General features: G+C 41.5%; 1 protein-coding gene and 1 pseudogene across 2 annotated transcripts; one reads left to right on the forward strand and one right to left on the reverse strand.

Moving 5' to 3' along the window:
* The first annotated feature begins 13,896 nt into the window (after positions 1-13,896).
* CERS3 (ceramide synthase 3) lies at positions 13,897-119,068 on the forward strand. Of its 2 annotated transcripts, XM_021680647.1 has the most exons (12): positions 13,897-14,030; positions 21,602-21,704; positions 39,218-39,391; positions 50,766-50,883; positions 55,867-55,985; positions 62,646-62,703; positions 63,674-63,724; positions 67,913-68,005; positions 71,075-71,203; positions 74,637-74,743; positions 86,094-86,247; positions 115,169-119,068. In XM_021680647.1, the coding sequence occupies exons 3-12, from the start codon at positions 39,219-39,221 to the stop codon at positions 115,328-115,330; spliced, it is 1,164 nt and encodes a 387-aa protein (XP_021536322.1). In that variant the 5' UTR covers positions 13,897-14,030; positions 21,602-21,704; position 39,218; the 3' UTR covers positions 115,331-119,068. The 2 variants fall into 2 exon arrangements, with proteins under 2 accessions (XP_021536322.1, XP_021536323.1); XM_021680648.1 differs by lacking the exons at positions 13,897-14,030; positions 21,602-21,704 and adding an exon at positions 25,354-25,376.
* LOC123325721 lies at positions 105,419-105,930 on the reverse strand (annotated as a pseudogene).
* Positions 119,069-122,450: the final 3,382 nt, after the last annotated feature.

Genomic DNA, 122,450 nt, shown 5'->3' on the forward strand with positions numbered 1-122,450 from the left:
TGTATATCAGAATGTCTCTTCTGGTTGCCATTCCTTTTGTTGACCTAAATGGCGATTTGTCTGAGACCAGTTTTTGTGTTGCAACTTTTCTTAAACTGTTGCCATTTTGCTCTATTGTGTTCTTTTGTTGTTCTTTTTTATTTTTTTAGTTTCAAAGAGGGTTTTTTTTATTTTTTATTTCAATTCAATTTACTTAACATATACTGTATTATTAGTTTCATGGGTAGAAATTAGTGATCCATTGTTTTCTATTCTTGGTTGTTCTGGAGGAGAAAGATGAGACCCTCCTCAACTGATTATTTTTAAGTTAACTGTGATTTTTCAAATGCTGCATCCCAAATAATTTCTTGTCCTTGAAATGCAAAAATGTCCTGAGATTCTATCTAGATCTGGTTCTCTTTTGAGTACTCTTACCTAGAACATGAGTCTTCTATACCATCCCAGATGTTCTTTAAGTCATCATTTGTAAATGGAGTTTCTGCTTTTATCCCCATGCGTATCTTCCTCTCTTAGCACCTTGATGTTTGTTCTTCTGTGTACTCTGGGAGAATGTCTGAACTCTTCACTTCTTCATACCTGATTTGATTTTCTCCAATGTCAGTTCAACTCATCATCACCTCCAAAGCAGGTATTAAATCTGTGATTATTTTTCCACTTCCTTGAAATCCTTCATCCATCTCTGCCCGTATCTCAAATCCTTGATTGTCATTTTATCTCATCCTGGGCTCTCCTTGATGCCTTTTCGCTTTTATTTCATGGAAAACATATTAAGACTTAAGACTTAATAAAACTTAATAATTAAGTTGTTTAATTATTAGGAACATACATCACCTCAGACTTTTTGTGCACTTACCTAGCAAAAATAGCTATCATTTTCTCAGTACTTATTTTTACCAGATCTTATACTAAACATTTTGTAGACTTTATATCATATAATCCTTAGGACACCCTGCAAGGAGGAATTATTATCCTCATTTTACTCATGAGGAAATTAGCTTTTTAAAAGGCTATAAAAAACATTAAAAAGCCCGGAGGCCACATATCCCAAAGTCAGTAAATTGAAGAGTCAGAATTTGAACCCAGGGCTGTCTGTTTCCAAAGCCTGTTTTCCTAACTACTACACTATACTATCTCCCCTATAAATGATTTTCATAGATTTATATTTTAATCAAATATTCAAAGAAATAATGCTCTTCCTCTTTTCCTGGAGATTTTTCATTGCTTCTTTTTACCTGTATTCTATTTGTTGATCTATGGCTGTTCATTCAACCTTGTAATAGGAGATCACTGCCTACCTGGGCTTAAAGAATTATTCTAGAACTCCTTCCAGCTGCCTCTCCCTGGACCCGGAAGTTGTGAACAGTCTACAGACCAGTTACAATGTTATTTACCCTCTGGAGAGGTTGTGTAGTTGCAGTAACAAGGGCACCGTGTTTGGAATTAGAAAAAACCCAGGTTGGAATCCCAGCTGTGCTATGCACTAGCAGGGCAGCTCCGGCAAGTTACTCAGCCCGTGTTACAGGTCTGTGTTACAATGTCAGGTGCCCATTAAGAGAAGTGCAGGCCAGGGGCGCCTGGGTGGGTGGCTCAGTTGTTAAGCATCTGCCTTCCGCTCCGGTCGTGGTCCCAGGGTCCTGCCCCGCGTCGGGCTCCCTGCTCGGCGGGAAGCCTGCTTCTCCCTCTCCCACTCCCCCTGCTTGTGTTCCCTCTCTCGCTGTGTCTCTCTGTCAAATAAATAAATAAAATCTTAAAAAAAAAAAAAAAAGAGGGAGAGAAGTGCAGGCCAGGTACAGTACCTGCCACGAATGGGGCCCCCACACAGGATGCTGTTGTCATTCCCGGGCAGTATTGGGGTTGCCTGCTGGGGCTCCCCACCCCCATCCCGGCTCCCACTCCCGCCCTCCCCCCACCACGCCCCCAGGCGTGGAGGAGTCCTCCTCCCAGGATGCACCGCTGTGCTGACCCCAGGCTGGGCGCAGTCAAGTCTCGGCCTCTGAACAGAGGAGAAAGGTGCGGGGGAAGGATGAGGCTCACAGGCCCTGCTGGTCCGGGTGTATGTGGGGCGGGCGGACCTCGCGGGTGCCAGAGCCGCACGCAGGCTGAGCCGGGCACCTGTCCCCACGCAGGCCGAGGCCGTACCCTGGCTCCGCCTAGGCCTTGTCCCAGGTCCATGTCCCTACGCAGACTGAGCCCGTGTCCCTGTCCCTGCACAGGCCGAGCCCGTGTCCTCACGCAGGCTGAGGCCGTGTCCTGCGTCCCTGTCCCCGTGTAGGCCGAGGCCCTGTCCCTGTCTCCACGAAAGCCGAGGCCGTTCCCCCCGTCCCTGTCTCCGCCCAGGCCTTGTCCCAGGTCCATATCCCCACGCAGGCTGAGGCCCTGTCCCTGTCCCCGCACAGACTGAAGCCGTATCCTTGGCTGAGCCGCCTCCCCTTCGCTGCAGCTCACAGGTACTGGCCCTTGCCAAGTGAGGCGCATCCCAGGGCTAGAGTACCAAGCTGTTTCCCCTCTTTGCCTTCGCCTTCGTGGGTTTTTGTGAATCACTGGGTTGGCTGCATCTTTTCTGGGTATTAACCCCACCCAGGTGAACAGAGATCTAGCCCAGATTACTGCTGTTCTCTGTGGCAGGGGGCTCAGCAGGGAGCCCTAGAGACTGTCCAGAAATGGACTTGAGAGCCTAGACTTGATCCCACAAGCTGCTATGGCCTTTGTACCTCCGGCCACGAGCCCTCTCTGAGTAGGCTTTGTTTTTGTCAGGTAAAAGTTATCATCCCTACTTGAAAAAAAACACTGAAAATACGCCTTTACTTACTCTAAAATTCAAAAAAATGTATCAAGGGCCCCAGCGTGTGCTTAGACTCAGTAGTTGGACCCTCTTCCATGTGGTCATAGTTTGGAGACTGAAATCACCCTCTGAAATTTGATGCTCACCCCAATTTTTCTTTTAGTTCATCAGAAAATGTCTTTAAATTAACTGGAATGAGAAAGAAAAATCTGAGTAGCATGTTGAATTATAGAAAGGGTAAAGCAATCCAACTAGGTTGTTTTGAGCCCTGTAAATTGTGCTCCATCATCCATTAATGGATCAGTAAACCAATTTAGGAGGTCCAGACCGGCATTTTTTAGAGTCAAGATTAGACTAGAATAGACAATAGAGTACATCACAAATAGTATGGATAAGTATTGTTTTGTGAAACTTTGGTTTCAGTTATATATATTTGTACGTATATTTGTATTAGGTCATGACGTAAAAGGTATGTATTGTGGATTACATTTAAAAAAATGAGCTACTGGTTTAGACCAGGATAAATATGTCACATATACAGAAAGTACCCTTACAAGAATAATAACCTATCTTAATAACAATGATTGGAACTGTAGAAGAGTCAAATGGTATTTCTGTCCTAATTAGCTCCCTGTTTTATATTTACTTTACATGGTATTAGCATGGCATGTATCTGGGTATCTGATCATCAGTATGCATCATTGCTGATATGTAAGGAATGGAATGGCAGAATTGCTTCAATATATGGGATCAGCCCCTCTGGTGGTCCCCAATTATGGGAGCCAGAAGCCATCGTTGTTACTATGAAATTATGCATGATTTATACGTACTTCTATTACACGTGTGACCATATGAGGATCTTTGCTTTACAATGTTCCTGCTGAAACCCAGTAATGAAGTTTAATAGTCCAAGAGTTTTCTGGTCTGTTCTGATTGCTATGTTACTGTCTCTGAAAACTTAGGACCTTGCTAAAGAGCATATTTGAGGCCAAAGGGGTATTGACTGCTACTGACAATCATACCGTCTTCTTTTCAGCTTTGAAAAAAGATTTTTTAAAAAATTTAACTAACATCTGAAGCTCTGAGTGCTTATTAGAATAATTATTTTCATATTTTGTATTTGCATTTGTTTGTTGGATGGTTGATTGGTTGATTTTGATTTTAAGAATGTAAATAACAAAAAGTTTGGACCAGAGTTATTGCGGCTAATTTCCCTGCATACAATATATCCTCTAAAGTTTAGGCCAGAGATTTAATTATACATGGCTGGTATTCTATTTTGCAAATGGGCCTTGCAGACAGTTTAATATGATCAAGCAAACTATTTTTATTGTAACCGTACTTACTGGTGTCAAAACTGCTCTGATAGGAGCTCCATAAACGTGTGAATGAATGAACATTATCAAGTATTCATGTAAACATTCGGTGACACATATTATTAGTTTTTAGTAAAACTTCATTTTTATACCTGGTTTCTTTAAAGAGAAACTAATGTTTGGCAGGTGTAGCTCTGTTATGAGACATCTGTTGTGTGAAGGAACAGAAATCATCCTATCTTATTGAACACTTTCAGACAGCACCCAATAGTGAAACAAGTTATGTGACATCTGAATTTCGAATTCAAAACCAGCCTAATGTAAAAGAGGTTAAAAAAAGGGGGGGGGTGCTGATTTTTCCTGATGCGAGGTCTCAGGAGAAGGCAGTGAAGGACACTTTATAATCAACGTGGTGTGTGGTATTTTGCTCATAATCCCTTAGTGTCTTTGGAAGTGTTAGACCCCAGCCCTCGCTGTGTAGCCCAGTGGACCTGTGGACGGTCTCCCACAGAGGGAGAACAAAAGGCTGCTGACATTCAGGGAACCTGCTTCCCTTTCCAGCCTTAGCCAAGGCTCGAGACTCTAAGTAGCTAGAAAGCAGGGACCATCGCTGCCTTGTTCACTGTGATTTCCCTATTTTCAGGCACATACGAGGTGCTCAATAAGTAATTGTTGAAGGAATGGAAATACCATGGAAGGAGGAAAAGCAGCAGCAGAAGGTACATACAGCTTAAAACAAAGGGGGAAGGAGTGTTACAACAGCCTTAACTAAGACTTATCGAGGGTCTCCTCTGGTAGTGTTTCTGGGCTATCTGGGCTCATAGGGTGTTTACAGCCTAGTGGAGATAAGGCATATACCTGCCTGTGTATGTATGAATTCACACACACACACTGATCGAGTTGTCTTATGGAAGTATTTTGTGCTATACAGGTAAAGACTGGGGCTGCACGTAAAATGGGGTAATGGTGTGTGTTGGTTAAGTGTAAAGGCTTGAGGAAGAAAAAGGGTGATTCAAGTTGATTTGACAGGCAGAATTTCCCAGAGGAAATGGTTGGGTCTTGGATGAGGAGGGATCACAGGTGGGGCATGAGCAAAGGTCAGAGTGAACATAGCCACGGGCTCAGCCCAGAGGCTCACTGTATTGGGGTACAGTGAAGAGAAAAAGTGGGATAGGCTAGGTGGGGAATCACATTTTGGAGGGGAGTTTAGGAAATAGGCAGTCCTAGAAGGTTAGGTTAGCATAAAGAAGCCATAAATTCCAGAGCAAGGACATAATTTGATAAAGGCTATGTTTTAAGATTACTTGGAAGCAACATGCAGGAGGACAGCTCTACCTCAGGGACCAGAAAGGAAAAGGGAAACAGCCCCCCCCAGGATAGGGATCTCAATACCATCCTTAGTTGCCCTGGGATGTTCTCTGGTTACTGTGGGTGCTTTTGTGGTACAAAAGCAACTGATGAGGGGAAATATATTTGGTTTAGAACTCCACCAGAGGGAGTCTGGAAATGACCAAAGAGTGACCGAACCTGTCCAATAGCCATGATCCCGCAGGTGGTCAACACTCTTACCCTCAAGCCTGGGCTGTATTTCCAGTGCCCCATGGAATAACCAGTCTTTTATGAAGCAGGCAGATGAGGGAGTGTCTTGTTCTTGGGAATGAGTCTTAGCTGGCTGACTTCATGAAACTTAGTTTGGCTTTTAAAAAAAAAATCACACCCAAGAATTCACAAGCTGAAGAGAGGTGCCCATTCTTGGGTGTCTCAGGCTAGCCAAGCAGGTCTTCTCCTGATTCCTTGTTGGCAGGTGGTGTGTAGGGTGTGGGATAGGAGGGAGAACAGAGTAAGAGGGCAAAGATAGATGGTGATCTCCTTGAGGTCAGGGACATCGTCTCCACCTTTGTATGTCATGCATCTTGTACATTTATTGAATGAATGATGGCTGAATGGGTAAGGGGCATTTTGTTTCCCATTATCTTGTCACATATAACATGGTATTGACAGCCCAGGCATTTACCGAGACATCCATCTCTCTCTTAACTCCCATTGCTTCCTACCTACCAGTGTAAGTGCTGATGCAGCTCATTCAAGTCTATTCAAAGCACATGGAGTATTTACCCTGATGCCCAACACAATGCTAGATAAAGGGAGCACAGATGTTAAAGCTACCACGTTCTACCTTCACAGACTGAGGTCACTCATGGGATTAGTTGTTCTGGGGATGAAAAATTCATCCGCCCACTTCTGTCTGCTTCCTGATGTCTCATTGTGCAGTCTTAGCTCCTCTTAAAATCCACGGCTATGCTCCCCTGCATGTAGGATAGTAAATGTCTGAGAGTCCATCTCTTCTGTGGTCCCAATCTGTACCTATGCAGAGCATATCAATATACCCACACCACATACACATATGTAGATTTCCCTCTGTCCCCTGTACAGTAGGTCTGTATGAGTGTGTGTCTATACTGGTTGGGGCAATCATGCTATATTTTTATTCTTGAGATCCTCAGCTCCTCCAAAAGATATGATGTGCCTGGCACATAGTATGAACCCAATAAATACTTGATGAATGAATTAATGAATAATATGTTCAGAGAGTGGTCAGGGTGCTACTTAGAGACTTTTACTCAAGATTTAATTGGAGAAACTAAGTCTATCTGCATGAAATAAGGTCTCTTACAAAGCAACATAGGAGTAAAGTTCATAGATGAAATAAATTAGTAATAGTAATTATAATTATCATCATAGCTAATGTTCACAGAGGGCTTCCTATTTGCCAGGTACTCTCCTAAGTGCTTTTATGTATATTAACTCATTTAACATTTCTACAACTCTGAGGTATTGCTGTTATTTTCCTCATTTTGCATGTGAGAAGCCTGAAGGACCGAGACATTAGGTGACTTGCCTGGAGTCACACGGCTAATAAGCACAAGATCACGTAGTTAGCACAAAGTGGGACAAGGCTTTAGCAACAAAAACTTTCGGGGTGAGGCAAGTAGAGATGTGGCCTGCCCTATCACCTTCAGCCACACCCGTGGCCAGGGGCCATATGCACAGACCTTCTGGCCATTCCTCAGGGAGGGCTGCAGACAAAGAGGCTGTCGAGAGCCAGCTTACATGACAATGTGTGATCTGGCTGGTAAAGAGCTCCATAGCTTTCCCAGAGGATGTGCCAGATGGATTCTTAAAATGCTTTCCTTCAAGTACTTGGTATGGAACAGACCTAAGTCTTGGAGGGAAAACTCTCCCCCTCTCCCATCAAACTCAGAGTAGAACTGGCCATCTTCGTGACACCCAGTACCCACTTGGAAGTTTTGAGAAAGCCCAATGAATTACCTTTGAAAAAAGTAACTATCTGTTGTGGTAGATAGGAAGAGACACAATCCTAAAGTTTGTGACTCCTGAGGATTCAGCAGTGAACAAGGCAGACAAAACCCCCAGCCCCCAGGGTGCTAAATTCTAATTCGGGAGAGAGGTCATAAACAAGTCAATAAGTAAGAAGTCGCATGTGTCAGAGGGTGATGAGCAGCACTCAAGTACCCATGTATGAGAACCATTAGTTCTGGTGATCTGCTCTTCCCTTTTCTTACTTTTTTTCAAATTATCTGCCAGGGAACCTTGTAACACTGGGCCAGGGAGAGTGTGGAACCTGGTGGGTGGGGGAAAGGGAAACTCCATTCAGGTCCCATCGAGCATGCCTGTGTTACTGCACTTGACTTTACTGTGTTTCGTAGACAATGCATTTTTTTTACAAATTGAAAGTTTGTGGCAACCTTGCGCTGGGTTGTCAAGCAAGTCTATCGGTACCATTTTCCCAACAACATTTGCTCACTTTGTGTCTCTGTCACATTTTGGCAATTCTCGCAATATTTCAGACTTTTTTTTTAAGATTTTATTTATTTGTCAGACAGAGGGTGAGAGCGAGAGCACAAGCAGGGGGAGCTGCAGACAGAGGGAGAAGCAGGCTCCCCACTGAGCAGGGAGCCCCGATGTGGGACTCGATCCCAGGACCCTTGGTTCATGACCTGAGTGGAAGGCAGATGCTTAACCGACTGAGCCACCCAGGCGCCCCTTTCAGGCTTTTTCATTCTAATTATATCTGTTACGGTCATCTGTGATCAATGATCTTTGATGTTACTATTGTAATCGTAAGACAGTGAACTTGACCAATAAATGTGCATGTTTTGAGTGCTCCCCCAACGGGCTCTCCCTCTCCTTGGGTTTACCTGTTCCCTGGGACACAGTGATATTGAAATTAGGCCAATCAATAACCTACAATGGCCTCTAAGTGTTCAAGTGAAAGGAAGAGCCATGTGTTTCTGACTTTAAATCAAAAGCTAAAAATGATTAAGCTTAGTGAGGAAGGCGTGCTGAAAGTCCAGATGGGCTGAAAGCTAGGCCTCTGGTGCCAGTTAGTCAGGCTGTGAAAGCAAAGGAAAAGTTCTTGAAGGAAATTAAAAGTGCCACTCCAATGAACACACGAATGTTAAGAAAGTGAAACAGCCTTATTGCTGATATGGAGTAAGTCTTAGTGGTCTGGATAGAAAATCAAACCAGCCACAACATTCCTTTAAGCCACACCTAATCCAGAGCCAGGCCCTAACTCCCTTCTATTCTGTGAAGGCTGAGGGAGGTAAGGAAGCTGCAGACGGAAAGTTCGAAGCCAGCAGAGGTTGGTTCATGAGGTTTAAGGAGAGAAGCCGTCTCCATAACATTAAAGTGCAAGGTGAGGCAACAGGTGCTGATGGAGAAGCTGCAGCCAGTTATCCAGAAGATCTAGCTCAGATAATTCATGAAGGTGGCTACCCTCAACAATAGGTTGTCAATGGAGATGAACCAGCCCACGATTGGAAGAAGATGCCATCTAGGATTTTCAAAGTAGAGAGGAAAAGTCAATGCCTGCTTTCAAAGCTTCAAAAGACAGGCCAACTCTTGTTAGGGGCTAGTGCAGCTGATGACTTTAACTTGAGGTGAATGGGGGAGAGTACTTCCATTTCGAAAATCTTAGGGCCCTCAAGAATGATGGTAACTCTACTCTGCTTATGCTCTATAAAGAGAACAACAAAGCCTGGATGACAACACATCTGTTTACAACAGGGTTTACAGACTATTTTAAGTCTGCTATTGAGACTGCTCTGAAGAAAAGATTCCTTTCAAAATGTTACTGCTTGTTGACACTGCACCTGGTCACCCAAGAGCTCTGATGGAGACGGACAGTGAGATCGTTTTCATGCCTGCTGACACGACCTCCATTCTGCAGCCCATGGATCAAGGAGTGATTTCAACTTTCAAGTCTTATTACTTAAGAAACACATTTCATAAGGCTCTAGCTGCCACAGGTAGTGACTCCTCTGCTGGACCTAGGCAAAGTAAAGTGAAAACCTTCCAGAAAGGATTCATCATTGTATATGGCACTAAGGACATTTGTGACTCGCAGGAAGAGGTCAAAGTATCAAGAACAGGCGTTTGGAACAAGTTGATTCCAACCCTCACGGATGACTTCGAGGAGTTCAAGACCTCAGTGGAGTACGTAACTAGAGATGTGGTGGAAACAGCAGAACTAGAATGAGAAGTGGGGCCTGAAGATGGGACCGACCTGCTGCCATCTCATGACCCAACGCAAATGAATGAAGAGTTGCTTCTTAGGGATGAGCAAAGAAAGTGGTTTCTTGAGATGGGATCTACTCCTGGTGAACGTGCTGTGAAGACCGTTGAAATGACAGCCAAGCAGGTAGAACGTGACATAAACTTAGTTGATAAAGCAGCTGCAGGGTGTGAGAGGACTGACTCCAATTTCGAAAGTTCTACTGTGGGTAAAATGCTATCAAGCAGCATCACATGCTACAGAGAAATGGTTCGTGAAAGGAAGAGGCAATCGATGTGGCAAACTTCACTGCTGTCTTATTTTAAGAAATCGCCACAGCCACCCAACCTTCACAACACCACCCTGATAAGTGGGCAGCCATCAGCATCGAGGCAAGACCCTCCACCAGCAAAAAGATTAGGACTGGTTGAAAGCTCCCATGATGGTTAGCATATTTTTAGCAATAAAGTATTTTTAAATAAAGGTATATACACATTTTTTAGATACAATGCTATTGCACATTTAATATACTACAGTATAGTGTAAAGATAACTTTTATATGCACTGGAAAGCCAAAAAATTCCTTGCCTAGCTTTATTGAGATGTTCATTTTTTTGCAGTAGTCCAGAACCAAACCTGCAATATTTCTGAGGTGTGTCTGTAATCTATAATCCATTGTGGGGATTCAGGCAAGTCATGTGGGGAGATTTTTATGTCAAGAAGATGTAGTCTTTAGATTCCCGGCATTTGTGAAGACATTAGCTCGTTTTGTTATATCCCATAGGAGTTTCTCCACATACCTATTTATTTTTTTATTTTTAATTTTTTTAAGATTTTATTTATTTGCAAGAGAGAGAAGGAGAGACAGAGAGCATGAGAGGGAGGAGGGTCAGAGGGAGAAGCAGACTCCCCCCGAGCAGGGAGCCCGATGCGGGACTTGATCCCGGGACTCCAGGATCATGACCTGAGCCGAAGGCAGTCGCTTAACCAACTGAGCCACCCAGGCACCCTCCACATACCTATTTAAAGAATACACAGTTTGGTAGCATTTTGACTTAACATTTCCATCTATGAGAAAACCTTTGTATTTGGAAAGTCTGTGGAAATGATAAGATGAAACATTTTTAGAAAACAGAGATCTTGTTCATAGAAGCCCCCCAAATTGGACTGGTTAGGTTAAGATCAATATGGCCCAAAGTGTATTCATTAAGTTTCTCGGAAGGGATTCTCTCCTTGGAGGTAAAAGCAGGTCAATTCCATCAAACTTAGATTTTCTTCTCTAGAATGTTAGCTTAAGGTTTGCAACATAACATGCCATTTAGAATATCAGAAGTTGTCCCACTTCCCTTTCCTCTGTGTCTACACCCCATCCATGCACCCTCTGTTCCTGGCTAGCAGAGCTCTGGACACGGTTTCTAGTTCTGAGCTTCCTGCTGCAGCCCCAAGGCCATTTTCCCATGTCCTGCTTACACTGTTTTTCTCTTGTCAGTTCCTAAGTGGCCCTCCAGAGTCCTGACTGGGTTTGCAAAGGTCCTCACTGCTCTTCTCCCTCTCTCCTGTTTTATTCTTGGAAATATACTCAGTAGGTTATTTTCCACCTTACTCACTTTAGTAATTAACAAGCTTGCTCTTGTGTATAAAAACCCATGGGTTTTAGGGCGCCTGGGTGGCTCAGTTGGTTAAGCGACTGCCTTCGGCTCAGGTCATGATCCTGGAGTCCCGGGATCGAGTCCCACATCGGGCTCCCTGCTCAGCAGGGAGTCTGCTTCTCCCTCTGACCCTCCTCCCTCTCATGCTCTCTGTCTCTCATTCTCTGTCTCGCAAATAAATAAAATCTTACAAAACAAAACAAAAAACCCATGGGTTTTATAATGTAGCCCCTCTGCTCCCCACAAAACTTGTCCACTAATATCAGGCTTAACTGCCTACCTTTAATTGTCAGAGGTGTGATGTTCACTTTTAAAAATGCATTGAACCATTAAGATTTAATAAACAACTTAACCTCTATTAATGAGGATCTAAAATATACAACAGATTTAATACCTTAACTCGCTTCTAAACCTTTCTCATAAAATGAGACAGTTAAGTATTACCTAGAAGAAATGACACCCACACAAGCCTCTTGCTCTATCATGCTTCCCAGGGTTCTCTCCCCTCTGTTAGCAGTGACCTGATAAATTTATCATGAGACATAAGTGAGAGAGAGAAAAGGAAAAAGGCATTACCATAGGAGTCTTCGAAAGAACCATATTTGTATTTATTTGTCCTCCGCACAGGGGTCATGGGCAGACACACTGGGCTGACGTGTGGGCACACAGCTCCCCCAGGTCACAACTCACAAACTGTCAGAATTCCTCACTTCAATCTCTCCAGCTACTGCACCCTGTTGCATAGATTGTGCAACAGGTTAATTTTTGTCTCTGTCCCTGAAGGAAGAAGGGACTACACCTTGACAGTGACTCACTGCAGCCTACGATAATGGGATTCTTCTGATTATGGAGGAGGTATTGAGCTATGTAGGTTGCAAACAGGAACCGGGCTGTCTCCCATGCTAAGGAATCTTACAAGGAAAAGGTGACTGGTAGAACTTTATCAGCAGGGAAGGTAGACACGAGAGAAACAGTTTTAATTAGGAAGGCAAGTCGGGCGGCAACTGGGGAAGGATGGACCAAGAAAGGGATAGTGTGGGGTCAGGAAGACCAGGCAACCCTACATAGTCGAGTGGCACGATGTGACGAGGATCCGAACCACAACCTGCCCCACTTAGTGCCCACTCTGCTGGAAGTTCAGCCCTCCTGCCAGATGAGCTTTAAAATTTCTGAACCCTGGGATGCCTGGGTGGCTCAGTCAGTTAAGCGTCTGCCTTCAGCTCAGGTCATGATCCCAGGGTCCTGGGACTGAGCCCCGCGTCAGCCTCCCTGCTCAGCGGGGAGCCTGCTTCTCCCTCTGCCTGCCGCTCCCCCTGCTTGTGCTCTCTCTCTCTCTGACAAGTAAATAAATAAAATCTTTAAAATAAAATAAAATAAAATTTCTGAACCCCTTCATGGCGAAAAGAAAGTCTGGGAAGAGAAAAACAGGCCAGGAAGAAAGTGAACGAGCATCCAGTGAATGGGCCTTGACCAGTCCCCCTTCTTTGAACTGAATTCAATTAGTGAAACTCGAGAACCCAGGGAGTCCGAGACTGGCCTTTCCCCTTCTCCGCCTCTAGTCAATTTTTAATTTGCTGTCATCGATTAGCTGACAGGAGAAGAAAGCTGTGTCTCAGCAGCTGAAGTCGGCTGATGGGAAGGGCCTTGAATCAGGGCCTCCGGAGTGGGCGGTGCTGCCTGAACTACCTGGGAGGCGAGCTTTGGCTCCGAGGGGTACAAGAGCCAACTTGCCGAAGCTTCCTTGCTCGTCAAGGCACCTTTAAACAACCGCAGCTGTTTCATCTGCAGGCAGGAGAAAGTGAAAACGGCCCCCAAAGTTCTCCCGGCTCAAATAAACACCGTAAATGTAGGCAAACTTGCCTTTGAAATTGAAATGCCTCAAGCAGACAGACGGACAGCTGTTGGTTGTCCTGCTACTAACAGGTTTGTCCCTCATTGTCTGTGATGACTGCTCTTTGAGGCTGACAGAAATAAACACAAAGAGAATTACCTCTGACTATTCCAAAGGGAGAAGGTGGCCAGACTTTTATCTGGGGGGCATTATATGGGGCAAAAAACAGGGAAATTTTGTTTCTCCCCAGTGTTGCCAGGAGACACGCAGAGGAGTGGCCTTTCCGTGGACTGATGCTCCTTAGTCGATGCGTTTTCAGGGCGTGCTGGTGGTGGTTGTGGTGGGATTTAGTGGGCACAAAGCCCCGCCAATACTCACAGGCTTCTAGAGAGTGCCACAGCTGTAGACCAGCTCGGGTAATAGTGTGGGCTTGGCAACAGTGCTTCAGGTTTCTCTGCGCCGCGTACACCCCTTCCCTTCGGGGGTGTACAGCAAGACCATCTTGTTCAGTAGTTGACTCATGACCGTGTGCACCAAACCCAACAAGGATGAGGCAACTAATGCATTTCTAATCCCGTGTCTGACTGAATTCCAGTTTTCTCCTCTCCCAAGTGGTGAAACAGGAAGCAACATCCCATCAGGAAGAACCAGAAGGTGCCATCCAGTAGCTTTGCCTCACGTCACGGATCGCCCTCAGTCAGAAATCTAGACGTGCAACTTTAGAGGGTGGGTCTCTGAAAGAATTTCAGAGCTTACACAGAGATGAGGTGTGTTGCTCTCTGATGAGAACGAGGCTGGCTGGAACGCTGCAAATCTGGCCCTGACTGCTCTTCACAGGCAAGGGGCATCTTTTGTGGACTGAAGTTTCTGGAAGGTAGGCACCATTTCGCTGATGTTGCTACCATTTGAGAACTCTCAAACCACGTTGGCCTCGACTCTGTGTGTGTGTGTGTGTGTGTGTGTGTGTGTGTGAGAGAGAGAGAGAGAGAGAGAGAGAGAGAGGTTCAAAACGCTCATTTTTGGCCCGCTGTTCAGGGAGAGATACAGAAAAGAGAGATTTGAAGCCCATTGCTTGATGAGTTTGACTTCAGAAGTATTCAGTCGTGGAGAGCAAATGTTGAAGCCAAACCTCTCCTCTGACCTGTAGCACTTGCTCTTTGGCGAGTTGAAACAGATTCATTGTAGGGCTAGGAAGGATTGTTCAGCCTGTGCAATCGCAGGAGGCTGAGCCCTCAGTGGGCACAGCCTGGTTTAGGAGGAACGAGGAATGAAAAGGGTGACCTCAGACCTCTGGGTGGCATGGCCAAGGCCATTTCAGACCATGTCAGAATGTCTTAAATGTGGAACAAGGCAGGACTTGCTTGCCCGACAGCGGCAGACTTTTCTAAGCCGGTTCTGTCTTGAGGGAGACAGTCTCCATGCTGTGTCCAGAAGACATTAGCTGATTAGTTCTACAACTGCCAGCCTTGGGGAGAGAAATATAATAAAACTTTCCTTTTTTATAACCAGTGTACATGTTTAGCCAGGATGTTCTTTTAGGCAAGTTTATTTCCTGAAAAGCCTTACACATGGGGCAAGGGAAGGAAACTTTGGGGACTCACCAGAGGATGCATATTCATTTATTCATTAATCCATACTATTCAAGTGCGTTCTGTACCACGAATGAGGGTTCTGACTTTATTTTTTTTATTATGTTATGAGGGTTCTGACTTTAAACAGCACCTTTTCATGCCTCTTCCCCTACAAGCCCCCCCCCCCCTTTTTAAGGGGTTTCCACTTAAAATTTAATCAGTAGAATTTGCTGGACAAAGGGGCAAATTCTTTAAGGGGAAAATAGGTAATAATTGTATTGTCTGCCCTTTAAAAATGTTTCTGCCTTTCTAAAAGCAATCAAATTAATTGACATAAGTTTGAAGATAACTCTGGGTTGGTAATAATCTACATTATTCTGGGTTAGTAATAATCTACATTTATTGAGTCCTCGCTGTGCATAAATGCATTTCCTATTTAATTCAGTGAGATAGAACTTGTGTTATGCAGTTTTCAGATGAGGACATTTGGGCTTGGTGAGAGGTATAGCATAGCGGGGAAGTGGGAAAGCCCAGATTCTGTTGCCTCTCTGTACACAGAAATATGTGATTGGAGCCTTCTCTATTCAGCCCTTCAGAGTCCTTGTCATGTGGAGAGGGTTCTGAACCCATGATAATATGTAAATATGCTAACACAGTATCTTATAGCAAAAGACCAAAGGTCAGTCTATAATTTGCTTCTACTGGGGTGAAGGCATGGTGTGGTGGACGGAACATGGGCTAGAAAGGCAGACAGATTTAAATTTGAATCCCTGCTTTCTGCTTACTACGTGTGTGACCTTGGCAAGACAGTGAAATTCCTCAAACCTCAGTTTCCTTATTTATAAGCTAATTATTATGATGTCCATCCCGCAGGGTTACTTGTTATAAGGAATAGAAAGACAAGGTATGCAAAGTGCCTTCTGCATGATGGACAAATGGTAGGCTTTTGATATATAGTATTCATTTCTCCAATTATTTGTTGATGCTTTCGGAGTACTAGATCCTATTCTGGGTTCCGGGGTAACAGCAGTGAACAAGGGAGACAAGACTCTGCCCTCACGGGGCTGACTGGTGCTGGTTTGGTCTAGCACAGTGTCACTGACTTTCTTTGAAAATCAGGTTGTGATTACTGAGATCCTCTGGTGGAGCTGATCTGGCTTTGACACAGCCTCTGAAGCAGAGCAGTAAACATTCTATGTTAGGGGTCCCCCAAAGCATAGTAGAATCAGGCAAAAAACAAGGACATCAGATACCTCTTTTGCAAGGGTCAGTTTGTTGTGCTAATCATTGCACAGTTATAGGAAAGATATGCTTTTATGCGTGCCTTCACACACACACACACACACACAGTTCATTTGAGTTTTCTTAGGTCCCCAAGGCACTGCCGGCAGGCTGTGCATGGGAGGAGGGTCTGGCTCCAAAGTCTCATAAAGCACAGAGTGTAGTGTGGCAACCATTCATTTACCTTGAGCTCCAGGCCATCTCTACAACAGCCTGGGGCTTTCCAAGGCCTCCCCAATGTGAATTTAGGCATGTAGTCCAAAGATTGAACTGGAGATAATGCACCTTTATAAAGATGGATTTGGACAAGAGCGATTGACTTATTTACTGGCTAAAGGCCTATAATCAAGTTCATCAAATGGGGTAGTTGGCATCAAGAATGGTGTTTTGGTAATCTGTCCCTAATTTTGAATCCCGATGATCTGCAGATTATGGCAAAGAGATTAGAGGAACACAGAGGAGCTCCCTTTGGAATTAAATGCAGGTCTCCCTTCTCTTAGAAACACCTGCACACCCAGAGCACCAACCTTATTGGTCCTCCATGGCCCAAGTTTGTTGTTTGATTTATTTGGTGGACGCAGAATGATTGAAGACATCTTTAGGACACCCTAGACAGACCAGACAATTGGCACTATGAAAGAAGTCTTTCTGAACTAACAAGACTTATTTTCCTAAGCCCTATGCAACAATCAATCTCATCATTTTATGGTCCTACTATATATATATTGCCTTAAAATTGCATCTTGTGGAGGGTTTTTTAAATGATGAAAACATAAACCAAGCTAAAAACCTAATTAAAATAAATTAGGGCTTAGGTATAAAACCCTCAAATAGCAGGTGAATGGGGATATTAAGAATCTTTGACCTTGTATAACACTTTAACAGCCAAAATTCTCCACAGGACTTTCTGCTGATGGTAGACAGATGTTTGATTGTCATTAAACTTGAGCAATCACTGTGTTTTTAAAACAGTTATTCCCAAATTTCATTATTATCATAACTTAAAGTCTGAGAAAGCACACTAATTTGGCTTGGGTGACCTTGAAACAAATTTCACCCGTCCTAAGTATGAGAATTTAAAATCTCGCAGGTTGTGAGCATTCAGATTCCCCTCAAATGTAAAGTTAAAGGGGTTTGGTTCATTTTAATAACCATTTCTTCTTTCTTTCTTTCTACCTGGTCACTAGAGAGTTTGTGGAGGGGGTTCATGCTGCATTCTTTTTTTTTTTTTTTTGATTTTGATAGTGTTTTTATTTCTTTGGCTTATTGAAGGCTCCAGATGTGGAGCCTTAGCACCACCAGAGTGTTGCTTTATAGTGAGTAACACTGGGATTCAAATAGATGTGTGTTGGGGCTTCTAAAATGGCCCTCTTGAGGCTAAGGGATTCATTTTTATTTTTTATTTATTTTTATTTTTTTATTGTTATGTTAATCCCCATACATTACATCATTAGTTTTAGATGTAGTGTTCCATGATTCCTTGTTTGTGCATCATGCTGCATTCTTAAGGAGAGTAACTGAGCAGATCAGAAGCCTAATACATAGTTGGTGTTTGGTTTACGAGGTTTCAATTTAATGGAAAGTTTCCTTTTTATTGATCTCCAAATTATATCTTCAGGAAAGCAGGAAATGGAGATATTTAATGAAAGTATCCCAATCTCTCTGTTTAGGATTGATACACACACACCCCACACAGTCTCTCTCTCTCTTTCTCACACACACATACACACTTCCATGTGCTGGTGCACATTATAAAAACAAACCCAAAAGATACATATATATTGTGTGTGTGCAACCAACTTTATTTCTTCTCCTGTCATAGATGGCTCTGTCTTCTTCCATCTTGGAGCTGTGTCTTCTGAAACATGTGACATGTGGTCCCTAGGACTGGAGAAAGGAGAAATGAAAACAGGTCTCCAGGTTTTTAATTTTTTTTTAATTGAGGTATAACTGATGTAGGACACGATATGAGTTTCAGGTGTACAACATAATAAGTCAGTATTTGTATATATTGTGAAATGACCATCAAATACATCGCTCCTTTCTCTCTTAATGGGAAAACTGTAAAATTCACAGCTAAGGCATGTATTTAGGTTGATTGAAGAGAGAAAATGTTACATTAAGGGGCTCAAAATAATTTTCATTTACTGTATCCATGTTCTAAAAGAAGGGAAAATCATATGCCACAATCCATTTTTCTCCATAGAGTTCTTGTATGCAAGAACAAAGTCTATTTCTGTTATTTTGATTCCTTTGCCAGATATTTTAGTGGAGAGTCAATAAATAGTTGTTGATTAGATTGATCTTGACACAGGCTGAACAATTAAATAATCATTTCAAGATTCAGGCAAATGTTCTGAGAGCATTTTCTTCAATAACGAAGGTTACTTAACATCATTTAATAACTAAATTGGCTTTAATTTCTTCCCCTCAAATTTCGTTTTCTTATTTGACATCCAATTAAAACTTGAAAAACATAAAATCCGCTGATGCTGAACAAATTTCAAATTGTTCAGATTAGCAATTTTTGTTTGCAATCTTCACATCAAGAACTCATTATCATATTCCACTTTGAGTCAAAGTCACAGGCTTTATAATGAGCTCCTCCTGTTCCATCAGCCATAACTGGCTTTCCCTGACTTGTTTCAAATGGAGATCTGCTTTGTGTGGAGGTCTGGTCTATCACCACCAAACTTCAGAGCATTTCTAGATGATGACTATCAAATAATATGCAAGTTGGATTTTCCCAAGTAATTACTTCACAGATGACACTATTGTAGTGGATTTCAAACTGTTTTTTTGGACCATCACTGATGGTAAGAAATACTTTTTAGACCTCAATTTAGAAACACACACACACACACTAACTGAAATAAAGTTTTCATAAAACATTACTTGGTACATATTGATGTTTTCTCTTCTATTCCATTCCACTCCACTCTATAAAATTTCTGGTCATAGCTACTGATAAATTTTGTAACCTCTTGGTAGTGGTTCTCAATACGGGCTGAGTGTAAGAATTAACTAGGGAACTAAAAAAAAATACTAAATGCCAAAGGCATGGTTGACCGATGAAATGGATTAGAGATTCTAGAAATCAGCTTCCATATATTTGGACCCTTGATTTATGATAACATTGATATTATACAGAAGGGACAGTCATTTGAATATACAGATGGAAAAAAACCCCTGAATCTTGATTCTAACCTCAAAATTTATACACACTGAGGTGCCTGGGTGGCTTAGTTGGTTAAGCATCTGACTCTTGGTTTTGGCTCCGGTCATGATCTCAAGGGTCATGAGATCGAGTCCTGTGTGGGGCCCCGTGCTCAGCGGGGAGTCTTCTTGAGATTCTCTCCCTTTCCCTCCTCCTCCCCCTCTGCCTCTCCCCGCATCTGTGTGCTCATGCACGCATGCGCACACACACAATTCTCTCTCTAAAATAAATAAATGAATAAAATCTTTAAAAAAATGTATACACATCTGAATGTTAATGTAGATGTGGCAGATAAAACTGGCAGGTAAAACTATAATTTCTAGATCTGTGTTGTCCACTATGGCAGCCGCTAGCCCCTTGTTGCTACTGAGTCCCTGAAACGTGGCTGGTCCGTTAGAGATAGATTCTAAGTGCAAAACCCGCACCAGATCTCAAAACCCTACTGTAGAGAAAGAATTCAAAATGTCTCATTAGTAATTTTTATATTGATTATATGTTGAAATGATAATTCCAAAAAAAATATTATGGATGTGTTGGGTTAAATAAAATACATTATTAAAATGAATTTCCTTTTTTTTTTTACTTTTTAAAATGCAACTACAAGAAAACTTTAAATTACATATTTGGCTCCCACTATTTTTCTATTGGACAGCATCATTCTAGATGACAAAATCGGATAGATTAATGACCTTGGGGTGGGCAGTGATTTTTAAAACAAGACAGAGGAAGTACTAGTATATGGAAAAGATCTATACATTGGACTATAGTAAAACTAATAACTTCTTTCTATCAAAGATTACCATTAAAAGAGTAAAAGATAAGCTGCCGAAGGGTAGGGGACATTGCCATACATATAAACAACCAGGAGTCATATCCAGAATAAAGAAACAAGTCCATTAGAAAAGATAGACCAACACAATAGAAAATTGGGTGAGAAATTGAAACAGATACTTCACAAAAGAACATATCCAAATGGCCAAGAAACAGGAAATGTGCTCAACCTTATTGGAATGCTCTTTAAAACCACAGTACAGTACTTCTACACACCCACCAGAGAGGCTAAAATTTAAAAGATAGACAGCAGGAGGGTTGGTGAGAATGCGAAGAAGCTGGAACTCTCATACACAGATGTGGGCGTGTGAATAGGCACAACAGCTCTAGAAGACTGGCCAACAGGTCTCTTAAACGGGAGTATACGTACACCCGTGGCCTAGCATTTGCATTGCCCTACAGAAATGCATACATATGTTTACCAAAGACATGCTCAAGAATGTTCACAGAGAGTGGCCTTATTTGTTACAGCCCCCAGTTCAGAACAACCCAAATTTCTCTCAACAGGAGAATGGAAAAATAGCCTGTGGTATAGTTACACCATGGAACACTAAACACCAGTGAAAATGAGTCAGTTACTGTCCACACATCAACCTGGATATGTCTCAGTCGCAACTGTTGAGGGAGAGGATCTAGATGCAAAAGAATGCAGTCAGTGTGATTCCGTTAGTATGAAGTTCAAGAACGGGCAACGGGAATCCACAGTGTTAGAGGTTGGGCGAGGATAACTGGAGACAGTGGGGTAGTGACTGGGCAGAGACACAGTGGAGGATCTGGGGCGCTGGTAATATCCTGTTTCTTGGCCTGGCTGCTGGTTATAACACAGGTGTGTTTATTTTTGTTATTTGTTACTTTACTATCTGCATGCTAGGCTTTAATAAATATGTTTGTTAAGCAACAATAACAATACTGATTTAGGTGTTCTGAATCAGGGGAGAGCATGGCTTAGAAATATTTTCTAGGTAATCCCCCTAGAGAGCCAGCATTGAGAACCAGGGCACTAATGAGTCACAAGTGACTCTTTTGAAAACCATGTGCTGATATAACTATAATCCCTATTCGAGGCAGTGCTAGGCTCTTATTGTCTTTACTTAAGTTGCACTGACTTTGAGGACATAATTCACATTGATGAATCTTAGAGACATAAAGAATCATAAAGTTAATGCCTTAGAAGGCCGGGCAGGTAACTCAAATGAGCAGCCGACCAGGTGATGAATCTTGTGCCTCAGTTAAGGCCTGTGGGTCCTGTGATTACTGCCAAATCTTCTGGGTCTGTTTTTTTGTTTGTTTTTTGTTGTTGTTGTTTTTTCCAAGTGAAGCTGTGAATCTGGATTTTTTTGTGAAAATTCCTAAAATTTAGATGTCGGCTCAAATTATGTTAAAGCACTCCCCAGGTCAGACGAAACTGATTGGTAGGTCCAGTTCAGCCTGCACCAAGTTCTGCCACCGATTTGTAACTCTGACTTCAAGTTTTAGAGCCAGAAGGAAACTTACGGGTATCACTGTATAGTCTATTAATTATGTTTCCCTTTTCTGCTTCTGCAGGGATGTTGTGAAAGTAAAGGCGAAACTTTTACATATATATATACACATACATATATACACAGTACTTGAATTTCCTCGTGGAAAGCTATCCTATATACTCAAGGTAATTACTGTTATTTACATTTTATTTTATTTTACCTCTACTGTGTTGTCTTCACTGTGATCTTGAAAAACTATATCTGTGCCCCAAAGCTTTATTATTATGTGGTATTGTTTTATGTATTATGTATGTATTATGTGATATTGATATATGTATTATGTTCCGGGGGGGAGGAGAGGTGTTTTGGGCAAGGCAAGTTCCATGTTATTCTCTATGATATACTGTAGATCCATACTCTGTTCTTTTTGAGAGGAGACATGTTGAGTGAAAGTTTCCTCTGGCAGCACCAGGTGGCAAAGAGCTCCACCTGGCTTAGCTGGTATTTGCCGTGTCTGTGATCCAGTCTCGCCCCCCCACCCTCCCCTTCCCATTTTCCCCGAGCCTCCTTTCTAACTGGAAGGAAGAGTGGCTCTGTCTGTCCTGCAGGTTTCCAGCTTCCAGTCTCTCCCCTGTGAGAGACGGGCTTTGAAAAGCACACGTCTTCCAAGTCATCAAAAGTGACAATCGGGAAATGATTATTTGCATGGGGAAGAGTTACAGCGCATGCTCACAAATATGGATGAACGGCAAAATCAAGTACTGTAAAGAGAAGGAGACTTTTTACCCTCAGCGCCTAACTTTGGGTCTGGCTCTGGGTCACCTGGAGCAGGTCACTTGATCCCTCTAAACTTCTCTTCGCGTGTGTAAATTGGGGGTGTGAATAATGATTATTGTGGTGAGGATACAATGAGCGAATGCTGGTGAAAGAAATCGTGTTCATTGTGAGATGCGTGCCGGTTGTTAGTTATAATTATAAGCGTTGCCTTGAACTTCTGTCATGGTGTGTGAAGAGACGGTGCTGTTATTCCCAGTTTACAGCTGCGAAAGCAGGTGATACAGCCGCTGGGCCTCTGGATCACGTCCCTGACACTTGGCCCTGCACCAACAGTGCTCGTCGGCGTGGGCCCTCGCCCCACCTCCCGCCTAACCAAATCCCATGAATCAGTAGAGAATGTAGAAGGGGTTCATGACCAAGGCCCACCCCACCCCTGCCTTTTAGCCTATATTTTTCTATACCTTCTTACCAAAAGTTACGCTAAACACAAACCCCATCGATCACAAATGTATTTCCCCCGCTTACTTTCTGTGAGGTGAGAGTAAATAGGGAAGCAGTAACCTGCTGGGGTGGGTGGGTACGGACAGGGAAGCACAGGGAAGCCGGAGTAAATAAACTACTTTTTGCTAACAAAGGAGGCGCTTTCTCTGGGGAGGAGTGGTTGAGCTGGACCTTCGGAAGTTACCTGAGGATTTCTGTCTCGGTCATGCTGCCAGCGGCTGGTGGCTGCTCGGCCTGAATCCGTCTTTGGCTTCCAGAATTCCTGGGGCTTCTGGAGTTGCACACCTACCCCGAGGCCCTGTGGACAGGCCCGCCCCTCACACTGGAGGGGCCCAGGGCAAGAGGACATGTGGAGTTGTCTGGCCCTCAGCCTGGCCTTGTCCCCCTTCCCAGCCCCAGAATTGTCCTGCTTGGCTAGAAGCCCAGTGCACGTGCGTGCAGACCCCTCGGTGTGTCTGTGTGTCCAAGTGTGAGTCTCTTTGTCTCCTCCCCAACAGTCTCCTGTTGGCCATCCCTAGGCCTAGGGGTATATTGTGCTGTCACTTTTCAGAGGACAGACCTGGCGGAGGGTCCATGCAGGCCTTGGAAGTGGTCTTGGAGGGGTTTAGGCAGGGAATTCTAGGATCCTGGGTACCCCTAGCAAGTCTAGAAAGGGAGTATGGTGTGTAGGTGGGCAGGCAGCCTTGGGTCTATGGACTCCTCAGGCAGTGGGAGAGAGGTATGGCCAGAGGAAGGCCAGACTGGGGTCTTTTCAAACAAGGCCAACGTGTAAGGGTGGGCTTCTCCTGGGCCTGAAGCTCAGCACCCTCTGTACACAGTCGGTGCTTAATGATATCACTGAGAGATGCATGAGAGAGCGAGAGAGGCTGAGCCGTCTCAGAATTGCTATGGAATATGTAAATGTGCCTCCTCTTTACCACCACACCCTGGAAACTTCCACCTAACAGCATGGCAAGGTTGAAATTGCTCAGATTTCATAAGGTGGCAGCTGAGTAACATTCCCGACCCTGTAAACTAACAGGAAGACAAATTTACTGAGAAACAGCTTTGCGTGGGAGGGAAGAGAAGCATCCAGGGCTCTCCCTCCCCACCTGGAACAAAAGGACTTCACTGCGGCTCCGCTAGGGATCTCTTGGTATATTTTAAGAGATTGGACACAAGTTTAGAGGAGTTGATTTTATGTATGTTTCAGACAATGCTTGCACCTGAGATACTTGCTGTTGAATATCATGTGATCCTTCCATTCGCCTTCACTTTCTTTCAGAGCATGACTCTCTTTCACAATGACCTTAAGATATCCATATTGAAATGTCACTAACAGGACCAACACAGAGGAGGAACTCTGAATCCCCTCATACAGCACGTGGAGCCGGCAACCTGCCCTGTGGGTCATCTCTGTTCCAGTCCCACCTCTGCGCTTCTCTAGGATCACACGTGGTCCTGCTTCACCTGATTCAGACTAGTCATTCCCACTAGCACTTCTGCCAACTATATTTCATGGCAGAAAAAATTGGGGGAAATACCCGATAAATCTTAGCTTAAAGAGAAAGGACTTTAAAAAAGAAGACTGAGGAGCCCGGAGACCCCAAATCAGGATCAATAGAGGAGTAGCCAGAAAATCACATCGACACATGTTCAACCTATGTCCCCCAGAGAAAAAGGAATTGGCCATGCGCAAGATGTGGCCCTGACGTAGGAAACTCTATATATGTTAGCACAGTGTTTTCTCTCATTCATAGCATTGATTTGCATTGATAGACAGAAATCAGAGAGACCAAAATGAAAATTACATAAAAATGTATTGGAGAGAAAGTTAAGGATACTCTCTTGGAAAGAATGTTTGTTTGAAATGTCTGGAAACTTAGGGAAATTTTTATTTATTTATTTTTTTAAGATTTTATTTATCAGAGAGAGAGGGCAAGTGGGGGGAGGGCAAAGGAAGAGGGAGAAGGACAAGCAGACACCCCGTTGAGCACAGAGCCTGACGGAGGCTCGATCCCCGGACTCTGAGACCATGACCTGAGCCGAAGTCAGACACTTAACCAACTGAGCCACCCAGGTGCCCCGAAATTTTTATTTTTAAATAATGTGTTACATTTTCATACAACATACCCAGGATGTTTTCCTTCCAGACACTTTTGCAGGCAAAATAGCTCTAAGCTTGAAGCCATGGGTTTAATCATTCATCAAAAACAGTAAAATGAGTAAGTGAAATATTTCCCTTTTGCAGATGCCCTGCATAAGTCTCTGTCTCTGTCTCTCTTGATCTCTGTCTGTCTCTCTGTCTCTGTCTCTCCCCCTAGCTACTTAAAATCTGGGCGTTATACATATGTTTTTTTTCTTTAAGGGGCTTCTTGCAGTAGACTGAGACTGGACAGGAATGACTCATTCTGTTCAGTTTTGAGATCTTATGAATTATTTTCCTATGGTGAATCAATAGCAAGGACTAGTGGCCATGGACAGCGGAAGCAGCTCTCCCTGCCAAGGAAGAGAGATGACCCATCCCTATCTACTCAAGGGAGCAAACTGACTGTTCCAGCAGGTGCTAATCTCCTAGCCCCACACCAGCAGTTCTTGCCGTAAGGAAATCTTGCCTTTTCTCCTTCTAACTTTTTTTGTGATTTCAGGGTCAGTGAAGAAAGCTGTTGAGAATGAGCAATTGAGATTTTTTTCCTGCCCTCTACTATAGGCTCCCCCCCCACCACACCTCACCCTCATCTGAAGATTACTAGAATCTTTGTCATCTCGTTTTTCCAAAGACTGCTTCATTCTGCAGGGGCAGCAGGCTGTGTGACCGGAAAGCCTGCCTTTAACTATTACATAAGCATATATTTTTAAAACATTAAACTTTGGGGCTTGCTTCATCAGTGTGCCTTAGTAACCCCAAGTCCTTCCCTAAAAGTAACTCGGCTTCCTCCTCCTCTGTGAGAGGGATGTTCGAAATTCCTTCTTTTTTTTTTTTTTTTTAAAGATTTTATTTATTTATTTGACAGAGAGAGACACAGCGAGAGAGGGAACACAAGCAGGGGGAGTGGGAGAGGGAGAAGCAGGCTTCCCACGGAGCAGGGAGCCCGACGCGGGGCTCGATCCCAGGACCCCGAGATCATGACCTGAGCCGAAGGCAGACGCTTAACGACTGAGCCACCCAGGTGCCCCTCGAAATTCCTTCTTGATCAAGAGGTGGCCCCACGCCCTTCTGTAGGTTTTACTATCTTTTGTGAAATGATTCCTTTGTTGATACTGCCCTGGTCGGGTTCCAGTGTTGAAGGAAATCCTGCTGTCACTGAGGAAATGAGTTGCCCTGTCAGGTGGTTACATTCATCCCTCAGAAGTGCCTTTCTGACACTCGGTCTGGGGGACCTTCACACTGACTAGGGGATTGTCGGAAATCAGTGAATGAGGGCTGAGTGTTGGGCCACCTGCAAGTCCCGTGGTGCCATTGATGAGGAAATGTAAATAGTGACAGTCCTTACACCTACAGCACTCACTATCTGCCCCACGTTGCACGGAGTGATTTAGACACATGACCTTATTTAATCCCGACCTAGACTGTGCAGAAATAGAAAATATTGTTCCTATTTTATGGATGAGGAATTCCAGGCTTGGAAGAAAGTCATGTGCTGTCCTAGCTCAGGTAGCTGGAAAGGGGTGAGGTTGGGCATTAAGAGTCCCAAACCCCTCTTCCTGGATAAGCCAGTAGCCCTTGGGTTCCCGCATGTCCTGTCCTAGAAATTCTACCCCAGGGTGTTGTGGGGGGTTAGTCTGGGTATCACCCCAGGTGAGTCTGATCATCCGCAAGGTCTGAACTAGATGACACTGTGTAGTACAGCCTCTCCAGAACTGTCCCTAGGTTTTCTGTTTAGGATATGAAACCAGTTCTTTCCCCTGCAGTGAGAGATGTGGAGATCGTGGGGAGAATGCATCTGTGAAGGGGCAGGGGTGACCCGTTACTCTCCCTTGGGGAATCTTTTTAAACTTAGCCTTTAATCTTACTGTTTAAACCCACCTGACATGGGATTCTTGCCCAGACCCAATAAGTTGAAGATAATAAGATAATGTGACTCCATAACATAGCTCCAGGACTTTACTGTGTTCAGGAGTTTCTACATACCGAATCACTCTTAATCTGCGATAGGTCTTTGTGAAAGGTAGAATTAGCACCATTGAGCAAGTGAGACAGCAAAGAATTCAGAGAGACTGAATTGCCCAAGTTCACTTAGTTGTTGTTGTTTTTTTTTTTTAAAGATTGATTTATTTATTTTAGAGAGAGGGAGGCCGGAGGGAGAGAGCAGGGGGAGGGGCGGAGGAAGAGGGAGAGAGAGAATCCCAAGCAGACTCCCCACTGAGCACGGAGCCTGAAGTGGGGCTCCATCTCATGACCCTGAGATCATGACCTGAGCCAAAATCAAGAGTCTGGCACCCAACTGCTGAGCCACCCAGGCACCCCGCCTCCCAAGGTCACTTAGTTTTAAGGGTCAGGGCTGGAGCTCAAACCTGGGCTTTCTTACTCTAAAGCCATAGTTCTTTCTCAAGTTTTTCGGCTGTTTGAGGTGGTATGTGAAGCACTACATTCTTTTTTTTTTTTTTCATTTTTGATTTTATTCATCAATTACAGGCTTGCACTGTGTATGGCAGTCTTGCTGACTCTTCTTACCTGGGACTACCTGGTGGGAGAGCTCCTACAGCACCCTTCCGCTATCCCCAGGAGGGCTTTGCAGACTCTAGGTCAATCCTCTCATCTCTCAGATGGGAGAACTGAGGCAGAATCAGGGCCTCTCCTTAGGCTCCTCTGTGAGTGAGTCACTGTCAGCAAGGTTCCCAGCCCCCTTGCTCTTGCCTACATCACTCACTTGTGCCTGAGACTAATAACAGGGTAATTTGTGGAGCAAGATGTGTGACTCACCAGACCAGGGAGGAGAGCTTGTGAGGAAGGACTTGATGGAGAGGAGCAAAATATTTAATAGCAATTGGAAAGGAGATGCTGACGTGATGCTAATTGGGTTAACATTTCTTTACATTGCAACAGCATTGCTTAGTTACCCAACTCTTAATTTACATTGTAGATTTCTAAATTTAACTAAAAAAAAAAAAGAGGGAAGGGAATTCTGCCTTTGAAGGCAGAATTATGAACAGTCGATCCTGTGTAACTTTCTCATAGAGTCCCTCCCAACCAGCTTAGATCTGTTCTCTTTGAACCCTAGGATTTATATCCTTCTAAGACTTATCTATTCTGTAACTTTGCTTCACATCCTACTGATTTCAGTCACACCTGTTTTTCTGCAAGTTCCTATCCATGTTACCAGTCTAAGGAAACTTCCTTGGTCACTTACCTCTTTCTTGGCCTTGAGCTGGTCTTTGGCAATCTCTTTCAATTAGCAGCTGGGGCAGAGATATAGCAGAGATGTGATAAAGGTGAAGAGGCGTCTGGAAGAATGACATTTTGGGGAATACTGCCTCCTTAAACTGTATTTTCTGTCTTACGTTTATTACCTTCGGAATCTAAAGTCACTTTAAATCTATTTATTTTTTATTTACTTTTTTAGAGGAGGGAGGGGCAGAGAGAGGGAGAGAATCTCAAGCAGGGTCCCCTGCTCCGCTGAGTGCAGAGCCTGACGCGGGGCTCCATCTCATGACACTGAGATCATGACCTGAGCCGAAACCAAGAGTCAGACACTCAACTGAGCCACCCAGGCGCCCCTGAAGTCAGTTTATAGATAGACCTCAAGATCCTGTCTTTCTACTGACTATAGAAACACACTCTATTTTCTCTGAAATTGCTAGAATACAAAAGATTCTGGTAGTTAGCTTTTGCATGTATAAGAAGAAGGCTGGGAGAAATTTTATGTGGGTAACAAACTTGCCTTACTTCAAATCAGGTATTAGCTTTTCTATATGAAACATTTACATGAAAAAATTACTGTCTCAAAATATTAATGCAAAATAAATCACCTTAATAACACTTTTTAGTAAGGGGCACCTGTGTGTGTATTGGGAAAACACTGGCTTTCCTGGATTTGCTTGGACAAGGCACCTGTATTTTTCCTGGGACTGTTTCTTCATATCAATAGGGCTGGACTGGATGATTGTATGATTTTTAGAACAAAATGTACCTTTGTTGACTCGAATCATTAATAAGAAATCAATTATAAATTTTCCTAATATTGGATCAATAGTAACAAATTATCAACAGTAACAATAATTTAAAAATTTTCAACACTAAGAATTTTACCCTTTTTTCATGTGTTCTTCCGTTTGCTTTTACACACACACACACAAACACACGTTTAGATGTATATGTATAAAGTAGTATAATAATGAAATCATATGCCATCATATAATTAAATATAGATATAATTTTGAATTTTGTTTTTTCTAAACTCTTCCCATGTTGGTAAAAAAATTCACCATAATTTTTAGTATTAGCTGAATGTTATTGCATAGAGTTAACATTTCAAAATGTACTTAAACATTCCAGATTTTTAAAAAATCATTATTATGAACACTGAAGTATTATTTATTAACTATAGCTTACACATATTTTTTGCCCAGTTTCACATATATCCCGAGGTAGGCTTGAACATTTTAGTGACTCCTAAAATTTGGTTACCCTAAGGGATGGTATCATTTATGCTGTTTTTAAAATGTAAAAGTTTTAACTATATCACAGCACTGTATATTATTTTTAAATAACTTCTTTTAATTTAACAGGTGTCAGTTACAGAATTTTAGGACCTGAAAGTTCATTTAGCTCCTCTCTTTAGAAGGGCAAATGGTCTTTAACGCTCGCATGTGATAAAGTGATTTACAAATATTTACTCCCTTAATCATCTTAACAACCCTATCAGGGAAGTTATCAGTTATCACCTCTGTTTTGTAGATGGAGAAACTGACGTTAAGTTAGTTGTCCGAGGGCACGTGGTTCTTGAAGTGTCAAAACGAGGCCTTAAACTCAGGCAATCCGGCTCCAAAATCCATGCGCTTGACCACCGTGCTATATACTGACTCCCTTAATATCTGTTGAGCACTTACTGTTTGTACACTTATGGTATGCCAACTTAGGGATGCTGTTGTGAGCAGAACAGGTATCATGCCTACTCTTGTGCATCTTGAAGTCTGAGGAGGGGGCCAGACTTCAATTGGATCAACATACAAACATATAATTACACATTTGATACAGGTTATGAAGGAAAAGAACACAGAATGATGGCAGTACTTTGTTTAGATTTGGAGCAGTGGGGGAGAAGGGGTCATGGAAAGTCTGGAAGGAGATCTTAGGGAGGCTTAAGTTGAAGCTTGAAGGATAAGGAGGAGAGAGTTGGGTAAAAGGTGTCTGGTAGAAAGAATAGTTAATGCACATGCCTGAAGGCAGGAAAGAACTTTGTCTTGTGCTCAAGAGTCAGAAAGCAGACCTGGCTTGTGGGATCTCACAGTGAAGGGGAAGGGAGGCACAAGCCTGGAAAAGTAGACAGGGGGGCCCAATGGCCTGGGGGCTGGTTACAAGCTTCTCCTTTAGAGGAGTGTGCAGAGATGGGTTAGGGCCCTGAGGAGCTGCCTCCAAAGGAGGCTGGGGCTGCTTAGGACAGCAAAGCCATTCCCAAGTGGGGTTTCTTCTGCACACAACAGCAAACAGTAACTTGTGATTTTCTAGGAATTAAACTTTGTTGGCTCAATATTTAAGTTAGGAAGGGGTGATTTAAGTTAGGACCCTAGATCAAGGCATATTGTGAAATTTTATTACAGAGCCAAGAGAAACATGGCCTGAAGAGAATAGCACTAGGGGATAGCCCTGGCTTCAAAGAGAACTTGACCCCATACAGATGCCAAGTGCCTAGCTGGCATTTTAGGGGTTTATTTATTAGTTTTGCTGGGAAAATATCCCAATTATGTTTACTAACAGGGAAGAATTATTGCCCTGGTAGAAAGTGATAGGTGGCTCCTGGGGACATTAACCTAAGCTTTAAAATGGAGATAGGAATAAAGGGACAGAAGCACATCTTCCTGGCATCTCAAGTCATCATTTAATCTACAAGCAAACTCTGCACATAGTACTAGAAGGGAAAAATGAGAAGACTCACCCTTCTCATTTGAACTTCAGAGGATTTTTTTTTTAACTTTTTCAGAATAACTTGAGCTTTCATGAATTAGTATTAGATTAAGCACAGGAGGTTGGACTTTTCCATCAATCAAGATTGGAGAAATGAAGCATTGGCCAATAGGAAGAACTCTATAGAATATAGGGATCACTGCTATAGGAAACTTATAACCCTTGGGGCTGAGCTAGAGCGTGCAAGGAAACACCACCCTGCACGGACCCCCTTGAGGGGCAGACCAGTTGGGGAGGGTACAGAGGAGTTACCCCTAGTATCAGCGGAATAGTCTGGAAAGCAGCCCCCTGGAACTTGCCAGATATCTGCCCTCTGGGGTGCTGGGGAGGGCTCTTCACTGTAAAGTGTCTCACTGGAGGAGCTCTGCTACAAAACTCCTAAGGGGGGTGCCAGTAGAATCTGCTGGCTGCTGGGGGCTCCTGGAACCATTCTGGGAACGTACCAGAGTCAGGAAGTAAAACCCTTTCATCCTGCAATGTCTCTCCACCGTCCTCTACTGACAGAGCTCCAGGGTTAGCTGGCAAAGGGAAAATAGGAAATGGGCCAGACCATTTCACACAGCAGGTAAAAAGAATGAATTTGGGATTTGAGAGGCAATAAATTGATAATTGGCACCGGCTCCATACAAGAAGCCCTGAAGGCAGAGCAAATACTTAGAATGCTCCCCAGTAGGCAGAATATTAATGGAAATACAGGCCCCCAAATGACTTATGGAAGAAGTCCCCTGATTTTTTTTTTTATTATTGAATTTCAGGAGCTCTTTATATATTGTAGATACAGTTGCTTCCTATTGCAAATACTGCATATATTTTCTCCCAGTCTGTAGGTCTCCTTTTTATTCTCTAAACAGTATTTTGATGAGCAGATGTCTCCAGATTTTATAACCTGCCTGGAAACAATGTAATACAATACAGCAATATAGTACTTATTTACTTCTCCTTCATATTTTCCCCTACATGTTAGAATTATGATCTAAGCTTTTAAAACAAAAAGGACTCAAAATTCAATGACTTACAGCAGGTAAGAGTTTATTTCTCTTGTATGTAACTGTCTAGATATGTGAAAATGGGCTAATTGGCCTCAAAGATTGCTCCTATACCCTGTCATCCTATTTTCAGTTATTAGGAAGGAAGAAAGAAAGAAGCCAGGACACACAGCTTGGTATTTAAGGAGATTACTCAAATCAATGTCACTGCTGTACCTTTGACCCAGATGTAGTCACGCATGGCCACATCTAGGCACAGGGAACGTTGGGAAATGTCTCACGTGGCAGGGCAGTAACATGCCCAGGTAAAACCTGGGGGCGGGGGTGTAGGGGGGACTATAACTAAAAGGCAGAATGATTGGAAACTCAGGACATCCTGATACCCCTCAATGATATCTTTGAGGTGACACCTGGTTTTGTTTGCAAATACTCTGAATTGTTCTTTTTTTTTTTTAATCTGTGGGTCTGTTTTGAATTCCTTCAAGGCTTTAAACTGTTATAATGGTAAAATTTAAAATGAGAGAATTACTTATTATCTTGTTGCAAGTTAACTACTTCTCTACACAAAGTATAGGGTTTGTTGGTTTGTTTTTCTTACGATAAGCCCAGGCATTTATAGGTTTTTAATGCACTAACTCAATCATAGTAAATATCCCTCAAAGGTAAGTTGCCCTATCATTTGCATTGTCTTACCCATTTGAAATGGCACAATTTAAAATGCTTTTATAATTGGAATTTATAGTTTGCTCAGTCCTTACACTATTGGCAGGAAGCAAGTAGCTGCTAATGTTTTCCTTTGTGTTTTATCTTGAAGGCATAACTAGTTTTTTTGGCTGAGTTGGTAGAGTTCATTCCAAAGAGAACACGAACAGATTAAATGTAGATAAACATGTTTACCTGATACCCTTAAACCAAATTTTTAAAAATTGTTTTGCAACTGATAAAAATGAGATTGTTTGTAGATAATTAAACTAGATACCATTTTTGGCTAGAGCATCACTCCTGGAGTATTCAAAAGTCCATTCCAGCCTCAGTTACCCTTCTGTTGAATGCAACAAATACTTGTTTAGTGTTTACTGTGTGGCAAGCCTTGGGTATACAACAGTGAACAAGCCAGGCAAGGTCCTTGCTCTTCTGGAGCTGCCTTTCTGTCACTAGGGAACCCTGATCCCACCATAATCAAGCTGGTCACCCAGTCTCCAAAGCTCTTGCCAACTCACCTCCTCCAACCATAATGATACTCTCAGATCATGAGCATTGATTCCAACGTGTCCTTCTTTTGCTTTATCACTCCGAAATACACCTTTAATTCAATTAGAGTTGTCTGCCTAATTTCCCACTTCCTGTCACTGGCCTTTCTCGGAGAGCTGTGTTCTGTTCTGTAGAGACACTCTCTTGTCACCCTCCTCTGACTAAATAGAGATATGTTCTGTAGAGTTATCTTCTAAGGTGATGTGGTTATTTACAGTAGATATTGCATGGATAATTACCAGAATTTCATAATTGGCCCAAAACTTCAGCCTGACTCAGAGTTCTTACCTCAGCAAGGGTTCGAGTGCCACATTTTTTTTGTACTTTGCAAAAATGTTGCTTCGAATAGTGATAAACTTGTGGCCCAGATGGTTTTATTTCTTCAGTCCTAAGGTCAGATTTAATGGTGTTCATCTGAGAAAGTGGCTCAACAGGCTTCCTTCACCCTGTTGGGTTCTGTATCCATGAGGTCAGAAAATAATGAGTCATACAAACCTACATTAGGGAGATTGTCTTCCTGCAAACTACTGTCAGCTGGAGTTGAAAATAGGGTTTAAAACTTCCACAGTATTGGCAGGTGGGAAAACACAGCTGGGCTATAATGCCATCTCCAATACCGATTCTTCTGCAAAGTATAAAGAAATAACCGAAGGTATTTTTCTTGCACATATTTCTTTTTTTTTTTTAAGATTTTATTTATTTATTTGACAGAGAGAGACACAGCGAGAGGGAACACAAGCAGTGGGAATGGGAGAGGGAGAAGCAGGCTTCCCGAGGAGCAGGGAGCCTAATGCGGGGCTCGATCCCAGGACCCCGAGATCATGACCTGAGCTGGTGGCAGACGCTTAACGACTGAGCTACCCAGGTGCCCCCTTGCACATATTTCTTACTTTTAAAAAGAGCATCAGATATTTTTAATGTAAATAGTACAGTTCCTTCAGATATTTTTATATAAATAAGAGTTGTGGTACTTAGAGAATGGACACAGGATGGGAAAAGGGGACTTTTGAGTAGCTGATGAGGAAACAAAAAAAAGTGCTGGGAGTAGTCAAGGAGTAAATAAATACCTTTGCTTAAAAAGCATACCAAGCAGAGATAGAAGAGTCGTCAACAGAGCTGACAATATTTCATTTGCCAGAAAGGCCTAGAATCAAAATGAGAGGTGGGCTACGAACTGACTGTGAGAATCAGTGCGCTTCTCCGACTATCTAAGAAGTGAAGGAGCCATGGGGCAAGGGGCCTTGAATGACAGATTCATTGTTGCAAATGCTCAGGACTGTTCTTAGAGCAGTCACCTGTGGGCTCTGAAAAAATGCAGGTACCTCCCTGTGTCAGTATTTTCTAATGTCCTTCCCCCCCTCCCGGTTATTATTGAAATATTGTGATACTTAGTTAACACGGCATAAAGGTATTGCTCTACTCGCTGGGTAGGCAAACGTCTTGTCATCTACCAAGCACCTATTTAAGGCTGTGTCAAAGAAGCCAGCACCCTCTTTTACATTGGAAAATATCTTAAGTGGTGACTATTAATAATGTCACTGTGAGATTTGAAACTTAGGCAGAATAGGAGCAAAAATACTGGGGTGGGGGGGGGCAGAGGAAAGGGGATACATGAGTGCCCATTGTCAGCAAGATGAGATCAGAAGGAGGAACTGACAAATGCCCCCAGTTCCTTATTCTCCATTTAAGACCTCTTGGTTAGAGGCAACAGAATCCACCTCTTACTATCTTAAGCAAAGGACTTCATCGGAAGGGACTCACAGCCCTGAAGGAAGGCTCATGGACCAGACTTGAATGACAGTGGAATCCATGAAACTAGGGCAGTCAGGAAGGCCAAAAAGCTGAGAGATGACAACTGTCTTCAGCAGCAGCAGCAGCCTGAGCAGGATGCCATCTGCTGTTGCTGGATATCGCTGTCTGCTCCAGACTCACTGTCCTGAGGAAAGCATCCAACTGGCCAAGCCTAAGCCATACCAGCCAACTGTCAGCAGATGGAGGATGGTCCACCTTGGCTCTCACAGTGGGAAAGGTACACCAACTCCCCCCACAGTGGTGATTTCCCCTGCTGCTCTGAGAGCCGGATGCTGGGCTACCTCCGAAATGGCACGTCCAGTATATTAGGGTCAGGAAAAGGAGGCTATGAAGGAGGCTAGACGTGCTGGTACAGGCTTGTGGCCTTAGGAGCAGCTAGCGGGAGACTGAGAGACTGTGATTTGTTTCCTGCTAGTAAACCGAAGTGGCCCAGAGGATTGGAGACTGCTGGCCCCAGTTCTCTTCAGCTCATTTTCTCTGTGTTTAGCCTCTGACCTCATCCTGAGAGAAATAACAGGATGGTAGAGAAGCTGGCTAGAGGTGTAGCCTGGATTTTTAAAGCCCACTGCTAGAGCTAAAATGTCGGCTTGTGGATGTCTACCAAATACCCTTACACCCAGGGAGGCTATCAGCTAGGAGAGTCACTTCTCCTTCAGGAGAGTTAATCTGTTCTTGCTTTGTAAAGCGTGCTATTTCTTTCCCACAGAAAGTCATGAACTTTCAATCATGCTGAAATCTGAATCTGGATATAGTCTTTCCTTCACTTAATTACTTTTCTGGGTTCATGGACACAGGTGAATTTGAGGGGTAAAACTTAAGCCCCATAAATGAAATAATGGGAAGCTCTAGCATGAAGTTCAGGATGAGTTCTGGGTTAAAAGGGTTGAAACTGAGGAGGCTTTTTAACAGTTTTTCTTTTTTCTTTTTTGTGATATAATTCCCAGACTATCCAATTCACCCATCTAAAGTGTGCGATTCAGTGTTTTTTAGTATATTCATGGTTGTGCAACCAACACCACATTTTAATCTTTGAACATTTTCATAACCCCAAAAAGAAAACCTGTACCCATCGTCAGCCACTCCCCATTTCTCCCCACACTGCCTTCCTACACCCTGAGGAACTAGTAACCTACTTTTTGTCTCGATGGATTTACCTCTTCTGGACATTTCATATAAATGGAATCACATGCTTATGTGGCCTTCTGCGTCTGGCTTCTTTTACTTAGCGTGTGTTCAAAAGCCATCCATGTCATAGCATGAATCCTTTCAATCCCCTTGAATACTCTCTCAAATGCTTACATGTCCTATGGTAACTCCACGTTTAACATCTCAAGGAACTGCCAGACTGTCTTCCATGGCAGCTGTACCATTTCACTTTCCCACCAGCCGTGTTCTCAACATCCTTGCCAGCATTTATCTTCATGATGATGGCCATCCCAGTGGGTGTGAACAGTCCTCGGAGTGTGGTTTTGATTTGCATTTCCCTCAATGGAAATGAGGTTGAGCATTTTTTTCATGAGCTTAGTGGCCATTTGTCTGTCTTCTTTGGTGAAATAATTCAAATTCAGATTCTTTGCCCATTTTTGAATTGGATTATTTGTCCTTTTCTTATTGGGTTGCAAGAGTTCTTACTCTATTCTAAGTGCAAATCCCTTATCAGATGTGTGATTTTCAGGTATTTCTCCCATCGTGTGGGTTGTCTTTTCACTTTCTTGATGGTGTTCCTTGGCTCACAAAAGGCTTTCATTTTGATGAAGTCCTATTTATCTATTTCTCTTAATTTTGTCATTTGTGCTTTTGGTGTCATATGTAAGGAGGCTTTGCCTAAACCAAGGTCATGACTATTTACTCTTATCTAGTCTTTTAAGAGTGTTAAAGTTTTAGCCCTTATATTTAGGTTTGTGCTTTGTTTATGGTGTGAAGAAGGGATTCTTAATTGTTTTGATTAACAGCAATAATTGATGTTTGGTGGCAGCACCTAAAGAAAGAATAAATAATTAGATTTATTTTTTTCTCAGTCTGAACTACATTTCCAGGGGGCCACCCTCAACTTCTGTATTCTATTTCCCTTTAAATGTTTTAGGCTGTGGGGTATTAACATTATTATGGCTTTCAATGGATCTCGATTCATTGCTTGCATATGATGCACGAGGGCATTATTTAGAGTGGCAACCCTTACATAACCACTGTAAACTATTTATTTAGTTATGTTACATTCTGGACAAAATAATCTGTGCTGCCTGGAGTTGCATTTTAGGAGTTAGCAAGCTATTTTTGTGTAACAACTGTTATACCAATATCAAGAGAAAAACCACTCACCACCCTTGCTGTTTGTTCCCTGAGCCCTAGACTATTAAATCTGGAGCCAATCAAGTAATGAATGTGCTGAGGCGAACTTTTAGGTGAAAAAAATATATATATCTTTGCCCTTGCAGGTGTAGCTGATTCTGATGTGATGAGGGTCAAGGCCAAGATTTGCCCATTACAGGGAGACTCCCATGGCCAGAGTTGGTTTCTGAGATCTGTAGGAAGTTTGAATTTCAGCTGGAGTTTGACTCAAGGTGTAAGCCTGTATCTGGCTGTGCATTCAAAACAGATTTCCTCTCTTCATCTCTTCTTTCAGTCAGTTATGTCAGATGGCCCGGGCAACTGAGCTTGAATCCCCAGTTCCCTTACCAAAGTGTGTGATTCTCCCTTCCTGACAATTCTTTCACTTGCTCCCCCTGCCTCCTCCCGAGTCCAGATCCACATGAGCCCTGGCTCACTCATAAGTTCCCTGAGTCCAGGATCACCCTCTTTCCTTTCTGTGGCCTACGAAGCCTGATAGAGAGGAAATATTCAACAAGTCTTTCTTGATTATCTTCATTCCACCATATTTGCACAATTTTGCAACTGTCTTAATGGGACGCACCCTCCCCCAGAGTAGAAATTATAGTGAAATGATTAACACATGAAAAAGAAGGCAGCCTTTCTCTTTCTGCCCACAAGCCTTGCAGGTGTGGGTGTAACTGAGTTAGTGCTACTTCAGGCTGAGCTCATCTCTTAACAGTGGATGGGGGACGTAATGAAGCAAGGAATTATCTTACCAGGCTTCAGCTGTTGCTTGTGGAATAGATATTTCTGAAGGGAATCAGGGTCCACACTCTGGAATTCCTCCTCATCTGAAGTTGGAAATCTGTAATGTCAGGACCTCACCCTCTGATCCTCACCTCTGCTGGAGCCTTCCTGCTCTCTCTGTCCTTAGCCCACTCCCATCACTCCTGTTTCTTAGCCTCCCTATTGTGAATCTGAGGACATTTTGATTCCTTTCTCGGATTGGCTATTAAAAGATGAAATCAAAACATCCTCAGGGTCAAAATGTCAAGACTAAAAGTTGTTCATGCTTAAACAATGAGACTCGAACATCTAATTCTGTTTTCGTCTATGTTTCTGGTTACCTGATCATAGCATTTTCCCTTCTTAAAACTTCTATTCCCTCCTCCCCCATTTTCCTGCCTTTCCCTGGTTTATCTCCCCTTTTTGTTCAGGATGTCTCAAGAATCATCTGTTCCAATGATCTTTCTCTGACACTTCCTGGCTGGGCTCAGTGTCCATCATCTTGTTCCCACAGCACCCTGTACCTTTTTTATTGTACCTAAAAAAGGTTATGTCAAAATCATCTAGGTATTCAGGCTGGCCTTGTCCACAAGACTATAGGGTCCCTAAGGCAAGAATGCCATTTTCTTAATCTTTGTATTTTCAGTGCCTAGCACAGTGGTTGACAAATAATAGAATCTCAGTAAGTATTTGTTGACATGGACGAATTTGAACTTACTGTAATATGAAATTAAATATGCTTGTTCTTTTATTTCCTAGAGAAGTTCTTAGGATACTAATGTAGACTTATACATACTTGGAGCTTTCCTGAGGTTGACCTTGGGCATGTTGAAGTAACAGAGATTATTATTAAATGATTTTTCATACCATAGAGTCATAGAAGTGGAAGATATGTACCCATAATGTTAACGTACATTGTGCCAGAAGTGTGAACAGTGGTATGTTAAACTTAAGTTGGCCATGCCACAGCCAAAATTGTCCTGAGAGTATTGGCAGAGTGATTCTTGTTTAATGCAATGAAGTGTCATGAAACCCACTGAATAATAGGATCCCTTTTTGCCTTGCTTTCAAAACTCTCTGGCTTAGGTAGATTAAGAGATATTACTCAATGTTATTTCAACTTTAAGTATTTGTTTCACAAGTCTAACAGATTATTTTTCCATCTCTCTAGAATGTTTCAGACATTTAAAGAATGGTTTTGGTTGGAAAGATTCTGGCTTCCTCCAACAATTAAGTGGTCAGATCTTGAAGATCACGATGGACTCGTCTTCGTGAAACCCTCTCATTTGTACATGACAATCCCATATGCTTTTGGCTTGCTGATTATCAGACATTTCTTTGAAAAGTAAGTAGGATCTGTGTGTCTTTACTTCCCATGCCTCTTCTTTGCACCAACCCTGGAATACTGGAATCTTGGTATGAACTTTTAATAATCTATTGTTCAGAGGGGGGCCACTAACGGGCTACAGATTCCTGGGGGAGTTCATCAAATCGTATGTACACCAAATATGATCTAGAAGCTGAACAAATAAATATTAGGAACACAGTCTCCTCAAGTGTGTTAGTTTCACAGTGAAGAAAACTGAGATCAAGAGAAGTTAAGGAGCACAGAGCTTGTTAGCGTCATTGACAATGACACTGTCATTGACAGTGTGGGGACCCACTTCATCTTCCACATACCATGCTGTCTGACAAAGTATATACGTTCCCAGAAAGGCAATGCTAGTAGAGTCTGGGTCTAGGGGATCCATTATCATTTTAGAATGCCTATAAAAAAGCAAACAATGCCTCATTAAAGACCTAACTTAATATTTGCTTTATAGCATAGTTTATTTTAAAGGTTTATTGAAAGTTTTAATAGCAGCCCTTCAGTCCAAAGTATAAGGAAATCAAAGAAAAAAATACCAGTTTGCTTTCTCAGAAACAGTAAACTTCTTTTCTTTTTTTAAACTTAATTAAAATAGATATTACTTCAACCTTTCTATTAAAACTGTACCTGTGTTATAACAGGAGATAAATGTTCATCTATAGTCTCTGTAGTTGTCTCTGTTTCAAAAAACTCTTATTAGCACATTAACTTTTTGGAGCAAAAAGAATATTTGAATGTCAGAGTTGGAAAAACTTAAGACAAAATTTGATAAAGATCATTTTGTCCAAGACTAACTGTAATGCAGATCATATGTTTATAACCATTTGCAGGGTCCTTATCTCAAGAGTTCGTTTGACCAACTCTGTTTCATGGACTCTCCAAAAGGTTTTTGTGCAAATAACAACTTCTCTTGAGCCAACAATATGTTATTGCTATTGAGAGAAGAGGAAGCCCCTGGATACCACTTAAACTCTAGCTGGGAACATTTGAAAATGCTCTTCCTTTTTGACCATTAATTCTACTTTTTAGTCACATGTTTGGATTTGTCAAAGATTGCATAAATAAAGTAGAATTTTGTCGCTGCACTTCCAAGTTAGCAAATCACTTTCTACTATCCTGAAACACTTGCCTCTCTTGCATGGTGTGTGGTGATCCTTGAATTTGGCTCCCAGGTCCTCTACTTGTTTACACTGCAGATTGCCTACTTCTCGGTGGACAGCTCCATTTTTTATGTTGTAACCAGGACAGTGAACTAGAAAACTCTTTTGGTTGCCAAAGCAGCACAGCTGTGGAAGACCAACTTGTTCTGTCTTGGCTGAGGCCGCTCCAACAACAATCAGGAAGGAATCCAATCCTCTTGTAATTCCTAGGACCATTCTTGCTTCTTCCCAAGGGATTGAGCATACTCTATGTCATTTTCCAATCTTCTTATGTAGCTTTAACTCCCAATAACTCAGCCTTAGCTTTTTCCATTCTGTGACACTACAGAAAACCATGTGTTGGTCCACTAGCCTCAGATCTCTTTGAATGCAATAGAAGTAAGGAACATTTAACTGGGGAAGGAGATTATGCCTTTTGAAGCATACATTTATATCTTTTTCAAGGTTTCTATATCATTTGCATTAGACTAAACCACATATGTCATAAATAAAATATTAGTTACACCTTGCATTTGAGTAGAGACTTTAAGAAGTATATAAAATCACAAGTGATATGATCTCAGTCAAGAAAATAAGAGGTAAGTGATCTGGCCTACATCACACGGTTAGTATTCAAGGGATAGATTTGGGGCTTGAACCGACATGCCATGATACCAGGCTCCGGGGTGTTGGTTTTTTATTCTCTCGTTATATCAGTACTTCTTGGACTTTCATAGTGAAATACTCCTGATAGCAGACAAGAGTTAACTAATGTCTCTTGGGAATATAGAAAACATAACTTAAAGAAGTCTAGCGAATGTGTAATTTTCTGAACTCTCTTAAAAATTCATGTAAATTTGACACTGTGTTTCAGCATATCCTATGATATATTTATCACAAGAAAACTTTCTTCTTTTGTCCTAGACTCTGTTTATACTACAATTTCTCATTCTATGAAGTGACCAGTAGTTGTGATTTGGCTGGCTCATTTTTATCCTTCAGTATTAGCCATGAGCCATTTAAGATCAGGAAGTGATGTCTCTTCCTAGAAAAGCAGTTGCAGAGAGACAGAATTGATAAAGAACAAAGTAGATCATTTGAAAGTGACTGACATTTGCTTTGTATTTAGGACTACTTTTCCTTATAAATTCTGTGACATATATGTGTATATATATGTATGTTGTTGTTGGCTGGGGTGGGTAGGGGGAGTCTAGAATAGCACTTTCTAACTAGTTTATCTGGACTCTTCTATGCATTCTTTTATATGTCTGAAATATGATTGAATGGTATCTAAGCCACTCAGATTTAGATACTTGTGGAATAAACACATTATCTCAGAGTAAATTATGGTCCCAGAATGGCTCAAGGCAAGGGTGGAGGTGGTAAAATCAAAAGGTGATCTTTTTTCTTTTATTTAGTTGTGCAATGAATACATTCGACCACTTCTACCATTTCCACTGAGCAACATAAGCGCATGATGGAATGATATGTCCTCATTCCGCAAAGAAGCGAAGGTGGAATGCCCCATCTGTAGCAATTTACAAGAGTTAAAAAGGGTTGTTACTAACTGTCCTAAATTGAAATAGTCTCAAAATATGCATATTAGACTTAAATGTTATCTGAGACTTACATTGCTCCAAATACTTTGTTCTTTCATATAACACTCCCTGCTTAAACTCTGTTCAAAGAGCCTTTGAATCCTTAGGAACTGGGAATCGATCTTATGTCATGGGTTATTGTTTGTGTTTAGAAGTATTTAAACTTCACGTGCTTAATATCTGCCTAGGGCTGCCTTCTTTTTATTCTATAAAAGAATATTGGAAAAAAGGGAGGGGGGTCTGGGATTGTTAGGCTTTTGGCTCACAAGTAACTGATGAAGTGCTAGATGAAGAGGGGGTTGTCTGGGTGTCTGAATGGGGCCATCTGAAGGCTCAGTTCTGCAATAGTAGCAAACCTAAGAGACTCATTCCTTGGTAATTAACCTAACTTTGAACCTGTTACATGGGAGCAGAAGTTCACATTCTTTTTTCTTCCTCTTGGACATTTTTTTTTTTATAATCCATATCCATAAAATGAAAGTTCAGGCAAGTTAATCTCTAAGGTCCTTCTAGACTTAAGACCTGTCATTTCCCTTCTCTTTCAGGTCAGTTTATCAAATATTTATTATACTCCTTTCTTTTCTCCTTTTTCAAAACAGATTTTTAAATTAAGTACGTATTCATAATTATTTACACTTACATTAGATGAAGTGATTGATTTTCCTGATTTATTTGAAAAGGAAGGATAATGCTGAACTAGAAAACTATATTTATATACTTCCCGTGTTCCATCAAAAATGTTATTTCTGTCTTTGAAGCCTGGGCATCTTAACAAACAAGACCACATTTCTCTTTCTTGTTTAAATTAATGATTTTAATATAGATGCGTTTCCTCATTTCAGCAAGTATGCTATGGATATGTATATTTACCCATTGTGTATACTGATCCATATACTAATGATCCTCTAGAGGGGAATATTATACTTTCCCTGGCTTTGAGGTTGGTTGTATTCCCTTACTTCAAAAGTCTTTTTGGCTCAATTCCTCTTTGCTTTTTAAAATTTTCCTTATTTTTTGATTTCTGATATTTGAGAGAGCATTGAGTGAATATGACTGAGAACATCACCATATTAAAGCATTTTGTATTTGTTATTCTATTAGTAAGAACAATGAGTGTTTCCCCAATGAAAATTTTCAACTAGTGAGTTTGATAAATGAAGCAATTTCATTATTTATCCAAAAGCTTGCCAAATATGTTTTTTGAGATTTTGTTAGTTTTAAGGACATATTAATTTTTGTTTGGTTTGGACATTTTATGCAGAGGGGAATTAATTAATCATAATCCTCAAATCATAGTATGCTCTCTTCAGTCTGCATAAGACCTCTTTTTGATTGATTTGAATTAACTTTTTCATTAATTACCTTTTATCCCCATTTCCTCGTCACATTCCTGCCTGCTGGGTTCTAATGTATCTGATGGCTTTTTATTTGTATGACCCAGTAAAACATGTGCATAAACATAAAATGCATGTATTGTTAGTTGACATAAATAGTGTGGCCATAAAACCTTATTCTGTTTCTTCTTTTTTTAAATGCAGCCCTATGTTTTATGATCTATCACATTGCTCTATGTACATCTGGTGCATACTTAGTTTGTTTTTATATGTCTCTGAAATGTATGGGCCATTTCCAGGGAAACTTAGTCCATCTGGAAGTTGGATTGACTTATATATGTTATCAAATTATTTTAGAAAAAATTTTATTCAACTCCCATGGTTATAAAAAAATGAAGGGCTAAATGATCATTCATAACCGAAATTTCTGGCATTTAATTAAACACAGAAACCTCTAAGTAAGTACTAAAATAGACTGACCTGGCAGAAAATAGAGCTTTTGTTAGAACTGGAGAAAGAATAGAGTCATATCATTATTTTTTTTAATCAGCTTTAGGGGTGCCTGGGTAATGCAGTAGGTTAAGCTTCCAACTCTTGGAATCTCAGGGTCTTGAGATCTTATGATCTCAAGGTCATGAGCTCAAGCCCTGCGTTGGGCTCCAAGCTCAGCATGGACTCTGCTTAGGTTTCTCTCTCCCTCTCTCTTTGCCTGCCCCCCTGCCCCCACCTTGTGCACTCTCTCTCTTTCTCTCTAAAATAAATAAGCAAATCTTCTAAAAGATCAGCTTTATTGAGGTATGATTTACATACAATAAAGTTCATCCAAAATTTAATGCATTTTGACAACTATACAGTGGTGTAACCATCACCACAATTATGATGTAGAAGATTTCCATCAGCTGAGAAACTCTCCTGTACCCTGTATGGTTCATCCTCTCCCTACCTACTAGCTCTTTGAAATCACTGATATGCTTTCTGTCAGCCTAATTTGCCTTTTTGATTTCTACCAATGGAATCATTAGATCACAGTCTTTTGTGTCTGGCTTCTTTCACTTAACATAATACATTGGAGATTATTTTCATGTAGTTGTATGTATCCGTGATTCCTTGTCATTGCTGGGTAGTCTTTCAACATATTGACATACCACAATTTATTTATGTTTAGTTGTTGGAAATTTGGATTGTTTACAGTTTTTAGCTATTATGAATAAAGCTACTATGAATATTTGAGTACAAGAATTTGTACGGACACATGCTTTTATTTCCCTTGGTAAATTGCTGAAGTGTTTGCTCTTCAAAAGACATTGTTAATGTATGCATACCCATACAATGAATTATTATTCAGTAATAAAAAGGAATGCACTCCAAATACATCCAAAAACATTAATGGACCTCAAAAACATTAGGCTAGTGAAAGGAGCCAGACACAAACAACCACCTATTATTGTATGATTCCATTATATTAAATATCCTAAAAAGACAAAGCTATAAAGACAGAATATAGGTTAGTGATTGCCTGGGGCAGGGGTGGGAGGGAACGGAAGTAACAGTAAATATGCATGAGGGATTATATTGGAATGATGAAAATCTTCTAAAGTTGATTTGTGGTGATGATTCTACAACTTGGTAATTTTACTTAAAAAAAAAATCACTGAATAGTATACTTGGAAAAGGTGAATTATATGATATGCAAAAATGTCTATGTGGTTATTTTTAAAAATATAAATAAAATAAAAATACAAACCACAGACTGGGAGAAAATATATTATATGCAAAACATATATCTGATGAGGGACTTAAATTCAGAATATATAAAGAACTCTTTAACTCAATAATAAACAAAGAAATAACTTGATTTTTAAAATGGGCAAAAGACTTGAATAGATAATTCACCGAAAATTTACAAATGGCAAGTAAACACATGAAAAGGTGTCCAACATCATTAGTCATTAGCAAAATGCAAATTAAAGCCACTACACCCTGGAAATTAACAAAAATGTCAGAGTAAGGACCTCCAAAAATTCTCTCTTCCCTAAAAGCAATCAGAAAACTAGCAAAAATTGTCAAAATCAACTTTTCAGAATTCAGAATTAACCAAAGGTTAGCAGCAATTCAGGGATTGTTATTTAAGAAAAACAGCTGACTCTTGGAAAGAAGAACAAGCTTTGTGACTTTTTTTTTTTAAGATTTTATTTATTTTTTGACAGAGAGAAACACAGCGAAAGAGGGAACATAAGCAGGGGGAGCGGGAGAGGGAGAAGCAGGCTTCCCGCCGAGCAGGGAGCCTGATGTGGGGCTCGATCCCAGGACCCTGGGATCATGACCTGAGCCGAAGGTGGACGCTTAACCATCTGAGCCACCCAGGCACCCTGCTTTGTGACATTTTAACTTGCCCTATTCCTATCCTGCCCTGTCCACCTCTGTGATAGCCTTGAAAACCCAATAGCCCGTAATTTCAGGGGAAACCAGTATCCTGGCAGCCATTGAAGGGGGCAGAACAGAGCATCACTACTAGGGAAATAACATTATCTGACCTCTCTTGTGGTTCCCTAGAAGGCAGTCATTCTAAGTCTGTCTTTATTTGACCTGAGTCAGAAAAGCCTTTTCCCTGAAGGTGCTTGTCTAAAACAAGTAGAGGCAATTGACTAACTTTGGAACTACCTGAGGTTGTTAATAACAATTGGGGCAAACAATAGACTAACCAAAACACTTAAAAAGAAAAACTGGAAAATAAGATGTCTACAGCAGACTTTGAAAAGCTCAGACATATTCTTGGAAACCAGAGGACACTTGAATTTGTAGAGCTTTGGGTATGCCCAGGGCTCTCCACATGCCCAGAAAAGATATGAGAAGGCCCTTAGCTCTCACCTCTAGATGATCTTGAGGCTCTGAGCAAAGAAGTGAAAGCTAAGGCAAAGTTGGCAACTGCCTAGCTGAGTGTTGAAGGTGTGCCCCAAAATGTATGCAGAGCTCCTTGGCAAAGACTGGGAGATTTATTGGTTCCAGACATTTAAGGAAATCTCTGTCTAGTCATTAGGTGACAGTTAAGGTAATCCAGTAGAGACTCCAGTGCCCAAATATGACAGAGAATACAGACTTCATAGATCATTTCAAACAAGGAATGAAACAAACAAATGGACAATGATAACAAACCACAAAACCAACAAACTCTGAGAGGGATAATCCGATTTCCAGAGTTGCCACATTATATTATTAAACATGTCCAATTTTCAACACAATTATAAGGCATGTAAAGAAACAAGAAAATACAAGGAAAAAGTAATCCCCTTTTTGTAAGTAAAATGTCCCTTACAAAACCTGGATGTTAGCCTTATAAGATAAAGACTTTATTATTTTTAATTAATTAATTCATTTATTATTATTATCACTATTGTTATCATTTAGAGAGAGAGTGTGTGAGCAGGAAAGATGCAAAGGGAGAGGGAGAAAGAGAGAATCCCAAGCAGACTCCATGCACAGCATGACCCTATGCTGGGCTCAATCTCACAACCCTGAGATCATGACCCAAGCTGAAATAAAGAATTGGACACTTAAGTGACTGAGCCACCTAGGTGTCCCTAGATAATGACTTTAAATCAGCTATTTTAAACATGTTCAAAGAACTAGAGAAAAGCATGTTTAAGACCTAAAGGAAAGAATGAGAACAATGTCTCACCAAATCAAGACTATAAAAAGATTGTAATTAGACATATAGGCATATATAGGGATGATTTTTAAAATTTTGAAATTATAGAAAATATTATCTTAATAAAAATTTGGAACTTAAAAAAAAAGAAATTATAAAAGAAATCAAAGAGAAATTTTGGAGTTGTAAAGTACAGTGACTCATGACAAATTCACTAAAGGTGCCCAACAGCATATTTGAGCAAGTAGAAGAGTTAGCAGTCTGAGGAAGAGAAAAAAAAAAGTAAAAAAAGAATGAAAGAAAACAAAGAGCCTGAGAGACCTGTGGTATAGCATGAAGCCTAACAACATACGCATAATGGGAGTTCCAGAAGAAGAGGAGAAAATGAGTAGGATAGAAAGTACTTGAAGAAATACATGGCCAGAAATGTACTCAAATTTGATGACAAACATTAATCTACACATCCAAGAAGCTAAACAAATTCCAAGTAGGATAAATTTAAAAATCCACACCTAGATGCATCACAAAGTGTTCAAAGACAAAAACAACAAATCTTGAAAGCTAGAGAGAAGCATCTATCACATATAAGAGACCTTCAATAAGATTAAGAGTTGATTTCTTATCAGCAATCATAGAGGCCAAAGGTAGTGGGAAGACATATAAAAAGTGCTTAAAAAAAAAAACAACTGTCAACTGAGAAAAACTATCTTTTAAAATGAAAGAGAAATTAAGACATTTCCTGATGAACAAAAACTGAAAGAATTTGTTGCTTCCAGAGCCATCCCACAAGAATATTAAAGGAAATCCTTCAGACTGAAATTAGAGGACACAAGACAATAACTTGAATCCATATGAAGAAATAAAAAGCACCACCAGTAAAGTCACCTACATAAGAAATAAAAAGAAAGTATACGCACAGTTTTTGTTTGTAACACATTTTTTCTCCTATCTGATTTAAAAGCCAACTACATCAAACAGTAATCATAAATCTGTGTTGATGAAAACATAATTTATAAATATATGATTTGTATGATTAATAGCACAGAAAGGGGAGGTAATGAAGTTTTTGTATATTGCTGATATTATTTTGGTATTAATCTGAACTAGGATGTTATGAATGAAGATGTTAATTATAATACTTAGTTAACCACTAAGAAAATTATTTTAAAAGAAGAATATTTTGGGGCACCTGGGTACCTCAGTCAGTTGAGCATCTAACTCTTGATTTTGGCTCAGGTCATGATCTCATGAGATCAAGCCCTTAGGCTCCATGCTTAGTGTGGGGAGTCTGAGATTCTCTCACTTTCTCCCTCTCCCCCTGCCCCTCCTCCTGCTGATGCTCTCTCTGTCTCTCTAAAATAAATAAATAAATCTTTAAAAAAAAGGTAAAAGAAGAATATTTTAAGGAAGAGAGAAAATTAAAAAGCTACACTAGACAATATCTCTTTAACACAAAAGAAGGTAACTTATTGAAGAATAGAGAAATAACAAAGACATAAGATATATAGAAAACAAATAACAAAATAGCAGACATAAATCCTATTTTATCAGTAATTAAATGTAATTTTCATGAATGTAAATAGATTAAATATTCCAACTGAAAGGCATAGATAGGAGAGATGGATACAAATACATGATCTGGGGTGCCTGGGTGGCTCAGTTGGTTAAGTGTCTGACTTTTGATTTTGGTTCAGGTCAAGATCTCAGGGTTGTGAGATCAAGCCCTGCATCAGGCTCCGTGCTCAGCACAGAGTCTGCTTGTCCTTCTCCCTCTGCTCCTTCCTTCCCCCACTCTCTCTCAAATAAATAAATAAAATATTAAAAAAAATACATGATCCAACTATATGCTTTCTATAAGAAACACACTTGAGGTTCAAAGACATAAATAGGTTGACAATAAAAGTATGGGAAAAGATATACCAAGCAAACGGTAACCAAAAAAGAACCGGAGTGGCTATATACTAATGCCAGGCAATTTAGACTTTCATAGACTTTTAAATTGTTACTGGAAATGAGAACATTTTATAATATAAAAGGGTAAATCTATCAAGATGATATAATAATTATAAACATATATGTACCTAACAACAAATCTCCAAAATGCATGAAGCAAAAACTGACAGAATTGAAGGGAGAAATAGACAACTCAACAAATAGTTGTAGATGTGAATATCTCACTTTTAGTAATGGATACTTAGGGGGAATTAATAAGGAAATAGAAGACTTGATCAGCACTATAAACCAAGTAGACATAACAGTCATCTTTAGAACATAGCACCCAATGACAACAGAAGACACATTCTTCTCATATGCACAAGGAACGTTCTCCAGGACAGACCATATGTTAGGCCATAAGACAAGTCTCAATAAGCATAAAGAAATGGAAATCATACCAAGTGTGTTTTCCAATCACAATGAAATGAAATTAAAATTCAGTAACACACAGAAATTGGGAAATGAGCAAATACGTGGCAATTGAACAGCATACTTCTAAATAACCAATGGGTCAGAGGAGGAATCACCGTAAATTAGAAAATACTTTGAGATGAATGACAAAGAAAACACAATATCAAAACTTATGAGATACAGCCACATAGTGCTCAGAAGGAAATTTAGAGCTTCAAACACCTATATTAAAAAAGAAGAAAGATCTCAAATCAATAAACTTCTACCTTCAGAAAAGAAGAAAAAAGAGCAAACTAAACTTCTAGCAAGCAGAAGTTAGGAAATAATAAAGATTAGAGTGGAAATTCAATGAAAACCAGGACACACCCAGTAAAATCCTGAGATTAAAAGGACTGGTAATACCAAGTGTTGGCAGGGATATGGAGTAACTGGAACTCTGGCCCATTACTTGCAGGAATGCAAAGTGGTGCCACCACCTGGAAAACAGTTTGCCAATTTCTTATAAAGTTAAATGTATACTTGTTATACCACCTACCAATCCCACTCCTCGATATTTACCCAAGAGTCAGGCCATTTTTCTCATTAGTTAGAACTTCAAATAGGAACATAGTAATTCTATAAGACAATGATCACCAAGTAAAAATTTCTTTTTATTTCTTTTTTAAATTTTTTTATTTTTTAAAGATTTTATTTATTTGACAGAGAGAGACACAGTGAGAGAGGGAAAACAAGCAGGGGGAGTGGAAGAGGGAGAAGCAGGTTTCCCGCCGAGCAGGGAGCCCAATGCGGGGCTCGATCCCAGGACCCTGAGATCATGATCTGAGCCGAAGGCAGACGCTTAACGACTGAGCCACCCAGGCGCCCCACGAAGTAAAACTTTCAATAACAAAATTATTATTCATTTGAATCCCTTGGAGTCTTAAAATGAAACTCTAAGTGGAATGGCTTATCCCAATTCTGGGATCTCATATATAAATATATTTGGATTTACATAAGTGAATTTTTAATGGTACAAGTATTTTATTTTTTTAAGGTATTGCTTGTATAAAGGGTCTCAAAATTTGCTCTCCTTGAATTTCTTTGCAAGGCAGAGGTTAGCTGTAGGTAGCCCAAGGACAACATGACCCAATGGCTGATGCTTCATTTGGAATCTAAAGTAAGGCTTGAGTTTTCTGGTGTCATTTTGGGTTCATTCTGAGATTTTGGACTTTCTTTCATATTTTGTAGGTTTATTGCTACACCTCTAGCAAAATCATTTGGCATTAAAGAGGAAGTTCGAAAGAAGATTATACCAAATACCGTCTTAGAGAATTTTTTCAAATATTCCACAAGGCAACCATCTCAAGTAAGTACAAGTTCTTTGTTTGGGGATTAAAAAAAAAATCTCCTTTCTTAATGTTTCAGTCACCTGTGGCTTACCTCATCTGTTCAAGATATCCGTTCCAGTTGGCCATCAAATGATTTGACTCATTTGGATTTTTTTCCTCTATTGACAGGTTATACAGCATTCCAAGCATAGTATAAAATGATACAGAAATATTATAAAATAACCAATATTCATAGTTGAACTATTGTGTTCAACTATAGTGTTTAACACTAATAATCAATGCCATAATTTGGGTAGAAAGATCAAAATTAAATTTTGGAGGGTAGGATATGTACAAAGTACCCCAATCACTAAAGACCACTGACAGTTACGGCACAGTAGCCCATATCTAACACTTCTGATGACTGTGGCATCATTGATATACACTACACACTTTAGGAAATTGTTCACGGGGGTGGCTGTCGTGAGTAGGCCATTTCATTTTATCCAAGTCCTCCACATGTTTAAAAATGCGCCATGCTCCTGCCCACTCCCCAGGAAAGTCAGAGTTCTCTCTATAATACAAGATGCACTTCATGAAATGGTGTAGTGCAAGGAATGTTTACATAACCCAAAGAAGGTTGTCTTAAAAGGTCGTTTTTTTTTTTTTTAAGATTTTATTTATTTGTCAGAGAGAAAGAAAGAGAGCACAAGCAGGGGGAGCGGCAGGCATAGGGAGAAGCAGGCTTGCCACTGAGCAGGGAGCCCAATGCAGGACTCTGGGATCATGACCTGAGCCAAAGGCAGACGCTTAACTGACTGAGCCACCCAGGCGCCCCCACAAAAAAAGGTTTTAATCCAATAGTTGTAAAAAAAGATGGCGCCTAGGCGGGTCTGGTTTCATTTTCACCATAGTTAAAATGAGAGATGAAATAAAAACTCTCTAATGAATACAGATGGTGATCACTAGTCATTTTTTTTCTGCATATGTTAATTTTTAAATGAAATTTACATGTGACTTATTTTTCTTTCTTTCTTTTTATTATGTTATGTTAGTCACCATACAGTACATCATTAGTTTTTGATGTAGTGTTCCCTGATTCATTGTTTGTGCATAACACCCAGTGCTCTGTTCAATACGTGCCCTCTTTAATACCCATCACCAGGCTAACCCATCCCCCCAGCCCCCTCCCCTCTAGAACCCTCAGTTTGTTTCTCAGTGTCCATAGTCTCTCATGGTTCGTCTCCCCCTCCGATTTCCGCCCCCCTTCGTTTTTCCCTTCCTATTATCTTCTTCTTTTTTTTAACATATAATGTATTATTTGTTTCAGAGATACAAGTCTGTGATTCAACAGTCTTACACAATTCATAGCACTCACCCTAGCACATACCCTCCCCAGTGTCCATCACCCAGCCACCCCATCGCTCCCACCCCCCACCACTCCAGCAACCCTCAGTTTGTTTCCTGAGATTAAGAATTCCTTATATCAGTGAGGTCATATGAGGCATGTCTTTCTCTGATTGACTTATTTCGCTCAGCATAATACCCTCCAGTTCCATCCACGTTGTTGCAAATGGCAAGATTTCATTCCTTTTTATGGCTGCATGATATTCCATTGTGTATATATACCACATCTTCTTTATCCATTCATCTGTCGATGGACATCTTGGCTCTTTCCATAGTTTGGCTATTGGATCACCAGTCATTTTAAAAGTCAAGAGCATGTGCTCGCACAGTTTAGGATTGATAGATTTTAAGGGTGCCTAACTTTATTTGCAAAGTTCAGTTGCATCTACGATGACTGTTTCTATCATGGGTCTGGTTGAGCTCATATGGAGGTCTGACCATAGCGCGTGGCATCGCGTCCAGAATTGTTCACAGCTAGCCAGCACTGTCTGTAACTTCTGCCCTCAGGTTCTGTACTGGACTCCCTTGTTTGTTTGTTTTCTAAAATGAGGACAGTCTGACAAGCCTTTTCCACATGTTCTTCATTTCCATGTGCTCCAAAGGACTGTTCTTGTTCCTTTCAATACTGCTGTTAACAGGGGCGATAATAAACGCCCAAGCATCATTTCACATTTTTCAAAAGGGAAATTACTTAGCTGTGGTTATGAAAACTTCAGGCTCTTTCAGAGTCCTCATTATTTTTCTCTTTCTGTTTGAGAATAAAGCACTCGGGTAATACCTTGTATAAAACATGAAGAACGGTGCTATGCTCTCAATTACTTGATATGTTTGCTATAGCAAAACCTTCAGGTCAGCATTTTAGGAAACTTAAAATGAGGAAATTTGGTCTTTATCAAGTTTCCCTGCTATGGAGAGAAAAGAGCCATGTGACAGTTAAAGAAATACCAACATAACATCTGGCACAATTTTCTGTGCATTGTAGGTGTTCAATAAGTGCTTCTTTTATGTATCGATAAGAAATTACTTCCAGAGACTTTTGTTTGCAAGAGGATTTCCATCCCAATAATATTGTAGTGAATGGAGTCAGTATTGTCAAGATTGATGTTACACCCGATTCATCTGTGCTCCAAGAGAGAAAATAAATTGCTTCAAATCATGTTCGAGTGCTATTTCTAGATGCATTTATTAAGCAGATATGTATAGAAATGATGGGATAATAAAAATGAATTGCTTCCCGCGAGGGAGTATGATGAGCTGTGTGGGTTAGTGAATCCAGACCTCCAGAGTTGTGAGAACAAAGACCTTGGACGCAAGGGCAAAGTGAACATGGTGTCCAACTCCGGACATACGCCTGCTCCTCCATTCCGTACATGCCGCTGGAGGGGGACTTTATCAGTGCCAATGCCCTGTCCCCCCCCCCAGGATAAATCCCAGACAAAGCCCCCCTTGATGTGAGCGTAGCCACATCTTTCCTCCCCTCCTCTTCATATGGCTCTACCCTGCCAGACTTCTTTCTGTTCCCCAGGGGTTCCCTGCTCACCCTTGCTCTCATCTCCACACGACCTTCCTTTCTTTACCCTCTCCTTCTCTGAGGCTTTTTTCAGGATCCAGCCTATGTGTAACTTTCCGGAAGTGCCTACACAGAGTTAGGTCCCATGGTATCCTGATCTTCCCCTATCTTAGCACTCATGGTATTTCATTAGAATTCTTTGTTTTATTTTCTTACTTTCGGGCCCCACGTCCATGTTATTATTCATTTCGATCCCCAATGATTAGCACAATGCTTGCAAGAAGGAGGCAACAATAAATGGTTGCCAACTCAGTGTCCTCAAGAGCTCAAAAACAAAACAAAACACAACAACAACACAAACAGTGGCAAACCCTTGGCCTATAAAAGGTGTTAGAGAGGGCAGTTAGGTTACAGAGAAACAGAGTATCATATGGGCTGTATCCTGTGTTTTGTTTTGCATTCCTTCTTGCAGATTAAATAACAGGTAGCAATTTAGGAGGTACATAGAAGTTGCAGTTAGGCCTTTGCCAGTCTTCAGTGTGAGAGCTGCTTTATGAATTTTATCCACTGTTAACCCTGCGCACGTGAACAATTAGGTGAACTCTGCACAATAACACAGTAGAAACTGTATGACTGGTCCCAGACTGGAGGGTGTCCAGCCATCAGGCAGGCTTTGTTCAGCCCTCACAATGTTGGTCCTAAATTTACTTAAATTTACTTTGAGGCATCGGTCAACATTTGGAACGTGCTAGTCACGTCACAACAAAATCCTGGGTGTGCGCTTTCCCTCTGGAGCCATCAGCGAGGGCTGGTTCACAGCTGCGCTTTTGGAGCAAAGCGGGTGCTTTCCTGTTTGCTTTGTCAGTCGCTTCTGCTTATCTCCTCAACGCTGAAGCTGAGGGTCAGTTTGATGCCATTTTATTTTTTCTAGTAAAGAGGAAATGGAAATACTTTGTGTACTTATGTTGGAAAATGAAAGATCAAGAGGGCAGGTATTTCAAAAACTTACAGAGCTTATTTCTTTGTGTCAGTTGAAGACACCATAGGTTTAGCATATAAAACCTGCCTGTGCGAAAGAATACAACTTAAAATCCCACCATGAAACAGACCTGATCCACTCAATCATATGTGTTTTTGGTCTGGCCCTCGGAGAGCTTCAAAGTGTATGACCTTTGAGCTAATCCATCATCCGTATTATTTCCAAATTTAAAAATAAATTCTGCTTCCCAGAAGAGAAGCGATCATCATTAGTATATTCTACAATCTTAATTTTTTTATGATTGGAATTATTTTCATTAGTTTGAAATGGGCTCTACATCTGATTAAACGTGAAAGTGATAGCCAACACCTTTTGAGTTTTTCCTGTCGTATTTTTTGGAGCCAGCACAAAGGTCGTGTGAAAGAACAGAAAGTGCACTAGCCTACATTCTTTTTTTTTTTAATCTTTTTTTTTATTTATCTGACAGAGAGAGACAGTGAGAGAGGGAACACAAGCAGGGGGAGTGGGAGAGGGAGAAGAGGCTTCCCGCCGAGCAGGGAGCCCGATGCGGGACTCGATCCCAGGACCCTGGGATCATGACCCGAGCTGAAGGCAGTCGTTTAACCAACTGAGCCACCCAGGTGCCCCACTAGCCTACCTTCTTATCCTCACTTTACTATTAATTTTAGGTCTTGGACAACTTACTAAAACTCTTGGTGTTCCCATTTCTCGTAGGAAAAATGAGGAGGTTGGATCTGATTAACACCTTAAACTGTACTTCTCTACCTGGTACCTAGGAAGCCTAGATAAAACTTTGCTGAGCGAGTGAGCTCACATCTGCAGCTCGAATGTATGGGTTGCTGCCAAATTATGGAGTATTGATATTTCTTAGTAACTCAGAGTTGTGCTGGGATTTTTTTTTTTTTTTTTTGTGGGTCTGTGTGTGTGCGTGTCTGTGTGTGTGATCCCATAAGCAAAAGAGGTAAATTCATTGGCTCCAGAGCTAACGCAGAATGCCTCTTCTCTCCAGGGCACAAGCTCTGGTAACCGAATCATACCGTCTCTTGACTGCCTGCCCATCTGACTACTCTTTATCACCTGTTCATTCATGTTGTCCCTTTTCAGACTGATATTTACGGACTGGCAAAGAAGTGTAACTTGACAGAGCGCCAGGTGGAAAGATGGTTTAGGAGTCGGCGGAATCAAGGGAGGCCTTGCAGGATGAAGAAATTCCAGGAAGCTTGGTAAGAAGGACAGTCAAAGCTTTTGCAATGCTGCAGTTTTATAATATGGAACAGAATGGTCATCTCAGAAAGAACACTAATGTTGGAGCAGAAGAGGAGTTTGGACCCAGCCCTGTCACTTACCAATTGGGTGTTTTAGGCTAGTCGCCCATCTACCGTCTCTGATTCCATTTCCTTCTCGATGAAATGGGGTGAAGCTATGAACTCTCTAAGATGAATAGGAGGTATGATGTACTTATCTTAAAGTCCAGAAAAAAATGCAAACGTCTTAACTGCTGTTTCTTTTTTTTAAGGTAGAGGTTGGCCCTACGTCGCAAGACTTTATCAACTGTTTCTAATCACATTCCAATTATTAAATCACATTATAAGAGCAGAGAATGGGAAGGTGTCTGTTCTTCCATCCCACTTGACTCATTCCCCCCTCCAGCCCCCCACCCCTTGCCTGTGGACTGGATGGCCAGTTCCTCTGGGTTTCCCAGTTGGTTTTTGGGGGGGGGGTGGTCAGCACCTGTTGGGGTCCAAGTAGGATTTTTGCCAGAGCTGGCCACTTTGAATATGCTCTGGGAGGAATGAGGCTGCATAACACTTATTTTTGGTTTCATTTGAGTTCTGTGGGTTTTTTTTTTCCCTCCTGTAGAATTTTGTTGTACTTTGGTTCACTCCCTTGGTGGCATAAACAGACACTTGTGTGAAAAATGAGGACAGGTCATTGCTCTTATTTTTTTCTTCTTCTTAACATCCAGACAAATGTCTGTTCATTGGGTTGTGTTTGATGCCACATTCTACACAACAATAGCATCCCTTCTTTCTGTCCATTTCTTATGGTCCTCGCATTGCCGGGTGACTTTCACCAGATATTTTTTGTTTTGATCGTGAAGTGAATAGAGAGCTGATGTCAGACTCTCACATAAATGGGGCTGGGGCTAAGCTTTAATGGCTTCCTTCAGTTTACCTGTACGCACCTGAGTATTATGATCCCACTATGATGCTGGAGATGTTTAGGGGCACAGACCCAAGTGTTCAAGGTGTCTTGAAACAAACAATCATTTCTCATCACAGGCTTCCATTGGAAGCTCAACGTGAATGGCCTGGTTTGTCTTCCAAATAGCTTCTCTCTGATTTTTAGCTCTTGAGAGATTGGCTAATATCGTCGTCACTGATGTCAGCTTGGCATGAGTGAATCTCTTTAAACTATCACCACAAAACACTATAAAGTAGCACTGGTCTCATATTTTCCTGTTCTCCTACTATCATTCATTTATTTTTCTAGCAAATGATTCTTATCTTAAATAAAGTCCCCAGGGAGGGACTAATTCTCTACTTTTGAGCTGAATCATGCTCCCATGAAAATCTCTAGTGATTTCTTGTACATGATAGAGCCTTACAGTTTATAAATAATGTTTGATCCTCCTGCCAATGCCGTGAGGTAGTCGAGGAAGGTAGGTAGAGCTAGCCCTGTGTAAGAAATGAAAACTATTCAACATACACAGTGCCGTATGTCAATTAAATCTCAATAAAATGGGGGGGGGGAAGAAAGAAATGGGGAGCTACAGGTCCGGCTTCTTAAAAGAACTTGCTTAAGGTCACCTAGCTGTGGGCAGAACTGTTGCACTCCTGTCTTCTGACTCCTTTTCTGGGACTCTTTCTCCTCCATGCCTCTGCCCCTTGACACATAATGCTTACCTCTTAGCAAGCAGAAAACCCCCTACGTCAATTAAACCTTTGGGTCAACAAGGCCTACCATTTGGGACTCTGGCTGTCAGTGAGTCTACTGAAAGTCTGCTTCAGAATTCAGGCTAGGGAAGGGAATTTCAAGTTGTCAGCTATCGATCAGTCAGGCAATGCAGAGGGTTATGTCGACTGTCTTCTCTGTACGGGGCACTCTCCTACATTGGGTGGAGTTCTAGATTTTAAGAGGGAAGTTAAAGTGGAAGGCCTGGTCACTAGCCTTAAACAGCTACTCAGGGAGACAAGACTGTGGCTTATGAAACCACAATAGCCATGCAGTTATCCACCCAGTGGCGCATGAGCCTAGACACGTGTAGTCCATGGTCATGTTTCGATGCATTGTGGGCAGTCAGAGGAGATGGTGTTAGTAGATCTGGACACGTTCGAAAAAGGGTTTTTAGAGGAGGCCAGACCTAGAGGAGGTAGTGGGAACATGACCTTGAGGAATGGCTTGGGATTTCCATGAGAAAAGAAATCAGGATTTGAGGGTAGCTTGTTTCAAGTAAGGCAAAGACACAAGGCAGGAAATTATACAGTGTATTCAGGGTATAGAAGTGGGCCAACAAATAAAATGTAAGCTCCACCTTCTTCTTTAGAGACATCACAAATTTCCTGAAAGTCAGAACACCGCTATCATAGACTAAATAAATAGCCTAAAGCAAAATGCACTTTATTCCTCCAGCAATGTAATGTGCTGTGGGAATCACAGTAAGAGCTACCTAGCCTCAGGCATTTGGGAAATCTCAGAAAACTTACTTCCCAACGCCACACTTGAACAAATTACTGGCCAACAGGCAGAAACTCCTCTATGATATTAAGAGGAACACCTTAAGTTTACTGTATTGTTTCCTTGATTACTTCCTTTTTTTGAATTGAAGTATGGTTGACATACAATATTAGATTAGTTTCAGCTGTACAACATGGTGATTTGACATTTATATACATTCTCAAGTGATCACAACAAGAAATCTAGCAACCATCTGCCGCCATATAAACAATGTTATTAATTATATCCCCTGTGCTGTACATTGCATCCCCAAGTTTTAAATACTTAATAACTGGTAGTTTGCACCTTTGAATCTCCTTCCTTTGTTTCGCCCATTCCTCTACCCTCTCCCTCTGGCAACCACCAGATTGTTCTCTGTATCTGTGAGTCTGTTTCTATTTTGTTTTATCTGTTCATTTGCTTTCTTTTTTAGAGCCTACATGTAAGTGAAATCATATGGTATTTGTCTTTCTCTGTCTGATTTATTTCACTTAGCATAATACTCTCTAGCTCCATCCATGTTGTCACAAATGGTAAGATTTCACTTTTTTTTTTTTTAAAGATTTTATTCATTTATTTGTCAGAGAGAAAGAAGAATTTCATTTTTATATAGCCAACTAGTATTCCATTGTGTGTGTGTGTGTGTGTGCGTATCACATCTTCTTTATCCATTCATCTGTCGATGGGCACTAGGTTGCTTCCATATCTTGGCTATTGTACTTGGTCACTTTTTTAAATGATGACCCCCTGAACCCTGTTCCACAGAATTCAGGGTTTTAATCCACAGTGCGTACTTTATTTTTAAAGTAAACTTCATATTAGCTGACCACTTTTCTTTTTCAATAAGCATTTCCATCTAGCAGCAAGAAGTTTATTATAAAAATCCCAGGTAATTGTCAAGTAGCGGGTGTAGATAGGTAGGCAGCTTCCCCAGCCCCGGAGGGAGAGCTCTCCTCTAGCTGGCTGGGCTGCCACCTTGCCTTAGCTGACCCCTGGGACATGTCCCTGCCTGCTCCATTGGGCCTTGCCCTTTCCTGAGCCCCGTTGCTGGCCTTGGCAGCTTCTCTCTCCATTGCCCCCTGATTGCACTTGCCATCTGGGCCTGACCAATCAATTTCTGGATTTTTCTTTTTTCCAAGAATTTTTTTCCCCTTATAATTATGTTTATCTCAGCCTCTCCTGGAAAAAAAGGGGGAAATCTTTACTACCTTTTCCATCTGAAACTAGTAAAACAGCATCAACAAGTACTTGGTCATTCATCTCATAATTAGTGAAGTGTAGCGGTTCTCGAACTTTTTGGTTTTAGAAGCTTTTTGTCCTCTGAAAAATTAAGAAGGACCCCAAAGAGCATTTGCTTGTGTGTGTTATGGCTACCGATACTAGAAATGAAGGCTGGGACATTTATAAAACATAAGAGTACACAAGCACTCTGAGCAAGGATGGTGTCTCCTGTCATGGGGCCTCTGGAAATCACTGTTCGCTTGTGAGGGGATGAGTGAAAATCACATAACACGGTAGTCATATTATGAAAATATTTGGATGCCAGGAATACCTGGCACACATTTTGAGAACCGCTGGGATAGTGTAATGAAGCCTAACAGATCAGTCCAGGAAAATGCAACACTTGGTTTTGGCACTTGCATCTGATGGCCACTGCACAGCCCCGGGGGAGTTATGTGATCTCTCCCAACCTCTGTGTCCCTCTGCGGTAGCCACCTTGTCTACCTTTTATCCATAGAGAGGGCCTAATTACAGTTCCTAGTCCATAAACTTGTTGTGAAGATAAACATATGATAACACACACAGGCTTAGCACAGTGCCTGGTGCAAAGTCAAGAGGTCAGTAAATGCTGGAGAAACGAACAATTCGAGATGTGCCACCTAGACTTATGGCTTCCTTTGTGACCAGCAGGTCTGATCCTACTTTTTCTGTTTCTGTTTGGCCACGAGAATCCAGGGAGCCAAAGGCATGCTGCCTGCATCTAAGTGTGGGCCTTCACTGGACCAGCCGTAAATATAACAAGGATGGACAGGTCTCAACCAGCTCATTTTATAAAATGCTCTTTGGGTATTTTTATGGTTCAGATTTCTGAAGACTGGAACCCTACTTCTTTCTCTACCAAAGCAAGTCAGGAAGAAAGACTATCATCTAGCCTATAGTCAATGACAATGTTCAGGAAGCATCACTGGCTTCAGAGTCCAGAGACGGGCACTCAGCCTCAGCTGTGTTACTGCTTAGCTGTGGGAGCTGGGGAACTGGGGGAACTGGTCTTGCCTTTAAGGAGCCTGATTGTTCATCTACAAAATGGGTGTATGTCTGCCTTCCTCTTTCTTACTTAGCTTTCAGGCATGTTGAAGAAAGCACTCTAAGGCATTATGCAAGAATAAGGAACAAGCATTGTTATTATTATTATTATTTTAAGATTTTATTTATTTATTTGACACAGAGAGAGAGAGAGAGAGAGAGAGCTCATGAGCGGGGGGAGGGGCAGATGGAGAGGGAGAAGCAGGCTCTCCGCTGAGCAGGGAGCCAGACTCGGGGCTCAATCCCAGGACGCTGGGGTCATGAGCTGAGCCAAAGGCAGCCACTTAACCAACTGAGCCATCCAGGCGCCCCAACAAATATTATTTTTAATATTATTGTTGCTTCAGCAATCATGAAATAAAATAGCAGTACTTTTTTGGAAACTTTACTTTGCAAAGTTATAAACATACACAAAAATAGAAAGACTGGTATAATGAACTATGTGTTCTATGTTCCCATCACCAACTTTAAGTATTACCAACTGATGGCAATCCTGTGTCATCTGTGTCCCCCCTAACCACCTCCCCCCACAGACTGTTTTTGTGGATAAATTTTTTTCTGTCAGTTTTATTGAGATATAGTTGACCTGCGTCACTGTATAAGTTTAAGGTGTACAGCGTGACAGTTCGACTTACGTATATTGTGGAATGATTGCCACAGTAAGTTTAGTTAGCATCCATAATCTCATAGAGGTACAAAAAGGAAAAAAATGTTTTTTCCTCTTTGTGATGAGAACTTGAGGATCTACTCACTTAGCATCTCTTAAATATGCCATACAGAAGCGTCAACTATAGTCATCATGCCGTACGTCACATTCCCCGTACTTACGTATCCTGTAACTGAGAGTGTGTTCCTTTTGACCACCTTCATCCAAGTATTATTGACGATTACTTTTGACACAAATATCAGACTTTGTATGATTTCATTGTAAATATTTTAGTATGTATCTCTAAGAGATAAGGACTCTATTTTAAACAAAATTGCAATACCACTATCATACCTTAAAAAAACTTTAATAACGGGTGCCTGGGTGGCTCAGTCGGTTAAGCGGGCGAACTCTTGATTTTGGCTCAGGTCGTGGTCTCAGGGTCGTAAGATCGAGCCTGGTGTTGGGCCCTGTGCTCAGCGGGGAGTCTGCTTGTCCCTCTCTCTCTCTCCCCTTCTGCCCCTCCCCCTTCTTGCGCCCTCTCTCTCTCCCTTTCTCTAAAATAAATAAATAAAATCTTAAAAAAACTTTAATAATAGTAGATATTCAATGTTCAGATTACCTTGATTAACTCATAATTTTCTTTACCGTTTGTTTGTTTGAATCAGGATCTTACTAAAAGCCATGCAGTACAGTTGACTGGTATGTCTTTTAAGTCTCTTAATCTATAGGTCTTTCTCCATACATGAGAAAAAGATTTTTTTTTTTTCAAAATCTGCTTTTCAGAAACAAGACTGAAGTCTGGCCGCATGGAAACCTTTTCACTGGGACTTAAGTGGGGATAAAATAAATGATTCGATTAATACTAATGTCAACCTGTTGTCTACTGTGTGTCAGGCGCGCTGCAAACAGTCGTAACAGTATCCCCCACTTGTTATTGCTTGCTTCATACCAGGCACCCTGATCAATACTTTTCACAAATTAGCTTCAATTCTTTTTACATTTTGAGGTAAGTTTTGTCATTCCCATTTTATAGATGAAGACATGAAGGCTTCCCGAGGTTAGGCGACTTCCCTACAGTTATAGCCATCAAACAAGTGGCAGTCAGGATATCAAATTAGATGTGCCCGTGCATTCTTTCCAGAATACTGTCCTACCAAATGTATTTCTCCTCACATGCCAATCACCTTTACCAGATGTTTCTTTCTTTTGGCAGCTGGCGATTTGCATTTTACTTAATGATTACTGTTGCTGGAATTGTATTTCTTTATGATGTAAGTTGTCTCTTTGATATTCTTTGATGGGGATTTGTCTTTGATTTTAAAAACTGTTGCCTATGAATTCCTCGTGAAATAAGGTTCTCAATAAGCTAACCAGCTTTCATGCTTTTAAAAACCACACAGATGCCTAGAGAAGTCATAACTCCTCAGTTTGTCTTTCAAAACCTTTGTTAAGCATTGGATTGGCAAACATAAGTTTGAAACCTAATCTCTCCCTATTTCCACTCACACGACACACGTGCCAACTACCCTGGACTACTGACAATCCCCTGAACAGACCTTTGCATTGTCTGTTTAAATAGTCACTAAATGATTACCTCATTAAGTGATATATAAACTTCATAATAAATTGTTGACAGAAAAAAAAAAAGATAACCAGCTTTTAGAGATTTTGCTCAAGATTTAAGATATTTTTATTGCTACAGGAAGAGTAGTCTGATTGGTTCAGAAATCATATCATTAGAGGTTTCACTTGTTTGAATAATTTCCTTTTTTTAAAAAGATTAAAAAGATTTTTTAAAAGATTTTATTTATTTGAGAGAAAGAGAGTGAGCGAGCGAGAGAGAAGGAGCAGGGGGAGGAGCAGAGGCAGAGGGAGAAGCAGGCTCCCCGCCGAGCAGGGAGCCCGATGCGGGGCTCGATCCCAGGACGCTGGGATCATGATCTGAGCCGAAGGCAGATGCTTAACTGACTGAGCCACCCAGGCGTCCCTGTTTGAATAATTTCCTGTGCGAGGCAGCACCGTGTGTGGTCCCAGATTCACTAGAAGTCGTGAGCGTCCCAGGCACATTGTATGGGGACATGTATCAATACCTAAAGAGAGAAAGAGACGCAGCAGGAACAACAGTCTTACTGTTATGTGTGGCCCTGTCAATGACATCAGGAAGAGCTTATGTTTTCTGCTGAAATCAGCCTTTGACTCTGACAAACTTATTTTTTCTCTCTTGGTTCCTTGTTTTTTCAGAAACCTTGGGTATATGACCTTTGGGAGGTGTGGAATGGCTATCCCAGGCAGGTAAGTCCCTTCTGATACAGTCCTCCCTTCCTTCAGCTTTGAGGCCCTCAAATTGTCCCCTGAGTTAGGTCCGAGTCCCCTTCCTACTCTCTGTCCACGTCTGTGCAATCCTTCGGCTCTTTCTCTACCGGAGCTTACTCATCCTTATTCCTTACTTACCTATCACTTGTGTTGTTCCTTTAGTCTGTTTATGGTTAATGCAATTACATATTTGAGTTTAAATCTCCTATCTTATGATTTATTTTCTATTTGTAATACATGGAGCATTTCCTTTTATTGTACTCTCTCCTTACTTTTTTATGGGACAATCAAGTTTTTAAAAAAATTATTACTCCATTTCTTCCTTTACATTAGCTTTTTAGTTAGGCATCCTTTTGTGCTTATAGTAATTATCCTAGACATTACTATATGCATTTTTTAATTATTGGAGTCTAATAAAAATTAATGCTCTAACCTCTTTACAGTCACTGAAAAGTCGTTAGAATTCTTCATAGAATTCTTCATATACCCTCCTATTTCCTCCTTCAAATATTTAAAATGCTGCAAGTCATTGCTATTATTGTTTTGGAAACAGTCAAATCACCCTCTCTGTGCTCCACCTTGTATCCTGCTTTTCCATGTTTCCATCTGGGATGATTATCCTTCTGGCTGAAGAAGTCCCTTTGGTTTGCTCTTCTGAAATGTTATCACTTCGCCTTCATTTTTTAAAGGATATATTTTGAGGGTATAGAATTCTAGGTTAGCAATGATTTTCCTTTAGCATTTGAAAATGGCATTCCATTGCCTTCTGGATCCCATCATTTTCTTTAAGAATTTAGTTGTCAGTTTTATTTTTGCTTCTTTGAACAGAATGTCTTTTTTCTCTGATTTCAGTATCTTGTCTTTGTCTTTCAAGTTTTATTATGATAGGCATAAATGTGGTTTTCTTTGACTTAATCCTGCCTAATGTCCATAGAACTTCTTGAATCTGTGGTGTGATATCTTCAGTCACTTTTAGAAAATTCTCAGCCATTGCTTTTGTTCCTTTTTCTCTCTCTCTCTCCTCTTTCTGGAAATTCAATGACAGATGTGCTAATATGCTAGATGTTTACACTAGGTCCCACATGTCTCTTATGCTTTTTCTAATATTTTCCATCCTCTTGCTTCTCTGAGCTTTAGTTTGTTGGGAGACAGTTCTCTATGGATTTCTTGCATTTTTGCATGTCTTATGAAGTGAAGCACTGCCTGCCTTTTGTTCTGTACTATCTTTCAAGGACTTCTGTATAGCAGACAACCTTGGAAGATAGAAATATCTCCTTCTGGAGCAAAGGGTAGACACATTACTATCAATTATAAAGATTCAGGTTTCCTAGCTCAGGGTTCCTCTCTTGTACTACAACCCATGGTATGTGCAGATGTCATCTGATGCTTTTTGCTTAGCCCTCTATGAGTTAAGATGGGAGATCTGTCCCAAATATTGATACTCTGACACCTACTATTACTGTGAATAATACGCTCTCCTTTACCTCTGACCCAGGAGTCTTGGATCTTCAATCAGCCCCTATGAAACTGTGGCAAGCTATCTTGCAAGTAGGGTAAAATCTCAGACCCTTCACAGATCTGGATATATTCTATTTTCATGTTCTCTAGTTTGTTGCTGCCTTTATCAGCAGTGTCTAAACTGCTGTGAAACACATCTTTTGAGTTCTAAATTTTAGTTACTATGTTTTTCACCTCTCAAATTTTCATTTAACCCTTTTTTTTTTTTAGTGGATTCCAGTTCTCTAGTGAAATTTTCCACATTTTAACCAAGTTTTTAAAGTTATTTGGAAGTCCAAGTCTGAGGAATCCAATGTCTTGATCGCCTATGGGTCTGTTCTCTTTTTTTATTCTTGTCTCCTTATGCTTGGTAACTTTTGATTGAATAATAGATATTGTTTATGAAAAAGTATAGATGCTCAGGATATTATCTTCCTCTTGAGAAGATTTACATTCACTTCTATTCATTAGAGTAGAGACAGATCACCTTCATTTTGTATGTGATTGAGCTGATTCAATGTGGATTCCAGTCTTTTTGAGGGCAGATATATTTACAACTTATCCATATTCCTAGGGTGTTTTCCTAGTGGTTTGATAAGAGATTACAGTGTTTACCAGGACTCTTTCTTTGGCTGGACCTGGGTACCAATTTGCATCCTAGGACCATGAAATTTCCAAAAGTCCTATATAACTTCTTCTACTTCTTAGTCTCTGGACTCCATACAGCTTATAAATTGGCAAATGCTGACTAATGCTATACACTGGTGTGGTTTTCTTTGAATTTATCCCACTTAGGGTCTATGGAACTTCTTGAATTAAGGATTCACTAGAAATGAAAGATTCATTTTTAATGCATTTTCTCTTCGAAAGCTTCACAGGTTCTGGGTGCCTTGGTTGCTCTTTGATGTCTTCGCAGAGATATTTTTATGCATTTTACCCAGATCCTTTGTTAGTTTTCACTAGGAGAGTTAGTCTCATACATGCTTGTCTGACGTAGAAGAAAGCAAAAACTCTGTCTCATTCTATTATGACCTTATAGAGGATGATCAGTTGACCAGAAAATTATCCCTTTTAATGTGTTAGCTTCAGTATTAGAGAATCAAAGAAGGTTAGACCATAAAATACTTAGGCAATATGTAGGTCAAACTCCAATCTTATTCTTCTACCTCCAACTTACTCTGAACTTCTCAGGTATATCAGCTATCTACTGGTACATAACAAACCATCCCCAATGCAGTGCCTTAAAACAACAACCATTTATTTGCTCATGATTTGGGTTAACAATTTGGGCTGGGCCCAGCTGAACAGTTCTTTTTGCTCCATGTAGTGTTAAATGAGTTCATGCTTGTATTTCAGTCTGTTGGTAGGCTGGCTAGGGAATGGCTCACGTCCCTGGTGTCCTCATTCATATTTTTGGCAGTGGGTACCTTGATTCTCTATTTTGCTCTTATCAGCAAGATAGCTCAGGTTTCTTACCTGGTGCTTATGAAGTCTCTGCTTGAATCATATTTGCTTATGCTCCATTCACCAAAGCCCAAGATCAAGTTCATGGTCATGATGGAGAAGACTATGCCCATACATGAATATCAGAAGGTGAAATTCATTGGAGGCATTGATGTAACAATCCATCACACCAAGTAATATAATGTCTCAACTTAGCCAAAATAAGCACCCCCCCCACACACCTGACACTATAAAATTATCAAGGAAAATTCTAGATATAGAAATTTTATTTTTTTTCAGAAGACATTTTTAGAGTACTTAAATAATTGTATATATTTTATTACTGCCCCATTTGAGGATAGGCCAATTCTGATTACTAGCTGTCACCAGTAGAGAAGTTAGGACATCAGATTTTGAGTAGTATTCAAGAAACATAAAACCAGGTGAACTGTGGGAATAGCAGAACAGACTTACCAATATTCTTAAGTAAAACTTTTGAATTTGTTTTCCCTAGTTTAACTTTCAGTCAACTAAAACAAGGCAATTATACCTGTTGTAGTTTTATTAACTTTTAAACAAAACACTTAACTTGATTTTGGAATTCTTGTCTACCCTTCCAGAAATAAAACGCCTTGAAATATTATCTTTGATTCCTTCTCAGAAGTGGAAATCTTTTTTTAAGATTTATTTATTTTTATTTTTTATTTTTTTTTAAAGATTTTATTTATTTATTTGAGAGAGAGAATGAGATAGAGCATGAGAGGGGGGAGGGTCAGAGGGAGAAGCAGACTCCCTGCCGAGCAGGGAGCCCGACATGGGACTCGATCCCGGGACTCCAGGATCATGACCTGAGCCGAAGGCAGTCGCTTAACCGACTGAGCCACCCAGGCGCCCAAGATTTATTTATTTTAGAGAGGGAGAAAGAGAGAGAAAGAGAGGAGGGGCAGAGGCAGAGGGAGAGGGAAACTTAAACAGACTCTGTGCTGAGCATGGAGCCCGAGGTGGGGCTCAATCTTACGACCCTGAAATCACCACCTGAGCCGAAACTAAGAATTGGACTGTTAACCAACTGTGCCATCCAGGTGCCCCTCAGAAATGGAAATCTTAAAGCATCATCATTTGGGGGAATTCTGTGGAACATAAATAGGTGTAAACAATAGTTTCATGCCTTAAAAGGAGTTGTTTATACGGTGATACTAAAGTAGTGAATACTCTCATTTTCCTCAGCCCTTGCTGCCATCCCAGTACTGGTACTATATTTTGGAGATGAGTTTCTATTGGTCTCTGATATTTAGTCTTGGCTCTGATGTCAAGAGGAAGGTAAGTATCTTTTTTTTTTTTAAGATTTTATTTATTTGAGAGAGAGAGAGCTCGTGAGAGAGCAAGCAGGGGGAGGGGTGTGCAGAGGGAGAGGGAGAGAGAATCCTAAGCAGACTCTGTGCTGAGCATAGAGCCAGATGTGGGGCTTGATTGCGGGACCCTGAGATCATGACCTCAGCTGAAACCAAGAGTCTGAAACCAAGACTCGAACGCTTGACCAACTGCACCACCCAGGCACCCTTAGGTAAGAGTCTTATTTACAAAGCTACTTTATCTACTTTTTCAAAAATTGTCACCCCCCCTGCCCCCAATCCTAATCTTTAAATTGTATTCTTATGTATGTTAGTTTCAATTCATAGCCTTTTTGCATTTTATAGCACATAGGATGGTGCAAAACTTGCTCATGTTTTGGTGCCTCAATAAGTATTTGCAGTGAAACATTATAGACCATAGACACTTTCACTTGGAAGTTCCACTCTTGCTCAGTAGGAAGAGAACTCTCCTTTATGTGGTCTGTTTTTCCCTTTGGGTTCGGGCATTTGATGTTCTTCATTACAGGTGCTAGTAGTTTTAATTCTGCAGCCACATCTTTTAGTTGATTACAAACCACCTTATAGTAATTCTTTGATGTATTCAAAGACTGAATACACGTTGTCCTTAATTCATCCAAGATCTTTATGTGGAAACTTTGCTTTGGGCATGCTTGGCTTTGCTTTAGATGTAGGGAAATTGAGCCACAGGCATGCTAAAAAAAAAAAATGTATCCTCTGAGTTAACAAAGTGAGGTGTTTTAGGAACCGTTTGCTGATGCAGAAAACCATATTAGATTCTCAATGCAATCACAAGATTTTATCATATATGTTAGCAACACAGATCAAATGATAAATACTCTTGGCATATACCTCATATGCTACACTCTGTTTACAAAGTCAGTCTGTGGCAAAATTTGTGTGATAAATAAAGCTAAGTTGAACTCAGTATTAAGGAGATAAGACCAAGCCGACTTGATTAAGTGATGTTTGGGTGCTTGATGGTGCACCCTATCCATCACTAAGGGGCTCAATCAACTGCAGTCAACAGGAGATCTTAAAAGAAAACTTATAAAATGTAAGTAAAAGAACATATTATGAAAAAACCTGATAAAAATAATCTCCTTTTCCATAAAACTCAGCAATAGCTGTAGATGAACTGTCATTAACTAAGAATACATCAAAATGTAATTATTTGAGTCATTTTCTCAAGGGAGAGAATTGAAGATAATCGCTTTTTAGAAGGTCTTCATAGATATACTAAGGTGGGTCAAGGCTATAATGATCCTGTCTTTCTCCCACATCTGATTTTTCAGTAGTTGGTTTCTCTTTATTACATAAGGTGCATAGGGTACCTTTTCAAAAATTAAATGTAAATATATGTCTTATATTTTGTAAATACATATTTTCAGAGACATAAGACTTTTGGAAGGTGGGTAAAGCACAGGCTTTGGAGTCGGAACGTCCAGGTTTGAATCCCCGGCTTCACCACTCACTAACCTCTTAAGCTAGCTGGCTAAACTCCCTAACTTGATTTCCTCATCTGTAAAATGGAGCTAAAAATAGCTTCTGTCTTCTCTGGTTGTTGTGAGGATTAAGCTGGTATACCATAAGTGCTCAGTAAGTTGGGCTATTATTAGTAGTATCATGTTTACACTTTTACTTTGGCTACGAGGAAACTGAAATCTTTAAGTGTTTTTTTAAAACATCTTTATTGAGGTATCCGCACACTGTACAATGCAGTCATCGAAAGTGTATAATTCAGTGGTTTTGAGTATGTCCACAGAGTTGTGCACTCATCACCACAGTCATTTTTAGAATATTTTTGTCACCTCCCCAAAAGATATCCTGTACCTTTTTGCACTCACTCCCCATTTCTCCTAACTTCCCCAGGCCTAGGCAACCCACTGACCTACTTTCTGTCTCTATGGATTTGCCTCTTCTGTATATTTCATATAAGTTGAATCATAATATATGGTTTTTTGTGTGTCTGGCACTTTCACTTCACATAATGTTTTCGAGGTTCATTCATGTGGAAGCATGTATCAATCCTTCATTCCTTTTTAGTGCTAAATAATTGTCCATGGTTTGGATATACTGTATTCTATTTATCTATTTATTACTTGATGGCTATTTGGGATGTTTTCTTTTTTGTCTCTTAGGAATAATGGTGTTATGAACATTCATCTACAAGTTTTTTGCATGGATGTATTTTTATTTCAGTAGAATTGCTGGGCTATATGATAATCCTATATTTAACCTTTTGGGCAACTGCCAAAGATGCTGCACCATTTTACATTCCTACCAGCAACATATAAGCATTCCAGTTTCTCCACGTCCTTGCCAACACTTGTGATAGTCCATCATTTTTGTTATAGCTATCCTAGTGGGGATGAAGTGGTATCTCATGGTGGTTTTGATTTACATTTTCCTGACAACTAATGAGGGTCGAGTGTCTTTTTGTGTAGTTGTTGGCCATTTGTATATTTTGTTGGCAGAAAACATTTAAGTTTTTATGTTCGATTGTGGTAGCTTTCTTTAGCTCAGGGTTGGTAATATTGCACTTACATTTGTTACTTGTTTCATATGTGGTAACTCTTATTTTAATGGTTGTGTAATTTTATTATATTGTATATCTGTCTTTTTTCCTTTTTGGAATTAGGGAGTAAAGGATAAATGTAAATATACACAGGAATGTGTGTGTATGTATATAGTTGTGTGTGTGTGTGTGTGTGCGGGCGTGTGTACATATATCCAGTGTGGGGCAGTGGAAAGAAGAGCAGATGTTAGGATTTAGATGACAACTATTCAAAGCTGTCCCAAAGTTAAGTGACTTCATCAGTGAGGGTAATATGTGTTAGTTCCCTCACAAGGATTTTGTTTAAGAATCAAAGTGAAAGCATTTTACAAATTTCAAAACATTCAGATGTAAGTTGTTGGTTTTTAAACAATATTATTATTGTTGTTGTTGTTAGCTCTTCCAGTGATTAGAAAATAATTGCGTTTGCTTAATAGCTTCCATTTTCTTCTCGTTGTGTAGGATTTTCTAGCTCATGTCATCCACCACCTGGCTGCTATTAGCTTGATGAGCTTCTCTTGGTGTGCTAATTATATTCGCAGTGGGACCCTCGTGATGATTGTGCATGATGTGGCTGACATTTGGCTGGAGGTAAACGTTTGCCGTTAAAAAAAGTAGTAACAATACCATGTCCTGAGTTTCTGGGACTCCTCGCAGGAAGAATGGTCTGTGAGTGATTTAGCAGGGCTCTCCGTCCTGAAAACACCCAAAGTCCAAGCATGTCTCTGGGTCCTCAGATCCTTCAAGCTTAGAGAAACGAAACCTTGTACTGTTTAGTTTCCAGTCTTCTCCATGGTACTTGAGAGATGTTAACCCATGGGATTCCACTTGTAAAAGTTGCATGCAGATACTAGCTCAGGAAGTAAGTTGAGATATTTGAGGAAGGAATGAACTCTAATCTTTTAAAAGGAAAATGTGGATTTGTGGCATTATGGATTCTTAATGTTGGATGGTACCATATATTTACTTAAGCCAAAGCCAAATACCCATTGGATGCTTGCACTGGCCCCACACTGATCCTCCTCCAGCTTTAAAGAATGAGAGCTGATGTTTATTCAAATGACATTTATTTTCTAAGGAAGGAATGTTTTGGAGCAGAGGACATTAAAACAAGAGCCTTCCTAGTCCCAAACAACACAAAACATGAGAAACAAAGCAAATTAGGATTGTTTTCTCTACTTGTCTCTGTTCCTATTGGTCCCTGTTTGCCCTGAGGCAGTGACCCAACAGCTCTCTTGCCTGCCAGCTCTCCTGCTGTACTTAGGGCCACATTTCCCAGAGCCAGGAGTTTGTCCTCTAAATACTTTCATTTCTAATGGAGCTGAGGAAAAGGATGCTAACCCATCTCATGTTCAGGATTGCCTCTTGAACGGCTGATAGCTGAATATAAGTTGGTATGGGAGAAATTCAATTTGATAGGATCTTGTTCTTCTAGATCAAGGTTCACCAAACTTTTTGGTGAAGGGCCAGATAGTAAATCTAGCTCTGTGGGCAACATAGGATCTCTTGCCCTATATTCTTCTTTTCTGATTGTTTGCTCTTTCTTTTCTTGTACCCCTCTAAAAATGTAAAACCCATCCTTAAAGGGTGACCAGCTTTAGCCCATAGGCTGGATGGTAGTTTGCTAAACCCTATTCTAGATGTAACCAGAAGTCATTGGAAACCATTTCAAAGCAACTGGTTACTGTTAAAATACTAGATGTGTACAGAATTTTGTTTCTTCTGTGTAAATGCCATTAGACATGTAAATCCCCTTCCAAAGGTCAAGATTATTCGGGGCAGCAAATGGCTTAGCAGAGGAATTGTGCCAGTTTTCCCATGTGTTGCTGTCTGAATGTAGCCATATCTGTTATAATTACCTCCTCCTCTGATCATATCTCAGTAACCCTGCCTGTAAATTAAGACCACATTGGTCATGACTTAAGAATTTTATGCTACTCTGTTGCTTCTAACCCCTCTAGCCTTTGGTGTGTGTCCACTGCAAAAACAGCTTCATTGTGTTGTTAAAAGGCAGTTAGATGTGGAGACTGGGGATAAGCTCTGGGTTGTCCCTGCCCACCCTCCCCCACCCCATCACTGACATGCTATAATTCCCTAGGTGACTTGGGCTAATCACTTAATGCTTTGTTTTCTGTCCTCAGCGGTAATATGAGAAGTCATATCTACCCCTTAGGGTATATTGTGAGGTTTAGCTCATTACTGTTGGAAAATGTTCTGAGGTTCTTAGGTGAAAAAAAAAAAACAAAACAAAAAACAGAAGGAAAATGAAATGTCAGACTCAGAGGTCCCTTCATGGATAAACTATGAGAACAGCCTCATGTTGTTAACGATCATGAATCACTCCTGATTCACAAGCCATGATCTAACCTGAGGTTCAGTGAGCAAGACCAGTACCTTCCACCAGCTGGGAAGAGCAACATTAAGTGGTGGCATAGGGCTGATTTCTGATAACCTCCAAAGATGCCTAATCCACAGATTCCTCAAATAGTTGGCTTTAGCATTGCCTTCTCCGGCATGAACCCAGATATGGTACAACTTTTGCCCCTGTTTAGACCCTCCTAAATATGGTGACTGTTAATCTTTCATATTCCTCAAGACAATTGGTGGGTCATTTTTTAGCTCTTTCTCTGCAAGGAAAAACAGCCTTGACATCCACAACTCTGACTTAGAAGGAACCCCTGTCTTCTTCATGCATCTTCCTGATCCTCTGGTTTTCCACATGTTCGAGTTTGGATGCAGGACCCAACACTTGGAGCAGTATCCTGACTCATGCTTAGCAAAGGAGCAAGGGGACTGTCGGATCTCCATCCTTGCACAGCCCAGAATATGCTGTGCGTGTATTTACCCCAGGGAATGCTACTTTGCCCTCACAAGTGCACTCTCTTCCTGCCTATGCACATCTCTAGCTAGCTCCCCTAGCCTGGCCTCTGACTCTTCAAACAACTCTCACTCCATTCCAGGCACGCTAAATTTCTGGCCTATCTCCCCATACCTACCTCCCACCCCCTTGGCAGACTAGCTTTCCACCTCAGCATTTGAGGCTGTTCCCTTCTGGGCCCCCTGCCACTCCACACTCTGATCCCATCCTTATCCCACGGTTAATATGGCGAAGTATGGAAAATGCAATGTAAACCCTTCCCGAAGCGTAGATAGGCTGCCTCTCTTGTTTTAGAGTGGCTTTGAGCTTCTGGGCCAATTTCAGTCCCGAAACCACCCTGACCTGAGCCACGCTTCTGGAGGGATGACCTACACTCATCAACTCCTACCCACCTCCCACCACCCCCAAGTCCAGACACTTTCCATGCAGCCTTGGGCTCCACTAGATAATGCAAGAGAGAATTCTCATCAATTAACCTTCTACTACCACATTAAAGACTATGTAATTCCTTTTCTTCAATATAGATCATACGGGCAGTGTAGACTAGCATAAAGTAAATGGAGAAAAATCGAGTGCTTGCAACTTTGTTTCAACCAGGACAGGGCCCCCAGAGCAGCCTCCTCACTCTGCCCCTTCTGTCAGCTGCCTTGATTGCAACGTGCGCAGCCTAGCCCAGCCCAGGACTTCACTCACAGCTCAACCTTTCTCCGGTCCAGCTCTCCAATCAGTTAAATGGAGAAAATAAACAGGTGCCCCAATAAAATGCATGCTAGCATACATTGTGCTAACTTGTAGTGCTTGTGAAGGACAGGAGTAGTATTAAAGTCATTTGAACAAATAAGTAAATAAATAAATAAAGTCATTTGAAGATATCTTTTTTTAAACATTCTATTATGGCAAATTTCAAACGTATGACAAAGAGAAGAGCATAATGGACCCAGTGGCCCATCCTCCAGCGTTACCAGTTATCAGTATGGCCAACCTCATTTCGTTAATTTCCCCATCCATCCCTCTCCCCCACCCCCCCTACACAGACCACTTTGAACCAAATCCCAGACATCGTATCATTTCATTTATAAATATTTAATTTCAGAGTTTTATTCTAATATCACGTTATCTGAATGCAATTGCTTTCTTTGTTTTCAGTCTGCTAAGATGTTTTCTTATGCCGGATGGAAGCAAACCTGTAACGCCCTGTTTCTCATCTTCTCTACCATATTTTTCATCAGCCGCCTCATTATCTTTCCCTTCTGGTGAGTAGACAAGGGGCTGGGCCATGCCTTTGGGCACCGTGCTGAGGCGGCCTTGGCACGTTGTTGAAGTCTCTTTCTTACATTGGTCTTCAGTTGTTTGTGCCAAGTTCAGTCAGAGAAAATAGTGGGAGGGGGCCATTTTTATAAATAATTAAAACAACACCTTCCAATGTGGAAAAGGCTTATGATAAAGGGAGGTGGAAAATGTGTAACCCAATGGGTAAGCAGCAACTCTTACTCTAGGTCTCGTTTCATGAATGTGGATCTTTGTGTTTAACAGCTTTTCCAGTTATTCATTGAAATGTCATTGGCCAGTCACCAGCTCTTTGAAAGAGAGGCATGTTCTATGTTAAAAATATAGTAATTATAGCCACCATTAATTGAATGCCAGACACTGGATTAGGCCCTTTGTATATCTTGGTTCCAGTCTATACAACAAATCATAAAGATAGGTATTATCACTCTTATTTCACAGATGAGAAAACTGATACTGATTTCATTTTCCATGATCACTAGTCTTAACAATGGTCTGGATATCCTTTTAATATTGATTGACTCTTGATCAGCCTGTTGATTTTGTTTAGCCAAGGGCTGGCAATGAAGAACCCACATTGTGTCTCCTCTGACAGTCATCCCTTTGGCAAGCATAATTTTCCATGGGTTGATTGATCGGAACCGGAGGAAAAGTGTGAGGAAGTCTTTGATAGTTTGGGAGAAAGAACTTATAATGAACCATTATTTGGGGCTGGTCTAAGAGTTTCAGATCCTCTCAACAGGAAAGTAGGGTTGGTGTTGCCGAAGATCCTGGGTTCCAGGGGAAAGACAAGGGGACCCAGGTTCCAGACCTGATTCCTACTGGGTGGACAGCACCCTTGACTAGCCTGCAGGGAAGTCTGGTCAGAGAGGTCAGTGGGTGCTGCCCTCCCTATGAAGCCAGCTACATCCTTAAACCAAGACCGATGTCTTACTTAGACATTTTCTGGAGAGGAGCAGCAGAGTGTAGTGATTAAGTTCGTGGATGCAAGTCAGACCTAGATTCAAATCCCGGCTCCACACTTACTACCTGTGTAATCTTGGACATGTTAGATCATTTCCCTGGTCTCAGTTTCCTCGTCTGTGAAATGGAAGTAATTGCTGTCACAAGGCTTAAATGAAGTAATACGTATGAAATAGTGCAGAATAGTGTCTGGAAAATAGTAAGGACTTGGCAAATGCCAGCTACATTTATTAAAGTTTTTAATAAGTCTCCAAGAATTTGAAATTTAATTTAGAATCAAATCTGAGACACACGTTTAAAATACTCTCCTTGGTTGATGAATCACATTACCCCCACTTTTGCTTTGGTTGAGGCAATGTGTTTGTGAAAAGATAATATTGTATGATAGCAGTTATTGATAGAATAGTATTGACTTTCAGGTAATATTTGAGTTGTGGCTTTTCAGTGTGACTTTTATGATGCTGTAAATCCAGCATTTGCCTATCAATGGCCTCTTCTTATGTTCCAAAAGTACCATGTGTTCCGGTTATCTGTTGCTACATAATAAACCATCTGAAACTGATATGACAGTGTTGGACAAGGTTTTTTTGTAAAAGGCCACAGAATAGCTATTTTCAGCTTTAAGGGCTACATATGGTCTCTGTCACATATTATTCTTTGCTTTGTTTTTTTCTTTTACAACCCTTTAAAAATGTACCAAGCCCAGCTGAGCTCACAGGCTGTAGAAAAACAGGTTGCAGGCCAGATTTTATCACCAGGCCTTAGTCTGCAGACCTCTCTCTTAAAACAACAATGTTTATTGATTATTATTATGGCTTATGGTTTTGGAAGTTGACCGGCCTCAGTGAGTTGGTGGTTTTCACCTAGGGTCTCTATTGTGGTTACAGTCAGATGTGGCCAGAGTTGGGAATTTTCTTGAAGACTTCCTCACCCCACATGGTTGAAGTAACACATATAAAATCAACTGGTTGATGTTGATTGTTGGTTGAGACCTCAGCTGGGCCTGTCAGCTGGAATACCTACACAGGGCCTGACCTCCCCATAGCATGGCAGCTGGATTTCAAGGGTGAGCAGCTCATAAGAGAGCTAGGCAGATGCTGTGTCTCATTTTATAACCCACCTGCAGAAGTCACATTATGCCACTTCCAATCTCATTTTCTTCATTGGATCCAGGTGACCAAGGCCAGGTCATATTTGAGGAAAGGAAAATTTAGACTCCATTTCTCCACAGGAGTAGTTTCAAAGAATTCGTGGGCATATTTAAAAACATACACCATGGAAGCTCTCGGTCCAGGGAACTCTCTGAGAAGCTTCACAGTCTTGCTGCTATGGTTGGCTTTTGATTTAGCAATGAAGGACATTAACCTCAGACATTCCCATGATGTCTTAAATCAACAAGCAAGCTTACTCCTCCCCAGAAAACAACCAAACATCGTATTGGGGTTGAGTGATTGTGGAGGTGGTGTGTTACTTTCCCACACACCCTTGATTTTAAAAATCCTAGATTTAAGAAGTCGCTCTCTTGTCAGCATTTCTGGATTTCAAGAAGAGTTAGTTGCATGCATTTGGCATTTTCTTGATCTTGATACTTTGCTGAATTCACCAGCCCACTGCAGAGGGCAGCCCATACCACTGTTTGCTGTCTTCAGGAAGTTGGATTGCAAATAAACCAGTATTAACAGACTGGATTGTAAAAATTTTTTTGCTGGTAAAAATTTTTCTGCACTGACGTTGACTAGTCCTCATTGTTTGGAAGGCTGAGGAAAGCCTCACCAAGCTATTGGAAGTTTGAGAGATTGATTCTCGATGGTTTTTGAAAGACTCCGTTGCGGTGTGTTATCCTGGCTTAAATAGTGTTCCCATCAATTTGAACGTGTTACACAATCATCTTGTGGTGCCAAAGAGGAAAAGTCAGTTCCTTGTTGTTAGCCTGGCTCCAACCATCTGTCTAAAATGTGTAAGTGTCGATTCATTTTTCAAGGATATTTTATTAGTTCAGTTTTGGGGGGAATTTACTTGGACCAAACGATGTGCAGATGATAGACCTCATTCAAGGTTCAGACATTTTTGAGGTGCTGTGGGAGGCAGCAGGCTATCCAATCGCTCTGTTCCTCGCAACTGCATTTGTTGCACATTTTGTGGTACGATGAAGGGGTGAGTGGGGAGAAGCCTTGACCCATCTGAAATTTATCTGGAAACTGTGAGAGAAAGAACCAGAACTTGTACATTACACTTGCCTTTCCCTTTCTTTTACTTTCCCTTCGTTTTTCCTAGCCTCGAGCATATTTGCTTTTCTCTGATGAGTTTCTTTTGTGTGGGTACAACTGTGTCCCCTCTTCTCTCCTTCTGCTTTTCTCAGAAATCTTGTTTAGCCAATTCTCACTCAATCAGTGTCAGCAAGTGGTAATTACATGTTTTTTTTATAATATTGTTCCTCTCAACATCAGGCAAGAATTCCAATTGGCCTGGGCTAAATTACTTTAATCTAATTGCCTGGTTACCTCATTTGTTTGTATTTTTATTCAAAAGCATTCAAATCTCAGGCTTATATTTTTTACATGGTATTCCCAAGTGTTTTATTTTATTTTATTTTTTAAGATTTATTTGTTTATTTTTGCGAGAGGGGGAGAGAGTGAGAGAGAGGAGAGCGCATGAGCGGGGGGAGGGGCAGATTGAGAAGTGGACTCTCCACTGAGCAGGGGGCCTGATGCGGGACTCGATCCCAGGACCCTGGGATCATGACCTGAGCTGAAGGCAGATGCTTAACCAACTGAGCCACCCAGGCGCCCGCAGTTGTTGTTTTAAAATAATGGCTTCTCTGCTTTTGAATTATTGGATGTATCCATTTATTTGAATATTATACAAATACTGCCAAGGAATCACGAGGCTAGAAAGACCTTCCTAAGTTCAGGTAAACAACTCCGCCGACTCTTGACAGTTTCTTTCATAAACCGCAAGGACAGATAACAATTTAGTCCAGGCTGATGCGCTGAAGGAAAGGAGCATTCTGTCTCAACTGAAGTTTACAGGGGGTGGTGCCGGCTCACTGCTTCGTTTCTTGAACTCATTGCACCTAGATGTTGTGAGGAATACACCGGATGAATGAGACACAGTTCTACCCTGCGGGAGGAGTTCATAAGGGCAGTAGAAGAGATCTTTTTATCAACTACCTTGTCCATATATTTGAAGATGATTAATACTGACCTGTGTTTTGGATGTTCAAAAAAATTTTCCAATGGTGAATAATATTCAAATAAGGAACTTCCTTACCTGCAAGGGTACATATGCTTATGGTAGCTTTATATGCCCCACCACTGGTTCACTGGATTCCAGGCTTTAGCTTTTGAGGATCTGGCTCTCACTGGCATAGAGAAGCAGTACCGTGGGAAGCCTCAGGTAAAAAGGAATTCTGTGGGTGATGTGACCATATGAGTACCTGGAATGGCTATCAGAGAGAGGGCAGTTTTAAGAAAAGACAAGACAAAGCTAGAAGCATACAGCAGTGCTCTTAGCTGACATTCATCAGAGGGGAAACAAGAGTAAGGACACAATGGACCCACCCTCATAAGGCCTGGAGCCTGGGTGTCATGGTGCCATGGTGGGCTTCCATGCCCTCATGGGATGGCACAGTGCCTTACACACAGCCACCAGAGGAAAGGAAGGGCTCGTGCAATTTGAGAGTGGGTCTCTTGGAACTGGGGCGCTCCCTTGAGCCACCACTGCAGGTGTGTATCTCAGAACTAGACTTTCCAGTTTCACGCCTTGTGTAAGAGACAATGAATTTCACCGCCTGTGTTTGTTCAATGTCTCGTTCGACAGTGTGCCCTCACAGGAGCTCCTTCCCTTGCACCCCTCATGCTCATTACTTCGGCTGTTCATAAATGAGTAAAGGACAGCTCCAACAATCACCCTTCTTCAAATCATAATACTTTAGGATAATGGACCTTACACAGAATTTTGCCCAACCCCTTTATTCATTTACTTATTTGGGAATAATTTCAAGCGTATAGGATAATTTCAAGTATATTACAAAGAACTTTAATGTATTACCTTCACCCCGATTTACTAGTTGGTATTGTGCCCTGTTTGCTTTCTCATTCCTGTTCTTCTCTCTCATCCCTCTCACTCTCTCAACACACACGTACACACACACACACACATATGCATATATGAATCTACATATTTTTTTCTGAATCATTTGAAAGTTGCAAACATCACATCCTTTTAGTCTTCAGTTCTTCACTATGTCCTTCCCAAGAACAAGCGGATCCTTTTACAGGATCACAGTATAGTTCTCCATTTCCAGAAATGTAGCAATCTACCATCCATGTTTCAATTTTGTCCATTGATCCAATAATGCCTTTTATGGTTTTTTTTCCCTCCTACTGGATGTGGCCCAGGATCATATTTGGCCTTCAGTTGTCATTCACCTGGAACAGCTCCTTACCCCTTCTGTGTCTCAGGTCATCAGCATTGTTGTAGCATTTAGACCCCCTATTTGTATTCCAGGTGAGGAGTTAAGATATTTCCAGGATCACACAGCTAGTTATGAAAGAACCAAGACTAGAAACGGGGCATCTGAAACACAGAACAGATATGTTTCAAATTAAATTAGTAAATCGGACGACTGAAAGCAGGCATAATTTGTCTTCCCTAAGTATTTATTAAATTTCCTTCAACTACACAGTCACTTTGAAATATAAGACATCCCTGAAATAAAAGGTAAGCAATTACTCACCAGTAGAACCAGTCTTTGTTATCCTGAAAAGGCTTAATGCTCGCACCTGCAATTAGCGAGAGAAAAGGACCTTCACCTTCCAGTTTTCATTAGGAAAATGCAACTTTTATTGGCTGCCTTATCTAGCCCAGCAAATCCAGCTACTGTTTAAACCAACAATGTGATTTTTTCAAACCACTGAAATTCTAGTGATTGCTAGAGGGAAGGTGGGAATGCAAACCAAAGAGGGAAAAGGCCGAGGTTCACAATCCAGGGTCACGGTCGTAGTGCATCTGTTGGAACAGATTAAAGGCCAGTGGACGGAGCAGAGTGGCTTCAGGAATCCAGGAGCATGGCAGTCTCTGAGCATCCTCTGTGAAAAGAGAAATTCCATGTAGCCCGGAAGGGAAACAGGGGTTTGTGTGTTCATGTGTCTGCCTGCACATGAGACACACGCATGTTCGGGACAAAATTGAGAAGGACAGAGATGTTTATTTTTCCCTTCTTCCCACTCTCCTTTTAGCAAAGGAAGAGAAGAATTGGGATTGAGAAGCTGGACCGTCCTTTAGAGAGGACACAGATAGAAAGAGGTCCTGGCCGAGTAACTGCAGCCCCCAGACCTGCTGTCCCTGGGGCCACACCGGCCACCCACTTCACAGCTCCTCTCCACTTTGGTCCCCTCTGTCCTCCTGCGCAGAACGTTCCGGGCAGCACAGGGTCCCCCCTCCTCCGTAGCTCCTCTCCCCCTCCCGAGGGGCTTCCCCCTCCTTTCCCAAAGCAGAAGCTCCAGGCAGTTCAGCTGCACGCTCCCCTGGGTGTTGCTCTCCCTGTAGTGTGAACGGAAGCCCTCTGCAGGAGGAAGGGGTGGGTGGAAGAGGGCGTCGTCATAGTGGGAGTCACGGCAATAGTCAGAACTACCATTTTTCCAGTGCTTCCTGTATGCGAAGCTCTTCCCGTTTGTCAACTCATTTAGCCCTCACAACAACTTGATGGAGGGAGTGGTGGTGTTTTCATTTTGCAGGAGAAACGGAGGCCCAGAGAGCTTATGTCACTTGCTGCAGACAGCAGGCGAGCCGTGATCCTCATCTAGCCTGCCCCAGAGCCCACGCCTTTCCTCTGCCCTCGCGGCAGTAGCTCCGCTCTCTCTGGAGGCATCTGCATTTTAATGGTGGTCTCTTCCATTTCTAGGATGCTACGGTTGGCAAAGCTGCCTGTGTGTCCCCCTGGAGCCTCCCAGGCATGGGGCGGGGTGACTTCCACCCTGTCCAAGGACCAGGAGGTTCAGTGACTTGTGTGCAGGTTACAAGGCAAGAAAAGTGGCCTCAGCCCCGGAACTCTGCTCTGACGAGGCTAGGCCGGGTGTACCACTCCCCTTTCTAAAACCAGCAAAGCTTCCCCGATGCCGGGACTTGCAAAGCCGACAGCAGATGCCTCCTTTCACCTCTGCACCTGCATCTTATACCCCCTCTCCCTGCCACTCCTCTCCCTTCAGCTACATCTGTCTCATCTTAGCCCTTAACTTCTCTACAATGCCTCCCACCTGTGGTCCCTTCCAACCAGAACCCTCTTTTCTGTGTCTTCCCTTGAACTGCAAGAATAGAGAAATCTCAGTTCAGCAATACCCACCCCCCTGTTTTGTTTTGTTTTGTTTCCTTTGTATGGATCACAATGAGTAATTACATGTTTAGGTCATTTTTCACATTCTCTGGTAGAATCTATAAAGGAGATGCTTTCGAATTGTTTCCTTTGTTACTTTTGATATTGACAAATTCCTAATAGGGGACCTAGTAAGGAGCAAGGCCCCTGAACAGGGGAAGGGAGGATACAGAGAGGAAGACATCATGGCTGTTGCCTTCGGAAAGCTTGCCGCTAGTGAAGAGTGAACTTGTACGAGCAAGTATGACCGCAAGGCAGGATGAATCAGGCCAAATGCTCTCAAGGAGTTGGTAGTGGGGGAGCCTAGAGGAATTGCCATACATTCAGAGGCGATCAGAATAGCAAGGAAGCTTTCGTTGTAGAGGCGCCCATATTTTGATGGGTGAAGAGAATTTCAGCTGAAAAGGGGAAGGGCATTGTAGGCTGAGAGAGTACAGAATAAGGCACATGATTGCTTACAGATCCAGCAAATCAGAATGGCAAAGAGGCTTATTATTTCCTGAAACCCCCGTGAATGCAGGCACCAGAATGTAAGCCTTACAGCTTTAGGGATTTGGGCCAGTTTTATTCATTGCTATATTCCTGGCTCCTATAAAGTTCCAGGTAGCACTTTGGTAGGTGCTCAATGAACACTTATTGAATGAATTGGGTAGATAATCATTGCTTCCATTTTACAATTGAGAAAATGCACGGAGAAGTGGATCAAGGCTACACAGAACCAGGACTTTAAGTGGGAGAGACAATATATTAAGAAAATATGGGAAAATATATTTTATAATGATGGAAGTGAGGAAGGCCCTTTAAAGCATACCGTGGAGGCTACGTAGAAAGGCAAAAATCAACATATTTGGTTACAAAAATGTTTTAGAAGTTAGTCTGCCAAAAAAAAAATCATTAACAAGGTTGAACAAGAATTAGATGATGTAGTGATATTTAATATGATAAAAAATAATGTTGTTATGCTTGATATGTAAAGAGCACTCATGAATCAATAGAAAAAGTACACATCCCAATAGAAAAATGGACAGATACCATGAAGCAGCAGTTCACAAAAGTATAAATCAAAATAACCAAATAAAATATAAGTGTATATACATATATATTCACTTCACAAGAAATAAAAATGTAAATATAAACAGCATGATGTTCTTTTAGATAGATGCTGACAAAGTACAATGTTGGTCTAAGGAAGCAGGTACTCTCATATACTTTTCGTATTATAAGAAAATAAATTGGTATGGTCTTGCTGGAAAGCAGTCTAGCAATGTATTCTAAAATGTCAAATGAGTATACTTTTTTATTAAGGACTTTAGCTATTCTAAGAAAATAATCAAACGGTTCTATCAAAATGTCTTTACAAGTAATTCTTACAGTATTCTATATAACATAATGAAAATTTGGAAATCAATATCTATCAAAAAGGGATTAAATAAATTATGATATCTATACATAGATTTCTGTGCAGGTATTACATAGCCTGGCATATAGTAGGGTTTGGCAAACTCTGGCTCGCAGGCCAAATCCAGCCCACTGACTGTTTTTGTTAATAAAGTTTTACTGGCACACAGCAACACCCACTAACTGGTGTATTTCTATGGCTGCTCTTACACTATGGTGACAGAGTTGAGTATTTGCAACAGAAACCAAATGGCCCAGAGGCCTAAAATATTTATTATCCATCCCTTTCCGAAACTGTTTGCTGATCCCTGATACATAGATATATTCATTGACATGGAAAGCTCTCTGTAGCATATTATTGAGTCATAAAAGCAGGGTACAAAAATCACATGCATAGTGTGTTTCTGTTATAAAAAATCATGTGGTCATGGGGAAGGGGCAAAAAAAGGACAAGGACCATAAAACTTAAAGAATATATTTTTAGGAGGGATGACTTCAATTATGTTTACCAAAACGTCGTGGGTTATGTGCGAGTTGTGAGATGTTAGGTGATTTTTCCTTAACCTCTTTATATTTTTCTATAATTCCTAAGTGTCTAGAAGAGATTTGTATAAGTGGAATGGATAAGCGGCCATTATCTTTGTTATATAGAGGTGTTATAAATTGTTATAATTTTGGACATAGTTTGGCAAAGTCTTAACAGGTTTTAATACACACCTTGAATGTACATACTAACGTGCACCTTGAAACAGTCATTTCACATTTCGGAATCTGCACTTCTAAAGAAATAGCCTTCCATTTGGGAAAAACCACATACACCGAGTTGTTCAAGCAGTGTAAACTGTTTTTTGATTCCATGCTAAGTGGAGTCGAACATAAAACCCCACGTGTGGCAGACATCTCTGAAGGTCAACAGCAAGTGCCCCTGAGGCTGGGGAACAGTTGACATCCTCATACGTGGCTGGTGGGACCACACAGCAACCACTCTGGAGAGCAGGTTGTCAGTTTCTTGAAGTTCGATGTATCCTTATATGTGAGACCCAACCATTATGGTCACACAAAACCTGTATGTGACTGGGGCGCCTGGGTGGCTCAGTCGTTAAGCGTCTGCCTTCGGCTCGGGTCATGATCCCAGGGTCCTGGGATCGAGCCCCGCATCGGGCTCCCTGCTCCGCGGGAAGCCTGCTTCTCCCTCTCCCACTCCCCCTGCTTGTGTTCCCTCTCTCGCTGTGTCTCTCTCTGTCAAATAAATAAAATCTTAAAAAAAAAAAAACAAACCTGTATGTGACTATTTATAACACACCTATTCATAATGGTCAAACACTGCAGACAACACGAATGCTCTCTGAAGGAAGGGTAGGAACACAAAGTGTGAGATGTCCGTAGAGTGGGCTACCACTGCGTAATCCAAAGTAACATGCTCTTGGTGCCCACAACAACTTAAAGGCACCATGTTGAGTGAAAGAAGGCAGTCTCCGAAGCTTACACACCGTGTGACCCCATTTATATGGCCTTCTTGAAAACACAAAATTAAAGAGAGAGCAGATGAGGGTTTGCCAAGTTCTAGGCCTCGGGGAGAGAGTGGGACTCGAAAGAGAGAGCACAGGGTTTTTTTGTTTGGTTGGTTTTTTTTGAGATGATGGAACGGTTTTGGATCGTGATCGTGGTGGTGGTTACATAGATCTCTGTATGTATTATAATTCATACAACACCAAAAAAAGAGTCAGCTTTACTATATTTTCATGTAAAAAATAAAATTAAATATGTATAGGAAAAACCGGAAGATAATACACAAAAACCCCAATATAATTTGTTTAGCCTGGTGGTATTATGAGCAACTCTATTTTTTTCCTTATTTTTCCTATTTTGCATGAATAGATTACTTTTATAATTAGAATAATACACTAACAAGCAAACCAATCCAGGAACTCTAAGATCATAGTAGTGTATGAAGTTTGGGAAGGGAACAGGGGAGCCCTTCATTCAGCAGTCGTTATCTGAAGGCACTGTGCGTTCTGGGTCATCGGGGGCAGCTCAAAATGATGGCCGTGAGTCTGTTCATGAAATCCATAGTTATGCAGTTTGCTTTAGAAAGTGGAAGTAATAATAGAGTTTTTGTTTCTTTAAAAGCCTCCTTTATTGGAAAATTTACTTTTGTAAAATTCCCCATTCACCTTTGCTGCCAAATATATGAGGTTGCGTCATAAGGGCAATTATAACCCCATGTAAACATGCATTTTCCTATTTGTTCTACAAACCTCGGGGAAGCCGAGTAGGGTTGTGTACGCTCTTCTGTTTGCAAAGAGGAAATCCAGGTACAGAAACTGCCGGGTAGTCAGCATGACAGTAAAAATTCCATTTGCTTTAACTTTTCTCCCCAGAGGCAGACTGTATATTTTTTTTGTAGCTCGCCAATAATGATATAAAAGGTAATATTATCATACTGTCTTCCCTTGAGAATTTCCTGGGCATGGTTAGAAATGAAATAAATGTCGTATGCCTTGAGAGAAAAAGTATTTGTTTTTCCACTGAAAATTCACTAGTACTGTGTAATGAAATGCTCTCCTCTGTTTTTTTTTTAGGATTTTATATTGCACCCTGATTCTGCCTCTGCATTATCTTGAGCCTTTCTTTTCATACATCTTCCTCAACCTCCAGCTCATGGTCCTGCAAGTCCTTCACCTTTACTGGTGCTACTTCATCCTGAAAATGCTCAGAAGATGTTTATTCATGAAGGTAAGGGCTGCCTGAGTCTTGCTGCTCTTAGCAGGTGAATTTCATTGACAGATTGAAGGTGATGCCCAGACGATGGAACGCTCTAGTTAATTTGGAGTTAACTAGAATTCCTTTTTTTCCCTTGATTTGATCATGACTGATAAAAATGTATCTAAAATGTAAAATGTAAAACCCTAAAATGTTTTTCTTTAGGGTAAGTTCTCTAAGGTGCTTTTAGGAAATTGTTTTTGTTAGAGGACAAGTCATTTTTATAAAACTTTTATCCAAAAATTGATTGTTGCTTTTTATTTTTATTTTTTAAGATTTTATTTATTTATTTGAGAGAGAGACAGACAGAGATAGTGAGAAGAGAGCATGAGCGGGGAGGAGAGAGAGAAGCAGGCTCCTGCTGAGCAGGAAGCCCGATGTGGGACTCGATCCCAGGACCCTGGGATCATGACCTGAGCCCAAGGCAGACGCTTAACCGACGGAGCCACCCAGGCGCCCCCTGATTATTGCTTTTTAAAGAATGTCCTAATGAGTTTAAATTTGCTCTAGTTTGAGACAAGCTTTATTGTGATAGTGGAGTAATATTTCAGAGCCTTAGGTTTACCTTCACTGAGCACCCAGTTTGCACGTGATGCTCTCTCCCTGAGCCTTCTCCTACCATCTGAAATATTGTCCGTCAATTGGCTATGCTTTTTTCCTGAAAACAGCTTCTTCTCTAAATAGTAACATATTAATAATACATTTTAGACAATAGAGGTTTTTTGTTTGTTTGTTTTGAATTCTGTTCTGGGTTTTAATTCCAGAACAAAGGTAGGAGGGCTTCAGAAATGAGTAAGACACAAATCACTGCCTTTGGGGAAACAACCCAACATCTGGGGGGGAATATTCACCTACTAGCAACTACCTATATTGTGCTAAAGAGACATCCCATAAACTTGCTGTGGAAGACAGAAACCAGTTGACTCAAGGTCCGGCCAGGGAACGTTATCGAATGGATGGAATTTGACTTGAGCCTTGAAGGCAAGTAAAAAAAAAAAAAAAAATCACAGCTCCTTCTTTGTCAGTAAATCATACTTCTAAGGGAGTTTTAATTAAGGATCTTTCGAGGTGGAAGTTACAGCGGGCCCATTTTCAAGTGCTACCATCCATGTATACACAACACTATATCATCAGAGGGAGTGGCTCGTATGTAACAGGTATGGCGGTAATTTACCTGATAAGCTCATGTTCTGATCAGCTGTCAGATTAATTCATTTTCTTACTTTGGTAAATGACTGTTCAAGAATTGACAAATGAAATGGACATTATGATAACTGACCTCTGGGTTTTCTACCATCTCCTAGCTTCTAGATCTAGACAGAGGTATAGGGAGTTGGGCTACATCTGGATTGATCGCAAACCAAATTCGGAAAGTAGTTTTTGTTTGCTGGTTTTACTAAATGACTGACTTGAGCTTGCTTTCTTGGGAGCGGACTCTCCTCCCTTAAAAAGTCAGCGTGCCAAGAAAAAACGCTTTCATCGAATGGTTCTAGCTTATTAATATTCTAAATAGTTTTCTCATGACCTCTGCAAAAGTTATTTTACCTCTGAGTGACTGATAAAGTTGAAGTGAGTGCGATAAGGTTAAAAAGTCGAGCAGTTAGACCCTTTGCACATCGAGGGCTTGGAGGGAAGGAAGGGCACTGAACTGAGCCTGTCCCACCCCTGGGTCGAGCCTTCCTGGAGCGCCCGTCTCCCTAGCCAGAAACTGTTCCCTTAATCACTGGTGAGTGACAATAATTACAGGCTGGAAGGGAGCCAGGCTGAACAAAACTTGGAGACCAGAGGATGCTCTTGTTTGGTTTTAGCAGCATCATGTTCATATTTCTGATCTCTAATGGGTTGTACCAGGCCTGATTAAAAACCCAGTGGGTTGGGGAGCCGTGGACAGGAATTCCCGATTTCTCATGCCGTACTTTGGAAAAGCTGTTTCCAATTGCCATTTGATAGCAGTAGTAGAGGCCCCCGCAGCCCTAATCCCTGCAGTTCGTATGACTTCAGCTGGCTTGCATGTGCACTCTGTTTTCCATAGCAGTGGCAAAACTGGCTGTGAAATCAGCTTATTCCTCCAAGCCGTAAAGCTGCCTTTTAAAGAATGCTATTTGAAGGCACCGTTGCATTGCGAAGGGGAGGAGACAGATAAAGGCGGGAGTTGACACTCTTAGAGGAACAACGAACCGTTTTCAACTCTATTTAATAACTCGTTAGCATTTAATATACACGCCTCAATTGTTACTAAGGTGACGCGTTCTTGGATATTTAGAAAATGGGACTGCCGAAGTTCTTAGGCCTCTTAAAATGTCTTTCAAATCTTGTAACAGAGATTGGGAATTTGTCTTTTTAAGTTCCTTATGCCTGGTAGGCCCTTAAGAAGTAGTTTCGAAGATGCAAATGAATACAGATCACACCAGGGTGGAAAGTTACAAGATTATTTATTAATCTTTTTTCTGGTCTCCATAGATTTGCATGGTAGACTGGAAAGACAAAAGTGACTATACATCTTAAAAATAGCACTTGTTGAAATATCCACACCTTATTTTCCTTCAACAGTGGGGTTACTGTGTGCCTATGGCGAATGAGGACCTTCTACCATTTGCTTCTGTTAATACCTTAAAATAACAATATCCCTATAATTTCAGGATTCTGACATAGTGGTTAGCAGGCACTGATGAAACTGAGCTGGTTCCTATAAAATGGGGGGATTTTGTGTGGGACTCCCAGCTCACACCTCCCATCAGGAAGTATGATGGGCTGAGATATTTGTCTTGTCATTCTCTTTGCAAACACGAGAAGTGCTTTCAGAGGAAATTAGGAGGGTGGCATGCTCTCGTTTAGTATTACTTAAGAGAATGTGATCATCCCTACGCTTTTATTTTCTTCTTCCTAAATATCACACTGGGTGCTGGCCAACTCAAGTATGTCTCTTTGACATCTCAGGCTGGTGTGCAGCCAAGACACGGAGGGCAGGGCTGAGCGTGCAGCCATTACAGCCCAGAGCTGGGATGGAACGACTAGCCCCTGGCAACCTGCCCCAGCCATCTGCTCTGGACAGGCAGTGTCTCTGAAGTTCACAGATGACACTTGACACATGCTCAACTCTTTTAGCTAAAGAAAGGAGGACCCTTCTCATAAATCGGGAGAAATCTGAGGCCTCAACCCAAATTCGCACAGTAAGTCTGTGGCAAAGCTCTAACGTGAGTCTCTTCGCTTGCAATACTTTGCCTTTTCTAATTAACTGTTGATCTGAAATAGCCAGAAAATTGATTGAAAAAACTGGCACGGAGTAAGAAAGAATCCATAAACAACTTGAGTAATCAAGGTAGTGGAATAAAACACAGCACAAATTCTTTAGCTTGTTTCTGAACTTTCTAAAAATATAAGAAAATGTTTCGGAATTCTTTTTTCAGTTTCAGAGCACTTCCTAGTAAAGAAAGTCCGGAATAGCCAAGAGTACAGGCTTTCCCGTTTGCTGGCTGTGTGATCTGAGGCATATTGCTTCCATTTACTGCCTCAGTTTCTCCACCTGTAAATTGGGGATGATGATATTAACACCCGCCTTGTAGGAGAAAGCCATCAGAACAGGACCTGGCACATAGCAAGCACATGGGAAGGTTGGCTGCCATTACCATTATTCTTATTCACTCAGGTTCTTTGTGGCAAGTCACAGAGAGGCTGTGACTTCCAGGTCACCTGGCAGTTGGGCGTCAGTCATGCCCTCCCTCCCTTCTGCTTAGATAATGCTGCAGCTGAGTCAGGTGTCCGTCCACGGGCGCCCATGACCGTTTGTTAAGCTGTCTTCAGTCAGTTAATTTGCGTGACTCACATTCTGATGATCCTTTTTGACACTCTCTCAGATATCAGTGTGTTAGTGAAGAAATACAAAATCTGTAACATCCAGCAAACCTCCAGGTCTCTTTTGTTAGTAGTTAATAGTGGATCTAAAAACTGCCCTTTGCTGAACAAGAGATAAAAATATCACAAGGGCTGGCAGTTAAAATAGAGTATTATAAAAATGCTATCAGTTTGGGGCACCTGGGTGGCTCAGTCGGTTAAATGTATGACTCTTGGTTTCAGCTCAGGTCATGATCTCAGGGTCATGAGATCGAGCTTTGTGCAGGGCTTGCGCTCAGCAGGGAATCTGCTTGTCTCTCTCCCTACCTCCTAACTCCCCCCAACTCGCTCTCGCATGCTCACACACACACTCTTGCTCTCTCTCAAACAAATAAGTAAAATCTTTTTAAGAATGCTATCGGTTTGGGCACCTGGGTGGCTCAGATGGTTAAGCGTCTGCCTTCGGCTCAGGTCATGATCCCAGGGTCCTGGGATCGAGTCCCGCATCGGGCTTCCTGCTCCTTGGGAGCCTGCTTCTCCCTCTGCCTCTCTCTCTCTGTCTCTCATGAATAAATAAATAAAATCTTAAAAAAAAAAAAAAAAAAAAAAAAAAAAAAAAAGAATGCTATCGGTTTATATTTCTATATTTCCAAATATTTATACAGGTTAACTGCTTTAACAATCTATTGAAGAAACAACAGTGGAGTTTATAAACTTGTAACAAGTAACTGTGCAAAGTTGCTCAGTTTAAAGAATTCCAGATTTGAATATTCTTCCACACTGTACATTCAGCCGAGCCACAAAATAGACTTTCAGAACTGGGAGAGACCCCTGAATATCCACCAGGACAGCATGGCCCCCCTCCTCAAGGCCTTCCTACTGCACCACAGTGTACTGCTCACTTGTACATAAAACTGCTATTTCCCCGAGGAAGAGATGGGGCTGAGTGAAGAAGTTACATGACTTACCCAAGGTCACACAGGAGTGGGTTTCATGCCTGCAAAGCCCGAGACTTCACAGGCTATGTTGCTAACGCTGTGCTCTTCTTCCTCCCCAGTAGCTCTGTGTCCTCCAAACATGAGTGATATGTATTTAATGTGTGTATGTTTATCTGTGTTTCTCCATGTGTGAGTTTAGTGTGATGTAGGCTCAGCTCTCACACACTTCATCATCTTTTTGTTTCCTGTTCAGTGAGTTTTAATAAATGTATAGAGCATGCAATCATTACTCTGTTAAAATGTAGAACATTTCCATGACCCTATAAAGATCTTAGTGCCTATGTCTGGTCATCACCCATTCCCACATTGGCAACCACTGTTCTTACTTCCATTCCCATAGATTAGTTTCAACTTTCTTTAAAAAAAAACAAAAGATTGATTGATTTTGTGAGAGAGAGAGAGAGCAGGGGGCAGTTGGAGGGGCACAGGGAGAGGGAGAGAGTCTTAAGCAGATTCCACGCTGAGCATGGAGCCCAACATGGGGCTCGATCTCATGACCCTGAGAGCATGACCTGAGCCGAATGTTTCATGGACTGTATCTCCCAGGCACCCCTCGACTTTCTTTTCTTTTCTTTTCTTTTTTTTAAAGATTTATTTATTTGACAGAGAGAGACAGTGAGAGAGGGAACACAAGCAGGGGGCAGTAGGAGAGGGAGAAGCAGGCTTCCTGCTGAGCAGGGAGCCTGAAGCGGGACTCGATCCCAGGACCCTGGGATCACGACCTCAGCCGAAGGCAGATGCTTAACAACTGAGCCACCCAGGCTCCCACCCCTCGACTTTCTTAAACCTTATATAATTAGAATCACACAGCATGTGCTTTTCTATATTCTTTCACTGCAAACTTCATAATCTTTTCATGCCTCTGCTCTGTTCCCTTGTCATGGTTACCTTGTCAGTAATCCATGAATTCCAGCTCTTCGGAGAGGGCACTCTCTAGAAAATCTCCCAAGGGCTCTCCCCATTAGGGGATTTTGTGGCTTAAAACAATCATAAGTTTTTATAAACTCGAAGGTGTGGAGTTGTTTAAAGAAGTCAAGTAGAAGCGGCAGCTGTCTGCATGGCTCTAAGATAATAACAGAAGGAAAACATAGCAAACTGAGCAAACTGGCCTCTTCCCAGCTCCCTGCCTCCAGCAGAATTCCTGTTGCTTTGCCCTGGACCCAGAGGCCTCATTAAGAGACCCCCAGGCCCAACCAGGGCACCTAGATGAATGTGCGGGAGGAGACCCGACCTCACACTCACATCTTGAGATGGAAGCAACTCAGAACTGGAAAGAGGGGTTCACCTGCCCGATGGGGAGTGGAGGCTCCGCGGGACAGAGGGGCTTCCTCAGGCTGCTCCAGTCACGACCAGAACCCACGGAGTGACCTTTTCGGTGAATGTCTGTTTTCCTACAGCAGGATAACATTATCCAGGCATTGCTTTAGATACTGGGTTGTTCGATAGCCTTTCCCAAGCTATTTGGATATTCTTCTAGCATCTTCTTCCAAACTGTTTCTTCTTGCTGTTAGGACAGTCACAGTGGGTACCCATGTCCAGGTACTGTGCCACCTCTTCCTGCTGATGAAAATAGCCTGACTTCTCCGTTCTTCCTTCCGGGCACACGGGCCTCTGATGGAAAAAGATTATATTAGTGTTCTTAAATCAGTCAAACAAGATTGTATTTCAGTTTTCTTCAATCCATCCTCCGTTCCTTTGGAAATAGGTGCGGGCAGTGGCTGGAGGCCAGCAGCCGAGTGAGGACTGTTATTTCTAGCTTTCAGCTGCTGGGTGACTGTTCAAAAGTGGTGAATCTCACTTCTCCGCAATCTCCTGTGAATTTTTAATTATGCAAATGATTTTCCATACTTACTTAATGACGTATTAGTTCCCTTTGCGCATACTCCTGAATTTCTTGTCTTGTGTGTTTCTTTTTTTTTTTTTTAAAGATTTTATTTATTTATTTATTAGAGAGCGAGCAAGAGAGAAACAGCATGAGAGAGGAGAGGGTCAGAGGGAGAAGCAGGCTCCCCGCTGAGCCGGGAGCCCGATGTGGGACTTGATCCCAGGACCCTGGGATCATGACCTGAGCCGAAGGCAGTCGCTTAACCAACTGAGCCACCCAGGCGCCCTTGTTTTGCATCTTTCTTTCTTTCTTTTTTTTTTTTTTAAGATTTTTTTATGTTTTTGCGAGAGAGAGAGAGAATGAGAGACAGAGAACATGAGATGGGGGAGGGTCAGAGAGAGAAGCAGACTCCCTGCTGAGCAGGGAGCCCGATGCGGGACTCGATCCCAGGACTCCAGGATCATGACCTGAGCCGAAGGCAGTCGCTTAACCAACTGAGCCACCCAGGTGCCCCGTCTTGTGTCTTTCTTAACAGTGGTTTTGAAAATACTAGTTCTTTGGAGGTACCTGACTAGTCAGGTCACTGGGTGGGCAGGAAGTCAGCGGAAGCCGTTGTAAAAGGAAGGAACTTTTCAAATGAGAGTTGTCCTGCAAAAGCATCTTTGAGGGTAGCAGTGGGCACTCAAAGCCTGCCCTTTCTTTCCTCCGTCCCAAATGTTGACTCTGATGTTTCCTTGAACCACTGGTCATATCTCGCTGAAGTTGAAAAGGAGGTGAGGGATGGGGGAAGATCCAAGGAAAAAGAGATAAAAGAAGCTCTGACATCTCTCATACTTGGCTTTAAAAAACATTTCACAAAATCCTTGGGGCGCCGGGATGGCTCCGTCGGTTAAGTGTCAGACTCTTGATTTTGGCTCAGGTCATGATCTCAAGGTCATGAGATTGAGCCCCGTGTTGGGCTCCATGCTGGGCATGGAGTCTGCTTAAGATTTTCTCTCTCTCCCTCTCCTGCTGCCCCTCCCCCCACTCATTCGCTCACTCTCTAAATAAATAAATAATAAATAATCATTTCACAAAAATGGAATTGATTTTTATATATTCCTGAAAGGAACAGATACTTTCCATTTTATTAGTAGTGAAATAGACACACACACAAACACATTAACACACGTACACCTACAGATATCTTATATGGAACTTGAGTTTCTGTTTCTGTATCAGCCTAGACAAGGCGATGAGCACAGTTCATGGCTTATTAATAAATCTACACATTCACACCAGGAGGTGAAAGTGTTATTAGTGGGTGCTTGGACCAGAGAGATTGGTAAAAGCATGTGTAGGGGAGAGGTCCCCTGTCTCTGTTAATACCCCATGAATTTCTGTGGCCCCACCCTTCCGGTGGTTCCTTCCCCTGCCCCTCTACATAAGTCTCAGCAGAGCGCTTTATGTAGCATAAAAGAAACCTTATTCCTGAAAACCCATTTGGTTTGTAGATAATGGGTAAAATAAATGAACCTTACAACACTTGCATTTTGATTTAGGATGTGGGCTTTAGCGTCTGAATGACTTACCATGTAGATGGCGTTATCCATGTTCTGTTTGGGGAGTAGCAAGAGTGCCATCCGTGGAAGCCTGGACTCTCAGTGGGGGCTATTTTCTGCAAACTGTGTCTCCTTGCCACATATAATGGGCTCTGGAAAGGCTAAAGAGAGCAGCACTGGGCATGTGCACTCTTCGCAAGGCTCGGAGGCCCATTTCGCAGGCCAGTCAGACCTCAGCCTCAGTGTTGCTCCAAGCAACTTGGGCCTGTATGTACACCTCTGTAATATTTCTAGAATTTCTGGAAAACTTGGTCATGTCTTTCAAGCGAATGGGATTGGCTGTTCTCACTCATGTGGCCAGATTGGGACCGCTGACCCCATCTCTAGAGTGCTCCACTGAGGCCCAGCCACAGTGGGCTCCCAGGCTAAGGTCGGAGCTGATGCTGTAGCAGCTACAATGGGTGGCTATTTATATCATGACTCTACCTGCACCCCCAGAAATCTCCCTTGACCCATTTATCTGGGTGGAAGATATATGTGCAAGAGTCCAGGCTCTGGGAGGGCCCTCGGGATCCCAGCTGTCCAGAAGAAGAGAGTAACAGGTGAGGGTAAAGCTCAGGGAGGGAGTAGAAGGGATGGAAAGCAAACCGCCTACGTTCTGTGCCTTTCTTGCCCCCCCTTGTCAGTTGTAAGTGTGTGTGTGTGTGTGTGTGTGTGTGTGCCTGTGCACACACAAGAGGATTTCAGGGGTGCCCTAGGGGTCCACACCTGTGAGGGGGTGAAGGGAGCTGGATGGGGCAGAGGGAGAAGTTAAACTGTGGTGCATTTATACCAAAGTCCTCAGCCAACCCTACAGGGAGCCCTAGAGCTGGGTGGCCCTTCAGGGATGTCCAGTTGTGGCAAAGGGGTGGGACCTCTGTACCCTGACCTGAACGTGTCACTGGATGTGGGCTGCCCTCTGGGGAGGGGGCGTAGCTCTGGGCGAGGCAGCTCCCTTGAGCCAAGGATAATAATACCCAGAGAAGGACATGCCTGCGAGCTTCCCAGGGCTAGGGGATTGGAGCCACCATTCTGAAGGGCCTGCCATCTCTGCCTGCCCCATGCTGGACCTAACACTCATCCCCATGAGGAGAAGGAGAGAATCACAAGCAGACTCCTCACTGAGCATGGAACCTGACATGGGGCTCCCTCTCATGACTCTGAGATCATGACCTGAGCCAAAATCAAGAGTCAGATGCTTAACTGACTGAAACATCCAAGTGCATAGAAATATGCTTCACTTTGATTAATTACTATGTCTTCACAATCTTTGATTTTTTTATTTTGTGGTGTCTAATCAGCAGTCAATCCCATCTAGTATATTTTTTAATTTCAGATATTGTGTTTTCCATCTCTATAAATTATATTTTGGTCTCTTTTTATATCTTCCATTTTTCTTAATCTGTGTTTTTTCTCTACCTCCCTGAATATATGGAGCATATTTATAATAGCTATTTTAACATCTTTGTGTGCTAATTCCATCATCTCTGATAATCTTGGGTCTTTTTCTATTCATTGAATTTTGTCCTGGTTATGTGCCATATTTTCCAACTTCTTTGCAAACCTGCTAATTTCTTATTAGATACCAGACATTTTGAATTTTACAATCCTGGATGCTGGGTTTTGTTGTATTCCTTTTAAATAGTGGTTTTTGTTTATTTGTTTGTTGTTTTAAATAGTGTTTTTGTACGTAGTACAATGAGTGTATTTCGTTTTTGTACACCTTCAAGGTGCTAGTGATAAGTTTGATACTTTCAAAGGCTTGTTTTTAAGCTTTGCTAGGGTGAGCCCAGAATAGCTTTTGGTCGATGGCTATTAAGTGAAGTCCTTCTTAGCATTCTCCTTGATGTCCACTCTCCTTGATGTCACTCTGGCTGGCGAGAAGACAACAAGCTGCCACCATGGTCCGAGCTCCCAGGGTTGCTTTGCCAACTTCTTCTGGTGATTCTTTGCCTGGCCTTTGGTAGTTTCCTGACTCACCTGCACAGGTCAGTACTCGGTCAAAGACCGAAGGGGATTCCATGGAAGATCTCTGGAGCTCTCTTTCTGTGTGTCTTCTTCCTCTCCAGCATTCTGTCCCACAAATACCAGCTTCACTTTGGGGAACTCCAACTTCTGTTTCCTCAACTCAGTGGCACCCTGGGCTCTGTTTGGGTTCTTCGCTGTGCTTCAGCTTAGACGTAATAAGATGGTGTGCTGGGACCATTGCAGGGCTCGCCTCCCTCACTTTCTTTTTCTCAGGAACCACGATCCTGAGCTGCTTATTGAACAGTGTCTAAAAACTATTGTTATTGGTTTTTTTTGAAATCCAGCTTTCTAGTTGTTTAACATGCTAGGATAATCTAATCCTTGTTTTTCCATCCTGGCCAGAGGCAGTTGTCACAGTATTTCATTTTCCAAATAACAGTAGTTTATACGCTTCCTGAGACAGCCTGTTTCATTTTTGAGCAAGTATAACTGTTAGGTAGTTCCTTCTTTTTTCCTGATCTTTCCCTCTAGGCCAATGCTGCCCAATAAAAATACAATGTGAGCCACACATATAATTTTAAGTTATCTAGTAGTGTCATTTAAAAACTCATAAGAAACAGGTGAAATTAAGTTTAGTAATATATTGAACACAATAGAAGCAAAATATTATCATTTCAATTTTGCCTGCTGACTATTTTGCCCAGTAGGTATTTAAACAGGGGAAGATTATAATCATATTTAAGGCTAATATCACGATTCAGCAATCAATACCAAAAATTATTAATGAGATCCTTTCATTCTTCTTTTTCACATTAAGTCTTTGAAATCCAGTGTGGATTTTACACTTACAGCACATCTCAATTTGGACTGACTACATTTCAAATGCTCAGAAGCCACATGGGGTGAGTGGCCACCACACTGGATGTTGTAGCTCCTGGCTCTAGAATAGCAAATGTACTTCTCTTCCCCTGCATATGGGACAGGTGGTGGGATATGTTCTCCTGTGTGATCTGTCCTCATGGGATCCCTGATGTCATACTCAATTATAACAGACTGGCTGTACCCACTACCTTTGCTTTTCCACTCAAGAAAGGTTTTCAGTTTGTGAGAAAGGGAAGATGATAGCCAGCCTATTGTTTTATTTCTCTTTCTCCTCTGCAAGATCCTGACTTCTCTTCTGTTTCCTTCTTTCCCTTCACTGCTTGTCTCCAAGTACCACATCTTCTTTATATACCTGATTCTTCCCAACAAACTCGGCTTCCTGTCTGACACACATTGGGGCTCCTTCTCTTTAGCAAGAGGTAAGAACTACCAGGTCCCAGCCTGTGCATTCATACTTTCCCTCACTCTTTCTGGAGGTGATTTTATCTGTGCTTCTTCTAAGTCAATACACCCACCCTGCTCATTTTTCCAACCTTGTCCTCTCCACTTGCCCAGCCACTGGCTAGAGGGCTGTGGTGGCTCATTAGAATTTGTATATATATTTTCTTCTTCTTATAGATAATCTGAACAGTGTTCTCTGTTCCCCAGGAACATTGAAGGCATTTTATTCTGTATTTGTTTTCAGAGAGTGAGGGAGAAATGTGGACTCAGGCTACCATTGTTCTTCAAACCCAGAAGTCCTCAAGCAAATCGTTTGCAAACGTGGGTGTTAAAAATGTTATTAATAATAGACTTCTTCCGACATTCTCACAAGTAATCTTGATGATGTCTCCATATGGAAGCTGCATACAGCAGCAACCCTTAGATACCAACCATATGCCCCATCGCCACCCCCACCCCATGGCTCTGCTTCTGGGAGTTAAACATCTCCAACTCTTTCAAGCGTACCTCGTCCTAAGATACACTGTTGAGTCTTTTCACCTACCTCTCCTTTCATTTTACCCAGATTCTCCTTTAAATGAGCAGCAGTTTCTAGACGTGGTCTGACTAACACAAAAGCAAGTCTGATGTCTCTTTTTGTGAAAATTCTCCTTCCATTGATGCAGCCAAGTTTTGTTTTGAGTTGCTGGTAGTCACATTATGCTGCTAATTCATACTGAGTTTGAAATTGATTAACACCCCTAGGTCTTTTTCACAAGCCACATTCCCTCCATTCAAGGATTGTCCAGGCGATAGTGGTGATTTGTGTTGGAAGTTACATTCTTTCTTGTTAAACTTTACTTAATCCGCTTATCATTTGAACCTTTTGCTTAAGAACAGGAAAGCATGACATTTGGTGACAGGTACTTAAACATTCTTGAGGACCTTTCGTCTAAAAGGCCGGTATAAGGAATTCAGGAATATTCTATATAAGTCAGCTCATGAAAAAAGTCGTTATGATTCTACCTGTACATATTTTCATCAGGTGAGGATTGTGATCACATTTAAGGCAAATACAGAATGAGGTATACTGCTCACACTGACAAGAAGCTCTCCCAGGATTCCCACTTTTTATTTCAGATCAACTTGTTACACATTAGCTGTGTCGACTACACCTGACTAGAATGGTCTGTGGAGCCTTTAAAGAAAGAACCTCATGGCCAGGTCCGAACTCAGATCAGTTAAATCAGAATTTATGGAGATAGGACCCAGACATTGGACTTTTTGACAGACTATTTCCCCTGAGTAAGTGATTCTGATCTGCCTCTCAGGTTGAGAGCCACTAGAACGTAGAGAAGACCGTGTGTGTGTGTGTGTGTGTGCGTGCGCGCGCGTGTGTGTCTTCTTCACTACTGGACGAGCGTCCATGGATGGCTCTCCATTTCTTGGGTCTGCTTTCTAAAAAGCAGAGAGAGCTGCCTTCTTTCCCACATGTGCGGAGTTTGTGGATGTGACCTCCACGAATACTCCCATCTTGCAAATTTTAACCAGAGCTGTAGGTTTTCATGTTACATAGGTGTTAATGCTAAAAAATCCTTACAAAAGAAAATTCAGACTGTTGAAACAAACACTTGGAGACTGTTTCCTTTGTAGAAAACCAGAATTCTTTAAATAGTACATTTCCCTGGAGAAGTAAAGTCATGACTCATTTTATAAGACGATTTACTAATTATTTTTAAACAACCATCTGTTATAGGAAGTGAGACATACTGGTAATTTTCTCTTGCCTCTCTGGACTAAAAGGACTCATGACATATAGATATTAATGAAATAAAAATTAGTTGGAATCATGGAATTTTAAAACTGAAAAGACCCTTAGGTGACCCTCTGCTTCAGCTTCTTTCTACAGAGAGCAGCAATCTAGGGAGGGGTTGTGGCCTAAGAAACAGCCTACTAACCACAGTGTCAGTCCAGGCATCAGCTAGAGCTGGTTAGAAATGCAGCCCCTTTTGTCCCACCAGAGACCTTCTGAATGAGAGTCTGTATTTTCACCAACTCTAGGTGATTTATATGCATATTAAAGTTTCAGAAGCACTGTTCTAGAAAATTCAGATCCAGGTAACTAACAGGAAATGTCCGTGTGTAGCTAGGTTTGGTAGAATCCAATTTAAATGTAATGCAACTTCTTTGAGGAAAAAAAAAAGGGAAAACTCAATTTTTTTTTTTCTGTGACCTTGTCATCTTGGATAATAAGAACTAATATAACAAAAAAGGAATGTATTTGGTAGTAGTTCAGAAAATTGCTTTCTTTGATTGAAGGCACTTCTTTTTCTTTTCAGACAGGCAAAGCTAAAAGTTTGCTTTCAAAACAGCATAAAATGCTTATTATATTGTCCTTTGTTTCATTGCCAACTGTGGATTTAGATGTGGAGCCATTCAAAAAGCAGTGGGACATTATGAGTCATTCATGACCTCCTGGGCTTTTGACATTACCGTAGAACCACAGATTCCCAAGCCCAGAGTTTCCTTAAGGCATTTCAGAAACACAGCTCTGCAACTTTATTGAAACCATAGCTGCAGATGTCTTTCCCAGAGGTGTATGGGAGTGCTGTGGCAGAGATGATTCCTTTACTCAAAATGAGCATTTTCTCTCATTAGCATTACTATTATTTTTTCCTCGTTGTCAACATTTGTTTTGTTCGGTAATCCTTGCAATCAGTTCTTAGGAATAGAGACCGGGGCCAGATATATTTACCTTCACTAACAAGCAAGTCATGATTAGTTGATAAAGATCTCTAGATTCTGGAATCTTAAAATAGAAGAAAAAATTACACAAAAAATTAAGCCAAGAGTGTAGATATCAGGGTTTGACTAAATTTACTGTACATGCCCCCCCTCCGCCCCCCCCCACCTTTTTTGGTGGAGATGAAAGTAGTAAGTCGTGTATGAATTGAGTGGTGCTGGCTGGGTTACGCAGATAGCACAATGCAGGCTGATGGCTATAGATGGGAGAATGTTCTCTGAGATCCACAGCACAGTGAAGGGTTCTGATGTTCTGTCATATGAGGATCAGTGGAAGGAAATGGAAATATTTCGCTTGAAGAGGATTTAAATATCTTTAAATGTTGGAAAAACTGACCGATGTTTGAAGAAAGTACACGGACTTCTCTTGGACAATTACTCATTACTGGAGATATACATGTAGGAGTGTGTATGTCTTTTGCTCGGGTTATCCAAAAGGGCATGTCAGCATCAATAGAAACTAGATTCAATGAGCTTAAAAGTCCCTTCCAAACCCAGAGGGCTTTGGGCACTGTTCTTTCTCATGCACTACCCCCTCTGCATCTCCAGTGCTCTCCCTCTAACCTGTGCCCCTGACACTTCTCCCCTACACCATGGCCACATCCTCCAGAGGCTCCAGCTCTGGTCACTCTGAATTCCCTCCCACCACTTACACACAGCAATAGGGAATGCTACTATATATCAACCAGCTCTTCATTAGAGCAGAAGTTTTCTGAGTATAGATACCTTATCTGTTCAGGTCACTGGTATGCTCCCCGTATGTCAAACAGTCCTGCATAATGGCCTCTTTTTGGACTTACAAGTAAAATAGAACTTCTAACCGTGACCTGTGAAATTGGTAATCTGGTCCATGCTTCTTCCCCGACTTCATCTTAGGACGTGCTCCATCTTTCTTACTATTCTTCAGCTGCATTGGCCTTTCTGATCCCTAAGCATGTCAAGACTTTTCCCCACCCCAGGCCCTTTGCACATACTGTTTCTTCTTCTTGAAATGTTCTTTACCCCACTCTTCCCTGGCCACCCCTACTTAACCTTCAGGTTACAACCTTTGAATTCCATTTCCTTAACATGGCTTCCTGATGTCACCCCATCTAAGTGAGCTCCCCAATTTACACATCATGGTATTCTCTACTTCATAACACTTATAAGTGTGTAGTTACATATTTACTATTATGTGTTTGAGCTCTTAGGGTTTGGTTCTCTCAGTAGACTGTAAGCTATTTGAAGACAGAGACTAGTCCCTGATGCTTTGCACAATGCACGGGGGCTCAAGAAATATTTTTTTGAACCAGTGGTTCTCAGTTGGGGTGATTTTACCCTCCAGGGACATTTGGCAATCTCTGGAGATATTTCTGATGGTCACAATTGTATCTAGTGGACAGAGACTAAGGATACGTACTGTTAACCCTCCTAATGGGTAGGACAGGCCCCACACAAAGAATTGCCTGGCCCACCATGTGGAATGAATAGATGAACTTCTTTCTCTTTTGGTTGAGTGCACTTTGTGGCAGGTGGTGTTCCCAAATGATTCCTTGCTCTCTCACCTCTCACTCTAACAGAGGGAAGTTAGGTTATGCAGGAACAGCCTAATGCACTATTTGTTGAGAAGCCAAGCTCTGCATAATTAGCTGGGTAGCATTTCTTCCCATGTAAATATTGGCAGTTAAAAATTACTCAAGTGATAATGGTTGCCAGCCATTTCCTTTTGAATTCAGGCAACTGCGTTTGGAAAGTTCTGATGAATTGAGAGAATGAGATTGTAGCTTATTGTTCAATTGGAACTGGGAGAAGACAATTAACGTTTAGAACACTATGACTTTCCGTTCCTTTGTGGTCATGTACAGTTTGGGTTGAGAAGGGCATAGCAGGTGAGGTAGGGTTGACCGTGCCAACAGTCATTCTTGGTTCATTCTCATTCACTTAGTGACCCTTTCTCTCTGGTCATTTCTTCATCTCTAACCCTCATTGAGTGTTGGGTCTAAGCAACAGACCACTCATGTCCTGGAGGCAGCCAACTCCTGCCCTTCGCACACACCTTCCCCTCCCCTGGAATCAGAGAATCCAAGTTTGAGCCACACGACTTCCCATCTCTAGCTCAAAGCACAGCACTTAGGAGGAAGTCTTCCCAGGTTGCGACACATTGGAAAAGTTTCTTTCAGCTCCATTCAGCGCTTCCACACCCTCCCTCCTCAGGGCACAGAGACACTAATGCTTGGATGGTGCGCTTGGGAAAACCGATGATGCAACTGTCCACAGAAGGAGGAAACTAGGGCTCTGGTAGCTGCTCCAAGAGCTGAAGGAATCAATGGCTCTGCATTATTTTAACCTTTCCATGGCACGCCAGTTGGAAAACTCTGCTGTAGAGTAGCCCCCACTATATCCCAGCTGCCCAGCTATGGGCCACGATAAGGTCATGTATTCCCTTTTGGATGTGGGCTGGTGGATTGGGGTTGTCTAAGAACAAGTCATATTTTGTCTACCACTAGAGAAGGGCAGGTGAGATACTTGTGAATTTTCCTTATTCAGAAATCTCGCCAACAATGGCAATGTGGCTCCTCTGAGCAGAGGAAACACCACTGTCCCACAAGAACTATGTTAAGTGGCTGTCAAGAGTCCTGCTGCAGAGGGCTCTAAGTCGTCAGGGGGCTCTGGGGACCCAAACCTGTGCACTGCATCTCAGGAGGCCAGCCTTTGTGGCACAGCCTGGCTGACTGCTGTGCTCCAGTATTCTGAGGTCATAGGTGGTGGCTACCCCATGGGCCAAGCCAGTGCAGAAGCTAGATCCTGGCCATGGAGATTTGATGCAGTTTGGAAGTGGCTGAAGACAAGAGTAGAGGTCTGTATCAGAGAGCGCCCCCCACCCCGCCACCGCCATTGAGTGTGATGGGCTGGGAAGCAAGGTCTCCCGGCAGGGCAGGACTGAGGATGATCTGGAAGTTTTTGCCTGGAGCAACTGAGTGAATGGAAGTGCCACTTGCTGAAATATTGAAGACTGGAGAAAAGTGGTGAACGAGGAGACCATTTGATGGGACAGTTAGGCCACTGAGAGGAGATTGTCTAGCTATGATCATTTGAAGCCAGGGAGAGAGGTCCACACTGAGGTATAAACTTGAGAGTCATGGGGTGCCTGTGTGGCTCGGTCAGTTGAGCGTCCAACCCTTGGTTTTGGCTCAGATCATGATCTCAGGATCATGGGATCAAGCCCTGCATTGGGCTCCACGCTCAGCATGGAGTCTGCTTCGGATTCTCTCTCTCCCTCTCCCTCTGCCCTTCCCCCTGCTCCCTCTCTCTCTCTCATGCTCTATCTCTCTCTCAAATAAATAAATAAATCTAAAAAAAAATTGGGAGTCAATTGCATTTAGGTGGGATTTAATGCTGTGGAGTTAGATTCATTCATTCACTCTCTCATCAAATAGATACAAGTGTCTACTGTGTGCTGGATGAAATCACCTAAGAGAAACAAGGAAGAAAGATGGTATATTCTGGTACACCCCAAGCCAACCCATTCCCCTCTCTCCCTCTCTCTCTCTGCCAAGAGAACCACTAAAGCTGCGTCCTTCCACCCATGCTTTTATATACCTATTATGCTTGGGTATAGTCACAAACATTAGAGTATTGCATCCGTATTTTTAAACTTCACATGAATGCTATGATCTAGTATATATAATTGTGCAACTTGCTTTCTTCATTCATCACATTCACATCGATATGTAATTCTGTAGATCAATTCATTTAACTCCTATATAGTATTCCATGAATCAGATATTCCACACTGTTCATCCTCCTGTTTACAGCCAATTCTACCATAAACCTTAAATCTGTCTCCTCGGGAACATATGTGAGTCTCTTGGTAGGATTCCCAAGTCAAGTTTATGGGATGCTGCCAAATGATTCTTCAAACCAAGCATATGAGAGTCGCTCTTTCCCCACATCCTCACCAACTTTTGGTTTTATCAGACTTTTCAATATTTACCAGTTTGATGAATGTGAGATTGTATCTCATTTTAGTTTGCACCTTCCTGATTACTAAGATTGAGCATTTTGTATAGTTTATTAGTCAATAATGTTGCCTCTCCTGTGAGTTGCCCCTTCAGATCCTTTGCCTGCTTTTCCGTAACGCTGGATTTTTTTTCCTTAATGGACTGTATAAGTTCTTTGTTGGATGCTAATATTTGAAACAAACTTTAACATCTCAATTTTAATACACATTTTCTGGGCTATATACTTTTTTTTTTTAAGAGAGAGCGAGAATGGAGTGGGCGGTGGGAAGGGCAGAGGGAGAAAGAATCTTAAGCAGGCTCCATGCCCAGCAAGGAACCTGATGGGACTTGATCTCACAACTCTGAGATCATGAGCTGAGCTGAAATCAAGAGTCATATGCTTAACCGACTGAGCCACTTAGGGGCCCCTGGGCTGTGTACTTAATCCTCTGCTTTACTATGGTTATTTCTTAAGTGTTGCTTACCTAAATCCTAGTGGGTGTTTTGGTTTTTTCTTTCAAAATAATTTTGCATCTTTGCCTTGTTAGAGCTGTTAAATTTCCAGCCATAGCATCTAAGGCCATTTCCAAAGAACGCAATATGTAGCAATTTTGAGAATGCACTAATTTTAATGGATTTAACCCCCAAAACAAATTACATGGATGAAATCAAATCATTTTCTGCATCCATCACAATTTGATGATTACCACAGAGTCTGGTACATTTTTAATTAATTTTTGGGTAATACAGAGAATATGAAAGAAAACCATACATTTTTTTTCCCAGCACAATTCTATTTAATGGAGGTGGGCAGCAGGATGTTCCACTATGATTAATTAGTCCAGGGGCCTGTCAACATTAGGTAGAGAAGAAGCCACCATTATTCTTTTGGGAGTTGCATCCATTGGTGGCTGCAGTGTGAGGGGACACTATGGATCCCTGGATGCTGGGGATAGACTCTTTAGGGTTGATCCAGTGTCTGATGTTAGCTTGGGAAGTATGGAAAGTGGCGGAGGAGGGGGTAAAAGTTCTCCAGGGAATTGGGTCTTGATGATTCCATGAGTATCCTGGGTGGTCTCCTGGTGTAAGAATATCTCACTTTTGTTCTTGAATGTCCCTGTGTGGTGGTTGTACAAGACTGCTAAGTGGAAATCCAGGTCATTCTTTGGTATCTCAAGATCAAAAAAATAAGCATCCTGTCTCATGGAGGTGATTGTGGGAGTTGAGCTGATCCAACTCCAGGGTTCCTGTTGCTGAGCAAGGTGAGCTGGGTTTTTATATGGCAGTTTCTTGGGAGCCTGGAGTTTTCCCAGGAAGGTATTATCATTATCCAATGGAGGGTGCTGGAAAGGGTCTCTGGTGAAAGGCATAGTAAAATGTGGAGTGAGCTGCTGGTGTGAGGGCGAAAACCATGCATTTTTATCAAGAGCCATGCAGGGTGATCTAAGCTCTGCGGCTACTAAGCTGTGTCACTCAGCTGGGGTGGGATGAATTCCTGTAGCTTTTATTTCACCTGGAAAATGAACATGTTTGACAAGACACTCTCTAGCATCCACCTAGCCCTGACACTGGCTTCTTCTCTTAGACGCTCATTTTTAAAAGCCTGTAAGCCCTAGCAAAAGGAATTCATTTTGAATTAAGGAAATTAGATAGATTGATGGCAGCAAGTAAAATGAAAAAAAAGCCATCCATGGAAAATGGAACATACGGTTGACCCTTGTACAATACAGGTTTGAACAGCACAGTTTTGTAATTGTATTTTCTCTTCCTTACGATTTTCTTAGTAATATTTCCTTTTCTCTAGCTTACTTTATTGTAAGAATCCAGTATATGATACATAGAACAAATAAAATACGTGTTAGTCAACTGTTTATGTTCTTGATAATGTTTCTAGTCAACAGTAGACTGTTGTTAGTAGTTAAGTTTTTGGCCAATCCAAAGTTATACATGGATTTTTGACTGTGCAGGGGGTCAGTGCCCCCAACCCCCATGTTGTTCAAAGGTCATCAGTATTCTAGTTTATACTGGTGAGTTGGAGTAGTTTCAAAAGCAACTTTTGAGTCTGGGTCTGAAATTCAAGAGGAAACCTTCTGTGTATGCAGACCAGTCACAAAAATTGGGAATCGTGAATAAGCCAATCTTAAGGCATGTTTTCAGCAACTTGCATCCAAACTCCACCAAACGTAAGAGACTAGGTACTACTTTGACTTGCACTCAGGATGATAGGGTGCTGGGGCTGTGGTCTTGGTCCTGGTATTCTGTGTCCAAGAGATATGACACCACCCAAAGCGAATTACCATGTGATATTACAGGTTCAAGCATTTTTTTTCATGAGCTCCCTGAAAGGAAAGGAGAAATAGCAGAGGCTAGAAGGGTGTCCATTGCTTTGGGGGTATTCCAGTACTCGGATGCTTGAGTCTCTGAACGTGAGTCAGTCCAGCTCTGTGACCTCACTCCGAGAACCTGTCCTTCAAAGGGGTATTTTGACATCAGCATGACTTTAATTGAAGAAGGTTGGTTTGGTCCCAGTGTCCCAATTTCTCCTAGTGTATGGGACGACTTTAGACTGACTGCCAATCTCCCTTCACAGTGACTATGATTTCAACCCCTCCTCTGACCACACATCTTCTCTGCCATCTTGGAGTGCCAGGCAGATGACCTTTGCCAATATTGGTCCCTTTTAGTGATGTGGGCCTCCAAAGCCCTGTTACAACTAGCGGCAAGGTCTCTCCTACATGGATAACTTGTTCTTCATTCTTTTCACCATGATTTTGTGTAAGCAAAGGTTGTTGCCAGTTGAGAAGGGGCTTTGCAAAAATTATATCCATCCACTTCAATCATGGAATGAATAATATTGTTAATAACGTGTTCTAGAGGGCCCCGGTCATCTCTGGAAAAAGTTCAGTTGCATACTAGATATCTTTGCTAATTGTAGAAGAATGTTATCTAAAGTTATCAATTATTAATGTACCCTCTGTAATGGCAACTGCTGAAACCCTCACCGAGGGGACGCCCAGTTGGACAGATCATGGTGAGCAGGTGAGCTGCTGTATACTTGGACAAGTGTGAGGACCGAACCCAGTAGCTACATTCCTTTGGCTGCTGAAGCCCAGATCCAATTCATTCTTCAAAGAAGGTTCTGGATCCTTCTTTATGCTTGCATTTTCTTGGGCCTTTAATGATTTGTAGGAGGGTTCTGGGTCAACATTTGCATGAGACAAGTTCTACTAGCCCAGTGACAACTAAAAGTGGGGGAAGGAATGGGTCTGGTGTGCAGAAGACAGCGAAAGGGAAGGGGCAGTGCAGGGAAAGAAAGTGGCTGATTCCAAGAGAGGGACTCACTGCTGCTGTATAAGCAAAGTCTTGGCACTCCATCAGAGCAGACAGGTAGTATTCCAGAAAATACGCTGGCTTGAGCTTTAGCAAGTGTTTAGTTCCTTGTTCCACTAGAGCAAATTTGACTTGTTTTTCATTTCTGTGAAGTGTTGTCGTTACGGGGAAAGACTTGCAGCTGTGAAAAGGTGCTCTGCAGAACATGGATTATAGCTCCTATCTTAACCTTGCCTGATTTCGGCTATGTGGGAAAGCCTCATTTTTCTGGCGTACCCAAAGCCAGCAGGTTTCAAACTGTGGGTGGCAGACCAGTAACACATCCACCATCAGTTTCCAAGGCCTCCACCATCATTGTTGTAATTGACATGGAACAGAATAAAACATGTCAGTGTTTGTCTCGCATAGTAAAAATAACTAATTAGGGATGCTTTTCATTATTCAAATTTTATGCTTCAAAGTCAGTCCTGCTGGTACCAAGGGCAGAGTCAGAACAGAGTAAGGAGGTGTGACGAGAGAGCTGGTGCTCTGCTCAATAGGAGGGGAAAGGCAGCTTTCTTATATGGACAACTGACCTCAAACAGAGCCCAGGGTCTGCCTCCTGGGTGTCCCTGTCTCAAGGGTTTGTGCAAATGACTCCAGCAGGGGTCTGTAGAGCACTGTGGTTCAGCTTCTAAGCTTAGAGTGGGGTTCTCATCCTGTCTGCCTTTCTTAGCTGTGTGGCCTTGTGAGGCTGAGCTCTGAGACTTGTTTTCTCTGTTGTACAGTAAAGAGAGTGGTTCCAATGTCCTCAGGTTACCGTGAGGAGGGAATGTTATCGTTCATCCTAACTGCTTAGTCTAGCACCCAGCATGTGGACATTTATAGCATGAGTGTCTACAGCAGCTTTATCCACAATTGCCAAAACTTGGAAGCAGCCAAGATGTCCTCCAAGTAGGCGAATGTACCCATAAACTGTGGTACCTCCAGACAACGGAATATTCTTTAGCAATAAAAAGAAATGAGCTCGTAAGCCATGAAAAGACATGGAGGAAACTTAATGCGTATAACTAAGTGAGAGAAGCCCATCTTAAAAGACTACGTAACTCTATGATTCCAACTATATGACATTCTGGAGAAGACAAAGCTATGAGACAGTAAAAATATGAGTGGTCACCAGGAGTTGGGAGAGAGGGAGGGGTGAATAGGTGGAGCATAGAGGATTTTTAGAGCAGTGAGGAAAAAAAATCCCTTTAAGGTTTTCATTGCTGTTATGGTTTTATTATAGATGGCATATATAAGATAAAATTGAATATGAGGTTTTATCAATATTTGATTACCATGCAATTTCCAGTTTATATTATTTAAGCTTGCATAATATGTAACCGCCTATACATCCATCTAACAAACTCTTACTACCCGAAAATCCTTTCTGAGTTGGATTCATCATCTAGGGCTGTGGTTCTCAATCCTATTGGACCCATACCCCCTTCACTAGCCTGAAATTAAATTCCCAGGTAATATAACTCACCTATAATCATAATTTCAAAAAGCAATAGAATGGGGGCGTCTGAGTGGCTCAGTTGGTTAAGCGTCTGCCTTCAGCTCAGGTCATGATCCCAGGATCCTGGGATCGAGCCCTGCATCGGGCTCCCCGCTCAGCAGGGAGTCTGCTTCTCCTTCTCCCTCTGCCCCTCTTCCCTGCTCATGCTCTCTCTCTCTCAAATAAATAAAAAATCTTAAAAAAAAAAAAAAGCAATAGAATGCCGCAACTGTAGTAGAAAAGAAATATAATGAAAGGCTTTTCAGATAAAATCTGCATTTCACATGTAATATGTGTGCTAGACAACACTCAAGAGCATACCGAGGTCAACAGGTGCTGTGCTTGTTCACGCGAAGACTCGATGTGACTGGGGCAGCTGTAAGCACAGACTGATGCATGGCATGTTGTACTGGGGACTCAACTGTCACCGCTGGTGTTGTCTGTCATCGGTGACATGGCTTTCTGAAATAACGAAGCTCTGAACAAAACAAAGTATAGCCTTCCTTTGAATTGTATACATAGCTGCATTCCTGGAAAATTGAGACTCTATTAAAACCAGGCAAGAATTACTGTGCTTGAATGTAAAATGGCATTAGGTGCTGGGCTTGGATGATCATAAACGGGGTTTCACTTACACCAAGGTCTGGCAGGACACTTGGATGTCATGCACGTTGTAGGATGGCGGGCGTCCCTAGCCACGGCTTACTGAAAGTCAGTAATGCTCCCCAACCCTTGTGACCATTAGATGCCATTAATTACCAGAAGGCTCCATATGGTCCAGGACCCTTTTCTAGAGGTGAGGGTGCTGGAGATGTGGCTTGGGGTGATGGGGAGCATCCTTGAGGACCACTTTATGTCTCAGTTGAAGCTGCTCCTTAAGTCCTGGAGAAATGGACCAGTAGATGCTGGTCTGTTTTTCTGGAGGGAAATTCGTTTCTTTGTTCTGACTCAGATTTCCTCCTTGTTCCCTACAAAAATCTTTGGAAGAAGAAAAAGGAGACCCAGGGGGCACGGCCCATGAAAGCAATCGTCAGCCAAACAAGGCTGCTCCCTGAAAGACCCCATCTGCCTTTCTCCATTGCAACTTTAACTGATGAGACACCAAGTTTATTCCTCAGCGTTTACCGTGGGCCTTGTTTATTTTGAGACCCTTGCAGTGTTGTTGTGGAAAAGACCAGATTGTACAGAGAAGAGCCCATGATGATACATTTCTGTGATTAATGCAGCAGCACGTGTGTACATTGGGTTTTTTCAAAAGCTGTGTTTGCCTGAAGATTGTACACAGAGGACGTATTTGGTTACATACACCTGGAGGTTGTCAGGTTTAGTCTGTAAGGCACAGAAGGAAAGACTAACTCACGTGGCTCTGGCTGGCAGCCTGAAAGATGCTGTGTCAGGAACCGGTCTCCATCTTCCGTTTTTTTCTTTTCTTTTCTAGTCTGGGCTTAATAGAGATGTTTGTGAACTGGTTTCAAGGGTGTGGAGTCCTGTTCGACAGTGGCCTTGCCCAGAGCCTGAGTACTCAGTATTGTTCTAGTAATCCATACCACCTTTTTATCTTTTGCAATGAAGCCTGACCCGTAGCCATTTCATCTCCTTTCCTTAGGGGCGGTATCATTCTTCTGGGAGTTTTCCTCCCAGAATTCCTTTGAGAACACCATTAGAGAAGAGGAGGAACCTAGACCTCTTCATTAAGAACTGTCCTTGAAGGAGTCCCTGCATAAAGAAAATAGAAAACGTCCTAATCACCAACAGTAAAAATATCTCGACAACCAAAAGTCCTACACGAGTAAGACTTTACTTAGCAAACGTTCATTGGGAAAACCATACTACTTGCTTTCTGAAAAGGAATACTTTCAAGTTTGATTTTTAAACATCATCAGTAAAATTGACTTTTTTTCCACTGGTGTAAAGTTCTACGAAGTTTAACACAGGTATAGACTGATGGAGCCATCACCATAATCAGGATATGGGATGAGTCCATCACCCCAAACCACCCCTTCCTTCACCCTCGTTCCTGGGTTGTCTTTTCAAGAAAAGCATGTAAATGACATTAGTATGTCATATGGTAGGTATCCTTTGAAAACTAATTTTTTTTCCACTCAGCATAATGCCTTTGAGATTCATCCAGCTTCTTATAAATGTCAACACTTTGTTCATTTTTACTGGTAGGTAGTATCTCATTGTACAGATGTACTGCTGTTTATCCATTTACTGATTGAAAAACATTTGGGTTGCTTCCAGTTTTGACAATTATGAATAGAGATGTTATAAACATTTGTTTTGTGTGAACATAATGTTCATTTCTCTAGGGTAGATTCTCAGAAGTGGGATTGCTGACATATACAGTAAATGTATGTTTTACTTTATAAACAACTGTCAAACTATTTTCCAACCGTCTGTACCACTTTGCATTTCCATCAGCAATGTGTACGAGTTCCTTCCAGTCACTCTGCATCCTTGTTAGCGCTTGATAGTGTCCGTATTTTTAATTTTAGCTATCCTAATGGGATTATAGTTGTATCTCATTGTGGCTTTTTGCATTTTCCTAATGGCTGATTAGGATTGATGTTGAACATCTTTTCATATGCTTATTTGACATCCTATATCCTCTTTGAGGGAATGCTTATTTTAATATATTTTGCCCATATTTCAATTGGTTTGTTTTTTTCTTATTGTTGAGTTTTGACAATTCTTTTTTATGCATACGTGTCAGCCGTGGGGTTGGCGAATATTATCCCCTAGTTTGCAGCTTGTCTTTTTATTCTCTGAATAGTGTCTTTTATAGTACAAAAGTTACATTTTGATAAAATCCAGTTTATTAGTTTTTTTTTTTTTTAACAGAGTTTGTTTTTTGTGTCACATCTCGGAACTCCTCACCCAACCCAAGGTTATGGGTTTTCTTCAAAGAGAAGCTTTAGTCTTGTATTTTACATTTAGATCTATGATCCATTTTGAGTTGGCTTTGTATAAGGTATGACACTTAGGTCAAAGTTACTTTTTTGCCTATGGATTTCTAGCTGTTCCAACACCATTTGTTGAAAACACTATTTTTTCTCCATTGAATTGCTTTTGCACCTTTGTCAAAACTCAATTGGCCATATTGGTGTGGGTTTATTTCTAGATTCCCTATTCTGTTCTGTTGATCTATGTGCCTGTCCCTTTGCTAATACCACCCACTTTTGATTACTGTAACTTTATAGTAAGTTTAAAATTGGGTAGTTGGAGTCCTCCGATTTTATTCTTCTTTTTCAGAATTGATTTAGCTATTCTAGTTTCTTTGCCTATACATACAAATTTTAGAATCTGCTTGTCTCTGTGTACAAGAAATCTTGCTGAGATTTTCATTGATATTGGGTGGAATCTGTAGATCAGTCTGGGAATAATTAACATTTTTATTATGTTTAACCTTCTGATCCATGAACCTAGTATGTGTCCCCAATTATTTAAATCTTTCATCAGAGTTTTGTAGGTTTTACATGCAGATCCTATACATGATTTCTTAGATTTATACCTAAGTATTTTATTTTTTGAAACTATTGTAAATGTTACAATTAAATTAAATTTCAATTTCAATTTTTAGTCAGACATTGCTAGTCATGTTAGTTTCCTGTGGCTGCTGTAACAAAATACCACAAACTTGGTGGCTTAAAACAACAAATTTATTCTCTCACAGTTCTGGAAGCCAGAAGTCTACAATCAGACCTGAGCTGAAATCAAGATGTGGCAGGGCTGTGTTCCCTCCAGAGGCTGTAGGGGGAGTCTGTTCTTTGCCTCTTCCAACTTCTGGTGCCTGCGGGCATTCCTTACTCGTAACCATATTACTCCAGTCTCTACTTCCATCTTCACATTGCCTCTCTTCTGTGTGGAATCTCCTATTGCATATCTTATAAAAGACACTTGGGATGGCCTTAGGGCATACCTGGATTATGCAGAATAATCTTCTCAAGATCCTTAACTTAATCATATCTGTAAAAACTTTACCATATAAAGTAACATTTACAAGTTCTAGGGATTAGAACCTACTATCTTTGAGGCCACTTATTCAGCTTACTATATTAGTGTTTAGAAATCAAGATTGTGTGTGTGTGTGTGTGTGTGTGTGTGTGTGTGTGTGTGTGTGAGATTTTGTATGTTGACCTTGTATCCTGCAACTTTGTGCTAACCTCACTTATGAATTCTAGGAGCTTTCAGTAGATTCTTTGGGATTTTCTACATAGATAATCATGTCATCTTCAAATAGGGATACTTTTATTTCTTTCTTTCCAATCTGTATGACTTCTATTTCTTTTTCTTGCCTTATTACATTGACTAGGACTTCCAATACAATGTTGTATAGGAGGGGTGAAAGTAGATATTCTTGCTTTGTTCCTAATCTTAGGGGGAAAACATTCAGCCATTCATCAGTAAGTATGATGTTAGCTTCTATTTCTTCTTAAGATGCTGCATTTTTTTTAATCATGAGTGGATATAAAATTTTGTCATATGATTTTTTGGCATTAGCTGATATAATTATGTTTTTCTTTCTTTAGATTATTGGTAGGATGGATTACATTCATTGATTTCTAATATTGAACCAGCCTTTCATTTCTGAGACTAATCCCACTTCATTGTGATGTATTATTATTTTTATACGTTGCTGGTTTTGATTTGGGCTATTTTGTTGAGGTTTTTTTATGTATATACTCATTAGAGATATTGGTCTATAGTTGTTTTTTTCTTATATTGTCTTTTTCTGACCTTGGTATCAGGGTAATTCTGGAATAAACTGGGAAGTATTCCCTCTTCTATCCAATGTAAGAGATTGTGGAAGTTTGGTGTTATTTCTTCTTTATATGTTTCATAGAATTTGTCAGTGAAAACTTCTGGGCCTGATGATATTCTTTCTCAGATTTTTAGCTAATTTAATTTTTTTCACAGTTCTATGACTATTTAGGTTACTTGTGCCATCTTGGGTGAGTTTTGGCAGTCTGTAGTTTTTGAGGAATTGGTCCATTTCATCTAAGTTGTCAAATATATATGCATAATATTGTTCATTGTATTCTGTTATTTTTATAATATCTGTACTATCCATAGTCTATTTCTCCTTTTTATTTTCTGGCAAGTTGTGCCTTCTCTTTCTTTTTCTTTGTCAATTTTGCTAGTGACTTATCAATTTTATGGATCTTTTCAAAGAACAGCTTTTGGTTTTATTGCTTTTCTCTATTGTTTTTTCTGTTTCAATTTCATTGATTTCTTTATTTTTTCCTTCCTTTTGCTCGCTTTGGGTTTATTTTGCTTTTCTTTTGTCTAGTTTCTTAAGGTGGAAGCTCAAATTATTTGAGACTTTTCTTCTTTTCTAATATAAACATTTAATGCTATAAATTTCCTTATAAGCACTATTTTAGCTACATTTGACAAGTTTCAATATACTGTATTTTCATTTTAGTACAAAATATTTTCTAATAACCCTTGTGACTTACTCTTTGATCCATTGTCAAACGTGTGTTGTTTAAGTTCCAACTGTTTGGAGATTTTCCTGTTTTTTATATTGATTTCTAGATTAATTCCATTATGATCTGAAACGTACTTTGCATAATTTCAATTTTTTAAGTTTGTTAGGATTTATTTTGTGACCCATGATATGTTCTACCCTGGTGAACATTTGGGTTTTGGAAATTGGGTTTTCTTTCTGAGTTTGGGATTTGGGTTTTCTTATTCACTCAAGACTCTTTCTGGAAGGTTGTCACTCACAGCCCATTCTTTCCTTTCTCTAGAATATCCAGGATGTGAGGAGTGAGGACGAAGATGAGTATGAAGAAGAAGAGGAAGAGGAGGAGGAGAATGAAGAAATCACCAAAGGCAAAGAGAGAGACTGTTTGAAGAATGGCCTTGGGGCCAACAGGGACCTTATTCCCAATGGTCAACATGGCCATTAGCTTGAAGTCCACGTGGCTGCAGGTGCACAGTGTGCTGTGAGGCCTGCCGGAAGCCAGAGCTGCTTCCCACTCCATGCCTGTGGCCTACAGGAGCCACACAGACCCCCGATTCTGCCCTTCGCTCTTTTTAACCACCACCTTCCCCCCTCCTAAGATGTATTTAACAAAATGTTGTTAACTTGTGTTAAAACGTTAAATATAGCACCCCTCTGGATTTTACTGCAGTTAGGACTCCGACTGGTCAAAGATTTCAAAGATTTCTCCAGAGAGCCATTTTAGTTCAGTTGTGTTCATTTATGCATGTGAGACATGTGCTTTTTCCAAGAGCTCACTTGGTTGTAGGCCGTTTCACCTTGCCACCTTGCTCACCCTCGGGATGGCTTGAGAAGTGCTAGGTAACCCACTTTTTCAGGTGTGTTCAGCCACAGAGAGCAGCTGAGTCCCTCCCAAAAACAATGAGTTTTAGGAGGCAACACAGCAGTGGTGGAAGGAGCAAGCCAGGGGACCAGGCTTCCAGGACTCACTGGCCACTCTCTGCCGCGGGTGCTTCTTTAAACTTTCCAAGCCTTGGTGCTTCATCTCTCCGATGGGAATCATAATACTTGCCTTGCCTACCTCCCAGAGTTGGAGTAAGGATCAAATGAGATAATCGAAGTGAAAGTATATACTGTCCACTGTGGGGTGACAGGGACCTGACCCTCTTCTTACTATGATTCCGGCTCTGTTTGGGAGAGAGAAACCTGGCTAAACCTGGCACTGAATGGGCCTGAACAAAAAGCACAATCTTAAAAAATTCCTTTTAAGTGTGTCTGGAGATTTCTGGAAACGCAAATATCCAGAAGGCTGTTTCCATTTTATTTGGTAACTGTTTGTTAGCTCCCCAGGGGTGATTCTCAAATTCCCCCAAATTCTCTGCCCCCAGCCCCCTATGGCACCCCCCCCCCCGGCCCCGGCCAAGGGAAGCAAGACTGGGCCCCATTCCTTCTTGTCTTTTGCTGGCCTCTCCCTTGCTTCTTCTCTAAGAGGGAACTTTCCTGCCGCTGCCCTGAGCCCCTCCTTTGGGCCAGCAGAGCTGCCCAGCCAGCACCGAGATCCATCTGGGGGCCAGTCTGGGGGAGTTAGACCTAGGGCAGGCTGCTCACCGAGCTATTATTTCCCAGAAAACCTGAACCTTTGGGGCACGACGTGCATGCGAGCTCCTGACCAAAGGGAAATCTTGGAAACAGAAAGAGGATGCTACCCTACTTCACCTCTGCTATCCAACCCAATCAGACCTCATAAGAGTAAAACAGAACAAAACAGAAGACTAACACCCCTGAGAAATGTCCAAGGACAAGCGTTAGTCAATGATAGTTCCTGGGGCTTCCGCTCTCTGGGAAGACAGATTCGGATAGGGGGCTGGCGGGTCAGTAGCCCACTGGCTGGCGGCCCCCAAAGGGGGCACGTCTGAGCCCAGAGTGCAGGGCAGACCTCAGAGCCTTCAGGAGCCGCAGAGCCTCGTGGGGTGGAGCCTGAGCAGAATATGCAAACACCACCCCCCCCCCCCCATCTCTCAGATTCTTGAGCCACATTCTGCGCCTTTATCCTGTTTTGCTTGGGGGCCCATATTATAAAGCCCAAGGGGTGCCTAGTAAAGGCACCCACATGGGCCCCACCAGATGTGGGCTGCAGCTGCCAGAGCGGGAAGGGCTGTACAACGAAGGTGTCTGCGTTTTTTGGCTTTGTTTTTGTTTTTGTTTTTTTAAGAAAAAGATGTTTTTGAAACCTTCAGAGTAAACCCAGACCAAAGCAAAAACCCTTCAGAATTCTTTCCTCGTCAAAAATCTCTTTTTGAGGAATCGCTAGAACAACAGAAAAACATATCTCAAGTTTTCTCTGCATGTTATTTGCTGTTATGAGTACAATAACATATGCATTATATGTATAATGTTATGTTATAAATCGAAAAGGCCTCTACTCACTTTAGGACATAGCTCTTGAGTTATTATTAATATTGTATTATTATAATTATTTTTGGTGAAAGAAAAGCCAATTGAGACATTATTTTTTAGGTTTCCAGTTAACAGACTGTTTTTCCCTTGATTTATTTTCGTCTTGTCTCTGTACCAAATATCTTCTCGCTTAAGGTAAAACAAAACACAACAAAACAAAACAAACCTGTGTATTGGCTGCTCTATCCTCCAGTTCTCTTTTTCTTATTTAAATGTGGAAGGGAATATTGATATGCCAACTTCAGGAATCTGTGATACAGTTGGAAGCACTGAACTACCTCTGGAGAGGTAGATACGCATTTTTGTAGCATCCTTTAGGGCTCCTGTGGTCAATTTCAAAGGTAACCTCTCTTCCTACCAGAAACAAGGGCTCATATTATCCCAGATGACTTTATAAGAATACAGTCCACTGTGCCACCCATGTTAGTATGATGGTAATGACTTACCATAAAACAAAGACAGAATCCGAAACACGTGGTGGCGAAACAGATTCAGCACCCACATTGCTTGGCTTCTTAGAGATCATTACTGGTCTCACCAGGAAGTGGAAGAAAAGATTTGCCAGGCCTCTAGACATGCCCTGCTGGGAATCAGCGGGAAGAGTGAGAAGGACAGAGCCAAGTTAGGACATTAGGGTTGCTATTCCGACCTGACTGGGGTGAGCCTCTTGGCTGGGCACAGTGTAGACAGACAGACCGCTGTGGGCTGGAGTCTAACCTGGGTCATGGCATCTGGGCCCTGTGGCACAAAGCAGTGTTGAAATGCCAAGAAAAGGGACTGACCCTAAAGGTACTGTCTTGACGACACTTTCACTGTGACTGTAGATCAAGTCGACACTCAACAGATAAGAGAATACTGAGTAACTTTATGTCAATAAATTTGAAGGTTTGAATAAAATATATAAGTTCCTAGAAAAATAACACTTGTCAAAATGGGCACAAAAAGAAGTAGATATTTAAATAGTCTTCTGTATAAAAGACTATATAAAATCTGAAATTTCAAAATGCACTCCTCCATCCCACAAAAAAACAAATCTCTAGGCCCAGATGGCCCATCCAGTGAATTCTTCCAATATTTAAGGAAGAATTAACCCAAGTATGGCACAAACTTTTGTAGAAGCAAAAGGAACACTTTCCACACTTGTTTTTGAAGGCCTGCATAATCTCGATATTAAAATCTGACAAGAATATTAAGAGGCAAAAACCCAACAGTTATTGGCTAAGTCATTTGTGAACATAGGGGCAAAATTCCTCGACACGAGCAAACTGAATTCAGCAATACGTAAAGAAGAGAGTGTATGACAAACAAGTTAGGTTTATTTCAGGAACTTGCAGTTGATTTACTGTTTGAAAATCATAGTTATTCACCATTTTAAAAGAATAAAGGAAAAAGCCATGTCTTCAAAAGCTTTAGATAAAGATCAACATCTGTTCATCAAAAACAAACAAAAAACAAAACAAACAACCCCACAGAAAAGTAGGAAGAGACTTCCTTAATCTGATAAATAGCATCTTCAGAAAGCATAAAGCCAGTATCAGATAATGCAGTAATGGCCAAATACCAAAAGCTTTCCCCACAGGGATTATCACGGAGACAGGGATGTCCGTTATTTTTAATGATACACGTCATCCTGAATATATTCAACATTGTATTTTTCATCCTGCCCAATGTAATATTTCAAGAAATAAAAATTACAAGGCTTGAAAAAAAGAAATAAAAACTCTTGTCACAAATGTAAGTGCAAAAATCCCCACACATTGTGTGTGTGCGTGTGAATTTATACAGAAATATCAAGGAACGAGACTGGCCAAGACAATCTTTAAAAGAACAAAGCAGAAGAACTCATTTTACTAAATACAGGACTTATTACAAAAAGATAGTAAAGCAGTGTGAAATTGGTACAAAGACAAATAGAACAATAAAATTATATAAAGTCCAGGAACAAACTCATGCATATAGGGGCAGTTGGCTGTCCTTAAGGATAAAAATGAAACTTGATCTCTACTTAACATCACACACAAAATAAATTTCAGGTTTTTTTGTAGATCTAAATGTGAAAGGTAAAATAAATAAAGCTTCCAGAGGGAAACATAAGAGGACATCCATCTTCATGACCTTAAGATAGGCAGAAAGCTCTGAAAACATAAAGTATTATGCTTCAAGGAAAATAGTAACAAATCAGATTAAATGATAATAAAGAAGTTCTATTTCTCAACAGACTCCATTAAGAGAGTGAAAAGGCAAGCCACAGAAATGTCTGTAACAATTAAAACTGACAAAGGGCTCAAATCCAAAACATATAAAGAGCTCCTACAAAAAAACCCTGACACCCCAATTAAAAAAAAAAAATCAGCAAAGCACTTAACCAGATGCTTTACACAATACTGTATGGTCCAATAAACACAGGAGAAGGTGCTCAGTTTCATACATAGAACCATCAGGAATCATGCGCTGCTGAACGACTGTAGTTAGAGTCACTTTGAAAACATTTGTCATCATTTCCTAAAATTGGATGCACGCACATATTATAATCCAGCAGTGTTACTCCTAGGTGCGTTATCTAAAAGGCATGCGCATGAACACCAGAAGAATGCACGTGAATGTTCCCATCAGCAATGATCTTAATAACCTAAACAGGGCAGTCCCCAAATACCCTCCAAGAGTAGAATGGATAAGCCAATTGTAGTATATTTATATTACGGGATACTATAAAGCAATGAAAGTGAAGTGGTATTTGCAACAATGTAGCTTCCTCTTACGATCTTAACTGTTTTGCAAAAGAATCTGGTGGAAAATGAATACATAATTTATGTCTCCGTTTTTTATAAGTTCAAAAAGATTTTCAGTCATTATTTATTTGAATACTTTTCCAGCCCCTCTCCTTTTTTTCCTTTTCATCCCGGAGTCCAACGACACAGATGTTAACTCATTTATTATACTTCCACAGGTCCCTGAGGCTACGTTCATCCTTTTTTGGGTTTTTGCTTGTTAGGTATTTCACTCTATTTTCTCAGGCTTCCCACCAGACAGAAGCTGATATATTGACGCAGCCCTGGCTCATCGGACGCCTCATGGCTTCCCCACGTGGTTTCCACTGACCCTGCAGAGCGGGGTACGCGTTCTCATTATCATCGGAGGGTAGTGAATGTCCCAGCTCCTCACTTGGCCTTCAGTGACACCAGCCCAGCATAGGGAGGGGGCCAGGATGCCTTGTTACAGCTGCTGAAAGTCTAGACTTCTCCCCTGATCTTTGCTGAGAGAAGTAAAGGTGAAGCCATAGTTTTCCCCACAGTGTCAGGATAGAAGAGTTGTAAATGTTCTCTGTTTTGCTAAGCTCCCTTTCCTAGTCTCTTGGCCGAGAGAACAGGGTTCTTAGAGGGCTGTCTGTGCCCATGGACATTGATGGTTTGCTAGCTTCTCCAGCACTCAGTCCTGGATTTATGGGGCAGAAGGAAAACCCAACGAAGTCGTCACTGGGTTGTTCCTTGGGTCCTGCGGCCCCTAGCTAGTGTCCTTCTTTTTCTCCACCTTTCGGGGTCTTCTCATGCTTGCTTGAGGTATAATATCCAGGGTTTTTAACTGTACTTAGTGGACAGAATAGGGAGAAGTATGCTGACTCCATCTTGTCTGGAAGTCTTCTCTCGTAATAAATAAGTTTATTCCATTCCTCTTTATTGACATAACACTTATATTCGTTCTAAGTTCTCTCTTATTTTCAGATTTTAATTCTCCCCTCGTTTCTATCTTTTCTGTAGGGATATTTTGCAGTACCTGTGCAGATGTGTTTCCCTTCTGCTAATCTGGAAGCTTTACAGTCAAGTTAGATTTCTGAAAGATTATCTTTATACATGTTAGTGGGAGGTTATAATTTCAGATATTAACTACAGCCTCAGAGCTTCCAGTCTTATTAGGTTCTGGCTCATCCCAAGAAACTGGGGCGGGGAGGGGGGAACCTTCCTGTTCAGGGTGACACAAACCAGGGGCCATGGGATAACGTTTGGCTCTAGCAGGGCCCTGAAGAAGGTTAGTCCGTCCTTTTTTCATGTGGAATGTCTTGAAAGGGAAGGGGAATCTGGTTCAAGTTTCTCATACGGAACCCTTTGTGTCTACCTGATTGTGGATGTGCTCCTTTGGAAAAAGAGAGGATAATTGGGGCCCACCAATACATATTTTAAATAGTATAAGCTGGGCATTTTTCTTACATTTTACTCAATCCGCAACCACTTAGGAATATTTTGTGCCACTAGGTTTGATCTTCTATTGGAAACCCCCATACATTCTGAAATTGCAGAAGGGGGAAACCAAAGAAAGCCGTGAGGAGGTCTGGGGGTTCTTACCAACTCTATGGGGGGGCTGTTTCCACCCACTGTCTGCTGACTCTGGGGAAGACGATGCCTTATCTTCCATCTTCCACTAACCCCTTCAATAAGATGATTTTTGTGGAGCTTTACTTTCTGTCCCTGGTGTTAGAAAAACAAACAGGCCATTAGTGAGGATTACTGGAGGGGTCCATTTTTAAATGAGAAAACCTAAGTCCATCTAGAAGAAGGGACTTGCCCAGTGAGACCAGGTGATACTCAGTCCCATCCGGGCACCTTCCTCCACCTTTGGGTAAAGGACTCAGGCTCCTTGCCACAGCCGCAGAGGCCCTGGCAGAACACAGGATCCATACAAAGTGGGCTGAAGCTTTCCCACTTGAAATCTGAACCGGAAACCCCACACCTTCCCTTCAAGGCTTGGCTCTGAAACCCCACACTGTAAGCGGCCCACTGACTCTGGCAGTTTTCTTGGCTCATTCCCCCTCTTCCCCCAGGGATAGCCATATATCCCCAGAGACTTTCCTGCTGGCATCCCTGGGTCCCTGGGAACAGCCCCCATCCAGCCCTGGTTGCTGTGAGCAAGGAAGTAACTCAGCCTTTCTCAGGGTGAGCAAAGCCTCCTGGGGCCGAGAAAGTCAGGCAGTTGCTGAGGAAAATCTGTCCCGGGTCCCAATGAGGCAGAGACCTGCCCCTGCCCACCCCCCCACCCCCCCCACCTCCCGGCTGCTGTCTCGGTGCTCCCGCACCCCCCAACCTGTTGCTTTAAAAAAGGCCCTTGCCAGGCTGTCACTCTCCTTTGTCCTTGCAAAT

Source organism: Neomonachus schauinslandi, chromosome 9 (genome assembly GCF_002201575.2).
Source record: "Neomonachus schauinslandi chromosome 9, ASM220157v2, whole genome shotgun sequence".
In the NCBI taxonomy this organism is placed as follows: Eukaryota; Metazoa; Chordata; class Mammalia; order Carnivora; family Phocidae; genus Neomonachus; species Neomonachus schauinslandi.

Coding starts and splice junctions, on each gene's coding strand:
- CERS3 (XM_021680647.1), top strand. CDS start 39,219: ATGTTTCAGACATTTAAAGAATGGTTTTGGTTGGAAAGATTCTGGCTT. Junction 71,204..74,636: donor TGGCTGACATTTGGCTGGAG/GTAAACGTTTGC, acceptor CTTTGTTTTCAG/TCTGCTAAGATGTTTTCTTA. Junction 86,248..115,168: donor GAAGATGTTTATTCATGAAG/GTAAGGGCTGCC, acceptor TCCTTTCTCTAG/AATATCCAGGATGTGAGGAG.